General features: G+C 31.9%; 7 protein-coding genes, 3 long non-coding RNA genes and 1 pseudogene across 10 annotated transcripts; 10 read left to right on the top strand and 1 right to left on the bottom strand.

The window, feature by feature from the left end:
* Nucleotides 1–4,878: 4,878 nt before the first annotated feature.
* On the top strand, nt 4,879–5,394 carry LOC145566831 (brassinosteroid-responsive RING protein 1 pseudogene; annotated as a pseudogene).
* Nucleotides 5,395–8,702: 3,308 nt separating this feature from the next.
* LOC145569153 (uncharacterized) lies at nt 8,703–10,367 on the top strand. Its single transcript, XR_014096057.1, has 2 exons — nt 8,703–9,084; nt 9,806–10,367. It is a non-coding gene; the product is annotated as an uncharacterized LOC145569153 (long non-coding RNA).
* A 22,671-nt stretch (nt 10,368–33,038) lies between these two features.
* On the top strand, nt 33,039–33,912 carry LOC145569152 (brassinosteroid-responsive RING protein 1-like). Its single transcript, XM_081628515.1, has one exon. It carries the CDS (start codon nt 33,125–33,127, stop codon nt 33,644–33,646), a length of 522 nt encoding a protein of 173 aa, XP_081484641.1. The 5' UTR covers nt 33,039–33,124; the 3' UTR covers nt 33,647–33,912.
* A 7,863-nt stretch (nt 33,913–41,775) lies between these two features.
* Nucleotides 41,776–51,514, bottom strand: LOC145567734 (uncharacterized). The gene is made up of 8 exons (XM_081627096.1): nt 51,295–51,514; nt 51,159–51,180; nt 49,249–49,305; nt 48,341–48,422; nt 46,383–46,478; nt 46,174–46,298; nt 46,080–46,098; nt 41,776–42,389 (listed from the first exon to the last, which is right to left on the bottom strand). Exons 1-8 carry the CDS (start codon nt 51,392–51,394, stop codon nt 42,096–42,098), a joined length of 795 nt encoding a protein of 264 aa, XP_081483222.1. The 5' UTR covers nt 51,395–51,514; the 3' UTR covers nt 41,776–42,095.
* A 3,736-nt stretch (nt 51,515–55,250) lies between these two features.
* LOC145566830 (uncharacterized) lies at nt 55,251–58,202 on the top strand. Its single transcript, XM_081626124.1, has 4 exons — nt 55,251–55,946; nt 56,044–56,211; nt 56,432–56,560; nt 57,549–58,202. Exons 1-4 carry the CDS (start codon nt 55,251–55,253, stop codon nt 57,654–57,656), a joined length of 1,101 nt encoding a protein of 366 aa, XP_081482250.1. The 3' UTR covers nt 57,657–58,202.
* A 36,896-nt stretch (nt 58,203–95,098) lies between these two features.
* LOC145569151 (uncharacterized) lies at nt 95,099–101,428 on the top strand. Its single transcript, XR_014096056.1, has 3 exons — nt 95,099–95,210; nt 100,514–100,545; nt 100,648–101,428. It is a non-coding gene; the product is annotated as an uncharacterized LOC145569151 (long non-coding RNA).
* A 1,255-nt stretch (nt 101,429–102,683) lies between these two features.
* Nucleotides 102,684–112,674, top strand: LOC145567733 (beta-adaptin-like protein C). The gene is made up of 15 exons (XM_081627095.1): nt 102,684–102,926; nt 104,711–104,908; nt 106,216–106,329; nt 106,452–106,702; nt 107,410–107,545; nt 107,646–107,825; nt 107,951–108,043; nt 108,124–108,335; nt 108,447–108,510; nt 108,605–108,784; nt 109,437–109,529; nt 110,075–110,460; nt 111,051–111,240; nt 111,328–111,531; nt 112,108–112,674. Exons 1-15 carry the CDS (start codon nt 102,840–102,842, stop codon nt 112,405–112,407), a joined length of 2,688 nt encoding a protein of 895 aa, XP_081483221.1. The 5' UTR covers nt 102,684–102,839; the 3' UTR covers nt 112,408–112,674.
* A 4,518-nt stretch (nt 112,675–117,192) lies between these two features.
* On the top strand, nt 117,193–120,333 carry LOC145566829 (uncharacterized). Its single transcript, XM_081626123.1, has 7 exons — nt 117,193–117,340; nt 118,602–118,660; nt 118,799–118,907; nt 119,041–119,147; nt 119,264–119,332; nt 119,405–119,980; nt 120,277–120,333. The coding sequence occupies exons 1-7, from the start codon at nt 117,193–117,195 to the stop codon at nt 120,331–120,333; spliced, it is 1,125 nt and encodes a 374-aa protein (XP_081482249.1).
* A 357-nt stretch (nt 120,334–120,690) lies between these two features.
* On the top strand, nt 120,691–121,121 carry LOC145566070 (uncharacterized). The gene is made up of 3 exons (XR_014095351.1): nt 120,691–120,761; nt 120,889–120,953; nt 121,053–121,121. It is a non-coding gene; the product is annotated as an uncharacterized LOC145566070 (long non-coding RNA).
* Nucleotides 121,122–123,977: 2,856 nt separating this feature from the next.
* On the top strand, nt 123,978–128,898 carry LOC145569150 (serine/arginine-rich splicing factor SR45a-like). The gene is made up of 7 exons (XM_081628513.1): nt 123,978–124,110; nt 124,613–124,635; nt 124,746–124,850; nt 125,061–125,166; nt 126,177–126,326; nt 126,976–127,051; nt 128,414–128,898. The coding sequence occupies exons 2-7, from the start codon at nt 124,613–124,615 to the stop codon at nt 128,608–128,610; spliced, it is 657 nt and encodes a 218-aa protein (XP_081484639.1). The 5' UTR covers nt 123,978–124,110; the 3' UTR covers nt 128,611–128,898.
* A 9,770-nt stretch (nt 128,899–138,668) lies between these two features.
* On the top strand, nt 138,669–143,038 carry LOC145569149 (uncharacterized). The gene is made up of 8 exons (XM_081628512.1): nt 138,669–138,834; nt 139,201–139,282; nt 139,382–139,937; nt 140,922–141,060; nt 141,161–141,294; nt 142,333–142,395; nt 142,505–142,570; nt 142,704–143,038. The coding sequence occupies exons 3-8, from the start codon at nt 139,746–139,748 to the stop codon at nt 142,782–142,784; spliced, it is 675 nt and encodes a 224-aa protein (XP_081484638.1). The 5' UTR covers nt 138,669–138,834; nt 139,201–139,282; nt 139,382–139,745; the 3' UTR covers nt 142,785–143,038.
* Nucleotides 143,039–144,179: the final 1,141 nt, after the last annotated feature.

The raw sequence follows: 144,179 nt of genomic DNA, 5'->3' as shown, positions 1-144,179 counted from the left end.
AGGTCATTCAAATATTCCATGAATTGTGATTTCTCTAATATCTATCAAACACAGTAGATTAATTTCCTAGGAATTGCATGAGTGAAATAACTTCCCATGAATTATAAATTACCATGGGAATTGAAGTTGTTTCCCATATTGTAACCAAACAAGACCTTAAGAGTAATCACTCAAGACACTATTTGCATTTTGCATAACCTATTTTAACTTACTTTTGTGATTCTATAAGTATATTTGAAATATAATTTCGAGATTTGATCTAAGGTTTGGAGTACCATTCCTTAAGATTTTAAACCAAAAAAATCTAGCTAACCATTCCTTAAAAAAAAAAAAAAAAAAAAAAAAATCTAGTTGATCATCCACCCTTTTTATAATTTTTCCCTATTGATAATTGAAGAACTTGATGTTTTAGTTTATTCGTAGGCAAACATGACTAAATAATAAACATGTCAATTAAAAAGGTATAAAGGAATTATTTTTAATTATAAGAAAATTTAGAAGAGTTCTGAACTACCACATGTCTCTTCTTAAAAACCTATTCTTATTTTTTGGGCTTCTCTCCCTTTTTTTTTATTTACTTTATTTATTTATTATTATTATTATTATTATTACTATTATTATTATTATTTTATTTCTTCAAAAAAAATTATTATTATTTTTATTATGAATTGAAATTTCCCTTTCAAGTACAATTTTACCTTTCTTCCCAAATTTGTCTTTTCTTTCTCCGGAAAGACGGAAAAACCCCTTTCCAGCTCACTCTGTTTGTCCATCGGTCCTAGTTTATGAAGTGATTTCCATAAAAAATAGTTCAAAGATGCAAAAATTCCCAAATTACATTCTTTTTACAAAAAATTCCCCCATACTGTCCAACTCAGCATTTAAATTAATTTTTTTTTCTATAATTTACTAGTAAACCGCTAATTGAATTAATGATTTATACACATATAAACCGCAACCGCTAATTCAATTAGCGGTTTAGTTGCTAGGTGAAATAACCTCCACAATTGTATGCACAAATTCTTATAAAACCGCTAATTGAGTTAGCGGTTTTATCCTTTATGAAACCGCTAATTCAATTAGCGGTTTTGTGTTAACTGGATTTTTTTTAAAAAATAAAAACACAACGAACTTGCTTATGTGGACGGTATGGAGGGAAGTTTTTGTAAAAAGGGTGTAATTTGGAAATTTTAGCATTTTTGAGCATTATCTGTGGAAAACACCCAAGTTTATGTAGCTTCAATTACATTTATTTTTATTCAATTTTATACTCCTTTACCTCCAATACATTTCATGTCCATTAAATATAAAAGTCTTTTTAAAAACAAAAGAGTAGTTATGCATCACACCTTCACATTGGTATATTGGTCAAAACTAGTATTTGATGTAAAAGAGAAAAAAAATAATGAGCCAAGTGTCACCCTTGATAGAGTCTATGATATCCCTAGTTTGTATTCAGATAAACTTGATAGCGTATAAAACATAAACACCCCCTTACACGAGAGCCCGTTGGGCTTGAAGTGTGGATGCAGCGTGGGCCCTGTTAAAGGATTATTTCAACCAAAAGCTTAACCTGATAGTTGAGGCCAAAAGAATATGTTTTATACTCTATCAAAACTCATTGTATATTTATGTTTTTTTGCCATACCACTTTATCAATTTTACGTTTTTTGAATACTCTAAAGAGCAAAAAAAAAAAAAAAATTATATATCTAGATACACCGTGTACGTGAAAACACGACGGAGGTTGTGAATTATGACATCTAACGTTGTAATTTATAAGTGTTGTGACTATTCAATCAAAGGGTCCTCCAAATCCATTAATTTATTATCCTTTGATCTATTGGTTTCCTCAGATAAAATACATTGAACCACTACTAGATCAGAAAATTTAAATGCAAAATTGATTTTTTAGGTTGAAATTAATCGAGATACAAGAAAATGACAGGGGTCTTGAAAAAAAGCATGGAACTATGGATGCCAATTTGTAGGGGCAGCAAATTAAACGATCCAAATAACACGAACATAATGGGTTGGGGTTTTGGGGACCCGTTTATACATTTGGACCTTCGATTTTACACAATAATAAATTAATAATGCAGGTATGTATCAGCTGGTCTCGCGCATTTAATACACTCGTAGCTCTCAATAAAGAAATTAAAGGTAGTTACCGTATTCACTGCACTATATTTCTCCACGTTATTGCTTTATTGTCTACATACAGTATATAACTAGTTTTGACTATAATCTAAATTTTTTTTCTATGTTTTAAATATAAACTGTTCAAAATTACAAAAATATCATTATTAAAGGATTATTTTAGATGGCTAGATCAAAACTAATAAAGGGTTGAGATTGATTCTTATATAGAGGAGGGTTCTTATATGAACCTTCCTCTATATATAATAATCCAAGGTACAGAGTAATTAAGTTGGTAATGGTCCTTTTTGTCTTCCATAGCGTAAAAGAAAAAAAATATATAGACGATAATAATACTACCTCCATTTTTTTTAGTTGGCACGTTTTGATTTTAGCACTATTCACATAGTTCCCTTTGACCGTGTTGTGTGATTTATACGTAATGAAAAATATGGTCATGTGGGGTGTTGTTAGATTCGTCACGATATATATTTTTAAAGTACCAACTTTTTATAATTTTTGCCTTTCAATAATTAAAGATATCAACGGTTGAATATGTGCATTGACAAACTTAACTAAAGAAACGTGTCAACTAAAAAGAAACGGAGAAAGTATACATTATACACAACTCTTACTGTGTTAGGGATGCATGAAAACATTTAATAAAGTTTTTATTAAAAAAAATAGTATAACTTTGAAAATTTATGACGAAATTACATGTCTATTAACGTTATTACTAATCTTAAAACATACTTGTGTAAGTATATTTTTTTTTTTTAATTTACATGTTAGACTAATTCTCAATACGTTGCTTTACCCACTTTCCTCACAGAGCAACTTGTTTGTAAGGAAAGTCAAGAAAACAATTGAAACTGTTTTTTTATTGGTTTCATTTGAATACAATTATAAAAAATTACATGTATATGTTTGCACATGACTTCATTTTATTGTGAATTATAGGAGTCCATTTGCTATTGTAGTTTGGGGGAAAGCTAAGAACCTGAATAGGTTTATATAAAATTTAACAACATATAATTCTTTATTACTCTTCCCTTAACTTTTTCACTATTTACATATTAATTTTGACCGGTATTTTTTTAGTAACGTATAAAAATAAATTTTATCATGAAATATATATTGTTTTTGTACATTGTTAAATAGGTGGTACAATAAAATTTCATACTATCAACTTTTTATATTTTTATTAATAACAGTTCATTGATATGTATGCCAAATTTGACCGTGTCGATTATTTGAGAACGTTAATACAACATATACAAATACAGATACCAAGTAAATGTTGGCTTAGTGTTAAGGATTGAGTTGGAGCCTTGAGATTAGAGGTTTAATTCCCACTAGGAACACCTTATCCTCCCCCCTCTTAAATTAAAGTGCTTAGACCACAATCCCGACCACCTTTCCCCTCTTACTCTCATAGTGCCTAGCCCCCAAACCCAATCAGGTTAATCTGTGAGATGTTCCAATTTAATAGATTAGTTCATCTTCGCTCTTACCTAGCACAAAAGACACTCTTCTAGTCTTCTGCCTTATAATAGTTTGTATTCACACGAGTTAGTGCGGCATAAGAGCACCTACAATGGGTGACTCAAGACCCTCCCCACAACACACTCTCTCTCTCTCTCTCTCTCTTACTTTAAGCTAGCTTATCGTTGTGAAAGGTAATTCATGGGGTGAGGCTCCTCCCTCTTCCAAGTCGGCGCACGAGCCCGGTGACAAAGAAGGAGAAGACAAGTGGCAATGTTTTATATTTTCATTTAATTTTTTTGCCCAAAATTAACATAAAATAATTTTTTAAATTGCAGTGAGGTAGCTCACCATTGTGGAAAGGTAAATGAGTGACTCAAGTTAGTGGAATAATGTGGAAGAATTAAAATTGGAGAGAGAAATTGTGAACTACTCCACCAATGTGGATACTCTAAGAGATAACAGATTCACCATAATCGATAAGGAGCGCACTACAAAAAAGTGTTCAATTAGCAACTATTCCGAATTAGATGAAAATGAAAAGTGTTCAATTACTTTGAAATAACACATGATTAATTTTTACTAAAAAATTCAAATATACTAGTGATTTTTATTCAAATTCATTTTCAAAATTGAATTTTTCGTTTCCATCTCGTAAAACCTTCTTCAACATCATCTTTCTCACAAATCAAAATCACCTTCCTTACTAATCAACGTCATATACCTCACTAATCTCAGTTACGTTTAATCATTTATTATTTATGTCTCTCTCGAAACAAAAACTAATAGTAGTCAAAACGGAAAATGCAAAATTTTAATGAAACTTATTTTTTAATTTGTTTTTTTTTTTTTTGGGTAATGCTATATGTAGCCCTAAGGGCTATATATAAGCATTAAATATACTCTTGGAAATGGTATAAAATTAGGAATTCATGACAAAAACACGCGTAAATCAGTGTAATTAGTGTTTATATTTTCATGATTTCTTAACTTTTAACGATTTTCAAGGCTAAATTTAATGCTTATATGTAGCCCTAAGGGCTATGTATAGCATTTTCCTTTTTTTTTTCACTCAATATTTTTTTACTTAATTCCACCCTCTTTATAAATAGACCAACGTCTCCAACTTATTCATATTTTACATACCAACTCCCAAAACACCTCTACTAGTCTACTCCCAAAATCGTCACACCACTTACCATTCAACCTTCCAAGCCATCAACACTCGACCCGACCCGTTAAAGTCAAAGCCCGATGGGCTTCCCAACCGGGTATGCCCAAGAATTCCTCCCTAAATTCTTCATAAACTCCCTTTCTCTCTTCAATTTCCTTCAACCTTTCATCCTCAATATCTCACGATTCTCGGGTCTCTCCCATTTCCTCGAACCTGATATCTTCTGGCCCGAACCCGGGCCCGATTCCAAGCCCGCAACCGCCACCATTATCCAAGAAATGCTGCCCGTGATGAAGTTCAACGACGTCGTATGTTCATGTTCACCCGGGCCAAACCAGCCCGAACAATGCGTGGTTTGTTTGTATGATTTTCGAGATCACGAGGAGATCCGACGGCTGACAAATTGCGGGCATATATTTCATAGAGCGTGTGTGGACCGTTGGATGGATCATGATCAGATTACGTGTCCTCTTTGTAGGACAGCCTTTGTGCCATATGAGTTGATGGAGGTTTTTCATGAAAAGCTTTGTGCTGCTTCTGTTTCTGCTATTCCTGAATTTGGTGGGGAGTTTTCTGTAATTAATAATTTCTTGTAGATTTTTTGGTTTTTATTTTCTTAGATTTTTCTTTTTAGGTGTATCAATATGAAATGAACTTACAATTGTACAATTGTATACAGTAATCAGAGTTATTATCTGTTAAGGCTAAGAACAATTCAATTTTGGTAATTGTAGGGTATGATTGGTTAATTATATGGTATCACTGATAGTATATCACCATATGACAAGTGTTAGATTCCTGCACTAAGGATTGCGAAGCATTAGATATAGATACTGTACTCCTTTCGTTTCTACCAGTTTTTTTTTTTTCACATTTTTTGTACTCGTATTCTTTCACTGTGAGACATTGTTAAAATAAGAGAACTTTTAGAGAAAAATAAAGTGTTTTTTTATTAATAAGTTGTAGCTTAATCCGAGTTTTTACTACGTACTTTTTTTTTTTTTTTTTTTTTTTTATTGTGAGACAAATAGTTACAGTTTAATAAGAATAACTTTTAAGATAAAGGAAGTGCTTTGCATGTTATGGCCTTTAAAGTTATTATAGTGTTATAGGCCTTGTTTGGCAATTGGCTGCTGACTGTTGTCTGTCGATTGGTTTGATTGGTTGGTTTGACTGACTGTTTGTATTGGTTTTTTGTTGACTGTTTAACTTTTTATTAGCCTAAAAACATGTTTAGTAAAATTGATTGTTGGATGTTATTAGTAACTTAGGTAGTCAAAAGCTACTCTAAGTAGCTTATTCATTTTGGTTTAAAAGCCAGTTTTAAGCCATTTACCAAACACAAATTTTAAATGTTTGATCTAATAAAAAAAGCCAATTAAAAGCCATTTACCAAACAAGTCCATAGTTAGTTTTGTTTGCAAAAGCTCCTCAATGTATTTTATGAAACTCATCAACCAATCGTTATGAGCTTGGGTCATATGCATGTTCCCCATCAAATCATCAATGAGAAAGAGACCTTTAGGACTACTTGCAATTCTAAAGAACGAAAGTGTCGTATTTAAACGAAGTACTCTTTCCGTCTCAAATTATTCGTAATATTTTGACTTTTTGCATTATTTACACATTTTTCTTTGACCATCTTTTTTAACTATTATCTGAAAGTCAATATAATCACATAAAATGTTGTTGGGTCTATTTTAATGTATAATTTCTTAATATAATTTTTTATAACTTATATAAATATATAATAAAAGATATCAACGGTCAAACATTTACATCGATAAGAGTATCCTGTTAAAATATTGCAAGTAAACTGGTCAGAAGGAGTATATCAATGATGTCACGATCCACTAAACAAATAAAATACATAATGTCACTAGCCTCTTACTACCTCCGTTTTTTATTAGTTGACACGTTTTGACTTTTACACTATTCACACGCTATTCTTTGACCGTGTTTTGTGCTTTATATGTAATGAAAAATATAGTCATGCGAGATCTTGTTAGATTCGTCATAATATATTTTTTCAAAATATCAATTTTTTATAATTTTTGCTTATCGACAATTAAAAATATTAATATTTTAATTTGTGCATTGACAAACGTAATTAAAAAAAACGTGTCAACTAAAAAGAAACGGAGGAAATATACAACAGAGCGTTACATAATCCACTAAACAAACAAAATACATAATGTCACGAGACTCTTGCTCAAAAATACATAAACAACGTATCAAGTTAATTACAGTATGTTTTTATTTACTTCTAATTTTACTAAAACAATCTTTGATATAAGACAACTCACGTGGATTTTCACAGGATCTGGAACACTATTTAAGATTTGATATCTAAAATTCAAGATCAGTTGATATCTCTATTGAGGAAGTACTAATGTTGGTTTATTATGCATTTGCAAGTGCATAATAAATAATAAAATATTAAAAAACACATGGGGGTGAGAGAAAGGAGGAGAAAGATGAATAAGTGGGGCTACTTTAAAATGTACCATTAAAAGTTTAGATAATACCATTGACTATGTAGTGATATTATTTTTACACGTATTGAGTACCACTGAATGAATATATAGTACCACTAGCACTGTAAAAACGGTTTGACAGTTCGGTTTCGGTTCGGTTTGAAATCGGTTCGGTATTTAATCGGGTCGGTTCGGAATCGGTTTAATTGTCTCACGGGTCGGTTTTGGTTCGGTTTAAATAGTTATCGGTTCGATTCGGTTTCGGTTTATTCTTAAGCGGTTTTAATTCGGTTCGGATTGTAAACAGTCCGAGTAGTAAACGGTTCGGTGCAGACGGGTTGCGGTTTGTTAACGGTGCGGTGTAAACGGTTTTTATCCCGGTTCAAACAGTTTCGGGTTGGAAATGGTTTCGGGTTAGAAATAGTTCGGTTCTTTTTTGGTTCGGTTTATAACTGGTTCGGTTCTTTTTCGGTTCAGTTTTTAACTGGTTCGGTACTTTTTTGGTTCAGTTTATAACTGGTTCGGTTCTTCGATTGTTTAACCACTTTAACGTTATTCATATCGGTTCTATTTCAAGTTTACTAAATTACGGTTCGGGTCGGTTTTCGGTTTCAAAAAATAAATTGTTTATCGAGTTGTTTGGATTCGGGCAGTTAAATGGTTTTGGTTTGAAATTTGATAATACTTGCTAACCTTTTGCGTTCACAAGTTTTATATAAAGTCGCGAATCATTTCATATTTAGGCATCATATTATAAACAAATTCTCATTGATTTTATAAATACATATTATGTTTAGTTTCAAGTTTAGTCATACTGATCTTACTAGTTTATTACGAAGTAGATTATAAGAGTTAGTGTATTAATGTATTATTGTTTTACAATTAGGTTATTATATGCTTCTTATTTAATCATTTATATACTACGCATAGTATCATAATCATGATTTGATGAGTTCTTGTGAAATGGAAATTTGCAATTTGGTAATTCGATACTTGATTAGTCAACAAGACTGATAATTATGACTCGTTTATCATTATATATTTTCATGAAGTTATGAAGATATTACAAAGTGCTTTGATTTGTATAATGAAAGAAAACACTAATGACTTATTAACAAGGTAATATTGATTAGTTCAATCGATCATGTACACATTATTAACACATGGCATCTAACCATCTCATAGTTAAATATTCGTATCATCGTTATTCGTATGTATTAGTACAACGTTATAGACTCATTACTTCATTAGTGATCTTTTTAAATTTATCTATTTATACATTTCATTAATATAACGTTTTTATAATTTTTACGTGTATGAAAATAAAGATATACTAGTAGTCTAGTAGATGTTTTAATACGTGTCTTGGGCACTGATCACGATCAAATGGGGCAAAAAAATACTAAAGATTGAGGGAATAATATTTTTGTAGATGAATGTACAACACACAAACACACACGGATCACCACTCTCAACCATAGATTAAAAAAATCAATGGTTAGATTCTTTCTCCCACAAGACACACAGATCACCATTCTGAACCATAGATTAAAAAATCAATGGTTAGATTTACATGAAACCTTTTGAAACCCTTTCACTCTCACTCTCACTTTACCACTCTCACTCTATTCTCACGGCCTCACAGTGTCTCTCAGATCTCCCTCTCCGTGACATTCATCCTCACGGGCTCACGGCGCCTCTGTCTCCCTCATACATTCATTCACGGCTGCCAGAATACCAAACCTTGAAGTTGTCCTGATCTCCCTCTCTCTCATCGATGTTGTTGCTGCCCTAAATCTCCAAATTCAGGTATGAACTCTCTCTTTCTCGTACTTCTTGCAATGCTGTAGTGTAGAATCTGAGCTAGGATGTAGAATTCAGGTATGAAATTCTTAGTAACATGATTTAACCAATTTATAATGGATTAAGTATACAAAATATATATAACAAATTAAATTGAAGAATTGTATAATTCACATGCAAGCACTCCAATTCTTAACAATCAAACATTAATTTATTTAGGTATAGTAGCTTGTCGATAATATATCATGGTCATTGGCACATGATATTTTTTGTTTCCATCGATTTTAATTGATATTTTTTGTTGGTATGAATTGGGTTTTTTTTTTTTTTTTTTTTTTTAATTATTATTTATATTTTGTATATGTATTTCTTGTAATGCATGACAATTGAAAATGTAAATTTGGGGATGAATGGATGATAGTAACAGTATATAAAAGATGGCCAAGTTGTTGATTTTATATATACAAATGAATAAATTGACTGAAAGTTTTGAAGAATGGGGTTTTGTTTTTTTAAATAGAAATATGATATGAATAATTGTTTTTATTGTTGGTGTTGTACTTAGAAGCTTTGATTTTTTTTTTTTTTAATAGAAATATGATATGAATACCTCTCAGTGGTACTGTGATTACTTGCTTTAAAATTTGTGGGCTATGTTTATTGTCTTTTTTTAGACATACATTTATACTGGTTTTATATAATAATTTCATTAACATTTCTAAACCAGCTATTCAGGGAAGTTGATGCTTGAGATATATGATGGTCGTGATAATGGGAAATAATTGAGAGCTTATTATCATTAAGAAAAAAAATCTAATACAAAGTTGCCAACTCAACTGTTTAGAAACAAATTGCAGCTTGTCAGAAAGTGAAACTATAACAACATTGTTTTCCCAAAAGAGTTTAACATGCAATGGTATCGATTTCTGTTCTTTGTTGTCATGCCAAACTGGCTGGCCTATGAACTACATGAGAGAATTGCAGGTGCTATATTCTGTCTGGTGATTTGCATTTTACTTCTCGTAATGGGGATACATGCAAATGGAGGAGGCAGCAGTTGTATATGTAATTTGCAATGCTGTGCATATTAGCTCTGTATGACCCTTCTCTTCTTTTTTACGATACTTTATATATGTTCAAGTGACTAGTCTCCTCAGCTGGATGAAAAATCCTTGTGCAATTATGTTATGTGCTGATTGATATTCATGTTCTCTTGGACATTTTTTGCTTTGTAAATTTTTTGTATAATACAGTAGAGCCTTGGTACTTAATATTACAAGATTTTTGTTCATTTGGTTTCATCACCTCAAATGTATACATGACTAGAGGCAGTAGTGTTGCTAATAGTTTGAGGCAGGGCTGAGCCTGCTTGTTTTGCTCTTGTTTGTGAACACTGATTATCCTTAAGACCTTAATGAATGATTTGCCTTGCTATTTAAAAAAAAATATTCTAAGATTTCTAATATTTAATCCATTTAATTATATCCCCATCAAAAAAAAAAAAATTAAAAAAAAAATCCATTTAATTATATTAAAAAGTTTGTAAACGGTTCGATTTAGAAGCGGTTTGGTTCATAAACGGTTCGGTTTATAACCAGTTCGGTTTACAATCAGTTCGGTTTTTAAATGGTTCGGTGCAAACGGGTAGCAGTTTGCTAAAGGTTCGGTGTAAGCGGTTTTTTTGCCAGTTTAAACGGTTTCGGGTTGGAACCGGTTTCGGGTTAGATACGGTTCGGTTCTTTTTCGGTTCGGTTATCTTTCAGTTCGGTTTATATTCGGTTCGGTTTGTTAACGGGTTCGGTTCTTATACAGTTTAACATTATTCGGGTCGATTCGGTTTCGGGTTTACTAAAATACAGTCCGGGTCGGTTTTCGGTTTCAAAAAAATCGGTTTTTAATCGGTTCGGTTCTCATTTGGGTCGGTCGGTTTCGGGCAGTTAAACGGTTTCGGTTTGAAATTTGCCAGCGCTAAGTACCACTACATACATATATAGTACCACTGAATGTTTAATGATACCATTTTATTATCTAGTGATCACTCAATGATACTACTCTAAAATCAGAACTGCATTTACGTGAAATGACCCCCATGCCCCTCGTTATGCATTTACTCATACATCACATAGCCTTCATCGGTACGGCTGTACATCATAATGAGCATTGGCTACGTACATTGTTATGCGTTTGGTCACGTCCAATAATTTATGGGAATAGACTTAAATTTAGAAGGGGAGGATGAGGATGTAGAAGAGCCACGAGACTCTTTTACAGAGTTTTGCCTGGAACTAGAAATAATAGCTCTTCTAGAATCTTGTAACATGTGATACATGATTTAGATACGACAGGAACAAAAAAATTATGAGTCGACAAAATTAGTAAGCCACAAAATAAACTTTTAAGTTTATGAGGTTGTTTGGCGATTGCTTTTTAGTAACATTATGTTTAGTTAGTTTTTAGTTTTTGCCCTATTGTCGCGGTTTATCTAAAACGTATAACAAGTTGAATAGGAGTATTTTTTTTGTAAGACTTTAACAATTGTATTTTTGTACCTTTGTAAATAAAAGGCAACAACTTTGCCCAATTGTTACCTGATTTGTTTATTTTAGAGTAATACTAGCTCCTTTTATCCTACAAAAAAGTTTTTTTTTAATTTTTTTAGGGTACAATGTTTTTTCGTGTGAGTGAGTTGTAAACATATTTGTCAATGTATAATGCTACAAACTAAATAAAAACAACCAATAACGTAAATACGTAATTATCGAGTTGGAGTCTCTAAAACGTACTTTTTCTGTTTTTTTATATTTGCAACACACCTTTTATCGCGTTTATCGATGAGGTGATTAAATTAGGTAAACGAATGAATTAAACCATGAAATTTAAACCTTAGCAACTTATCTCTTTCTTCTTCTATGTGTTAAAATTTTATAAATTAATTTATCTGTTTACCTAGTCTATAATATATTCCTTAACATGCGTGCCAAGGAGATGTGTTGTAACTAAACAAAAATGGAGGAAGTAATAGGTAGCACGGTTGCATGATGAAGAAAGAAGTCATGTCCGTGGGAGTTTCGGTTTCAATGGAGCAAATAAAACAACACTCTTTCTGTGATCCAAAGATGACTTTCCAACACAAAAATAGGGAGCCCAAAAATCATTGCATGCTGATTTTTTTGGCAAAAGAGGGAGTACACAAAAGAGGTACGTACGTTGTGGTTAAATGGAATTAAAGTAGATTTGCCTTTGGTTTTTTTTCTACGAGCTTCTTGTTGGATAATAAAGCTCATTTAATGTACATGAACTTGTGTCTTTAGGCTTTTGCTTTTTTACACTTGGATAATATCAACTTATCAACAAATAGATAAATAAATAAATAAATAAAATAACGGATAAAATCAGTTAATATTATTATTATGTACTTGTAAATTGTAATTAGTTATTTGAGCCAAGTAAACAAATAATTAGCAAGCATATAACCCAAACTTTTGGATTAAGGCTAGGGAAGTAACAAAATGGATAAGAGGTAAACATGCTCTACATTCTAGCTAGATTTAATTTGGATTTAGGGTACGATCGATCTCGAGTTTACCAAATTAATATAACACTCTAATAAAATACAAAACTAATTAGCGGATGTAATTAGACACATAAACCGATCAAATTTCTAATTATAAGGGTTTAGAACTATACATAAACCAAAACGTAACTTCATATGCTACATTGCTATCAACTAAAGGTTGGTAATTTGAGGCAGATTGTTTTACTAAAAATAAGTGATGATGTTTGTAGAAAGGTGTTAGGCACCTATGTTGCCTGCCTAAAGATGGACTTTAGATGTGTGTAGCTAAATAAATGGTTAAGTTTAATTGGTGTACATGTAATTAAAGTTATTAAATGCTATCTACAAATTGATTGATGGAATATATTTCTCTCAATTACATTTCAATGAATCTAGGAAAGGGATAGAACTCCATGAAGTTCATTTTACATCAATGACCTTGAATTCAATAACATATCATTGAATTGATTTAAAATAAAGTTAATTGACTAAGGAGGATTCAGAATTTATTTATACTCTCATTACAATGTAATTTGTTTTAACAAATGAGGGAGAAACAAGCTAGGGAAAAAGTTCATAAAACTATAATCAAAATCAAAAGCAAGGTTCATCTTAAAATTAATTGGCAATAAAAACATTAGCTTGCTTGGGTTATAAATAGAAAGCCCCTGAAACATATATCATATATGTCATGAATACGTATAGATTCAGTGTGAATATTTATTTAATACTATGTGTAATGTGTAGAGGGCTCGGGTCACCCACTTTGACAGGTGGCACGCATAGTACACTCCACTCCACATTAGTATGATATTGTCTATTTTGGACCTAGCTCGCACGGATTTGTTTTTAGATATTTTTCTCAAAGGCGTCATACTATTGGAGTGTGCACTCACTTATAAGGAGCTCTTCACCTCTTTACTCCTTCCATGTGGGACTTAGATGAACTACCCCAACAAATCTCCACTCAGACCAAGGACCACATAACTCATGGCCTCCCCTCCAGCAAGCAACCTGCTTTGATACCAATTGTAGGGCCCTAGTTACCCACCTTGACGAATTGCACGCACACTCCACTCTACATTAGTATGATACTAGATTAAGGGCTTGTTCACATTTACTGAACTGAACTGATTGGAACTGAATTGAACTGATTGGAGCTGAACTGAACTGAGCTGAAATGAATATTTTATGAGAGAGGAAAATTAGAAGTTGAACTGAACTGAACTGATTGAAGTTGAACTGAACTGAACTGATTGGAGCTGAACTGAAGTGAATTGAAATTAAGTAAATGTGAACAGGCCCTAAGTCTCGTGCCATGCACGGGTTTACACAAAAATTTATAATGAATTATAATATTTATTCAAAATATATCAAAAAACAATCCTCATATTTTTAAATGAACTTGAAAAGGTTTGAATCTTAATTTATCTCGGAATTAAGCCTCAAATCTGGATTAGACCAAAGAACACCAAAAAAAACAAAGTAAAAGATGTAGAATAATATTTTATACAATAAAAATATGAAAATAAATGAATATTTTTTTAGGAAGTGAATCACAATTATATAAAGAATTGTTTTTTTTTTTTTATTTTAGAGGAAGTGAATAAAAAAACAAAGAAAAAAAATTTGGAGGGAAAAAAAACAACACTAAGAAGTGTCATTCTTGGTGTTTGTTTTAGTATTATGTGTTATTGATTGTCCGCTTTGGGCCTAACCCGCACAAATTGTTTTTGGATACCTTTTCAAAAAATCTCATACTATTGGATTTAGAGTGTGCACTCACTTATAATGAGTTTTTCATCTCCTTACTCCTTCCATGTGGGACTTGGGATAAACTACCCAACATAATGATTTTTATTTTTTTTTTCAAAACGAATCTTATTTATTCCCAAATCCCAATGATAAATTATATGCTAAACTTGGTATTTCCAACGCAATCCAAATTTAAGAATATGGTGATGCAGTTTTTGGAACTGAAGCATACAGCCCCCAGAATATAAGAGAAGAAGCAGGACTGCAATTACAAGTGTAATGTACTAATGTGTGTTGTAAGAGTGAGCAGAAAATCAGGGCATTTGATTCTTAGAATTGAAAGCTGTTAGGAATATGCGGTTTTGAATTCTGAACCCAAATTCCAGTAACAAATCTTCCATTTTTAATCCTCGACTTTTGGAATAGCAACAACGTATTGGATCAACAGACTCAACACCGTTTTCATTATTTGAGTGCCGAAATATCTGAAACCAAAACCAGAAAAACAATGATATTTAAGCCCACTTCATAAAGCAATCCAAGCCCATTTATTGAAAGAAAATTTAAATTAAATGTTAAAAACTTAAATAATAATACAATCTTAATCTTTATTATAAAATCTTTCAAAAAAAAAAAAAAAAATCTTAATTATAAAATAGAATACGGCTATTTCACCAAATGCCACTGAATACTTTAATAATTCATCAAATACCATCAAGGTTTTCAAAATTCACCAAATGATATTGAGTTTTTAAAAAATTCACCGAGTACCATTAATGACTGACGGGCGTTAATTCTATTAGTTATTAGGGTAAAATTATGACACATGTCATGATATGATTGGTTCCTTTTAATCATATATTTTAATTAATAAAAAAACATTTTTTTCTCGATTTTCGTGACGAAAATTGTTCGGGTTAAGTTTTGGGCGTTATTTTGACCCTTTATGGATTCAAATAAAGTTCAAAATTGGCAAAAAAATAACATAAATGAACCGTTTTGTGTGTCGAGAAATATCAAAATTGCGTGTCAGTTTTTTTAACTATGTAAATTGTCCAAGTAAGGTTTTGGCGGTCATTTGGGCCCTTTATGGGCTCAAAAGCTCGGAATTCGTAAAAAAATCAATGTAAATGCCCTATTTTGCGTGTTAAGATCGTAATTTTTTACCGTAAAAATTGCAAAACGGGGCATTTATGTTATTTTCTTTCTACTAATTATGAGCTTAAATTAGACCCTTAAAGAGTTAAAGGATCAAATGATCCCCAAAACCTTACCGGCTCAATTTTAATGGTGATAAAAAACGACATGCTAATCGAGATATTTCTTGACACACAAAACGGCATATTTACGTTATTTTTTTGCTAATTCCGAGCTTAATTTGAGGCCATAAAGGGGTAAAATAATCTCAAAAACCTTACCCGATCAATTTTCATGGTTAAAAAATAATGACTCGCTAATCGAGATATTTTTCAACACACAAAACGGGGCCTTTACGTTATTTTTTTGCCAATTCTGAGCTTAATTTGATCATAAATGGTCAAAACAACGTCAAAAACTTAACCCGATCAATTTTCATCATGAAAATCAAGAAAAAAAATATTATTTCTATTAATTAAAATAAATTATTAGAATGAACCAATCATATCATGACATGTGTCATGATTTAACCATAATGACTAACGAAGTTAACGGTCGTTAGTCATTAATGACACTCGATGAATTTTTTAAAAACTCGGCGCCATTTGGTGAATTTTGAAAACCTTGATGGCATTTGATGAATCATTAAAATACTCCATGGCATTTGGTGAAATACTGAAATAGCCCAATAGAATATGTAGTACGGTGTACTTTTTAATAAATCGATACTCCCTCATTTCTTTTTTGTTTGCGGGATGATTTTATAGCGGTCATTTGAAAAATGACTACCATATTATTTTAATGATATATAATATGATCGGTTTATTTTTTCACGTTATAAGATGGCCACAATTACTCTCATAATATCTATAATGTAAATATAAATTTTGAAAATTTTAATTCAACATAAAATAAAAATAAATATTTTTTAAGAAACTATAAAATAAGAATAAAAATTACATAAATGAAACTAAAAATTTGATAAATAAAAAAAAGTTGATAATACTATTATCAGGAAAATCAAGTTATCGATTGTAGATATATACATCACCCAAACAATTACTTAATTCGGCGAGAGTTAACTCTATTAGAACCTCGTCTTGCCATCATAGGCGGTTCTTGAAATTTTGTGCCTTAGCTTTAAAAGGTGTAAGCCCTATGATTTGATAATGCTAATTTTGGTATACATTGTGTATTCCTTCACTTAAAAATTCTCAATTTTGTTACACTCCATCACCAACATCATCTATACCTATTGATCTATCCCTCCTATTTTTAGGATTCAGATTGTAATTATTATTTTTGTTGTAGTAACACAACTTCAAAGAGTGTTCTTTAGAGATTATATATGATGTATTAGACAATTAGCCTAATTCATATTAAAAACACCTTAAAATTGCTTGAGAACAATTGATCAATATAAAAAGAAAGAAGACACAGTATGCGAAAAGAAGTTGGCAAAGAACATGCTTAGTTGTTTTTCCAAAGACTATAAGTCAAAAAAGTACACACAAAGTACTCCCTCTGTTTTTTTTTTTTTTTTTAAGTGCACTTTGACAATTGCACTATTTACGTACCATGGTTGACTTAATTTTTTCACCTATAATAAATAAATAAATATATCATTAGATTTGTCATAATATCTAGTTTCATAATATAATTTTGTTATTTACTAATATAGAATTAAAAATATTATTGGTCAAAGTAGCGTCTCGACAAATATACCAGTCAAAGTGATGCATATAAAAAATAACGGAGGGAGTACATATATAATTGGAAAAAGACCACATTTTCTTATAAAAAATATGATAATGTCTCTAAAATGGCTCTCTTACACACAACATATCAGATATGGCTTAGAGAGAAACAAAGATGAAGTAGAGAGTTTTCTAATATCTTTATTAATTGGTATAAAAATAATGAATTAAGGAGTAATTAAAAAGAGATTAATCACAAAACCCAAAATGTTCCTGTCCTAAAATTTAAGTTGATTGGTGTCAGTAAAATTGTGCCCCTCCGTACATTGGTGAACAAAAGTAAAGTTATGGTGCAAATGTGCAATTACAATCGTCACATGCACTAGCAGGTCCTCTTGTTTGCTGGTGGAGACATGGTGTACACTTTAGAATTCAACAACATGGCCTGCCCGGGGGACGACAACATACCCTCGCTTAAAGTTATATACTCTATTCGTCCTTTTGACATTACATCGCAATTTTTTATTAATTATTTGTCCTTGTGATTTTCTCTATATTGTAAATGAATACTCATATGAGACATACTATCATTATTTTACTCTTGCATATACTACTTAATTTTTTTCTAACCAATTTACTCTCATCTTTAGATGTGCATATCTTATCCATTTTTGGGATAAAGGCAGACATTAATTTGATTAGTAGTAAATAGTAATGCACAATAGGAAATTCGGCCAAGCCCAATATCAAGAGTTAAGCCCTAAAAAGTGTAGGAAATTAACCACATATTTAATCGGAAGTTAGGCCCAAATGGCCCATATATATCATGACTTCATAAGTCATCAAAAAGCTTAAAAGTCATGATAAGCTAATAGCATTTTACGGGGTATATTTTTTAGTATATAAGTTTAAAATACTTTATCATGCCTAATATTAAATTATTAATTCAAAGATATTGAGGGTGATATTTCTTTTCAAGATCAAGTGTTTAATTAGTTGTTGTCAAAACATTATTTATTCCGTCAAAAAAAGAAAACATTATTTGAGTATGTGTGACATTTAATGATTTAATTGTATTTCTATATTAAAATATACCAAACCATTGATAATAAGCGCGAGTATTGAAAAATGTTCAATCGATTTAAAAAAGAATACCATTGTTTCTCTTAAAAAAAAAAACCATTATATCTTATTGCTTGAGCTTCCTCATGTTTTCCAAGAGTACAAGACCAATAGGTCAATGTACATCTACATAATCATAAAATTCATAATTCATCAAGCACACATACATGACCGTACTTGAGAAAATTTGCTTGTTTGTAATCATTAAAATATTAAAAATCAATATCAACTTGAATAATTTAATAGCTTTTCTAAATTTGTTCAAATCAAACTTGTGGAAGCCCAAGCCCAACAACTTGATAATTAAATAATCTCTATAAATCTTCATAATATATTATCTAGAAATGCAGGTTACAAGATCAAATCTCCATACCTCGCTTGATATTACGACACAGACAATTCACATATAGTGAAGCCATCTATCATGTATGGTATACGACGTATGCGGAGTATATGTGAAGAGCGTATTGAAATGGCTAGAAAACAACACAAAAACATTGTTGTAGGCTCATAGTTACTCAATTTGTCACAAGACTTTCTTAAAAAAAAGGGCTATTTCACCAAATACCAGTTAGCACTTTAATAATTCAACAAATGTCATCAAGATTTTCAAAATTCATCAAATGCCACCGAGTTTTTAAAAAATTCACCGAATGCCCCATTAATGACTAACTGCCGTTAACTCTGTTAGTCATTAGGATTTTAATCATGACACATGTCATAATATGATTGGTTAGAAAACAACACAAAAACACTGTTGTAGGCTCATAGTTACTCAATTTGTCACAAGACTTCCTTGAAAAAACTCTCCCAAATCCAAAATTCTCATCACAAATAAAAGGAGACATGAAACAAGAGTAACCACGTGGGACAAATCAGTTGGATGACCCGCCAAAAATCACGATCTTGGCTTCACATGTCCTAAGGAACATCCCTTCTCTCTTGTTGCTATTTTATTTGTCACATACTTAGGTTATATGAAAATATACTAATTTACATACCAACTATATGATATAATCATATAATAACATGATATATATAGTAAGACACCTTATATATTACAAGTATTGTCTTATAGCATAGACAATTTCTGATTTGCAAGGTTGTAATATTATTTGGCGTTACACTCTTGGTTCTTTTCTAAAACATTATTAACAAACAGTTGTGCTTAAGTAATCAGAGATTAGTTGGTCACAAGTCTTAATCACTAGCAAATCATTGTCCTTTTCATTTTTTTTTTTTAATTTTTGTGAAAATGTTTACTTTAAATAGTTAAAGATAAGAACAAAGGAAATGACTAATTGACTAGTGACTAGGATGAATAGATGGGGATTTAAATTAAACATTATTATATAAACCTAATTCAGCTTTGTGTCGATTTAATTGAGATTATACTTATATTTAAAGCTGTTAATCACAGAAGATTTAGTTGGCAATGTCTCTAATTTATCTAACATTCTGACAAAACCAAACTCAGAGTTGCGAGGCAATGCAATACCACCTTTGTAGAATTGGTTGTTTTAGCATTTGTGGGAATCTTTGTCCCTTTGTAATTTTCTCATGTAATACCTCGATTAAATTTAACCATCTTTTAAGATTATATGGACATATTAATATATTATGCTGTTGTATTGATGTTAAAATAATGCGGAGTATAGATAATTATCAACGAACAAACAGTATTCGCACTTGATCAGATGTAAGTAATATTAACGAGAAAAGTTATATATTGCCCTGTTCTTTTGAGATTATGGGCAAGCAGAACATAGTAGATTTGAGCATAGTATAGCATAGCAAATTAAAGCAGAACAACTTTCAACAGAGTAGAGTAGAGCAGATTGAGTGAACAAAGTAGAGCAAAACATAGTAAATTGAGTCAACAGAGGAGAGTAAATTTCAGCAAAGCAAAGCAAAATAACTCAAAAGAACAGAGTAACTATGTAAGTAATACGATAATATGGAACATAAATAGTGAGCTTGATGAGTTATTATCCTCATTCGATAATATTTATCATGAATTCGGTCCCCATTTGTGATGTAGTTTGGATATGGATAAAAATTAACCCTAATGAAATAGACAAGTCCAAGTGCCCAAGACTACAAGACAAGCCTAAGCGCGAGGTACACGAAACACCCATTTTGTATGTCGGAAGAGATTGAGATTATTTTCCATCCAAATTCCTAATTCCAAATTCCATATTGAAGTGCCCTTTATTTTGCCCCTTAGGAATCCTTTACGTATGCATAACAAAAGCTAATGCTGTACGTTACATTCCCTTGATTGGTAGCCATCTAGTCATGTTAGTGATAATGGTTACTCTTTTCATTTTTATTTAAGTGCCTCTAATTTAACTTTGATATTATTCATATGCACTGTTTTAATTAATGTTTTGTTTTATATGAGTACATAAGATTAAATATAATTATGTAGGTACTTATTAGCATCGTTATGTAGGTACTTATTAGCATCATCTTAATGTACAGTTCTCAAATATCAACTTTTTATTTGTACTTATTGATAATAAAAAATCAGCAAATATTGTTAATGCCTATAAAATAAGAACAATTGTTGATTAGCCTTTACTTTTTTGGTAAAAAACCACTTTTGTTTGTTACTTGTGTTAGTGTACTTTTGGAGGGTAATCTAACACCCCTAAAAAAGGCAGTAAGTTAAGTAATTTACCAATCAAACCTTCCATATAGTTTTCAAGTATAGTACTACATTATTTGGTTAATTACTATTAAACAATTATTTTGTTATCTTATACTTCATTCTTCCATTTTTTAATACTTACAACACTTCCCTAAAATGAAAATGTCACAATACTTGCAACACACTATAAATGAAAAGTTATATTAGGGAAAATATGTACTATTTTCCTTATTTAAAGCACATGGCCCACTAAATTACACTCCTAACAACCACTCACCCCATTTTAAAATGCATTATATCATGTGAATCCCACATTTATTAAATACCGTGAAAAAATGTGTGTTACAACTATTAAAAATGGAGGAAATACGAGAAATTTTATCTTAGCCGACATTCGACCCATGTGATGTGTGTCCCATCACTTATTACTTCGTATCTCAAGCTCACTATTTTTCTTCAAATTCTATGTAATGTACGGTCTACTACTAGCTCATTATCCTCCAATAAAATTTTATTATTAATCAGTTATGTTGTACTCCGTATCATTTTCACCATTTAAAAAAAATCTCTTTTATATGCGGCGAAATTCAAGAAGAATAATTTGATGACAGAGTGAGTATATGTAAAGAAAAGACAATGCTGCATGATATTGAGTAATGAATTGTAGACTGTTGAGTTATATACATAATTATCTGAGTCTCTTAGATGAGCATGAGTAGCTAGGAGTAGTATCTTTCCCTTTAAATTATAGTCTGGGTGAACCCCCCCCCACATATTAATGAGAAATTAAAGAGAAGTTTAATTATACCACACAAAATTTCTGATAAAAAAATAGGTGAGGCAATCTAACATTTACAGCAGTAGTATGTACATGCGTGGTTGATATTTGATTGTCTATCACTTCAATATATATTATGCCTACGATTTTATTAATTGCACGACTACTTTGAAAGGGATGGAGTACTTATTCATGCATACTTGTATGTTCCATTTGTGTTGTGAACTGACAACTGTGATTATCATGGCTTTCAATTCTTGTAGTTTTAGGCATCAAATTATACTAACATGACCAATATACACTCAGTTTATAGCTAGAATATAGTAACTAATCTAAGACACACAACTCCTTTATCTCATTATCACTTGAATCCTTCGTTGCAAGACTATGTTACAAATATATACCATAAATCCACAACGTATTAACCGATAATTTCTTCACAAATTCTTAATTAAGGCGGTGGACTTTCATTAAATTATTGCAAGACAAGTTAAAATCACCCTACAGAAATTTAAAGTTACCCTTTTATACAACAAAAGTTACCATATTCATACAAAAAAAAAAAAAAAAAAAAAAAAAAAAATCTCTTTATAATTTATTAGATTAATCATATTAGCCTTCAAATCATGTACTTATTAGAAATTAAACATTAAAATACAATCAAACTTATAAAATTAAAAGTTATCCTTAACGGGGTTTAAATTACCATAAAAATTGTTAAAATTATCCTTAAAGTAATCACAAACTATTGGGTCAGTCAAGCCTGACCAAATAGTTCGTGCGGCGGAGGAGATGACGATGACGATGACGATGATGATGACAACAATGGAGGATCTCCTTCTCTCCTTGTAGGCGACGATGACGACATCAATGGTGAAGGAGAGAAGCGAGGTCATTCATGATGGAAGAGAGAAACTTTAATTCTCAAATTTTTCGAAAAATGCCCAAAAAATCGAATTGGGGCTTTCTTATGTGATGTATAACTGTTGAAATTATTTGTCCTATATGATTGTATGTTGAATTGTGAGCATTTTGATAACAAATGCATGTATTTTAAGTTGGTTGAGAAATGGGCAAGTTATGTTATTCTCATGACCTTTAGTATGAGCTCTTCAATGGAGGTTCCGCCATTGTTATACATATCATCAAATAAATTATACATATCCTCAAACAAGTTATACATATCTTTCATCAAATAATTTATATCCTTCAATCATATATACATATTATCTACTGGCTGGATGATATCCTCTATTGGCTAGATGATATCCTCTATTGGCTATATGATATTATAGCTGGATGATATCCTCTATTGGCTATATGATATCATTTATGATTGTGTCTATGATATCCTATATTGGTTGGATGATATCCTTTATTGGCTGATTGATACCCTCTATTGGCTATATGATATCATGAATTGATACCCTCTATTGGTTGTATGATATTATGAATCATGATATCATATAGCCAATAGAGGGTATCAATCAGCCAATAGAGGATATCATCCAACCAATATAGGATATCAAAAATCCGCTGGACGAAACATTTCTTCAGTTCGGATTGACGCAATATCTTCTCTAAATTAATAACCTTCTTACACAAGACTTATCGTAATTCCATAACCAAATCAATGAATTTATTGCATAGACTAAAGTCACTAATTAAATCATGAAACTCCCACGACTTGAGTAACCCAATAGTGATAATTTGATGCAATAATATACAAAGTTTGAATTTATATAATAATCTCTAGTTCTCTACGACATAAACGCGACACATAGAGTCATAAAATAGGAGTATGGCCCCGTTCTCTTCACCTTATTTTTGCTGAACTGAAATTATTTTTACTGAAATAAAATTATATTTGCTGAATTTAAATTATTTTTACTGAACTTAAATTAATTTTACTGAAATGAAATTATTTTTACTGAACTGAAATATTTTTTACTGATTTTCTACTATAATTCTTCTTTAAGAAAACTGATTTTACTGAACTGAACTTATTTTTATTGAACTGAAATTATTTTTACTGAACTGAAATTAATTTTACTAAACTGAACTTATTTTTACTGAACTGAAATTATTTTTACTTAATTATATTTTTTTAAGGTGAAGAGAACATGTCCTATCTATAACTATACTCCAAATCTATACAATATTGTTGCCTTGATTATATTCTATATAACTAATATAAGGTCCTATTCACTTCATCTTATTTTTGATGAACTGAAATTAATTATAATGAACTTAAATTATTTTTACCGGACTGAATTATTTTTACTGATTTTCTATTATATTTCTTCTTTAACTTTACTGATTTTTACTGAACTGAAATTAATTTTACTGAATTGAAATTATTTTTGTTGAACTGAAATTAATTTTATTGAATTGAAATATTTTTTACTAAATATTACTATTATTTTAAGGTGAAGTGAACAGGGTCTAAGCATGCATAGGAATAACACCAATTAATTAAGATTAATAACACCAAGAACTAGAATAGTATTGACTTGTTAATACAGCATCTAATTGAATTGGTACTCCATCCTTTTCTCATTTTCTCACTTCGAAGAATTATGTCTCACAAGAAGAAAACGGAGAGAGTAGTAAATTAATATTGATTATCAGGGACTTAATGAAAAACTATATACATAGTATGAATTGTAGCATACATGAACTTAAATGTAAACTTTAAACTTAGCTTCACAAGTTTGTAATTCAAGATTTTTTAGGATCACAAATTTGATAATGAGCCGTGCCTAGTTAATTCCTTAGATAAACAAAATTTAAAATTTATTTATCTGGGGGTATAATCGTCTTTTCAAGTACCAGTAAAAGGGTACATGCGTCTTTTCATGTACTAGTTGAGAGGTACATGTGTAATTTCCTAAATATAAGTTGCAAACAGTAATTGGACAGCTCACAAAATCGTTTATGACAAATAAACTTTTATTTGTCATTTGATAATCAACAAAGTCGTCTTATCTCGATTTAGGTCCCTTTAGAAAAAGTGAAATCATCTTGCACAAGATATTACTCCAATCCGTAAGTTATTATCTCAAATTACTACACTTATTCTCCCACAATATAAATTTCTTTGCATGTTATTAAAAAATGCATTAATGTTTCCAATTTAAAGAAAACAGTATGTTGACACAATATAATAACTACATTGATAGATATTATTTTCTAGATAATATTTGTCGGATATATTTGTATATATTTTGTATAATTATCTTATTAGATTCCTAACGTAATTAGGAATCGCCTTGTAACATTATATAAAGTGATCAATGGTACACACTCCAATTTGAGGAGTTTTTCTGAAATCTAACATACATATTATTAGAAATTAATTATGTGTTACTTCATTTAAAATGGGTCATTATAGACTGTCTCCGACAACATGATCTATAATTTATCTTCATTGATATGTGAGAGACTGAAAAATCAAAGAATAAACATGATACTACTCGCATAAGGTAAGCCCTATATCGTAAATTATTGTCCTATTACATGTTTTACAACAATGATTTTTATTTCTGTATATATTCTTTTTTTTTTTTTTTTTTTTTTTTTTTTGGATGGATGATAGGTAATTGTGTCTCATCTTTGTAAGACAACCCTTCAGAGGAACGTTAACATTTAGTGGGCTTAAGCATCCTCGTCACTTCCTAACCCCTTTTTTTTTTTTTTTTTTGGGAAAAATAAATATTTTTCAAAATAAAATAAATAAATAAATTTGGGCGGTTGTTTTCTTGTTCTTTGGCTTTAGCCTTAGCTTGAGCCAAGTTCACACATTGACTTAGACATATCACATAAAATTAGCCGAATGGTCTAGTCTAGCTAATGGATTTCTCTTTCAAAGTCCCACCAATTTTTGGATGGTTGGTTGGCTAGGGTTCATACCATCACTCCACCCAAACCTCTCATGACCCATCTTAAATTGATTTGTCCGTGCCATACTTCTACATTTTGCATGATTACGGGCCTGTTCACTTCAACTTAATTTCAGTTCAGTTCAGTTTAGTTAAGCTCCAATCAGTTCAGTTCAGCTCCAATCAGTTCAGTTCACTTCAGCTCCTAATTTCCTTCTCTCATAAAATATTCATTTCACCTCTATTCAGTTCAGTTAAGCTCCAATTAGTTCAGTTCAATTCAGCTCCAATCAATTCAGTTCAGTTTCGTAAATGTGAACAAGCCCTACATTTCTACATCTACATCTCTTTAATTTAGTTGGGTTATAATTATTCATTATTAGTATGAATGTCTTTGGTTACTATTTATTTTATGGCTATTATTCCTTGAAGGTCATGTAATTGTCATCATGGACCACTATATTATTGTTTGTACATTGTCTAACGAATTGAATTTCATAATACTACAAATTAATCTTGTGCTGTCTTACTAGATAATTAATTGTCTTACTAAAAGTAATGGATTGATTAATGTGATTATATGAAATACCAGTTTTGTGCCCCTTGCGATGTCCGGGTTGTTTATTGAATTTCTATATGTCAAATTTTAAAATATATCGATGTTAGGAATTGATGTGCTTTTGTGACAATTTTGGTATCTAGTAGGCATGTAATGACTAATATATAATAATGTTGGTGGAAATGTTTGATTAATACATTAAAAAAATAAAAAAATTAGCAAAAAATAAATTAAATAAAATAAATGTTCAAAGTCCGTTGGATTGACCCAAATCCAAAACTTTAGGCAAGGGTTGAACATTTCTTGACTCTTATCCTGAAGTGACCCAATTCGAGATGACTCATGACCCGACTCTAATTGACAGGTCTATATAGTAATAAAATTCCATTAGATTGTGAAGTATATTATTTTAACTGATTAGTATATATTAGAAATGGATGTTTTACGCTTTGAACTACTTCTTTCGCTCCAACAAATATTATGATATAAAAAATAAATTTATATGATAATTTTTAAGAATTATAATCTAATAATTTTTTTGAACAAAATTATAATTCAATTTGTACGTTTGATATATTGGTAATTTTTTTTTTATCTTATGAACTCTATTTAAATCTATCCAACGTGGCGCGACACTTGGCAAAAAGTTGGAACACCAAGTGTCGTTGTCTCATGACATAGCTAAAAGTTTAGCTTTATATATATTACGGAGTACATTTTGTTGTATGAAATTGTTTGGCATACATCTTGCAGTGGTATATATCACTTACTGTAGAAGATTATAGTAAACCATATCGATAATCCATATCTCTATTATATAAGTGAAAGGGGAAAGGTCATGATGTCCAGCTAAAAAGTTCCCTTACGGATTAAAACCTATATTTACTGATTCTTTGATATATTTGTTCTTTAAATTTATTGATTCTTTAAATTTATTGATTTTTACTGATTGAAATTATTTTTTTACCGAATTGAATGAATTTATTTACATTTTTTTTTTCTTTTTTTTAATGGTGAACTGAACAAATTCAACTAATAACAATTCTTCCTTGTGTACGTTTTTGCAAAGGAATTGAAAATTTCATATAGAAACACACGCTAACAATATCACTAGAATAACTTACAAAGACAATTGTTCCCTAATACACATAGCTTTGATGGATTACATGAATACAGGCATACGGTCCAACAAGAATTAATGTATAATCTTCACATTAACACATTAATAATTATCATTATAAGATGGTGGGAATACTAATGATGAATGTTCTACATATTGATTGCAATACAAAGTAGCCGTTAGTGGAGTTAACAAATCACGGCCCATGGAATCAATGCTTCTAAAATTCCTCCCACCTACTAGCATATCGAGCACTTCACCAATTAAGGGACATTTGTACCACTAGCTTGAGCTCCAAATCTTTCAAAATGATTTGTAGTACAAAATCCTTGGAATAAAAATCTCAAGCTTCAACAACCTATAGACTATACTCACTACAGTGGTAGATATTTTGGATATTTGGATCATGGGCAGCTTAAGATGACTCGTCAATTTGAATACCAATTATGAATTAAAAAGCGTTAATAAACATCATCAGGTTCTTTAATTTTAAATTAGGTCATACTAAAGTACAATTTTAATTTCAATTAATTATAATAAGTTAATAACTAAGTTATTTCTATATGATCAATTTTGAATCAAATGATAATGTTTATGCTTATAAAAATGGGTTTAAGTCGAGTAATTTGAATAAGGTATGTGATAATCAACCAACTTTAATTTATCAATCATAAGTAATATTCTTTAATTTATCAAGTAGATTCCTCATATTATGTGGTTTTGTGCCTTTAATTTCCATTACAAAACTCAGAACTCAAATGAAGTGAATCAACACTCTATACCTATACTTTAGTTCCTCTATAGTAATCTAAGTGCAATACAAAATTACTTTGTACCAAACATCCAATTTAATTTAATTCGGTTCTCAGGTACTTTAATCACTATTTTACAATAAAATGTTGTTAAACACATTGTTTAACCTCCCTTGTCCCCCAAAATGGATGTCAACAAATTACAATTATATGTCTAGATTAGTATCTAAAAAGTCTAAGGGGCTCAGAACTGCTCCACCATAGATTAACTTTAATTTTTGTTTACCCCATTAAACATCCATTTTTATTTTTATTTTATTAAAGGGAACTTATCTAATTAATGATCATCAATTAGTTTAACGGGAAAGTCTTTTTGAAAGTAGTTCTCAAAAGTCTATTGTGACCAATTAATTTACTTTAGAGTATTTTGAAGAGTGATCAACAAGTTTCTCTAGCTAGCAAAAGATTGCACTTCCTCCAATATAATTAGTCCGATCATATTCTATATAATAGGTCACATTTGAATAAAAGACATTTTGCAAATATTGGGTTGAAATTCAGAAAGACAGTGTCGTTGTAGAAAGGACTCAATCCGAGGTTTAGGAAACAAACCCTAAAACTTTTATCAACTAAGCTAATTGACATCTACTTTAATTAAAATATCACAACTATCCTTTTTTAATACAAGTATCTACACCTTCATCCCTGCTCAAGCCTCAAGGTAATCATCTAAATTATAATTAAAGGTAAAAAGGACTAATTTAATTAACAGACTACTACATATGTAGTAGACAAGAGAAATTAATGTAGAGATAAGTAAAACTAATCAAAGAATAAATCTTAAACTTGCCTAACAAAGATAACATAATCATGTGAGATATTGTTAAATTTATCTCAATGTTTAGTTTTATTAAACCATACCCCGTATATAGTACAAATGAGATTTATTTATTTATTAATTTTATTTTTTATTTTTTATTATTTATTTATTTATTTTTATTTTTTATTTTTTTTTTTTGAGTTGGGAGGAGGAAGATCTCTGCATGAAATTTCTATGTCAAGCAAGCACCTCCTATTGTCTCTATGTTAGCTAGTAGGAATTCTATAGTGGTCCTCCAACCTTATTTATTTTTTAATTTTACTTCGTGAGAGCATTAGTTTTTGTAATGTTGATGGTTTTATAAATTATTTAATTTCCCTATTCTTCGGTCCTTCAACAAAAAAATCCCTATTCTTCGACTAATTATTATTGGAGACGACATAGCTTTCCTTATCCTATCAAGTATTATGTAGCTTTGTAAGTCATACACTAAAACTTCATGCCTTTTTACTTTTTTTATTTTATTTTATTTTTTTATTTTCGTAACAATGTATTGAAGATTTATACTAAAAAAATATAACCCGATTCTAAGTGATGTCGTATTAGAGAAATCATATGATTCATATCCCTTTAGGTAAGTTTTATGTCATTGTCATATCGAATGCAATCATTGACATATATATCCGCATATTGTAACCTGATTCTTTTATATATCCTAAGTACTCGTATCTTTTTGGGAATCATAGAGTAATTAGAGTTTGTATAGTTTTCTCTTCTATATTCGCTAAGGGCCTGTTCATATTTACTGAACTGAGCTGAACTGAACTGAACTGAACTGATTGGAGCTGAACTGAACTGAACTGATTGGAACTGAACTGAACTGAACTGAACTAAATTGAGCTGAAATGAATATTTTATGTGAGAGGGAAATTAAGAGCTGAACTGAACTGAACTGAACTGAACTGATTGGAATTGAACTGAACTGAACTGAACTGATTGGAGCTGAATTGAACTGAACTGAAATTAAGTAAATATGAACAGGCCCTAAATTATTTATAGCCCAATATAAATTTCCATCACTTATATTAACATTAGCAGTATTTGAAAATTGTGAATAATTTTTACTCTTTGCATTGAGATCAACACAGAAAGCAAGCTCGAGCGTGTATCTTCAATTATTATTATTATTATTATTATTTTTTTTTTTTTTTGAAACCAATTATTAATTTGAATTTGTATGAAAAACATGTTAGTTTAAAGATTATAAATGAATCGAATTTTTTTCTATAGGTACTCTTTTTATTCTATACTTACAAGCTAAGCGACACACGAAAATTCGTGTGTGTGAATATATCAGGCTCGATTATATGTCTTTTCTTTTTAGATGGAAGGATTTTTTTTCTTCAGATGGTAGTTTTTTTTGTTTAGATAGTTTTTTTTTTTTTTTTTTTTTTTTTTTTAAAGAATTGTAGTTTTTTTTTAAAAAAAAAAAAACAAAATTGAGAAGGGTATTTTGAAAAAGTGAAATTTATCACCCAAAACCCCCTTTCACTTTATATATAGGATTGTATACACTTCCAATTATAACACGATTTCCCTTTTTAGCTAAATGAAAGCTAAGATATGTAAATGATTGTGCATGGTTGAAGAAAGATACGAATATATAGTAGCTTAGCAACTAGAAATAGTCAATTTATGTAGAAATTATTATCAATGGAGAATATTTTTTTTTAATTTTTTTTTATATTTTTTTTAAATGAATATGTATGAAACTGAAGAACATTTGATAAAAACAGCAAGGTTCACAATCATTATTATTATTTTTTTGGGGCGTCTAAGGCCACAAAACATTAATTTGGTTTGTCTAGTATGCGTCCAAAAATACATTCTTTTGTTTTACTTTAATTAATTAATTAGGTCAATTACAAGGTATTTTGAACATATCTTGATAGGCCAACCCACCTCAATTACCCCTCGTCCTCTTGCCCCAATGAGGTTTGAACCCCCACAACTAGGGTAACTCTACCTAACAATTAATCAACAACCTTTAATAAGCACTTGCTAAGATAATAATTTAAGTACATTGAATTATTTTCAGCTGTTTCTCCAATAGATTGTAAAAAATAACAATTCACATGTAAATGATGTAACAAGAGGAAGGTTTTGTGTTTGACTGCATATTCTTTATATATCCAACTAGTTCTATTCTATTTTAAGGGTTGTATCATTTTATTTTTTTTAAATATACAATCATAGACACACGTATTAAACAAACTCTTATTATTACGAAAGTTTTTGTCAAGTTCCTAGAAAAGGTTAGAGGAAAAGAAAACAACAAAAGCAAATGGGAAAGGGGCATATGAAATGGTAGTGCTTGCAAACTAGCCCCATCAAGATGGGAACAGTTATAATTGTGGCATAGAGTCCCCCACTATTAGGGTATGGCCTTAATTTTTGCTCCCACTTCATAAGATTTTTTATCTTTCTAAAAGTTGTTTGATTAATTGTTTATAACTCATCATTAAAATGTCACACAACTTGGATGCCGTGGGGAAACAACAATGCTCAATGCTCATGACTTCTAATAAAGAGACTATTTTTCTTCTTAGGGAACCCTTTAACTTTATATTTTAAGTGGGAAAAAAATGAAATATGTTTTAATCAATGGTTGTAAGATTGAACTCTTTTGAGAAAAATGGTTTATATGAAACTACTCATTATATTTCGAATTATGTCTTTTTTTGCTAAACTTTTTGTAAACTTTCTTATTTTAAGGTCCTGTTCTCTTCAGCTTATTTTCAGTTCAATTCAGTTCGGTTCAGTTCAGCTCCAATCAGTTCAGTTCAGTTTAGTTCTTAATTTAATTTCCTTTTCTCATAAAATATTCAGTTCAGTTCAGTTTAGTTCAATCAATCAGAACAGGCCCTTAGAGGTTGTAAGATAGTTGTACTAGTATAATATGGTGTTATTGTTGTAAATAAAGGAAGTTCATGTTTGAATAATAATAATAAAATTTGGTGCATGCTTGAACCCTTATATTTAGTTTAATTGTCCATTGTTTATAAACCTTGTGCATGTAGTTGTGCATGTATCATTGAGATGAAGCACAATCAAAACCTACTAGGCTACTACATATTTGACATTAATTATATCTTTATGAATTGCATGTACTTCACTAGTTGTGCATGATGTACATGACTAATGTAGGATAGATGATCCAGAGTGTAAGAAAAGGCACACTATATAATTACATTACGTGCAAGTTTGAGTTTTTAATATAGTTTAACGGTAGTTAACAAGATGCTATAAATATTAGATTATCCAAAGTTGTGCTAAGGCGAAAAGACTTTTGCGTATATATAGCAAGTGTGCAATAAAATGTGTGAATCCTTGATGTTTAATGATGGTTTAAAGTGGCTAGTTTGAGATGATCTTTTATGTGATTTATTTGACCTTTAAATCAATACACTGAATAACTAAGGGTAATTGAAAAAATCCACTAAAGATAATTTAATTAGAACTCTATGCTTCAATAAATTATAACAAATCCAATTCTATTAAATACAACAAATCATGAAACACCGAGTCTAATACCAAAAAAATGGCACTTTATGGTTATGATGCACATTTGTACTGTATAATGTTGTAGGGCATAATTCGCCTCCAATTCAGTTTAGTAAAGTAAGGATTTATTAGACGTTAAATTAACAATCAAAATATCAATACAATGATGATGATGTTACATGTCCTGAACCCCACTTGAAATTGAGAATTTTCCGTAATAAAATCGTTTTTAAATAAAATTCGAAAACATAATTTTTGGATATAAAAGAAAATTATACTCCGTTCTACAAATTAATACGCGTATAACTTATCGAAATTGTACCTTGTACATGTTACTTTTATGTTAGTAACTTAGTATAGTATTAATGTATTATGATATGATTTATATCAATGTTGATGCTGACTCTAAATTAATTAATCATTGTCACAAGAAAGAAATATTCCTAACAAAAAATAAATTAATTAATTCTTTTAATTTTTTAATTATACCTTTATACACTCTCAAATTCCACTATCCCCATCCCATCACCATCTCCCTATATAAATAATTCACATCATACCTCATCTTCTCCCTCCTCATCTTTACTATCCTTTCACTTTCTCTCTCTTACTTCTCCCTCTTTCTCTCTCTACAAATCACCACCCAATACACATGGGCTTTCCGGCGGGCTACACGGAGGTCCTCCTCCCCAAGCTCCTCCTCACAACACTCTCGCTCCTCGGCTTCCTCCGCAACCTCATCCTGTCCTTCCTCCGCCTCATGGGCCTCTCCTCCCTCGTCGAGCCCGCCAACGACTTCTACCAGCCTGAGCCCGGCCCGATCCAGTCCATCTCCTCCGCCGGCGCCCTCATCCGGGAGATGCTCCCCGCCGTCACCTACGCCGAGGCCCTCTCCGCCGCCGGGCCCGACGAGCCCGGACCGCCGGAGAGCTGCGCGGTGTGCCTGTACGAGTTCGAGGAGGAGGATGAGATCCGACGGATGAGGAATTGCCGACACATGTTCCACCGGTGCTGCGTGGACCGTTGGATCGATCACGATCGGAAGACGTGTCCGCTTTGTAGGATGCCATTTGTCCCTGATGAATTGCAAGAAGACTTTAACGAGAAACTTTGGGCTGCTTCTGGCATTCCAGATTTTTACTCTGAATATTCTCCTATCACTAATTTCTTGTAGTTTTGATAGTTGGTAAGGAAAAGAAAAAATGAGAGTAAATAGCACTTTCTTTCTTCTATTGGCTTATTAATTTTTGGGCCGAATTTTTAGATTAGTTTCTTTTTTCTTAATCATAGGTCTCGGGTTATGGATCCGAGACCTATTGAGCTAAGTTAGTTGATATCCACATCAGAGACTTGAGCTGAGTTCAGTCCTATGAGATGTACATATTACTGAATACTTACAATGGAAAGGAAGAAAAAAAAAATGGAAATAATTTCATGTAATCTTGTATGAGTAAGTTTTTGTTGTTTTTTACCATTTAATTGTGAAATTTTAGAGGGTAATGATTGTCAATTGAGAAACGTAATTGGGTGAATTTTAGATGGTAATTGTCAATTTGAGAAAGGTAATTGGGTGAAAATTAGTGGGGGACAAATTTGCTTTAATTTTTTGTTCATTGTTGTGTGGTTAGTGGCAAAGGAAATGACAAGATGTTTTGGCACATTGGGTAGATTCATTGGCACATTTGGATGTGAGAATGAGGGCAAATATTATATGATATGACAACGTACTATTGACGTATGTTTAGGTATTTAATTTGCATCAATACATCATATTATGGAATTTAGTTTGCCCATCAAAATCATCATATTTGAATAATCTAGTAGAAATATAGTAATTGAGTGGTCACTTATGGTGGCTGTTATTCGGAGAAGTACGATTTCTTTTTGTGGATTCACTTATTGGATAATTGGATCTTAAATTATGTAGTTATGGGGATGATTGTCTTAAAGTGCTACCATTAGAGACTTAAGCGTATTAGTTTAAGCCATTAAGATAGTGTAAGATGAGTAGGAAAGATTGAATTAAGGGGGAAATTGGATTGGTAGAGCTTATATAGGTTGTATGTACTATTTTAAGCGGAGTTAAAGATAAAATACCACTAAGGGCTTGTTCTGATTTATTGAACTAAACTGAACTGATTGGAGCTGAGCTGAATTGAAATGAATTGTTTATGAGAGAAGGAAATTAGGAACTGAACTGAACTGAGCTGTAATTAAGCTGAAGAGAACATACCCTTAATTGTTTTATAGTATTACATTGCTTGCAGTAAATAATTTAGGAAAAAGATGTATACTTCCTCCGTTTTTATTTAGTTGCAACACACCCCCTTAGCACGCACGTTAAGGAAGATATTAGACTAGGTAAACGGATAAATTAATTTATAAAATTTTAACACTTATAAGAAGAAAGGGATAAGTTGCTACTGTTTAAAATTCATAGCTTAATTCATTCATTCCTAGTTTAATCACCTCATCGATAAGCGTGATAAAAGGTGTGTTGCAAATATAAAAAAACAGATGAAGTAACATATAAGAAGCTATAAGTGAAAAGAATAGACAATTAATAAACATTTATTACACCGATTTACTCGTGAATTGTCGATAAATTCCCAATTTAATACGAAGTACTAAAAACGAAAGTATATTAAATGTTTAGAGCAACTTCAATGGCAAGCTAATTGTCAAGTTAGCTTGTTATGCCACATAAGCTTTTAAACTAATTGTCATTTTAGTTTTAATGGCTAGCCAATAGCTTACTATTTAAATGGACTACTACTCCTTAATTTAAGTTGATAAAATTCATTTTATTTATTCTAATTTGTTTTATTTTAGCAAGTTTTTTCCCAAACAAATTAGCTTGACGGCCAAGCTAATTGCATTTTCTAACTCTAATGGTTAAGCTAGTAGCTAGAGATTATTTAATATTGCAAGCAAGTCCCTACCTATAACTATTGGAGTTGCTATATGCATTATCCAATTATTTGTTGTCGGTAATTATGAATTTAATTGTTTCGCCAACACTAAGGAAAGATGACTTTGAAGTATGTTTTATTAGGGAAAGTTTGAGCGGTTGTATTATTGCTATAAATTAATTTCCTAACACTAATATGAAATTAATTACATACATGATTCAAATTGTCCCAAAAAAAAATAAAAAAATTACATGATTCAAATTGGTAAGGCTATTAAGATTGACCAAGTTTTTCATGATTTATAATTTAATGGTATTGATAATGATAATGATTATTCATCGATCATATGAGAAACTAATTGACACTCTAAGAATCCAAATGTCATTTGATAAACAAGACTAAAGAATAAAAAAATAAAACACGTCAATTGAGAATAGTCCAAATCAAAATCAATTTAAACTATCCATCTGCCGCCACCTCTAATCAAAACTCTATGGACTAATTATTACAGAGTAGTATTGTACACAACTAATGTCAAAGTTGATTCAAAATCAAATCATTTTAGTAAAAATTTGTTGAAAAGCATCTTATAAAAATCAAATTTTGTTAAAAATCATCTTATCAAATTTTTTTTGTCAAAACACACCTATTTTAAATTTTTTTTTTGTTGAATCCCATCACTTTTCGGATTTCGACTATCGATTGACATTTCTGACGTTGATTAGCATGTACACCTCACGTGACCTACTTAACCCCATTTTTCTATTATTTTCCCCCCTTTTCCTTTCATTCATTCCCCCTTCGTCACTTACGTTTCCTTGCAATTATATAAAAGGCTATAAAAACCAAAGTTGATGAAGAGGATTGACGAAGAGGGGAATGAATGGAGGGAAAGGGGGGAAAAATAAAAGAAAAGTAGAGTTAAGTGGGTCACGTGAGGTGCACATGTTAGTCAATGTCGGAAATGTAAGTAATTAGTCGGAATACGGAAAAATAGTGGGACTTAACAAAAAAAATATTTAAAACAGGTGTGCCTTGACAATTTTTTTTTTTTTAAAACAAGTATGTTTTGACAAAAAAAAAAAAAATTATAAGATGGTTTTCAACAAAATTTGGTTTTTATAAAATGGTTTTTAACAAATTTTCCAAAATTCAATAATAATAATAATAATAATAACTTAACATCGTGATAATATTAATTTTAAAAATAAGAACACTTGTGATATGAAACTTCTTCCCTTGTCTTGGAGAGTAGTTTCACACCCCATCCATCTTATAAAGTATTCTTGCAACTAAAAACTTTCTATAAAAAGACAAAGATTTGTAAACTTTTGAAATAATCAATTGAATAAAGGATCTCATAATTCAGAAATTAGAATTATAGACACTGTATTATTGTATGTGTGTCTTTAAAATAAAGTATAATTAGTATTATTACAGGACTAGCTGGAATTGTTGTTGATTGAGCACAATGCTGAACCTTCCACTGCAATGCGTATGCGTAGAGATTGCATGATATAACAAACCTATGGGCGATATCGTCAAGTTTCTATACTTGAATTTTACCTTGTGGTATACTAATCCTTTCGAATATTTTTTTTTTTTAATAAGTTCTGCTCACTTTACTTTATTTTATTTTAGATTATGTTTATTTTCTTTATCATTTTATCTATTTTTAATGGATTTACTGTTTTTCACACTCGTTCATCTTTTTACATTTTCATTTCATTTTTTATTGACACATACTCACCTTTTTTTCAAATTTACGGTATTGATTGAGTAGAACATAAAAAAACACGAATTGATTATATTTTATTTTAATTCTTAATTTTCTATTTTGACTCCTTATATATTTTTCTTCTACTACTTTATCAGTCAAGATTTAAGCAATTTTCCTTTTTTTTTTAATTTTTTTTTTAAAAAAGAAAATTTAGACAATTATTACCTAAACCAAAGGGATTTTATTTTATTTTATTTTATTTTTTGGTGCGAAAGAGGGGCAAGGCCTCGAGAAATTTAAAAACTAAACAGAAATTAAACGTGGCGAAGCCACCCCTACACTATCCTCATGCAAAATACGTCATAAATCGGTAGGAGGGAATTGAATCAACTCAATAATGTTGTTCTGAGCGACCCCATGGTTTGCTAGCCAATCCGCCGCCCTATTTGCTTCTCGATACACATGAAAGATTTGCACTTGCCAAGACTCATCTTCAAATCAAAGGGATTTTATGGTATGCGTAACTTTCACATTAACAAAGAAGGCGATAAATATACTCCGTAAACAAAGAAGGTGGTAACGTAACACTATATGTTTGCCTAGCAAACCTTATAAAGTCAAGAGTTAGGAACAGTGGCGGATCTTGACAACTTTATTTTGGGAGGCCGATCGAATTAAAGTTCAATTATTCCTTAACTATTTACGATTTTACAGTATTCATGTATTACCATGATATTGAATTTACTAATATATAAATGTTATTATAACATATTGGATAGGTGTTATAAAGCGACCCATCAGTTAATCAAAAAAAAAAAAAAAACATATTCAGATTTTGACTTGTATGAAAACATTAAATTTAGCATGACTTAGATATGGGCATACGGTATATATGTTAAAGTATAACTAAAAAAATTAACGATATAAAAGTTGCATTAACAAGTATATGAAATCTTTAACAAAATTGCAAATAAGTAAAGTATGAAGAAAAATGCCATTAAATATTAAGGTCCCGTTCATTTCACCTTAAAAAATAATATTAAGTAAAAATAATTTCAGTTTAGTAAAAATAAGTTCAGTTCAGTAAAATTAATTTCAGTTCAGTAAAAATAATTTCAAAGCAGTAAAAATAAGTTCAGTTCAGTAAAATTCAGTTATCTTAAAGAATAATTATAATAGAAAATCAGTAAAAATAATTTCATTTCAGTAAAATTAATTTAAGTTCAGTAAAATTAATTTAAGTTCAGCCCATATAATTTTGTTTCAGTAAAAATAATTTTAGTTCAACAAAAATAAGGTGAAGTGAACAGGCTCTTAGATATGCAAGTATTTTTATATGCTTGTGATGTAAATGTCTGACAAGTTGTATTAAAGATACTAATTATAAGTAAAGTAATCTAAGTAAATAATAAATTTTGGATCAAAATCTAAGGGGGCCAAGCCTAGCCTTGCCCCTTAGAAGATCCGCCACAGGTTAGGAACCTTATGGGTAAAACTATAATAAGAAACGATAAAGATTGAGGACGATGATGAAGATGGCCAAAGATTACAGTGACATTAAGGACGAACATATAATGATGAAATTTGACACCTTCAATAATGGAGGTAACAAACTACCTCCTTCCAATTTGTTACTTTAACTAAATGAAAGTAATTATTTCCCGAGAATGTTAAATTACCCTGAAAAAATCTATCGCATCCACTTCCTTCAATAATGACCACTACCTTACCTTAGCTTCCTATTATATAAACTTCGAAAACCCCTTCAATTTTTACCTTGAATTCAAGCATCTTCACCAGATAGTACGAATGAATGAATGATGAACCATTATTTATATATCCCTACATGCTTCTTCACCACGTTATTATCCATGCATGTGTCGTGTTTATGTGAATGTGTGATCTCTAAACATTTGAGTTTGAATGGGGCCCTAAATGTTATTAAATGAACCGCACCAAAATTTATTCAATTAGTGGTGGAAGTATGTACGTACCACCTCATTTCATTACATATGTCATGCTCTTCTTCTTTCTAGCAATTGCGTGCTATTTAAACAGAGCTCATATTCTTTGTGGTTTGTATTGTAAGTAAGAATATATATGAATGATATCAATCGATATCACGATATGCAATTTATCATACGAAGTAACATTAATGGCTACATATAATGAAATGATCTATGTTTATTCTCTGATTGTAAATTTATTTATACAAAGGTTATGATAATGAAAAGAATCTTTAATGTAATAAAGTAATAAATAACGCGTAATGTGATGTCATGTATTTTCCATTCAAATTAAATTACATGATGTCACATCAGAAGAATGAGTTAACATTATTCCTCTTATGTTAAAAAATAAAAGTCTCATTTACATTCAAAGGGCATTTGATATCATATATTGTATGATATTTACCCAGTTTTACCTCATTTACATGATTACGGGCCTGTTTTCTTCAGCTTATTTTCAGTTTAGTTTAGTTCAGCTCCAATAAGTTCAATTCTTAATTTCCTTCTCTCATAAAATATTCAATTAACTTCAATTCAGTTCAGCTTCAATAAGTTTAATTCAGTTTAACTCAAGTTAGTCAATTAGAACAGGCCCTACATTTTTCCACTTAAAAGTTGTTCTAAACTACTAAAGATTGAAATAGGTGTCCCGTGTCCGCAAAACTCCTACTCAAAAACTTTGAATTAGGAGTTTTATTTTTTTTTTTTTTTTTTTTTTTTTTTTTTTGAAAGAAGAGATAATTTAATTTACTTAAGGAATCCTTGTCGAAAAAAAAAAATAAATAAATTACTTAAGGAATCAACTACATATAATATGAAAATAGAATCGGCTTTAATGGTTGACTCTCTTGTTTTTAATAATTAAGCTGATTCAAGTAGTTACGGACATTTCATAATTTCATTAAGTACAACTAATAAGTCAACCAAATGACTAAATATAACCCCTACATTGTGATCACTACTTAGTTATGGATCCAATTAGTGTCAACTAAATGACCTAATAGTAAAAATCTCAATTATTTTATATGACTTGCACGCATTATGGACACACACTTTATCTATAAAAAACGTTACAAATTTGACTTTGGCTTAAATTAACATTAAAATTTTGAGCTTAAACTCTACTTGGTTTATTGTTTTTTGTTCAAAATTATACTTTGCATTATTTAAACTTATATTAATTTGTCAAACTTTTTTTTTTTAAATTTTTTTTATTTTTTATAAAACTAAACCTATTTTAATTTGTCTAAACTTCTCTACAATAATATGGAAATCATATCTGAATTTTTCTACTCATATTAAAAAAAAAAATTTAAAAAATAAACTTTTTTTATTTTTTTGAGGCAACATTTATTTTTTCTATTCTTATTTTGTCAAAATAGTACTTCGTATATACATAGTATATAAGATGCGCAGTAGATGTGTGCTTTAAATTTCAAAAAAAAAAAAATGTAAAAGAAGGATCACATTAAAGGAGTATATAAAAGGTAAGGACAATAGATGCGTATCGACAATTTAGCTAGTTTAAGTTAACACCAAAGACTTGTAATATAGAGATGAGATAATGTAACCAACAAACTGGCAAAAAGATTTCATCAACGAGATATATATAGTTGGCACGAACACGAAAACTATTAAAAATCAACTCGAAGCACGACCAGAATTTTTTTAATGAATAATTAAGCGTACAATTAGTCAAAAAGTACGGAATTCCAGTAACTAATAACAGATGATTGATGATTGTAACGCGTAATATCAAAAGTTAAACTAACTGGCTTCAATAATTGGCCACCGTCCTATGCGTTGCTTCGGGGATGTTGTGCAGCCGTACCCGTACATGCGCAATATAATACTCTCTTTGACTCAACAACATACGACGCTGCGAAGAAGCCTCTTATAACTTGTTATTAAGAAATTCAGGTCATGACACAATGAAGTTACGTAAAAGTATAAAGCATAGATTGTTAGCTTTTTAGGATGGTTCGATGATTTTGTTTTCAGTGGATACGAGTGTGAACAAAGTTGTAGCTTTCCAGCAAAGATTGTTGTATAACGAGTTTGGTTAGTTAGCTTTCATGTATGGGAAACTCTCATCAAGGTCAGTACTCAGTAGGTCAACACTTCATTGTTAACAATTTCTTTGCATGATCGAGGTTTAACATTTTCTAAGGCTCTGTCATAGAAAACCATTTTCTTCTTAACGTATATAATTTTCAATGGGAAACATGATTTTGAAAAGGTTTTTCCTTTGTTTGATTATAAGAAAACTTATGATGAGAAAAGAAAATGTGTCAAAAATATAATGGAGAAAAAGAATATTGGAAGTAAAGAGGAAAAGACACATAATATTTCACCTATGAAAAAAAATTGTTTTTCTATCCTTTAACAAAACAATAAAGAAATATGGAGAAGTGAAAGGAAAATCATTTCCACCAAAACAAAAATCATTTTCCACCAAAACAAATGTTCAAATGTTCTAAATGGACACGTTGTCACGTTGATATACTCCGTATTGTTTTAATTTTTCTCTCTCCAAATTTTATGAAGGTTGTTCCTCCACTTTTCTATGGCATTACGTAAATGCAAAGTGGTTGTAACTATGTAAGGACAACCTGAAGAATGAAGGAACAAGGGGCAATAATATGTCAAAACCCAAAGCAAATAGTCTTTAAGAACTCTTCAACTGGAATTTTCCAATAATAGCATTGTGCAGATTACAATTTACGAACACTCAGACCCCAAAAAAAGAAAAAAAGAAAAAAAGAAAAAAGATAGACATAGCGTATCTTAGACAAGTTTTAATGGGTAGAATCTACAATAGACGTCGCAGCACTGCTACAACATAACTAGTTTGAGAGTTGTCGACTTGTCAATCAAGTCTAGACACATCAAGAATAATTAAGGGTAAAATCTATGTATATTACACATAGCTCGACTCAATGAATCAAATATTTTAGACCTCTTCAACTAGCAAGAAGGGGATCACTTGGGATAGCCAGCGGGTGGGTAACCTTGAGGAGGATAAGCAGAACCTGCTGGTGGGTAGCCTGGAGCAGGATATCCTTGAGGTTGAGGTGGATATCCATGAGCTTGAGGAGGATATCCTTGGGGCGGATATCCTTGAGGCTGAGGTGGATATCCCTGAGGTTGAGATGGATATCCAACAGTGGGAGGATACGGCTGGTCAATCCGAGACATCTGCTGAACTGGGGGCACTGCCATCGGCTGAGGCCCAAACTTCCCATCTCGCTTGTCCATTTCAATCTTATGCTGTGTCTGCAATAATAAGCAACTTGCAATATGTTATCCAAGTGCGGTGAGAATAGCAGTAATTAGAGATTTCAGTGTACCAAATATGGCGATGAACTTTAGTGAAACAGTGGATGATCAACCATAGCAACTTAATTTCTGACCTTACAACAGTAGAAACAAAAGTAGAAGTTGCCTTCCCATGAAAATGCAGGCTTCCATTCTTAATTTAACAAACTTGTCCATTGCCACATTTAAAACCATCTTTTTCTCTCAGTATCAAGTGTTTTACCACCACGGGAGGACTAAGACTCTCTACAATCTCATGACTTTGGCAATACCTCATTGCTAATGAATAATTATTGGTCACTTATCAGCCCCTTGAACATACAGAAAATTCTGTTCATGCAGAGCATAACCACAAACATGGGTTTAGGTGTGGGCCTGGGTAACAAGCTACCTTTACAAAGAACTTGGAACAAGAGCAAAGCTCAATCGCTATAATCAGGATATGAAGCCTACTAGATGTACAGCAAAAGCGCTAGTCACAAGTCAATAATGCAGATTATTTGTTGATTAAACAATACAAACCGATTTGGCGAAAGCTTCAATGAACATGAAATTTCAAACAAATTACACAACCTTGGGCACACCCAACTCTAGATTTTCATAATACAATCTAGAGTTATATACACAAGAAAGTATTGAACTTTGGCAAAAGTTTCACTTAAAGTACTGAACTTCAATTTTTTTTTTCATCGAGGGTACTCCAACGGTCACCAGAGGTAAAGATTCCATTTTCCCCTCCTGTAACCAGTTAACTTTTAAAAAAAAAATGTTTTTCTATCTCATCCCCTTCCTTTAATCTTTCTCTTTCCTTCTTTCATGGTTTGAACACTTCCACAGCCACAGTCCCACAACCACAATGAAAATTTATTAATTCAACTTCAATGAAAATTGATACTCCCTCCCTCCCTTATTGATAGTCCCTTAAGTCCCAAAATGATAGTCTCATTTGCTTTTTTCAAGTACTATTAATATTAATTTTTACCAAAATTCTCTCTAATTTGCAACAATATTATGCAAATTTAATTTTTCCATGTAAATTTTGCTTTTCAATATACTTTTATTCCTCTCTCTATTTTTGTTTACCTAATGTAAATTTAATTTTCCAATGTACTTTTACTACTACTTATTTATGTTTATTAATTCCCGTAAAAATTGCCCATAAAGGATTATTAATAAGGGACGAAGAGAGTATAATAATATCCATATAAAAGCAATCAAGTCAATTTTAACAATAAGAGCAAATTCTTTTATTAGAGAAAATTTAACAATTAGCAATCAAGTCAAATTTTACAATTAGAGAAAAAACCCCACCCCCACCCTCGCCCACCATCGGCCTCTCTCTCCCCCTTGTTAGTTGACCCATTCCCCCCCCCCCCCCCTAAATGTCGGCCGAGAAAATCACCATACCCACCTCGAATATCCACCTTGACTACCAAAATATCTCCATATACTACCCAAAACCCAGCCCATCTGCCCGAATCAACCCAACATCCCACCCCCACCAGAGAAAATAAATAAATAAATAAAAAAAAAAGACAAGAGGAGAGGAGGTGGCGGCAAGCAGCAGGAAGTGGTGGGGGTTGTTCTACGAGGGGAGGGGGATTTTTCGAAAAAAAATAAATAAATTAAAGAGAAAGAGAGATTGAAAAAGATGATGAAAAAATACCAAGAAATGTAAGGAGCAGCAGAAAAAGAAAAAGAGAAATTCAAGGATTTTTTTTATTTTTTTTGGCAATGATAACCGGCTAAAAAGGAGAGTTTTACCTGTTCGAGTACTCTAACTGCAACATTTCACAGTTGAGTACCTTCAATACTCTCTTGTGTATATAACTCATACAATCTATATTATAAGGTAGAGTAATGATAGAGTACGACCACTTTGGTAAGTTTGATAAAAAATGTGTGACCACATGATAAGCTCAACGCCTCCCCCTCCTCTCCTCTCCCCCAACCCCAGAGTAGGTAAAAAGAAAAAATGCAGTAAGTTTATTACAAGACAGCTATAAAAAGGAGAAAGAGGTGCTTTCTGGCTAAATCATATAATGAATGGAGGCAATTTTTCAAGTCGAAGGAGCTTGGTGGAAGATTATCGGCATGTTTGGGATAGAAATAAATGAAACTCATTATGTTCGTGTTCCTAACTTGACTGGATTTAATTTTTATTTTCCTTCTCGTATGACAAGACAATATGACTTTAAGCAAAATATTCCAAGGCAATATGTTATATGCCCACGCAATGTTGCTTCTCAGATAATGCCATATGTTTAGAAGAGTATTGGGCCAAGAGGCCAATGTGGTCTTTTAACACATTACTTGAGACGGCATATTTATCCAACATTTATAAATGTAAATGCCCAAAATGAGAAGAGCAAATTAAATGCTAGAACCCTAGAAGGAAAGAGTGAAGTTGCCCGTTCACAAGGATTCTCTAGCTAGTGAAGTTGCCACAGAACTATACATTCCGATTTCTGAAGAAGTCAAAGAGTAACAACGAGCATCTTGGAGATAAGAAGGCTCCTCCAAAAAAAAGCGTTTGGGTATGGAATTATGTTTGAGACCCCTATTATGCCTCAGAAAGAGCGTGCTTACAGGTAAGGGCAAAGAAGATATGGTTTATGGTGAAAAAGGACTCAATCCTAACAAGAAGGGTGAGTCCAACACAAGGGGTGATGGTTGGGGCTACTAAGGATTGTGAAAGCAGACGAGGAAGAAGATCCTAAAGATAGATTAAATCATTAAAATGCTTTGCTTATGATGATTCAGACATTTATTTATGTTTCTAATAAAGTCTTAATATCATTTGAGTGTAATGATAATTTATTAATATATGCACTTTAAGTTTTTGCCTTTAATAAAAAAACATTTTGTAATAACTTTTTTGTTTTTTAAATCCTAGTCTGGAAATCAGATTGCAATGGAAAACTATCTACCGCTCAGAAACTAGGGGTTCAAATGTTCAATATCTGACAAATGACAATCCTAAATAGATCTTTGTTGAGAAACAAAGGGAAGAGAAGCTTTTAATGAAAGAAAATGCTCCATTCCTAGCCAATTAGACACAGCAAGGGACCCTGATCATGGGATTTCATGGCAATAAGTTGCATTTGCTGGCTGGTTCGTCAGAGAGGTTGTCAAATTTGAAGTAGCTTGTGACCATTTTGGACACAAGCAACTTTAATGATACCAACAAGTGTGTTGTTGGCACAAATTGTGCTTATTAGTACCCAAACTAAGTACCAATACACTTCTTTATTGGTACCAAATTAACTTAATGATACCTATCAAGCCCATCTTCTAATTAGTGCCAATAAAGAAGTGTATTGATACTTAATTTGGGTATCAATAAGGACAAGTTTAGTAACAACCACCTTATGGGTACCACTTGAGGTTGCTTAAAAGCCACTTTTGATTCCTTGTATGTCAAAACATCATATCACCTTAAAACAAACGTATATTTAAAAAGACAGCATAATGTGCTTCACCCTGTCACAAGGATTGGTTTAGGGTATGCTGCTGTTGACCATATCTACACAACTTGCACTCCCACGGACTAAATTATGATGGATATTTTAGATGTCACTTAAACATACCATTAAGTCCATGATACTTTTAAAATTAGGGAGTATGTAGTAGTTGATGACCGCTTACCTGCATACACGCACAGACACTGCACAAGCAAAAAAACCAAATCAGGGAGACATTCACTTGTCAGATTAAGAAGAATAAGGAAAAGGAGTCTTACGTGCAGTAAACCAAATCAGAAAGGCAATTCAACAATTGAGATGCTTCTTGGATTTCTTGACTTCCCACAATCATTGCTACTATGGAAAATATGCATGCAATTTGGTTCAGGCAGACCATAAAACCCTACCAGAGAAAGCATGTTAATAAGAGGGAAAAAGATAAATGAGCACAAAGGACTAGTTTGAAGAAGCAGAGCAAGGGAAATACAATTATGCAGTTATCACATTGAGTTGTCTGTATGTTGAACTCATCCTGTAACATGAAACGTGTGGAGGCCACCGAATTTCCAAAGCAGAGAAAGACCTGTAAATCAAAGGCCACAGATATAGTAAGGATCTAATATGCAACTGTTTCACCAAGTAGCTAATCCACATAATAGAAGAAAAAAGACACAGAGAAGCTGCAGCTGGTTGGAAAGTTAAGGAGTTAACTGTCAGTGGTTATCAAATAATCAAACCAAGACTGAGGATCAGGTATGGATAACAAAGGGCGGTTCCCTCATGCATATGATGCGTTGAGCTTGAAAGCAACTTGAAATTCACAGTCATCACCAACAGGAGACAGCAAGCAATCAGCAAAAATATAAGAACATAAAAGAAACAACCAAGAACTCAAATTGGTGGCCATACAGCTTTTAGAAAGAGAACATAGAAAAAGGGATTGGGATGGCAAAGGACACATGTCGAATGCAAACTCCCAACACAAACCCTTCAAAATTAGCAAGAATGTGGAGGATGGACCTCTAACCAAATGGACAAGAATAAAATCTGGTCAAGTGAAACCACAATTTTCTTTCCTTACCATTAAAATCATTGTCACAACATTTTGATCAAAGGGATGAGGGTAGCAAAGGACACATGCCAAATGCAAAATTCAAGTCTTGCTCTAAATTTCAACCCAAACCCTTTGAAAGTAGCAATACTTTGGAGGATGCGCCTATGACCAAATGGACAGAAAAAATCCTGGTCAAGTGACACCGTATTTGTTCTTTCCTTAGTCACACCCAAATCTTTCTAATTTTGGCGGATGGCGTTTATACGAGGGAAATTCGTTCCCCCGACCTCTTATCCAAACAAAGGAACTTGTTTGCCAACCTTTTCCCTTCACTCCTTTTCTCTCCAATTTCTCTTATCCAAACAAAGTGTTGAGGTGAAGAGAATAGAGCCTACTTGACATAACTCAAATTGACACTAACCGTGAAACATAAATGGTGCAGAAAAAAAAGTTGTACCAGCAAAAACAAATGTAAGTAGGGTCAGAATCGAGTTCATTATTCCAAAGCGAGAAGAAGGTTGTATTTTTTAAAAGGAAAGAACCTGTGAACCATAAGTATTTTAACAAAACCATGAGCAAGCTGTAAAACCCCATAATACTTAATTCCTAAGGACGTAGTACCTAAAACGATCTTCCATTCAACTTCGCTAGCTTTATTTTTTTTTATTTTTTTTTAAATAAAATTGTAGCTCCACCATCCCAAGGCCACCTCTTACCGCCATTTGCCATCAACCAGTCAGCCACAACCCTCTTCTGCACACCCCTCTTATTCTCCTTTTCTCTTCTCAGCCAAGTCACAATAAAGTAACAAACAAATTCGATTTTTTTTACAAGGTTACCAGCACCTTCCTCTTTGTCTGCCTACTGTCATCATGCTGTCAATTTTCTATGCCCTCCCAAATTATATTCAATTTTATTATAGGAATTTAGTAAAAAGTGGCTTATCATATTTCATTCCACAAAATCAACTCTCTTGGTTAGTAATTTTCTCTTTCAAAGTAGGTGAAGAGAACTAAAGGGGTAATTCCACATTGAATAGCATGCTAATGAGAATGAGGCATAAACTGCCCTTAAAATATTGCCTCTATTGAGAAATAGGTAGTTTATGCACTAATTAGGTCAACATCTTGATTAGATTTAAAAGAAGAAAACTTAGCTCAAAAACATGTAATTGTCTGAACAGGGGGGAGATGTTTCATAGGCAGGGAGAAAGAAAAAAGAAGATAGCCACTGCCCACTGCCATAGTACCAAGTACCAACCCAGTTAATTTTGGGCTAGAATTAACCAAGCTAAAGAGAACAGGGACAGAGAGGAAGGAATTAAGGGAGTGGGGGATGCAGAGTTAATAGGTTTTTTTTTTTAACTGTTAAATTAAGCACATCCATTATACCTCAGTTGCAAGACAAAATTCAGGGCATTTGCTTTCACCACACCGGCCACTGCAAGGCATATAACCAGCACAGCATACGTATCTACAAGCAAAAGAAAAGTGTGTTAAAATCCAAATCAATAAACTTCCTCTGTTCCATGAAGTTCTATCCGCCTAGCATTTTTCCTTTCTTAGAAAATTACACTTGTATATACTTCCTCCGGTTTTCTAGATGCATGACTTTCTTAATAGGGAAGTTTCAATTTAGATGCATCACCTTTTTTTCTTTCCCTCTTGGGTAAGTTTTTGCTCGCGAAAATAACCATTTGCCCTTATTAACCTTTCCAATATCTTAAAACATTTTCCCCTTGGTCCCCGCTGCTCTCAATAAACTATCCCTAAAACCATTTAATATCTCTAACAAAAAATTGCCTACAAGACCGTGAAATCCTAAGTGATGCATCAAAAGTTAAATGGAGGAAGCACTATTTTACAGACCTTTGGCCGATACACACTCTCTCTTTTCCTTAAAATGTATTAAAACTACAGGTTTCAATTCGGATGATCAGATCATGTCTGATAAAGTCGGGTCGGTCATGTCAATTTTTAAAGTTGAGTCATACTAAATTACTATATCCACGCGAGTCAAAATCTGGATCAGATATTTTTCGGGTTGGTTTCGGGTCGGGTCGGCTATGCTTTTGACACCTCTAATTAAAACCCCAGCTTAGCTTCTCTGTATAAAATACTTCATAGTAAACAAAGCAAATGGTCCCAAAAGCAACAATCTGTTATAGCATAAAACAGCATATGTACAACAAATGGGTAGAACTTCAAAGAGCGAAGGGAGTAGTAGTATTACTTTTCGGGGAAAGCAATTTTTCATAAATACTTCACAAAGTACTTAACAGCTACAAATATATACTCACCTTGACATGTCATTGTAAAGAGCACGTTTACGCAGCATATATGATACACATGGAGCACTACAAACAAAACCAAAAATAATCAGCAATGCTACTTTAAAAACTTAACATACATGATAATAGATATATTAGCTTTAAATCGACCAATAAGCTGAGAGTGCATCAAATAAGGACAAAACATTATGTGCTCCGCGAGAAAGAAAAAAGAGAAGCACTGAAATCCATCATAGAGCACAAAACAATAAAACAAATGTTGAGATAAAAATCTGATTTCTAGAAGCACAGTAAAAGTTTTAACATTCATAAACTAAAGCAATTTATAGGTTCCCTATACTTCAAATATTTTAAGAAAACCTCCACCTGCACTAAATAAGACATTAACAGGCTCTCAATCTCTAGAAGTTCATTTAAAATTTTAAAAATCTGATGTAAGCTTGATTGTTGACAGTATATGATCTCTTTTGACATTGTATAATTCACAGATACAATATATATAACATTAGTTAGCATGTCTCCAAAAAGCAAATACTAATATTTACGAGGCCTCTTTTGACAGTGACTGATAACCCATATATCAAATGAAGCTTCCTATTTAGAATTTTTCATTTATCTCACTACCTTAATGCTGCGTTTGGTTGGAAAAGATATTTTTTCAAGAAAATTAATTTTTCCAATTTTCCTTAGTTTGGTTTGTGAGTGGATGAAATAACTTTCCAGGGTTGGAATAGTTTTTCTAAGGATGGAAAAGCATTCCTGGTTTAAGGAAGGAGTGCTACATGAGCTTCCTTAACTTACCTTCCTCCTCCCTTCCATTTCTAACCCTTCATCTCCCTTCTTCCTTTCCTCTACAAATTTTCAAGCAAAGAATCAACAAAGGAAAATTAATCTCCATTGAAAACTAATCTCCATTGCAATAATATTCCATAGATTAAAGTTAGTTTGAATTGCTTCTTTTAAATCAACACAACTTAAGTGATAAACTACTTAGGAATTTTCATCCTAAAATATTCCTTCTTGAAATCATTTTTCATTGGGAGTAACTCCTATGACTAAAATGTATGTTAACTTTTTCTGCTCCTCACTAATCCGGCACTATTCATTTCGTCGTTACAGATTAAGCACAATGTAAAAATCAAGCATCTCATTCCGAGTCCTACAAATCTCAAGTGTCTACTTGACATTGCAAAACATTTTTTTCTTCCAACTCCCACTACACAATTAGATCGTCTACAAAATACTTGAGGCATTTTGAAGCAATATTTGATGCAAGACATATTCAGGGTCTGTTCTCATTGACTGAACTAAACTTATTAGAGCTGAACTGAACTAAAATGAAATGAATATTTTAGGAGAGAAGGAAATTAGGGGCTGAACTGAACTAAAGTGAAATTATTAGAGCTGAACTGAACTGAAAATAATCTGACGAGAACAGGGCCTCAATCACATGATATCCCTAAATATGAACAACTGAATTGTAAACTATCCAAAAATAAATAAAAAAAAAAGAGCAAGTGGAACATTTCATAAGCATTTTATGTCAAATTACAAATCTGGCAATCAAAATTCATTTAAAATGCAAGGTTACGGAGTATATCAGCTGAAACTCAGGACCAATTTCAGTTGCAAAGCACAAAACTGCCAATCAAAATTCATTTAAAACGCAAAAAATCTAATTACCAGCTGAAACTTACGACCAATTACAGTTACAAAGCACAAAATTGACAATCAAAACTCAATTAAAAACCTACATTTCAGTACTTTCTTAAAACTGAAAACCTAATCAATCATCTCGAATAAACCGCAAAGTCAACAAGCAAAATCATCCACATCTCGCCAAACAATCACTAAATACACTAACAAAACTAAAATTCAACTAATCAGCAATTGAGAAATTAGCGGATCAAAGAATTTACCAGAACAACGACAAACAGCAATCTGCAACAAAATCAAAAAAATTTCCAAACAAAAATCAGAAAACAGTGATTTCCGCAGTGAAAATCCAAAGTAGTGAAAACTCTTGATAAATTGAAGAAGAAGAAATAATCTTACAAGGAGTATCAGCCTGAACAGTGCGAAGAAGATCAGTGTGCCAGAGATTCCGGAAGTTCTGCCGAACCTCCATTTTCTGTATATAATCCTGCGACACCATTTTTATGATTCAGAGTTCTTCGATCTACAGAATTTTAGAGAGAGAGAAAAGAGAAAACCCTAAGATTTTGATTTTTTTTTAATGGAGTGAAAATGAATTTTGAAGTTTTTGAAATGGGCAGGTAAGGTAGTTTGATAAAGAGATGACGAAATAGGAGGCTTTGTTTTATATAAGTGGAGTTCCAAAACAAACTAACGTAATTGATCAGGAGTCAACTCCGTGTTGACTGGATACTTTTCAAAATCTGTCCGTTGTTAATTGCTCTCAATTTTTTTCTTCTATTCCAAGTTTCCAACTTCCAACTTTAGGTTACTTAATAATAATGGTAGATTGACAGCTGATTCAATTCTGGAGTGCGAGATCAAGTCTTCAAAGAATTGACAAATCACATCTGATAATATTTACGGTCTTACAGTGTATGAAATAGTCGATTTTGAGTAATAATCATCGATCAACAGATTAATTTTATTATCAAAATATGGAGTACCTATAATCATTGCTACTTTGTATTTGTTCATGATTTTGTATTATTTAGTATTGATGAGGAAAATAAGTAAAATTATGATTCTCTTAAAATTTTAAGTTTAAATCAATGGTTATAAACACCTTAAATTTCACGTCATTAGGCGCATTTCAAGGATTTTTTATTAATTTTTTTCCAAACTATCACAAAATTTAAATTATTTTACATACTTAATACTCTGTTACTCCGTAAAAAATTAATCTAAATTATCACAATAGATTTTTATTACGAATTAAAGTACAATTAATTAATATGAAGAGATTAGCTAGGGTCTTACTATTATTTTGCATCCTTCTTTCTTTGCTTCCTTACACTATACGAAGATTGAACTCCTTTGAGTCTTTGACTAGTACTAATAAAGAAGGTGTACATGATCAATAAGTCACTTTCAATTGGTACAACTATACATGATGCTGAGGTGACAAAAAAAAACATGGTATATAACGTATATTGTTTGTACAAGTAGTATATGTGAGTTTTAGACTAGTCTAGAAACTTTGCTTTTGAAACTTTATTGAGGATATAAAATTTACAATTTACACTACATTTTAAAAAAATTGCCACTTATTGGCTTCAACATGCATGGCTTATAGGTCAATTGTTAATTAAGCAGCTTGTGAGTAAGCAGTTTAAGTAAGGTAACTTCAAACTTCTTAGAGGTATACTTAATTGCATGCATGTTAACTAGCTACAAGTGGCGTCAATCTCACATTCTCACGTTGAGTTACAATCCAATATTCATCATGCATGCCTGCTAGTATAGTCGATTAGTAGTATTAACGCACATGGTTTGACTAACTTACTTATGGCTACATAAGCAATATACTTGCATGTTAACTAGGAACTATATGTGTGCTTCTGATCGGAATAATAGTTATATATGATGGTATATTGGTATTCTGAGCTTCCGGCTATGGTTTAGGGTGCCTTTCGAGAAATAAGAGATTTCAAGTGTTGGATTCGGGTAATAACAAGATACAGAGTAGACTCCTCTGTAGTAATATAAAACACCAAATCATACATAAAAGGTGTGAGGCAAGTCTCTAACACCCAAATTAGTAGTCCAATATAAACCATAACATGTACAGTGGAATCTGTATATAAAAGATAGTCTAATCCAAATAAATAATGTGACTGCTAAATAAGAACTTACGGCGCAATAATTGAATTTGTAGATCGGAATAGCTATCAAGGTTGATGTCGAGACAAGTCGTTTGTAAATCAAGAATGCATCAAACTATTCAAACATCAACTTGTCGATAAATCAAGCCGGCTATTGAATTTCTAGAAACTTTGAAATGCATTTTACATTTTGTACGATAAACGGGCTCTAGTTGATGAAGAATTTTGTTTGGACTCTTCAAATATAAATATACATAGACCTAAAATAAGTTGGGCCTCATAAGTACTACGTATCTAGTTGGGGTGGGCAAAACGAATCAGACCCAATAAATAAAAGATTAGTTATTTCTAGCCCAAATGGATGGTATCATTTTATCATTTCAAAACTTTAAAACCTTATCTTATTTATCTTTCCTAATTAATGTCAATCAAATACGAGCTCGTATAGTCACATTCATGACAAAAATTTTATTTAAACCGCATGTTTCAAATGCTAAACAAACGAACAACCAACATTTCAATTTGAAGTAGTTCTTTCCACGTTCTTTTATATTTCAATAATTACAGATGGGGTCACCTTTGTACTCCTATTATTATTATTATTACCTCATTATGCAAGTTAGTTGGTTGATATATTTTTGTTTTCTCGTATTTAAGAGCATGAAAGTTTTTACAATTTGTTTTTTCCTTGTAAAATACTATCAATAGGTTAAAATTAATTCTAATACTGTATAACATTTAACTGGCCTTTTTTTTTTTTTTTTTTTTTTATAAATATATGTAGTAATCTAATCAATCTATGATCGGTTGTGTTATCTTGTATGCAAATTGATGATGCTACTACTCTTAGTAAATACCTTAGAATCCTTAGAAATTAACCAAGGAGAAGGAAGACAAGCGGAGCTAGTGGTGGGTTGAATGAAGAGGAAGGAGTGAAAAATTGGTTACGGAGTACCTTTCAATGAGGGTAATAGTTCTCCACTGTTTTGTCAAGGATAGTTTTACTCCGTCTTCTTCTGTTCAACTATAAGAGAGTAAATTAATGATAATTGTTGGTCTTGAGCCACTTGACTAGCTCACTGGATGGTCTTAGCCACTTAGCCTTTACTACACTTGATTGACCCAAAATGACTATTGGTCCTTTTCTCATAACCTAATGTCATTGTTAAGAAGATATTTGCTAGTACTGTACTAATTATATCTTTGCCCATTGAACCAGAATTTTCCACTATTAAGATTACCCTAATTTTTAATGAGATTGGGTCCCCTACCTTTTTCCAACTTCACACGTCAACATAGATAGATCCTCAAAACCCATTAATTACAAAATTGAAAAACATTAAAAACCACCTTAATTTTTCATTGATTTTGAGAGTTGGACCACCTTGTCATAGGGTCCAACCCAACCCTCTTTATATTTATGTTCTTCGGACAAGTACAGTAAATAGTACTTTCCATAGTCTCAAATAACTCAACAAACAAACATGAACATACATAATGGAGCATATTGTTAGTCCAATAGACCAAAAGTGGCCCAAAATATCCCCAACATAAACAAAAACATCTTTTTAAAATTTTTAAGGTTTAATAAGGCTAAGGTCTTTCTAAGAACGGAATATAAGGAAAATCCTCCCTTGAATGAGATCGATGAGATTTGACTATGTTTAACCCTGAACCTCCAACCTTTGTTGATGATTTCAACCCTAAACCTCTTGTCATAAATATTTAATTTCTTCTATCATCATAGGTACCAATTATATCACTCTCAAAACTTCAATTCAAATATTATATAAACAAGTTAGTTGGCATCCACGCCTCCGCAATAAAGTAGGAGCAAGCCAACACAAACAAAACAACTCTTTTAATCAGTTTGTCGTACAAAGTATCGAACCTTGACCTCATCATACATAAATTAGTGGGCATGAGCAACAACTAGACGGAGGAAATACAACCTTTTTAGTTCTTTGAATAGAGAGCATCGAGCCATCAGTGCACTGGTCCAACTATTACCTCCACTTTCAACATTAAAAAAAAACACACACACACAAACACAAACTACACAGCAGCAAGCAAGAAGACACACAAATTTAGAGAAAAGAAAGTCAAGTGAAGTTTTGCCTTGTCTTTCTTTTTGTCTCTCTTCTTCAATTCTTCGTTTATTTCATGCCAATTTTCATTTGATCATACAAAACCCATCAAAAAAACCAAAAAATGTCTACTGATATGTTCATGTTTGATGAACCTTATTACTCTCATTTACCAACAAACATGATTTCTCCTGATGACATTTCAGGCAATTTCTTCACTGACCAAATTCCAACTCTTTCCGACTCTTCCATTGATAGCATCTTTCATGAATTCTCCGATGATCAAACAAACAATAGCAGCAGCCGCGGCCGTGGCCGCAACAGCACCAACTATCAAAACACCACAACTACTACTACTACCACCACCCAAATTTCACCTGATGATGCACAATCTTTTGACCAAATTACCCATACCCTTTTCACCAATTCACCCCCAAGCCATCAGTTGGAAACACTTTCTCTTCAACAACAACAACAACAACAAAGTCATTTGGTGGGTAGTTTGGGAAATGTGTTTAGTAGTGAAAATTACTCTGTTGTTTCAGATAGTATAAAATCAGAGGATTTTCAGGTGGGTTTTGACTACCCACCAAATAGTTACAACTCTTATTTTCTTAATAACAATAATTCTAATACTAATGAAAGTAGTAATGAAACTATGCTGAAATTCATGCAAAGAAGTTACAGTAGTAACTCTTTTGATGGGAAACCAAGTTTTTGGTTTCAACCAAAATTCAGTACTCTGTTGGAGGTTCAAAATTTTGCCCCGGAACTCGAAAATGGTCAAATAAGACGGGTTTGTAGCACTGGGGATTTACCAGTTAAGCCTTTTTTGTTTTTCACTAAATTATATTTTATTTTAAGTAATTTAATTAGAATTATTATTATTAAAAATGCTTTTTTTTTTTTTTTTAAAGGTGGGAGGAAGAGTGTGTTCATCAACAGCAAGTCCATTATCAGGAGAAGGAAATTCGACGGAAGAATCAAATTTCAAAGTAGGAAAATATAGTGCGGAAGAAAGAAAAGAAAGGATTGATAGGTACAGAGCTAAACGTACTCAACGCAACTTCAACAAGACCATCAAGGTAGGTACATACATACCCTTTACGGAACCGATATTTTATGTATCGGGATTTAGCTGTCACTTTACTAGTTTATGTTTATGTTACGTGATTCACCGAAACAGGAGGATGACATGATTAAAGATTAATGTTTAATTTGTGTTATTTTATTAACAAATTATTACTATTTTTGTTGAATTATAAGTGTAAATTAAAATTAGTAATTAATTTTGATGGGTGGCAGTATGCATGCCGAAAAACGCTAGCCGACAATAGACCAAGAGTACGTGGCAGATTCGCACGCAACGATGAGACTGGAGAGATTCCAAAACCCACCTGTTTTAATCGTTATGAAGATGATGATGATCTTTGGGTAAATTTTCTTTTGCTTTTCTTGATTTAATTCTATTTATTTTTTAGGAATATGATTAATAATTTTCTTCATGCATTCAATTATTGGGTTTGGATAATATGAAAAATGATAATAACAAGAATATAAATCAAAATAATTGTACATGGAATATGGAAGAATTTGATAAAGTACTATTATATGTGTATGATTTCTTTTTGCATGTTCCAACTTTATTTATTTATTTTTTTTTTATGCCAATTTGATGAAAACTGAAATATGTATGATTAATTGATTAGGATATCAGTCAAACGAATGCGTCTATGTGACTGTAGGATTTTTATGCTGTTATATTCGTTTTCGTGCGTAAAAATTACAAAGAACTATGATGTATTCCATAGTTCTGTTTCGAATTAATCCTTGATAACACACTCCATGGTATCTATATACTTTACATGAGTGTGATGGTATTGTACCACGACAGTCTAACCTGTTATTTCAAAGTTGGTTATATATGTTTTAGCCTTGTCCCTTTCAGTCCATACACTTTTCATAAGCAGTAATACTACTATTTCCAAGAGAAAAATGCCTCAAAATTCGAGAATCTAATTTCACGGCATGATCGGACCCATAACGTTATGAAAAATACAACGGAGTAAAAGATTTATTTATCTGTCCTATGAGTAAGTCAACTACCACCAAACAAATTTACCAATCGGAGTCAATTACCTTTAAGTTATTGAAGCAGAGACCGTAACTGTTAGGCAATTAACATAACTCGCATAGTTGCAAACAATCATAGCATGAGTACGCGTATGTAGTACTAGATGCAAAGTAAGCTACCACGCCAAGTCATCGTCAACATATATAGCTTAAAAAGTTCTTGCATCATTATGCAATGTTTTCCTCAACCGAATATTTACCCTATTTAGCATGACAAATTGACAATTGAGTTTAACCTTATGTAATGTGATTAATAACATTTTTTTTTTAATTTTTGGTAATTTGACAGGTTGATAATTTGCAAGAAGAAGACGAAGAAGGAATATTAGGTAGAGGAGGGGGACGGTTCCTGAACAATTTTGGAGCTAGTCATCACTTTCAGTACTGTGGTTATTGATCTTGCTGCTGGAGCACAGAAAATTTTAAGCTAGCTAGCAAAAACCCATTTTTTTTTTTAATATATAAAATTTGGGTTTTTTTTATAAATTAAAACAAAAAAGACCCAAAAAATTTGGGTAGTTTTAGGTTGGGACAACTGATGAATTGACCAAATATTAAAGTCCCAAAAATGAAAGGTGTAACAAAAACAGAGAAAGGGGCTTTAAATAATGTTACAGAAAAGTGGGTAGACTAGCTTAATTTTTTCTGAACAAGTTTGTTGGGGATCATATAATATAAAAATGTTATTATTGAAAAAAAAAAAAAAAAAAAAAGTGAGAAGAAAAACTGAAACAGCAGTAAATTTTATCAGGGATACTTAATTTGTTGTTTGACTGCTGAATTTTTTGTGCTCCTTTTAACTAGGGGAAGGTACCCCACTTAGCTTAGGTCACTTACAACTACCTGCTGCAGAAGCATTTGATCCTTCCTCTTTTACCAAAAATTTGTTACCCTTTTGTTGTAATTCTGACCAATTTGTACATAAATAGTGATTTCATTAATAAATATACTCGTAATTGCTAGTCTAAAGTATTTACTCTATGTTTGTGACTGTTGGGAGTTGGGACTCTATGTACGTGTACTCTTGTACCTGTAAGTTGTACTCCATTCGCTTTGTGATAACTGATACAGTTTTCATTTTCGCCTATTACCATTACTTGATAATTGACATACTTAAAAATCTCCATATTTTCTCTTTTTTTTTTTGTTTTTTTCACATTTACGTACACTTTAGTTTAAGTGAGTTAAAAAATTATCTCACAATTAACATCACAATAAACAATTTAATCAATTCATTCAACTTTTTCTTAAACTTTGTATCAGTTGGAGTATGTTAGTGATTACAAAATGGAGAGAGTATTGCATTAAATGATTCGATAAAAGAAGAGAAGACACTGTCAAGTGTAGATAGTTCATTTACTCATAATTGTTACATATGATTTTGGAATGAAGTCTCAATTTGAACTATGGTGTGTGGATAGTTTAGCAAAAGAGGTGTGTAATTATGTGTAACACCCCCAAATTTCCCTCTACGGAAATACCTAGTATAATACGTATAATTATACCGTAGATATAGACTTAGGAGTGTTACCGCCGCGTGATTACGCAAGGCTACTTAAAAATACTTAACTCAATAACAAAACTTGCAACGGAAACTCAACTTTCTTTTATTAATACTTATAAAAATAGTAACATTGTTATGAGTATTCAAAATAAAGACACAAGACCAACACTTCCTAATCTAGGTGAAACCATTCCCGAGACTCCATATGCTCAATTATTGACTCCACCTGAAAATAGTCAACACTGCTTACCATTACGGTAAACAGGGCGAACCAAAACAAATAAGAAATACGGATTAGCAAATTATACTAAGTACAATAAGTGCAAGATAATGTAAACTCAATTTATTGCAAACATGCTTTTAAAATCAATTCCAATAATTAATCCAATAATTTTAAACTCATTATTCCAAAACCGATTCCAATGATTCAATATTCAGAATAATAGTTAATAAAACCAATTCCTTTATTAAGAACCAATTTCTTTTAATCCAATTCCTCACCCAAGTGTGCACACCCCCCAAGCTAGTCTCCTTATATTACAAGGCTATTCTTGAGGAAAGACCTGGTCATACAAAGTCCAAGGCCTCATCAATAAACCAAATCCGCATAGTGGGATTACCAACATGTTTATAAAGCATTAATAATAATAATTCAATGGTTCAATAAATCCTTTTAATATCCAATAAATTCCATTATAATTCAAACTCCTTTTAATAATTCCACATACTTTGAAAATCAAAACCTTTTAAATAGATACTTGAGAATAAAATCTCATATTAATAACTTTTCAAAATCAATAACTCTTCCTTGAAAAACCTTTTATTTAATTCAACAAACCTTTTAAAATCAATTCCTTTATTTAAACATGATAAGTAATTCAAACCATTCAAAACATGATTTAAAAATCAATCATTCAAAATACTTTTATTAAAATCAATACCTTCAAACATAATTTATTTCAAAATCATAATTCAAATCAATTTAATTCAATCACCAATCAAATCATGTAAAACATGTTATTCAAACCAATCACTTTCAAAGGTATCTAGCCACCTAAACGTACCTTGATCCTTGCTAGAAAAACCACACAAAAAGAACCTCAAGAACCTTGATTCCGAATATCAATCAACACTTCGCACTTTTAAAGTTCAATCACGAATACACTTTGCAAATAACATAACCATAAGGTTATCACAACATAAACTCAAATCTAATGTGCATGGACTATAAAACTCTTTTAAAATAATACTTTAATATAAAATTATAGCTTTGAAATAGGTATTTTTATTTTAGAAAACTAACCATGAAGTAGATAAAGGAATAGGATTAAAGAGAATTGAATTTTCGTAGGAAAGAATAGGTACAACTTGCAGAGATCATAACTCCTTCAATATAACTTCGAATTGGGTGATTCTTGAGCCTAACCTCAAGGATTTTTTGAAGGAACAATCTTCTGTGAAACATCAATACCCTAAAAACTGACCAGAAGTGCCCGAAAACTGGTTTCAAAGGTATACGGGATAATATTTGTATGAAAAGAGGAGAAGAAAAGTATGAAAAGGTTTAGGGAAAAGAAGAATAAGAGAGAATAAGAGAGAAGAAGCGAATTGAGTTTTGGTGTGAAGAATATGAGAGGTATGAAGGGGTATTTATAGGCTAGCTCATGCAAGAATTATGGCAAGAGAATGTGGGAAGAATTATGGTAAGTAGGGTTTAAAAGATTACTTGGAGAAGTGAGTAAAAGAATTAAGGAAAGTTTGGATATTAGGTGATTGTGTATAATTGAATATGGAATGTATGTATGTCATGAAAAATAATAAGGACATTGAAATTACTTGGGGAATAATTAAGAAGAAAGAATGGCAAGAAAATATGATGGTTAGATATTAAAAAGATGGAGAAATAGAATTAAGGAAAATAAGAGATTTTAAGGAGATAATTAAAAATATAATTTACCAAAATAAGTCACCCAAAAATCCATCATGGTGGCTTTAGATATTTAGGGAATTAGTTTGCTAGTTTTAAGGAATTAAAAATAATTGTGTAAATAATATTTATTATATAAAATAATTAATTAATAAAATTCCAATTATTCACTAAATAAAATAACTAAGAAAATCAGATTTTCTATACATAGATAATCCGAAAATCATAGTCATTAAATTAGGAATTTTAGGCCATAATAAAATATAATTATGTTTAATTAAAATATCCAGAATATATATAAATAATCCGGTTTTTAAATAAAATAAATGGATAATAAATCTTATCCAAAATAATGATTAGTTTTCAAAATACTTTTGGCGCCAAAATTCAAATATTATTTTGGCTCCAAATAATAAATTTACTAAAATACCCTTTTTAGAAATTACTAATTAATTTATTAATTAATTAGAAAATACGTTTCAAAAATATGGGGTATTACATTATGACTTTTCCTTTCCTTGTCTTTCTTAGATTTTCGATACTTTTATACTACCTCCGTTTTGCATTATTCGCAACATTTGCCAAAAATGGCTGATTCACATTGCTCGCAACAATTTTTTTTTCTTTCCTTATAATATAGTAAGTTTTTAGGTACAAAATGACCATAACACCCTTACTTTTTTTAAAACACCTTACTTACACAAATGAGATTACATTGGCCATGTTTGATAAATGGCTTTTTAGTGGCTTTTTGGTTAGCTTTTGGCTTTTGGCTTTTTTATGTGGTCAAACAGCCAAAAAATATGTTTGGTAATTGGCTTTTTAGTCAGTTGAAAAGCTGGCTTTTAAGCCAAAATGAAAAAGCTGCTTTGAGTAGCTTTTTTGTTGGCTTTTGGCTTGTTGGCCCACAAATTATCTAATAAACAGCCAACAACCAACAATTAATTTACCAAACACTTTTATAAAAAGCCAGCTTAAACAGCCAATTTCAAAAGCCATTATAAACAGCCAAACATTCCAGCTAGTCAAACAAGCTAAGTGAACCAGCCAACAGCCAACCACCAACAGCCATTTGCCAAACAAGGCCATTATCTTTAACACAAGATTAATTAATTTCACCCTCGTTCCCATTATTTTTCTATCTCCTCCTCCAACCCCATTCTCATGGTGGGTTTGTGGATTCAGATTGGTGGGTTCGCTGGGTTCATCGGTGGTAGGTTCGTGGGTTTAGATCGGTGAGTTCGTGGGTGGTAGGTTCAGATCGGTGGGTTCGTCGGTGGTTTTGTGGGTTCGTGGTTGGTTTGTGGGTTCATAGTTGGTGGTTGGTTTGTGGGTTCGTGGCTTGTTTGTGAGTTCGTGGTTGCTGGCTTGTGGGTGGTTTATTCCAGGTCTTCGTGGGTTGCGGCGGCTCGAGGGTTCGTGGGTTGCTGTGGCTCATGGGTTCGGTGGGTTGTTGCGGCTTGTGGGTTCGGTTTGGTGCTGCGGCTGGGTGGTGGTTAGTTTTGGTGCTAGTGGTGGTGGGTGGTTTAGTTTAATTTTGGTTGTTTTTTTTTTATTTTTTTTAGGGAGGGGGTGGATTAGTATTTAAGTATATGCCCTTATTTTCAATAACTATACTTAAGATCTTTTGTATTTGAGTCCGCAAAACTATTCTTTGTTGTGAGCAATGAAGCGGAGGTAGTATATTTTATTAGAGAATAATATTATGTAGTTAGCATTTGGGCACCTAATACTTATTAAATCATCAAAGATATCCTTTACACATACAAATACACACATAACATGTGTATATTTGGGGTCATAATTGAATTGTTCGGTTTTACATAGCAAACAACTACTTATCATTGCAACTGAAAAATCATCGCTCTCCTGCATCTCAGCCTAAAACACTTTACATTTAACTAATAGAAGAATAAAGATTAGACCAGAGTTTTGAGAGAGCTCATAAAAAAGGCGTTGATAGATGGATTAATATATTATATATGTATATTAGTAGCACTATATTGACAATCATTAGCAAGATGACTGTTTGTATTTTAATTTTCTTTTTAAGAAAGTATTCATACAATGTATATGATTGACTTTGCTATATGCTAAAATAATTCCAAAAGAGGGAAAAAAATTTGGTCCGACACCAAGGAAAGAATGTTACGTATTCAAAGAGTAAACAATAATCTCCAACACAATGGCTGCGATGTTGATGCATTACCTATACCTTCATCTTCCAAGACATCATTACTTTAGGACGTATCTAACTTACTACTTATGCTAATAATTATATAAGATTTTCCACATTGAATTATTTGGTAAAATATGGTACTATATTGCTTTAATTTTGCATTAAGCTATACTAATTAAATAAAATGTACCAGCCGCCTTGTTGCCACACGACAGAATGATCGAAGTAATATCGTGATTGTTTGTTTGCTGGACTTTTTTTGGGGCACGTTTGACAATTGTAATTAGTCATAATCTTTGTAATTTTTATGTAGTATTTTCCTAAAGGATCTATTAACTGTTTTTCTTACGGAGTAGTATATATTGAATAAAACTATAGTTAAAATTTCTACGTGATAAGTATGTAATGTCATAATCTTCAATTTCTACATGATAAGTATGTAATGTCATAATCTTCAATTATTCTGAAATGAAGATACTCTGTAATATTATATATATATATATTTTTTTTACTCAATATGTGATTACTTTGACTTTTTATAGTTATATTTTTAAAGTTGACCATTAGTATTTGATGAAGTATGACGTTTCCAGAAGCTTCCTAAGGTTGTTAGAGGTCTTTGCTGACCTGGCTAGCACTAACAGAGTTCTGTAACAGAATTTTGTTATTAAGATATTTTAGAAATATCTATTCTTATTATTGTAATAGTTGTATAAATAGAAGCTTACTATATTAATTTCATTTGTACAAAAATATAGAAATACAATGAGATTTTCTCTCTCAATTTTCCTCTGAATTTTCTCTCAACCTGTAGTTAAAATGGCTACAGTGAGATGTTTAATTGCCCTGGCAGCTTGCAAGCATTGGCATATTTATCAACTGGATGTTAATAATGCCTTCCTACATGGTGATTTGACTGAGGAAGTGTGCATGAAGGTCCCTAATGGTATTGATAATCCAGGTAACAAAGTCTGCAAGTTAAAAAAGGCTTTGTATGGCTTAAAACAAGCCTCAACACATTGGTTTGCAAAATTGGCTAGAGAATTGAAGAATAAGGGTTTTGTGCAGTCTAAGTATGATCATAGCTTGTTTATTAACAAGTCAGGAGCAGATCTTACACTTGCAGCAGTATATGTTAATGATATCATCATCACGGGAACCTCTTTGCAGACTATTGAAGATTTGAAGCATCATTTGCATATAAAGTTCAGCATCAAAGATCTTGGTGTTCTGAACTACTTTCTAGGCATTGAAGTTACATATGTTGAGCAGGGCATTGTATTGAGTCAGCTTACGTTCACCAGGGAGTTGTTGCAACAGTCTGGTATTGATACATTTAAGAAAGCAAGTACACCTCTGCCTCTCCATTTGAAGTTGACTGCAGATGAGGGATCTCTCATTGCAGATCCTGATATCTATAGGTCTCTTGTTGGCAAACTTAACTTCTTGACCAACACTAGACCTGATCTTTCTTATGCAGTGCAGAGCCTGAGTCAATTTTTACAAGCCCCAAGGACATCTCACTTGGATGCTCTTCATCACACTTTGTGCTATTTGGTTCAGTCACAAGGGTAGGGTATTTTACTCAGATCTTCTGATCAGCTGACATTACAAGCCTTCTCAGACTCTGATTGGGCAGCTTGTAAGGATTCTAGAAGATCCATCATTGCATATATTCTTTTGTTTGGGAATTCTCCCATATGTTGGAAACCTAAGAAGCAATCAACTACCTCAAAGTCTTCCAGTGAGGCTGAATATAGAGCTATGTCATCTGTTGCTTCTGAGGTAGTTTGGGCTGTTAATTTGCTTCAGGAAATTGGTGTTACTGGTTTGCTTCCAGTCACTCTACATTGTGACAATCAGTCTGTGCTTCACATTGCTAAAAACTCAGTCTTCCATGAGAGGACTAAACATATTGAGATTAACTGCCACTTCACAAGAGAAAAGGTGCTTGAAGGTTTGATACAACTGAGCTATTTGCCCACTCAGTCTCAGCTTGCTGATATTTTTACAAAGATATTGCCTGCACAACAAGCTCATGACTTACTTTCCAAGTTGGGACTGTATTCCCCAGCTGAAGGATCTGGCTCACACACCTCCCAACTTGGGGGTGGGGGGGTGGGGTGGGGAAGTATGACGTTTCCAGAAGCTTCCTAAGGTTGTTAGAGGTCTCTGCTGACCTGGCTAGCACTAACAGCATTCTGTTATTAAGATATTTTAGAAATATCTATTCTTATTATTGTAATAGCTGTATAAATAGAAGCTTACTATATTAATTTCATTTGTACAAAAATACAGAAATACAATGAGATTTTCTCTCTCAATTTTCCTCTGAATTTTCTCTCAAACTTTTGTGCTTTGTTTCTGGGAAATTAACAGTATTAAAAGATGTAAAGAAAATTGATAAATTGATACTAAGATTATATATATTGAGATTAAAATTTAATAATTTAATACTTATAATTTATTAAGTTCAACCGAATATTAGTCACTGATGTGTGATTTTATCGTTTTTATTTTTCTAAATTACAAAAATATAATTATATATATATTCCATATTTAAGATTATCGTTCCATCTTCAATTCGTAGATCTTAACGGTCTTGTTTTCGACTTAAATCAAATTCAATGAAAAAAGTAGTTACCAAATATTTGAATTCAATTAAAAAGGTAAATCCATTTGCCAAATGACCACTTTTATGTTTTTGAGAGCAACTTCCTTAAGATTTCAAGTAAGTCATGAAAGGTCTAATTGACTAGTACTGCTGTCGGATTACCCCAAGGCCAATGATAATTTGGTAGAAAACTTTAGACATCTTCATTAATCAAGAAAGATCAAAAGAATATCAAAAGTAAAGTACTGCATTTTGTTCCTTCAATAACAACCTTTTATACATTATTTTATGTTTTTTTGGCAAGAACCTTTTATACACATTTGCGTAGCTTCGTTTAGTCATCGTGATTTTTGATTTAACATAATAGAGCTGTTAAACAAGTGACATAATAGGTATATACTTCATAATATGATTATATTACTATCAACCATGCGTCATTTTATAGTAATAATAAAGGACATTAATATCATTTTGATTTAATATCTTGATTTGATGAGTATCACCCTCAAGACTTAACCAATTAACTTAACTTAAAACATTCAAATAATTTTCAATTTAGTATTTGATTCAAAACATATAAGTAGAAATATGAACTATATAATTTCCAATTTAAAATTACACGACTATACTATATAAGCTTGATCTAAGGTGGTTACGACATTTTTGTTCTTACTTATAGCCTTAAGGTCACAAATTCAAATCCTATATACAAACTTATTCATTCCTTAATCCTTATAGTATGTTTGTGGTCACTCGGCCGGGTTTTTTCTTTTTGTATGAAGCAGGTTGTTCATATAATAATATTATTGGAGTCTATCTAACCAGTATCTCAGCCAAGCACACTTAACTTAAAAGTATCTTAGTATTTTATCAACTCTCTAAAAGAAAAATACATCTTGTTGATATGAGTATTATATTAAGTTCATGTAAACCAATTATATGTGGGGTATTACACAGAATATATTCATTATCTATAGTGCTCAACGAGATTCAAAGCTGAGGGTACTTTAAACAACCATAGTCCTTGTACAAGCCAAGATAAAGCATATTAGAATTGTCCTTCTTTCCAAAAAAAAAATTTAAAAAAATAATAAAAAATCTTGAGAAGCTACCTCTGTTCCTAAAAATCTTTCTATTTATTTTGCATATAATTTCCTGTTCATATAGTGACTATTAATTTGTGAAATATTGGCCAGATCACATACATGTAACAAAACCGTCATTATATTAAGAGAGAGTCTGTTTTCAATGAGATCAAATGAGGGTTTATCCAAAATCATTTGGTAATTAACCTTAATTTTGTAAAATTTCTTTCTTACTTAACATGAGACAGTGAGACACTCATCACATATGTTCGATATATGGAAGTTATACTTTAACACTACTATTGATATACTTCGTATGTTATTATAATAAAAGTTAATCTTAAAGTTTGACCACATAATTAAGAAGATCGATAGAGAAAGAATGGATATAGTGCTTGTACAATATGTATCTAGTCTCTAAAGTATAACAACTCAAATATAGTTGAGAAGAAACTTAATTCTATTAGCATAATTTCCTTAGATTCCACCCACTCGTTTACTATACTTGTATTATTAATTTATTTTGAATTAGTGAATTACGTACTGTAGACTAGTGAATGTAAACTCATCAGTCACCATGCATGGCAATTTTTAACCAGCATATATGCACGATATGTTCATGCTCAATGGTGGATTCGATCAAATAATTAATTATGTGAGGATTTATTAGAGTTATGGTAATTAATAAGCTAAGAAGGATACTCTTATAAGTTGAGTAAATTTTCCCAAATTTTACAACTAATTGGGTTTTAGTTGACCTACTATTGTCAATGTGCCTCCACCAAGGGGGCAAGGGCCGTGCTCTAACTATTAAAATAATAGTGTTTAGAAATAATCAATTTGGATTAAAATAATTTAATACAATTTATTGTAACCATATACGTAATATATTTGCAATCTGACCATATATATAAGGGTCTGTTCTCTTCATCTTATTTTCAGTTTAATACAGTTCAGCTCCAATCAGTTCAGTTTCTAATTTCCTTCTTTCATAAAATATTCAGTTCGATTCAGTTCAGATCCAATCAGTTTAGCTTAGTTAAGTAAATCAGAACAGGCCCTAAGTATGTAATCATAAATATTTGAGTAGTCTAACCACAATCATGTTGTTTTGAGCAAATTTTAAGATAAATATTTTGCTAGTCGAGTAAAGTTGAGATTATATTTTACCAATCTTCTTTTAATAAGACCTTTAGAAACCAGAACTTATCATCAATTGACAAGCAAGTATTGTGATAGCAAAATTGTTTTCAATAACTTCTTGCTTACTTAGTTTAGTTTTCTTTTATGTACAACATAATTTATGTTTACATATATACTATAACTGTTTATAAAAAAAAAATAAAGAGAGAGAGGATGAATATTAGAATATAGTCAGCGAAAATGATGTTTTATTCCTTTTCTCTATTATTTGTTGTGGGGTGAGAAAATGATATTTTGATTTAGGTTGAAATAGCAGATGAATTTTAAGCTTTCCAAATTTGGATATTCGACCTCCAAATTGGGTTGCAAATCGCTTAGAATAACGACCAAAAGCACTGTATTGTTTTCTATTCTAGTACAGTAAAGCTTAATTAAGCTTCTGTCATCTTTTCATCAAAAAAGAAACCCTCTGTCATCTTACTCCTCTTTTGCAGAAGATTGCTTTTTAAGATACCCCTACCCAAATTTCACACCAATAATCCAACCTTTCACTCATTCTCCCAGAATAATCCAACCTTTGGATTAACCTTGAATAATCCTAAGTTTGGTACTTATTCTCTTTTACCAAACCTTGTAGGTCACCTTACCTGTTGTATCCGGTTTCAGTCCTACGTGGCTTTGACCGTTGGTGTTTTAAATTAATTAATCCTTTTTTTTTATTTTGCGATTTTCTTCTATAAAAATCAAATCGATTTCTTAACTCTTCAACTCAGTTAATCTTCTCAAATTAATTTCTTGAAATTGGTTTGCAATGGAAAGGGGAAAGCATCAGGCGATTGCGACTGGGTCATCTTCTTCCTCAAGAAGTGGGTCAATTGGAAGGATAAAGTGTAATTGTGGAAGGGATGCTGTAATTCGCACAGTGAAAAATGGCCCAAATTCTGGAATGAAGTTCCATAGCTGTTCAGTTCTAAAAGTACCACCAAACCAGTATTTTAGAGTCACAGCAGCAAATGGATCAGCCATCCTCTACCATTACACAACAAAGACAACAAATAAACACACAAAATTCAGCCAAATATGCACACAAACAATTAAAACATTCAAATTACAAGCCAAATAACCCTAATTACCCACCCATTGCTAATGAAGTTCCAAATTCAATTACTATTTACACGACAATAAAAAAACGCTAAAGCAGAGCACTTTTTGAAACATAATTCCAAATTCGCCCAAATTACACGCAATTAACCATAAAAGGAAAGAAATTTAGGGTGATCTAAGCACGTACCTATAAACGCAAACACTTTCTTCAAGGACCACAGCAGCTTCTCCACACGTCTTCTTCGCTGAATTCGCCAGGTACAGTACCAAGTACAAATTTAGGTAGAGCGCATAAATGGAGCAGTAAATATAGGGTGAGAGTGAAATTGAAGAAGTGAAAGTGAAAGAGAGAGACTGAGTGTGGTGAGCAAAGCTCCAGCCTTCGTATTGATGATGATGGTGACATAGTTGGTTGGGGAAATTAAAGCAGCTTCAATTCGTTTTCGAGGGAAATCAACCGCCCAAAATGTCAACATGTCTTGTGTTGACTTTCCCAGCCGGTTCCAGGTTAAAGAGGTTTGGTAAAAGAGAATAAGTACCAAACTTAGGATTATTCAAGGTTAATCCAAAGGTTGGATTATTCTGGGAGAATGAGTGAAAGGTTGGATTATTGGTGTGAAATTTTCCTTTTATTAATCTGTTTAATACTTTTAGTAATCAAGTATTAATCATTACTTATATAAATCAATCCCAAGTTTTTTCTTATATACTGAGTACATACAAGTATGTCCTATGTGTATATAAAACGAATTTGCAATAATTTATCGTAAAACATGGTCATATTAAAAGTTATTCTTTTGTGGAGGCTAGGTTTAAAAAATCACCCTTTAAAATAAATTTAAAAAGTCCATCCAATTTTTATTATTTACTTCGACTTAGGGCCTGTTCATATTTACTTATTTTCAGTTCAGTTCAGTTCAGCTCCAATCAGTCCAGTTCAGTTCAGCTCAGTTCTTAATTTTTTTGTTTTAGATGTTTTAGAATATTACAACGACAATAATAATAATAATAATAATAATAATATAATAATAATAATAATAATAAAAAAATAATAATAATAAAAATAATAATAAAAATAATTATTATTATTATTATTATTTTAAATTATGTTCGTCGTTCAAAATGGTCACATGTTTTTTTATAGTTGAACTCATTGACAAAATGAGAGTACTATACAACAATTACTAGCTTTCATAATCAGTTAGTTCTTCGTCTTCTTCTTCTCCATTAAGTTGCTCCATTACCTCGGCATTCCTCTGAATTGACTCCCATATCTGATCAGTTATTTGGTTTCATACAATATCCATAGCTGCTTTTCTGTTATCATCGTACATAGTATGATCTTCTGTTGGTCCCATGACTTCAACTTGGTGCGTGAATGGAATCCCTAGTTCATGTAAACGAACAAAATTGTGTAGAGTACAACAAGCAACGATTATTTGCAACTGATAGCAAAAGTCCATTTACGGCATCGAATTAGGTTGTAGAACCTTCCACCTATTTTTCAGAATCGCAAAAATTCTCTCAATTACATTTCGACAAGAAGTGTAAGTAATTGAATTGCTCAATCTTTCCTCGTGGAGGACCTGTTCTCTTGAAATCAGGCAAATGATACCTCACATCAGGTCCTCCATGTGGACTCAAGTACCCGAGTGTATTAGGATACGCTGAATCGACCACATAGTATTTTCCTGTACAACAATCATAATGTTAGTTAACCAAAGTAATGGATTTTTCTATCTTATTCATTGCAATGTAACTTACTTTGTACCAGACGGTGGATGAGAGAATCCCATTATTGCATCTTCTAAACTTCGCCTCCAAACAGTTGTATCATGTGCACTGCCTTCATAACCTACATTGATATGAGTAAACAACATGTTATGTGAACACACAGCCATCACATTCCATGATTTGCCCCTTTTTCAATCTCTAAAGGCCTTGCCTACAACATCTGCAACAACTGCATGTATAAGGGTACCGTCTATGGCACCAACACAATCCTACGAACAAAAGTATATGGTCATTACATGGACATTATACATGTAGGTAAATTTAATGTGAATAAGTACCTTAAAGAAAGGCCAGTATTTGTCGTTATTTTGAATTTCAGGAGGTGTTTCATTCAAACTTTGATATGGTCGAATTATTTGAGTTGACAATGTCTGCAATGCCTCTAATACCTCGTGGAAATACTTTGAAATAGTAGCTATACTTTGTTGAAATCTTTCAGCAACATCACGAACGGAAGCAGGTTTGGCAAGCATATACAAACATATCCCAAGTTGCTCCTCAATGCCTACATGTTTACCATTACCATCTCTCAACAATTGTTGTTCTCTAGGAGTATTAGCAAGACTTATAAATATTTCTCTACTTAGCCGAAGTTGTTCTTTGCACAAATTATGATGGCCTGTCAGCATCCTATGTATCCATTGACTTCCCGTTTCCCCACCAACATGCAAATTTTAACCTGTTCAACTTGGGACGTCAATCTCCTTAGCTCATGCAATGCTATACGTGTCAAACTTTCTTCCACCAAATCATCATCCATTCTACATAACCAACAAAACATTTATTGCAAATTGCTTTAGACAAGCTTAAAAAAACGAGGAATTCAAAAGAAATAACTTGGACTCATAATGGTAACAAAAGTTAATACAAACACACATAATAGAAATAATTTAGACGAAATCATTCGATCGTATTACACAAACATAAGTTGTAACTGAAATCCATAATGAAAATCTGATCATAAACATAAAACTAGCCATAAAGTCACACAATTATTTCAACTTATTAAAATATTAGTTTTCATAGAATCCTTCCTCAAGCAATGAAGTAAATGAAGTGTCTGGCTTATACACATCATCTTCAAGTTTACAATGCTTCCTTAAGAAATGAAGTCTCCCTCCATCAGAACGCAAAGAGGTGAAAAGATCGATAGCACCGGGAGTACTACGAAAGCTATCAAGAATATCCACAGCAAAGGCTTCCCCATACTTTTCAACAATCCCCATAGACTCCAAGATATTGAGAACTTCATCAAAAGGGTTTTTGGGTTTAGAAGATTGACTTAGAGAGGATCGCTTCAATTGATCAAGACATCCATCAATATCCCCTTCCCTAGACCTTTTACTAGATATCCTAGAGGGCTGGTTGTCAAGGTCTTTACGCTTTTTTGTTTCACTAGGAACGATACAAGCCTGGATGTCATTGTTGCGGGTTTCAATTTCATGAGCATTATCAGAGTCACAAGATGCTTCAACTTCAACACTCAATACTTCCTTCTGTTTCAGTTTCATCCCAAGTGATGCTAGTGTAAAAGATCTATCACCTTTTGCATAACCACTAATCAAAATCTTATCCCATTTCGCCTCATTCTCTAATGGAGTCTTAAGAAAAGCTTTTGCTATGGATCTATATTGCTGAAAAAGGATAACGTTTTAAAGAAATATATTAGTCGAAGGAAAAAATATATGTCTATAATATACAAATTAAATAATAAGAATAGTTAACAAATACCTTAACAAAGGCTTGCCATTTTTCAGAATCAACATCAACTTCATGGCAATCATTATTGCTCCATCCAATACCAGTCCAGTTCTTTAATTCATTCCAAGCTTTGTGTTTATTTTTCATATTCGTGAACCAATTCATAATAGAAAGGGGTGTAAAGTTCTTTCCAGTTCGGGTGTTTAAAGTTCTAGCAACAACATCCCAATCAATTTTCCCACCAGCTGGGGAGACATGGTCCGGCAGAATTCCCAAAAGTATGGTCACAACATCCGAAGTGAAATATGCCCGTTGGGTACTCATTGCAAACAAGATATGGCTAAACAACATCCAAAGTGAAAGAATAGATATTAAAGCACAAACTGCATGACAACTCCAACGCTTCTAAAATAACTAACTAGCAATAAAATCAAGGGTATACTAATGTTTTATTAGAACACATGTCATAAATACAAGTTTAAGTACTTACAATTAATATTACTATACTACAATTATAAGTAGAGAAACACATGAAATTAATTTTACTATACTACATTATTACCTTTTTATACATATTAATGCATTGTGGGTACTATCATTCACTCACTCACTCGTATTACTCTCTTTCACAATTCCTTTTCGTACACTGCTCTCTGCTCACTCACTCACTCTTATTACTCTCTTTCAGTTGGTCCACAAAGTATCTATCAGACAAATAGCGATTTAGAAAATAACATAAAACACCGTATATTTCTTCTAGACACGTAATTTAACACGAATATATCATATTAACGTTCCAACAGACCAACAGTAACGTACGACTACATGATAAACTAATCATCATATTGTACAACTTTTAACCCATAACAAAAAAAAAAAATCGTTCAACATATAATTTTGCATAATGAAACACAAAATTCAATTTTCAGATTTCCATTTCTCTTTCTCTCTCCTATAGTAATACTCAGTTTTTCTAATTCTAATTTATGGTGGGTCTTTCTTCAATTATTAAATTTTACTTTGTTGGCTAATGGTTTAATTAAATATTGGATTAAATGCTTATTATTTGCTGAATTTAATCAGGTGGGTCTTCGTTCAATTCCGACATGGTTGGATGCTCTGCTTCATGAGAAATTCTTTAGCCATGTTAAAATATGAAAGTAGCATATTAAATTAAGCTTGAGTAGCATATTGAATTTTTAGGTGGAACAACGATGGCAATACAACACCAAATGCAAATAGTAATGGATCTATACTTATTTCGAGGCTACTGTCAGACACCGGTAAAACATTCATAATTTTTTCATGGCTTCCATTAATATTCAACAACAAAAAAACGAAATTGGGTATGGGTTTAGCAAAATTCGACAATTAAAGTTAATTCAACAATTAAAATTCACGCACACAACAAAATTGGGGAAACATATCAAATCGCAACAAATTCAGACCACAAAAACATAATTCGGCAAGGAAATTAAAGGGATTAGATCAAACCTTGTTTAGCAGAACAATTTAGTAATTCGCTCGAGAAATTTGAAAGAAACCTTGATGCTTGATAGTTGAGAGGAGGGAGATGACCAAAAAAATTTAGGTTACTCAAGCATAAAATATTTTTGAGAAAATTTAGGGGAACGATTTTTTTTTTTAGGGGAACGATTTTTTAATAATTAAAGAAAGTAAAGTTTTTTTTTTTTTTTGAGAAACTGCAGCATATGCGATTGACTACAAAAAAATATTGAAGAATACTTTTTATTTATATATATATTTAAAATATAATATTACAAAATTTAATAATTTAAAATATAATAATTTAAAGGGAAATTCTCTTTGGTAACACTATAATTTTTATTTTTCTCAATGGTAAATTGTAAAAATTCTTAATATCCTTGGTAAACTTTAATTAGTTATAATTTTTCAATGGTGAACTTAATGAAATAATTTATTTAATTTTAACCATGGTTAGCATATTTTTTAAATAAAAAAACTTGAAATTCCTAAAATATTCCCACTTATTACACTTAAATAATTAAATTCCTAAGATACCCTCAATCACCAAGATCATCATCTTCATCCTCCCCTCTTTCTTCCTCCTCACATTACTCAATCACCACCTTCACTCGTCGGCAGCTAGCCACCTCTCTCCCGCCCCCATCCTCGCTGGCGACGGCGCCCAGCCCCTCCCTCACCGTGAGCCAGCCTCCCCCACCCCTGTCGCACCTCTCCTTCACCTTAAACCACCACTATACCCCGCCTCCCCAAACAACCTCTCAAATCCTTAATCAATCTCTCCTCCGGCCTCAAACGAAATCCACTGAATTTGGCTTGAAATCTCCCCAATTTGACCCTCCAAAAGCCTTTCATGCCGAAAACCCTAATTTGAATTCGATTGAAGCTTAAAGGCGACTAACCAAAAGCTTAACAACCTCGAATTTCTGTAACAATGGCGAACGACTTACCAGACTTCGAGAATTTGTAGGTTTTCGATTAATGGTAGGGAATCGCTGATGGGGGTGAGAAATTGGGCACAAATTAAAACTTCATTTCCTTGGTTTAGGGTCGTGGTGGAGGAAGGGGAGGAGGGCGTCGTGGTGGGGGAAAAAGGGAGTGGGGAAATCGGGTGTGGGTCTTGGTGTTGGGCTAGGATTGGCTGACCAAGGGAGTCAAATCATCGGCAGGGTAAGGTGGGCCGACAACGCCGATAGTGAAGGGGAGGAGAACAGGGTGGCTGGGCTGGTGGTGGAGGATTTTTTTTTTTTTTAAATATTATTTAATTACATAAACTAACCATGGTTAGCTATTTTAATTAAAATAGCTATTCTCTTTGGTAACCAAAAATTCAAGTTTACCAAAGATAATAATTTTTTTTCCAATTTACCATAGAGAAATATAAGAAATTGGGTGTTACCAAAGAGAATTTCCCTAATTTAAAATACAGAGTTATTTTTATAACACTTTTATATTTTCCTCAATCCACTATATATATTATCATTAATTTTCATAAACGTTTTCATATATTTTTATGCATTTTAATTTTTCCGTTCAGTTCAGTTCAGTTCAGCTTCAATCAGTTCAGTTCAGCTCAATTCAGTACATATGAACATGCCCTTAATACAAGATCAAGTCTTTGATCAAAGTAATATACTAATATCTCATATTTTAAACGGTTTGATTGGGTAGGACTATTGTAGGAGTAATTTGGGGTTAGCATTATTGTTCGAACTAACACTATATCTATTCTCTTTCTTATATATTGAGCGTAATATATATAAATATAATTATGCCTCAAAAAACCAGTAAAATAAATTAATGTTATTTATGGTCAGCTCAACCATACAAATATATATATATATATATATATATATATATATATATATATATATATATATATATATATATATATATATATATATATATATATATATATATATATATATATATATATATATTTTACAATGACAAATGAAGTTTAAGTCCAACCTATATCATGTAATGATGTAAAAATAAAAAGGCATATCAATAGTACTGTAGTATACAATTCAATCGTGACTTTAATATTGCACGTTTCCTTGTATATACTTCTTATTCTTTTTATCTTTCGATTTCATCATCATATGGGTCATGTTTTATCTCTCACTCTATTACATGGATTCCTTAAAATATGTACGGGGTAAATATGTTAAGGTCTTGTTCTTTTAAACTTGTGGACAAATAGCGCAGATTTTAGCAGAGTAGGTGTTAGTAAAACAGGGCATATAAAATCAGTAGAACAGAATTACATAACATAACAGCTCAAAAGAACAAAGCCTAACTGCATCTAGATTGAGTCAAATTTGACAAAAAAAAAAAAAAAAAAAAAAAAAAAAAAAAAAAAAAAAAAAACCTCAATTATTGAGTCGTGTTAATTTCATAAATGTGGCATGCAATTGAATATTTGATCTTTCCCCGAGCAAATGTAGTAGCCTAGCTAGCTATTACTGCCACTTAATTAGCAAGTAGACTATACTTGACCAATCCCTTGCCACTTTTAAACCTTCAAGTGGTACAAGTTCGAAAAAAGTAATGGTGGTTTTTTTAAAAGCCTTTAATGAATTACGCAATTAAATTTTGCCATTTAAACACATGAAATAGCTAGTGGGATTGTGGGAATGTAGGTTACAAATGTGTAAAGTTAGGCTATGCCATTTAAACATATGAAATAGCTAGTGGGAATGTAGGTTACAAATGTGTAAAGTTAGGCTATATAATTACTAGGGAGTAATAATGGACTTAAGAACTAGCCAGGTACTTCGTCCTCTGTTAAGGCCCGTTCTTTAGAGCTGCTCTACTCTGCTTAAAAATAATACTTAATATTGAATTATTATAATAATAATTAATATTTATTAATAATAATAAATAATAAATAATTAATATTTAATATTTAATAATAATAATAATAATAATAATAATAATAATATGAAAAACTAATATTTAATAATAACAATAATAAATAATTAATATTTAATAATAATAAATAAATAAATAATATTTAATAATTATAATATTATTAAAAATTAATATTTAATAATTAAAATAATAATTAATATTGAATTATAATAATAATAATAAATATTTAATATTTAATAATTATAATATTAATAATAATAATTAATATTTAATAATAATAATAGTAATAATAATAATAATGATAATGATAGTAATAATAATAATTATTAATAATATTAATAATAATAATAATAATAATAATAATTGATTTTTTATAATAAAAATTAATATTTAAAGATAATACTAATTATCAATTTTTAATAATAATATAAAAATAATAATTAAATAATATTTAATAATAATAATTATTATTATTATTATAATTAATATTTAATGATTATAATAATAATGTGATAATATTAATAATAGTAATAATAGTAGTAGTTATTAATAATAATAATAATGATAATAATTATTATTACTATTATTATTATTATAGTAGTAGTAGTAGTAGTAGTAGTAGTAGTAGTAGTAGTAGTAGTAGTAGTAGTAGTAGTGAAATCTGCTCTGCTCTGCTGAAATTTGCTCTGCTCTGCCCAAAAGCTCAAAAGAACATGGTCTAACTAGTTTAATTGCAAAATGTTCTTTATAATTAAGGTGGGATCCTAAATTATGAGCTTGCCCTAGTTACTCTCAATGATAATTAACAATTTTTGTTTATCATTTACTCTGTAATTTTGTAAATAAATCAACAACTTTATTCAAATCTCAACTATAGAGCTCACATTAATTTTTTTTTAAAAAAGTTGTTTATTATTTATTTACGAAAATATCATGGGATAAACAATTACGGTTAAAATTAAATGATAAATTAATTTAGAGTACGTTTTTACCACCATTCTTCCTCATCCTTGAAACTATAGATATAGCTAGGTACTTTCTTTGCTTCTTATTACTTGCATAATTACTTCTATTTTTACATTTGTCAATATATTATTTCAATTATTACAAATTTTTTTAATACGTAAAAACATAAAATTGTGATAATTAATATAAAAGTATAAGTCAAGCAAAATCTAACAAGATCTCACATGGCTATATTCTTCCTTAACTTGTGAGTTGCAATGCCAATTGTAAAGAAAGTTTTCTTCAACCTATGACCAAACCTAAAAAAAGGTTTATTTATTAGGGAGTAATTTGTAACTTTTGTCATATGACCAAGAGAAGACATTTAGACCCTGTTCTCTTCACCTTAAAAAAATAATATTAAGTAAAAATAATTTTAGTTCAGTAAAAATAAGTTCAGTTCAGTAAAATTAATTTCAGTTCAGTAAAATAATTTCAGTTCAGTAAAAATAAGTTCAGTTCAGTAAAATTCAGGTTTCTTAAAGAAGAATTATAATAGAAAATCAGTAAAAATAATTTAAGTTCAGCAAAAATAATTTCAGTTCAGTAAAAATAATTTCAGTTCAGCAAAATTAATTTCAGTTCAGCAAAATTAAGGTGAAGAGAACGGGGCCTTAGTGTGCTACTTATATTTGCTTCCTTATAAACATGTTGATCGAGATTGAACCTTATCGAAAGCAATCACCTGTTAGCAGTTATATTATATCTTCAATTTATAAGCTTTTTATTTCTTTATTCATACTATATATAAAGTAATTTCTAAGGCCAAGCCGCATAATAATTATTTCACCTATTTATTTCATTTACTCCTTTAATTTAATTCTATTCTTTTTATTTAAAATAGACTAAATTCATTATAATCGATATTTATAATAATAATCATAGTGTATTGAACAATAATATAGCTTAGATATTCTCTAATTTAAGAAGAGTGTTAAATTTATTGTTGTTTCATTATACGGAATACATTTCAATTGTAAATAAAATAAATCCTAAACGTCTTTAGATACCATTAAAGTAACTAAAAGCAACACACTGACCACCTTTTTTTCCCTCTAATTAGAGATTATTAAGGTATATATTCCTCTTGTACATCACAACTAGCATGTCAAAACTCCAAAAAGAAGCTTTCAATAACAAAGTAAATCATACATAGTTAATTTAATCACAAAGTAAGGCACAATCATATATACTGATGATTGATGAAACTTTGCATCTTGTATAAAAAATGAATTGATAAAATGTTGACCGACTTCTTTATAGAGTTATAAACATTTTTCCGCGTAGGGAACCTTAAGAAAAAGTACTTTTTTGCCTCAATTTTTAAGTAACACCTTTGTTTTAATGAGATTGTATGTCAGTTTTTGATAGTGTATAAAGTACATTTCTGGATTTCAACCACTAGGTTAAACTTTTTGTTGAGTTGGTCCACTAACATGATATCAGAGCCAACGTGATATGACAGGTATGAGGACGGCTCATGTTGCATCCATACTTCAAGCTCAATGAGTTCTCATGTAAGGAGGCGTGATAGAATATAAAAAATAGTCTTGGGCTTCAACCATTAGCCTATTCCTCCATATCTTATTCATTGTCCTTGTATACTAAAAAAAAAAAAAAAAAAATTACAGAGTAAATTATAATTTATCTATTCGCTCAATAAAACTCTTAATAAAGTGAAAATAAATAAGGGATAGGACGATGAGCTTTCAAAGACAAGAATGGAGTTATGCTCTAATGTTGAAGAGTAGATAAGTGTAGCACATTACCAGTAGCACAGATGTCAGAGTGACGCAAAAAGCTAGATTAGCAAAGCATCTTATATAAGTCATAAAAGCAAGGATTGAAGAATTTGAAGACCGAATCTTCTTCAATTAGTTACCTCTTTCAATTTGCCTTAATGATATTGGTCCCCTTCTCAAGTCTTTCCCAATTTTTTAAAATTCATGATTACTTGATTCAGTTTAGTTGTCAATTGTATAGGTTGCAATTTTCCGTTAAGTAATTGAATACGCTGAGGTCTTAGAATTTTCGTGATATAAGTAGTGGCGGATTTAAAAATTTCTAAGGAAGCAATGATTTAGGTTATTGTTTGTTCGCTTATGTAGATTTGCCTATGTAAGTAGTAGGATTTCTTTTACAAAAGAAAAAAATAGATGTTTTTTCTTAGATACTAGAAACTAAAATGAACCCAAAAAAAAAAAAGGTTAGAGTAGATTATTACTTTGTATTTCTTATCTTTAATTTTGATGGAACAAATAAAGTTAATTAATCAGCTTGATTTATTTTAATTTGTTTATTTATAAATTTTGACATTAGTTTATAGAAAAACAACTACAAATAATTATTAGTATGTAAAAAGTAATATGATATTCATCGCAATTTATTTATGCTTCCCATAAAGTTTTACTATACTATATATAGAGAGAGCGTGAACTGAAGAAAAGATCGATATTTGATTCGATGACATCTATTTGCTTTCTTTAAAATCCTTTGCTCCTTCTAATAACTTATGCAGCTGCTATTGAAAACGGTTAATTTGAAGATTGAATCAAAATTGAAAATCTGAGATGTTCAAGTTCAGCTCGTTTAAACACCGAATTTGAAAATTTAATTGGTTTAATATTTTTTTTGGTTGAAACACGATTTAAGACTCTCATAAAAACGAGTTTTAACTACGAAATATCTTATTTCACAAATATATTGATTTGTTAGAAACCCTTCGGCCATATTTCAAAAATATATTGATTTAATTGTTACAAACCTTGCGATCTTATACACCACTCCTACACATGTATAATAGTAAAATTCGAAAGTGTTTTAACTACGAAATATCTTATTTCACAAATATATTGATTTGTTAGAAACCCTTCGGCCATATTTCCCAAATATATTGATTTAATTGTTACAAACCCTGCGATCATATACACTACTCTTACACATGTATAATAGTAAAATTCAAAAATATTACTATTTACTTCATACCTCATATATATATATATATATATATATATATATTGAAAATTCGGAATTAAGTGCCTCATACCCTCTCAAGTCTCAACTAACATCTCTATTAATAAGAAAATAAAAAAAGTACCTCAACTAACTAAAATGATTCCAAGCTTTACCTTTGACCAACACCCCTTAGCTTAATGGAGGAACTATATCATGATGTTATATTCATGTATAATAAATACTTGGTATTTATTACGTGGCCTCACCATCCAATCAACACATAGCTAGAGATCTTAATACGATATCCATAAGCTTTTACTTAAAGGCACTCCATTTTTATAACCTTTTTTTTTTTTTTTTTTTTTGCATGATAAAATTAAAAAAAGAAAAATGAGATATTAGGAAAAGCATTTTATTATTATTTTTTGCTCTTTTGAAAAAAATGTCCCATATTGTACATGAAGATTTCCATTATTTCTTTGATGATTCTTCTTCCAATCATTTCGCGGGAATTAATATTTTATTAATGTGCACGAAGGTATATTAATATGCATCATTTTTATTAGTGGACCATCATTACATATATTTTCTTTCCAAAGTTAATTATTAACAAAGAATCCTTATGGGTTGATTGATCAAAAAAATTAATAAATTAAAGAATCCCTAGCTTATAGGTTGATGATGGGAACTTTTTACAAGTCGAACACCTAGGCAGCAATGGCTAGAGGGAATATTGCAAAGGAAAAATCATTTAATTTTGCAAGTATTTAACTATTGCTGATGAAATAAAAAAAATATAATTAGATGATTAGCTTATAATTTACTTTGTGTTAGAAAAAATTCTAATTTTATATCGTTATTTGGTAAAGACACGAAAGATAAATGAGGTTAATAAAATTTGATTTCAAGCTTTAAATAACTCCTAAAACTTTAATAATTGACATCTGATCTATTGAAGAATTCTAAATTGAGACATAAGATTAAGCGGGGATAAAAGTAGTTGCATAGGGGATGGTAGAATAATGGCTCAAAGGATGGTGGATGAGACCTAAAATGTATGGAAGGGTCTAGAGTTTTATTTTTCCTTTTTCTAAAAGACTTATTAACTTTGTTTCAAAAAAAAATAAAAAAAATAAATAAATAAATAAAATAAAAAAATAAATAAAACTTAATAACTCTATTACCTCTAAACCATGCAAATTATCAAGTACTCTACATTCTTATTAGTCTTTCTTTTTTTGCTCAGTTTTCTTCTCAATCTTTGTTGTGAACAAGATACAAACTAGAACACTATCAATTCATGGAAGCCAATCTTATATTCATAGTGGAGTATTTATGTACTCCATTTTGTAGGGAGGTAATATTCATGCATATTTCATGCTAATACGACTTCATCTTTGTAATTTTCATGCGAAGCATGCATTAATTCTAATTACTACTCAATACAACAGCTATTTATATTACTGTAATATACTTCCTCTGTTTTTTTTTTTTTTATAGTTGTAACACTTTTCTTTTTACGCTTGTCAATGCATGTTTTGAATCGTTAATATATTTTATTACCAATATGTAAAAATTATAAATTTAAGATATTAATATTGTACTAATCGAGACGAATCTAACAAGATGTCACATGACTATATTTTATTTATACACAAATTGTCAAAGTGAAACACATAAATAGTGTAAAAGTCAAACTGTTGCAACTATAAAAAAAAAAAAAACGGAGGAAGTACATGTTAAAGAAAACTGAAAAAAATTTCAACTCCTAGATATATGGTGCATCTCAAGTAGGGGTGAGTAGAGCTGGGCATGGGCCGGGTCAGCACGCGGGCGGCCCGGGCACGGCCCGAGGATGGCCCGGCACGGCACGGCTCGCTGAGTGGCCCGGCCCGGCACGACGGCACGCCCCTCGTGCCTCGTGCGGGCTGCGTTAAAAAAAAACAAAAAATGGCCCGGCCCGGCACGAGCCCGTGAAATGGCCCGCCTGCACGGCCCGTGGGTAACGGCTAGTTGGCAGCAGCTCTATTTCCCTCCAACGGCTATAAACGGCTCTATTTTCACCTATAAATACCACCCTCAACTTCCAATTCTTTCCACAACTCATCTTCTCATCTCATTCTTTTACTCTCTTATTCTCATATATTATAATTTATAAATTATAAGCTCTTAATATTTCTTAATCTCTTATTCTCTTATACTAAATTACTAATTAAGTAATAATTAAGAAAAAAAATTGGGTTTCGGTTTAGTGGAAAGCTTTGAAGCACGGTTGTAAGATCTTTCTTATCTTTATCTTGTTATTATTAATATTATTTTAATTGTTGTTTATTTGTTAATTTGTTATTAATATTGTTATTAATTTGTTAGTATTACTAGTTATACTTATACTTGTTAATTGTTATAATTTGTTATAATTTGTTACTTTGTTAGTGTTATAAACTTATAATTGTTAATTTGTTATAATTGTTAATATTGTTGTTAATTATTATTTATTAGTTAATAATCTTAATTAATCATGACATCAAACCCGAACCAATCCTCCTCTAAAAAAGCCAAATCTAAACGATCATTGGAAGGCTCTTCTATGCCCCTCCCTACAATGCAAATCCCTACTATGCAAATCCCTACAATGGCCAATCCCACCCACCCCGGGTTTTCTACTGGTTTTTCCACCGGATTAGATCAACAAGGGGCATTCCAACCATGGCAAAGGACCCAATCTCCACCTTATTATGCCTCCGCACATGATATGCCTTTTGAATTTAACTATCAAACAACTCAAGCAAGCAACACACAACCTGCCGGCTCTAGTGACCCATCCGTCCAAAATACTATTCCCCCATCTGATAACCCATTCATTGAATGGTACACCGAAGAAGAAATGACCCTTTTGAAAAACCGAAAGAGTAAATGTTGGCAATATTTCTTGTTAAGTAAAGATGGTGAAAAAGCCAAGTGTAAAACTTGTGGTAATGTTTATTCGGCTCCAGCCAAAGGCGGTACGGGGCACCTAAACCGACACAGTGAAAAATGTGGTGCCCCTAGTACTGACCCAACTCAACCAAAAATTTCTCAATTCCATCCTTATGGCTTCACTTACAATTATGAGAGGGATAGGGATGAACTTGGGAGAATGATAGTCCAAGCCGAACAACCTTTTCTTTTTGCTGAAAGTGATCCGTTTAACAATTACATTAAACGAGCACTACAACCCCAACACAAAAAAATCTCCCGAAAAACCGTTAAAACAGCTGCCATGAAAACTTACTTAGAATACAAAATGAAATTAATTGAAGAACTTAAAACTCTTACTTCAAGAGTTTCTATAACTTCTGATGCATGGGATGGTGGTTATGGTTTACATTATTTGTGTGTTACTTGTCATTGGGTTGATAGTGAATGGTTATTGCAAAAACGTATTATTTATTTCAAAATGCTTGAATACCCCCATACGGCCTTTAATATTTCTAATTGTATTATGAGTGCTCTTGATGAATATTGTCTTAGGGACAAAATCATGTCCACGACGTTTGATAATGCAACATCCATGACAGCTAGTGCTAATCTAATTAAACCAAACTTGCATAATGTCATAATGGATGGAGATGCATTACATATTAGATGCATTTGTCATGTTTTAAACTTGTGTGTTAAGGATGGACAAGAAGCAATTGGTCCATACTATTCCAAAATTCGAAATGCTGTTTTGTCTATTATGTCTTCTAGCAGTAGGTATCAGGAATGGAGGCGATATCTTAAGCAAAATAAGATAAAGCCTATTAGAATAAAAACGGATTGTCCAACTAGGTGGAACTCCACCTATGACATGTTGAGTCAGGCAATTTCGTATAGAGTTCCATTTTCATTGTTTTACAATAATAAGTATCCACAATTCATGATAGCAGACTCCGATTGGGATAATTGTGAAAAATATATGCAATTTTTACAATTATTATATAGTATGACTCACTGTTTTTCTTCTGTTTATGTTCCTTGCATTCATTCTTTCCTTCAAAATGCATGTTTATTTGCTCAACTTCTTTCTCAACATCGATCACAACAAGATTACAATGATTATGTTCCACAAATGGAGGCTAAATGGCGTAAATATTACATTAAGCTTCCTATGGTTTATATGTTTGCTTCTATTTTAGATCCTAGATCAAAGTATGATGGCACATTTATGCTAATTGATATTTACTATGAATGCATGCAACTCGGTGATGGTGCCGAAGAATATAAAAATCATGTGAAAGATAAATTTTTTGAGTTATATAGAGTTTATGAATCTAAATATGGAACCGTCACTCATTTTGCCCCTTCTCAAACATCCAAAAGCGTAAGTAAAACGGGCAAAAGTTTGGCGGCCCAAGCTGCTAACATGTTATCTAAGTTTTCAGGTAGTGGATCATCATCAAGGCGAACACAAAGCGATGTTTCGGAGTTGCAAATGTACTTAAACTACGACTTCATGAAAGGCTTGGACGAAGATTCGAGGTTGGGGATGGACATCCTAGATTGGTGGAAATCCCAAAGCACAAAGCATCCAATTTTGGCGGCAATGGCACGTGATATTTTCAGCATCCAAGCCTCCTCCGTTGCCTCCGAACGAGCTTTTAGTGCTTCGGGAAGGGTTCTAGACGATAGAAGAACAAGTTTGTTGCCCGAAACACTAGAAATGTGTGTTTGCTTGAAGGATTGGATGGATGCCCAAGAACGCATCCAAGATCGTACTTTTACGGCCAACGACAACATCGATGGTTCCGATCGTTCTGGTTCAACTAGCTCCTCCGCATTAGCTAGTGAACATGAAGCCGAAGATGAAGACGAAGAAGATAATGAAGACCTTGATTGAAGATTACCAACAACTCGAGAATTAATATTAATTAGCGAAAATTCTAGTATTTCCTATGTACTCTATTAATTAGTGAAAATGTTAGTATTTCCTATGTTGGCTATGTACTCTATTAACATTAGCCGTATAATAAAATAACAAAATAAGTTATTCATCAATTATTGTTAGTTGTACACTTGTACTTCATATTATCTTTTACTTAATAAATTTTTATGAATGAATTTTTTCAACTTTTAATTTTATGGAATATGTTATATTGTTATTTAATTTTTGTCTAATACTTATATAGTTATATGAATAATATGATATATAGTAAATTATGAATGAACAATAAATATTAATATAATTTAAACAATATTTAATATAACTTAACTCCATAAAAAATTTAATAATTATTAAATTCAAATATTAAATTGTATAATTATTCAATTCAATTTTTTCTTTCATAAAAAAAATTCAAGTTTTTTTAAAGTTTTTTTTAATTGTTTTTTTTAAAAAAGAAAAAGAAAAAAGGGTAAGCCGTGGGCCGGCACGGTGGCCGGCACGACGGGCGGCCCGACACGGCACGACCGGCACGGTGGGCCGTGCCGTGCCGTGGACAGGGGAAGCTTGAAGGCCGGCACGGCACGGCACGGCCCGCCTCCACCGTGGGCCGGCACGGCCCGGCACGACACTGTTCATGGCCCGCCTAGGCACGGCCCACGGTAGGCCCGGCACGGCCCATGCCCACCACTAGGGGTGAGCATGGAACGAATACCCGTACCGTTAGTACGAACAGTTCGGGTACCCGATAACCAAAATCCCTTAAAGTGATATCCATAACCCGAACCAATAAGTTCGGGTACCCGAATTTTCGGATCGGTTATTGGGTACCCAATAAGATATCCAATAATGATTTTGACCAAATTATTAATAATATTACTAATCATTGATATTATAAAGTAATTATGAAGAATTTTAAAAAAATAGATTTAAGTAGGGAAAAAAAGCAAAAAATATTTATCGGATTGGATCGGGTAACCGTTAATTTTAAAATGATACCCAATTACCATACCCGATAACAAATTATCGGAACGGGTACCCGAACCGTTATGATTATCGGATCGGGTACCCTAATTTTCGGAATGGCTACGGATAGATTTTTCGGGTTTTTCTGTTTTTTTTGGGTAGTTTTGCTCAACCCTAATCTCAAGGTATACTTTTTACTCATTTAATGATTAATTAAGGTATAATCATCGAAATGAGCAACCAATACTCTTGTTTTAGAGTAAACAAGCATTGACACAATTTAAAACTGGATATCAAATACGGTTAAAGTAAATTAATGAGCACTAATTAATCTCATGTGGCTTCATTGTGTTTTGCACTTAGTGCATTGGTTGACAATAAAAACCGCCATTTGGTGCAAATCATCAACAAAATCTTGATTAAAATTTATAGTCAAAGCTTCCAGTAAAAACTATACAAATATTCTCAGTTGGAATTTAATAAACTTATATGAATATAATATAATACTTGTTCGTATCATTGTAGTGAATCTGGTGTGCCCTTTTTAATTCATTCATGCCAAGGTTTTTTTAGAGAGAAATTAGGTTGGTGGGCCTTCCAACTAATTCCACTCCCAAACTTTTTGGGCTTGTTAACATGCTCATGATGGGCTTTTTGTTGACTGAAGCATAGAAAAGTCAACATCTAAAATGTAGTGCGTCACCCTATTTGTGTCTGTTGTTATGATTTACCTGCATTAAGTCTTGCTTTACTGCTAAAACGACTTATATACGAAGTACTTGTTTTCTTTTGTTAATTAATGTTCAATGGATGTAGAATTTTGGAATTTGGAATCGTCAAGTAGAACCGTTAGTCACCCATCCTTAACCTACCTTCACATAAAAGGTTAAGAGTTTGATTCTTATATAAGTGTAGGCGTGTAGAGAATATAGGAATTATTACGATTAGATTATATATACGGGGTACCTCCTTAATTTGTTATTTTACGTACCCCTATATATATATATATGTAAACAATATGCATGTATAATGTATCTATATCTATTAATTTGAATGTAAGTACAAAATTACACTGAAAATTTGTAAAAGAGTGTCTTCAAAAACTTAAGATTGGAAACAGTCAAGGATGCCAGTCTTAGATGGACAATTGACAACATTCGCCGAACTAGTAAGGTATTTAGATGATGTAACATTCATAAAGTTTATAAGGATTACGTAGATAAGACACATATCATTGTAACGACAACCAATTATATAATTTATCGTCATTTAACGGTGTTTCCTGTCAAAAATGGAAATCAAAAACCAAATTAACAACATCCAGAATCATACGACGACCATACTCTTGTATCTTTTCAGTTAATTTATGAAACTCCACTGTTTTGCATAAATTGAAAGAAGTTTGAAATCCATATATAACAAACTTAAGCATATACGAAGTATAAGACATGTAAGTTTATATCGAGTTATTTTCTTAATTATCAATCACAATAAAGAGATCCCTAGACGTTAGCCTTTGCTTTGTCTTTAGAATTTCTCAGTCTGCTAGTAACTAGATCAATCAATGCCTTTCTAGGAGCATTTGGCATTTGCTAATATAATCAAATCACAACTTATTAAATGAAAAAACCTAAAGAACACATAGAAATGTTCTTAAGAGGAAAAAAAAAAATAAAAGCAGTCAAATGCTAGTAAGTAGTAACCCTAGGAGTCACTCTATTAGTCTTTGCAATTTCTTCCACTCGTGTGAAGAATCCATTAAAGCTTCGCATCAAAATACTTCACTTAATTCCCATGCCGAAGAAAAAGTAGTTGTTTTTGCGAAGGAAGTTTGTGTGCTTCATGTGGGTCTATAGCCATTAGCTCTAGGACATTATTTGATGTGACAATGTCAAGTTTTTATAAGGAGGTGTCATGATTTGGGGACCATGAGAATTCTATAAAACTAAAAAGATTTTTGCCTCTTTTAATCCTTTTTACCCACTTGTAATTTTAATTGCATAAAATACATTATTAACTTTTTGTGTATTGCTTTAATTTATTTCCACTTGGTAAATTCAATTCCAAAATTCTAACTTTAACAAAACCAATTGCAATTCATGTTTTAATATAAGCTCTGATCAACTGTTAGCTTTTAGTTTTGAGAGCTTGTTCTATACACTCGGGTAATTAAATGAGCAAAAATTAATGAATGAATTACCCGAGTGTACAATACACCCGGGTGTATATAACAAATTTTAGTTAGTTTTAACAGGTTGAATTAGCTGGTTTGATTTATTGCTTGCATTAATTATTTATTTTAAAAATGTGTTTGTAAATAACTCATTGTTATTTATTGTGTTTGTAGGTTAAAATAACCAATAAGAATATTTACATAAATATGTAGATTGGGAATTTTTTTAAAATCTTGGTAGTGAAGTTGAAAGCGGTAGTCATTTCATCGCTAAGGTTCTCTTCCAAAAGGTTTCTCAATCAACTTTTACAAAAATCCTTAAGGTTAATCCTCTATTTCAATTTTCTCTCCACCAAACACTTCCATTAGAAGTTTGAGTTGAGAACATTGAAATCATAACCCCGTTCTTACATAGTGCGTCGTATTATACTTCAAAAATTGCAAAACTGCAATTTTCTTGCATTTTTAACAGAATAAAGAGCTCATAAATTTATATTACATACTCGTACTAGATTGTAGCCAATTTTAAATAATTTGTGTGCAAATTATAAAAAAAAAAAAAATAGTTTATGTCCCGTGTCATGCACGGTAAGTTTTAAAAATTAATATATTAACGTTCAATATAATTAATTATTTTATAAAAATTAAAAAAATAATCTAAAAAAATAATAAATATACACACTACTTTGATGTGAATTCTAATAAATTAAACAACTATTTTTATTAGGGAAAAAGTATGAATACTTTCTTAAAGTAAATTAACATATGTCGAAATTATGTTATAATAGTTATAAACTAGTATATAGTACCCGTGCAATTACACGTTTTTGATAGTTCAAATATTAAATCTCACAAGATGGAAACCAAAGTTAGTTTGTTAAATACGGGTTTGGGCCGCACCCGTCACGGGAAAGTGCAAGTCCACCACTTTACAAGACCAAGAAGGTTTCACATCAAAACCATATGGCAATGAGGGGAGTAGCCCCTTAGTATTATATAGTGGTGGTAACTCTTGAACTCTTTCAATGTGGGATTGGCTCTGATACCATTTTAAATACGGGTTTGGGCCGCACCCGTCACGGGAAAGTGCAAGTCCACCACTTTACAAGACCAAGGAGGTTCCACCACAAAACCATATGACAATGAGGGGAGTAGCCCCTTAGTATTACATAGTGGTGGTAACTCTTGAACTCTTTCAATGTGGGATTCCATTATTACTACACTCCCCCTTTAGTCTTTTAGTGTGAGACAAGAGAATGCTCACATGTGGGTTGTTCATGAGTTTAACATAGTTTAATGCATAATAGTGATATTTTTTACATTATTATTATTATTATTATTATTATTATTATTATTATTATTATTATTATTATTATTCATTTACAATAATGTCTATCATGGTATTACGTATCATAATTTTAATACAAGGTTGGAATTTAAATTTAGAGATATAATAATAAAAAAGGGTTTATTGCCTTAATATATTTTTACCTTTTAGATAAGAATGACTCATGCAAGTCATGTCCATTCATATATCGAATATATTACCTAGGGATGGCAATGGACTTAGACCCAGCTCATATTTTAGGATATAGTATGGGTCCTAAATGGATCTGGGTCAAATCTGAATCTAATTGCAATGTGTCTGGGTATGAAATATTTAGATCCAGATGCCGAACTAGATCCGAACTATAGACCTGTAGATTTTTTTTTTTTTTTTTTTTTTTTTTTTTTTTTTTTTTTTTGTAAGAAATTACATAAATCATAAATTATCTAGTCTAAAGAATCAGATGAAAGTAAGACCTAAAGAACCTAACTCCAAACTATAGCTGCCACTTCTCCAAGGACTCCAAGTCAAATAGGCTCCTAATAGTTCATACTCTCATCAAGTCGACTGTTGTACGTTTAGTAGTATGTTTTTTTAATGTATCTTTTTTTTTTTATAAGGATTGTTAAATACGTCTATATGAGCCACACAAGTAATAGGATTGTTAATAAATATAAAAAAAAATACTCTATATATAAGTCATAAAAAAAGTCATAATTAGACCCATTTTAGACCCGTGTTAGGCCTGAGTACCATTAAACAAAGTTTATTTGGGTTTGAGACTGATTTATTTAGACCTAGTGGATATAGGTCGGATATGGATCCACCTCCAAATATTCGAGTCTGATAGGGTCTTGTCAAATCCGAGCCATTGTCACCCCTATATATTATTGACAAATTCATATATTAGGCCTAAGTATTCTCTTATTTCTTTCCCATATATCTTTTATTTATATTCTTTATGACATTATCTTGTGCTTTTTGACAATTATATTAAAATGTTATATAGTGACTTAATACTCGTAAATTTGTAATATATTCACTATTTTAAATTAAAATATATTATTGTAAATACATTATTTTGACGGCAGTTGAATATCTTAACTTACCTCAATATGAGCGATTGTATAATGTTTCTATTTATCATTTGAATTTTAATTTTTTTTGTTATATAAAAATTAAACATTAATCTTAAAGTTAATAATGGATCTTTTGTTTATTATTCTATAGGACTCATTTATCTACTACTTGTGTATACAGAGTATTAGGCGTGTTTCGACAAAATATAGCTGTGAAGGTAGCTGTCAGCTGTGTAGGTAGCTTTTAGCTGTCAACAAGCTGTTAGCTGTAAAGATAGATAATTTAGGTATGAGTGTTCGGTAAAGTAGCGGTTGACTAGCTGTTATATTTAAAAATCAATATTTTATATTTAATACTATAGATTAAATTTTCAATAGGTACCTTAAAAGCTACCTCTAATTTCAAAAGCTAATATTTCTAACTTTTTATAAAAGCTACCTTCACCACTAAAAGCTACCCTAACCACTACTTTGCCAATTTGCCAAACACTTACATTTTTTGTTAAGTAGTGGTTTGACCAAGTCAAACCACTAAAAGCTACTCAAACGCTAGCGCCGAACACGCCCTTGACTCATATATTTTACCTCATCTAGATGAATCTTTTACATTAACATTTCAAAGTATCATTTTGGCATATGTATTATTTTCATGAATATTATTACTATCAAATTAAAATCTTAAATTGACAAAAAAATGTTAGATGAATCAATTAATCAAATACAGTTATGTATAAATTTACTAAAATCAAAAGTCAGCGAATAGAAATATCAAACAATAATATGTGTATACATTTAGTTGAATATGATAGCATATACATTATTTACTATAATTTTAATAAGATCAATCTTTATAATTTAAATACAGCTCAAATGCCTTATTTTGTCAACTAAAATCTATGATATCATTCTATATGATATAAAATATTTTTATTGTTCATATATACTACCATATTTAGTTATATAAGATAGCCTATATATTATTTACTGTCAATTTAATGAGATCGATTAGTGATTATCAATAACTAAAAAGATTCCTTTAGATTGCATATTAGAATTACCATAAGTAGCCTTATGTGATTAGGAGGGAAATTTTTTGTTGTGAGAGCGACATGTGTCAGTTTTAGGTTGAGTGTCCTTTGTTTTAGTATAATTATAGGTGTTTGTGTGGAAAGGTTGAAAGGTATATAAAATCTTTTTTATTTAAAGTATAATATTTGTTATTAACATATTTAAAAAAATATATTTTTGCATAAGATTTTATACTTTTTTTTAGAATAGATTTTATACTATAATTGAAATTTTTCAAAAAAAAAAAAAAAAAAAAAAAAGAAGAAAAATTACTAAGGACACACCGGGAGATGACATGTGTCATTGCTGATGAGTCTTTTAGTATATAGTTACTAGACTAGATAATGTCCGAGCCATGCTCGGATCTTAAATTAATACTGAGTATTAATTAAAAATATAGAAGTCCCTATATTAATATAAGTCAATAGTCAACTCTTCCCTACCTTATAAAAAGTAGGAGATTGCGCTTATGAATAGTGCACGGACCTATATGCCCTTCAAAATGTTTATTTACGTTCTTATCCCCATATATAATTTATTACATTTATGTCCTTCCACGTGTACAGATGTAATAATGAGTGTTGAGCTTTCCCTCTCCTTACATTTATGCACTTTTATATTATTTATTTATATTATAGGTAAATATATTATAGGTAAATTTAAAGGTCACCTATATTGCAATATTGTATTGTTGAATAATTGCATAGATGTTTCCTGAAAAAAAAAAGTTGTAAACAATTGAAAAAGCCGTGCATGAAAAATGAAAAGTTTAAACACAACCCAATATACACATTTCATTAATTTATCAAACTATTTACTCTAAAACCCGATGTCGTAAAGTGTTTAAACACAATCCAAAATAAACATCAAGAAAGGGCAAGCCACTCCGCGCGCATCGCGCACGTTAGCTGCTCTAGTTTTAAAAAAAATATAAGTCAATAGTGAACCACAAATAAATAAATAAATAAATAAATAAATAATGAAGTTTATAAATTAATTACTGATTGTGAAAAAAAAGTAGTATTGTTTAGGAGGGAAGAATCCCACCAAAAATTATGTCACTTTAGTACGTACTAGATTACTTTCGTGCGATGCACGATTTGAACAAATAAATTTTCTATATTTGTTTATTTTTTCATATCAAAATTAAAAGCAAAAAATATCTCAAAACAAATAATACATCAAATATTAAAAGAAGAAAAAATAGAGCTCGTAGAAAAATTGAATGATGAATGGAATATTTGAGGAAGAAAAATTAAATTATTATTGTTAGAGAGAATAGATTGTTTTTCAGTAATTGATACTAATAAAAATATAGCTAACCAAAATTTTAACAAAAAAATTATAAAATAATGACATCATTTATAGTTTTGGAGGAAAAATTTTTAATGTCAGCATGACATGTGTTTAATTTTAGGATAAGATGATGTCAGCGGTTGCTATTTTAATATTAGTTATAGATTATAGATATAGATTGATTGATGTCTCATTTGTTCCTTACTTAAAAGTTAAAGTAAAGATGCCTATTCTTTTTTTTTTTTTTAAATAAAAATAATTTTTTTTGTTGCAACTATAAATCTATAATTTCGTCAAATATGTTTCAAAGTATGAACTTAAATGAAGATAATGACAAAGATAATAAATTAATAATACAAGTTTTAGAAGTAAAACAAACAATTAATATTGATAAAAACACAACTTTGACCATTAATATCTTTACTTAGATATTAGTAAAAAATTATAACAAAATTATATTATGAAAGTAGACATTGCAACAATCCAGCAATATATTACATTACCTTGCTTATAAACAATATAGTAGTAAAAAAAATTAAATAAAAAATAACATATAAATAGTGCAAAATCTCAAGTGATGCATTAAAAAAAAAAAAAAATGAAGTATATTTTATATTTCTAAGTTAAAAAAAGGGCTAAGAGTCTATTCTGTTCAGCTTAATTTCAATTCACTTCAGTTCAGCTCCAATCAGTACAGTTCAGTTCCTAATTTTCTTCTCTCATAAACAATTCATTTTAGCTCTATTTAGTTCAATTCAGCTCCAATTAGTTCACTTGTTTTCAGTAAATCAAAACATGCCCTAAGAATAGTGAGAAAGTTTGTTAAGCACAAACTTGTTCAAAGTATGTCATCGTCCTAATTAGCAAAGGCAACATTTAGCAATCCTCTATATTTTTGTCCACCTACCCCAATTAGTATTATGTGCACCAATGAACATTTAGTAAAAAAAATATGAACACGTCACAAAAACTGAATATAAACATGCAATTTTTATGTTCATATTTTATAAAGAAATGTTCATTTTGTATACAGTAAATGTTCAGTTTATATTACAAACTATTGAATTATTTTCAAAATTTGTCTGATTCGTAATAATTCAAAATTTGCGATTGTTCAGATTTTTTTACTAAATGTTCAAAATTTGTTATTGTTCATATTTTTTTTACTAAATGTTCAAAAGTATAGGCGTGGTGCATTGCGATTGTTCAGATTTTTTTATTAAATGTTTTATTGTTCATATTTTTTCACTAAATGTTCAAAACTATAGGCATGGTGCATTGCGATTGTTCAGATTTTTTTTTTATTAAATGTTCAAAATTTGCGATGTTCAGATTTTTTTACTAAATGTTCAAAATTCGCGATTGTTCAATTTTTTTTATTAAATGTTCAAAAGTATAGGGGTGATGCATTGCGATTGTTTAGATTTTTTAACTAAAAGTTCAAAATTTGCGATATTTAAATGTTTATACTACATGTTCAACATTTGCAATTGTTCAATTTTTTTACTAAATGTTCAAAAGTATAGGTATGGTTAAAATTTGCGTACCTATCCAACGAAACCATATGGGCTGGGCCAGATCTTTAAGGCCCGACACTGAAAATGACCGGCCCATATTCGAGAGAGCGCGAAGCACACTGATGACTGAACACTACACTATCAATGGCGGCAATATTTTTTTCCCGCGATAATCTCTTCAGATTCATCGTCTTCTTCATCTTCAACGCCGTTTGTTCTTACGATTCTTGTGTAAGTTTTCTGCTCTTTAAATTTTTATTTTAATTTTATGTATTGCTAAACCCTAATTTTTGTAATAGAAGTAGAGATTTTTTTAGGGTTTTATAATGTAATTGATTAGGATTCGTGGTTATACTTTTAATTTTTCCGGTATACTTGAAGTAGAGTTTTAATTTTTGTTAGGGTAACTTACGATATCTATAGTATGTGAACTTGGATGAGATTGATTGGAATTATTATGTGTGGAGAGAAGGAAATCAAATTTGATGGATTTGATAAATGTTAGTGGAATTTAAAGTTGATTCTAAGCTTGGAGCTAAAGAATTATTGTACAAGTAATTGAATTGGGGAAGTAGAATGGTGAAAAATGATCTATTTTCGTGTTGGTTGTTGATTAAAAACTACATTTGTGTTGTCTGGAAGAAATGTTGTTTGTTGCTCCTCTCTAGAAAGTTGTATTAAGGGACTTAGACAAGATAAAGACTTGGAATTTGATGTGGGATGTGATATTCTGTATTAAGGAAAGACATTGTTGTTAAAGGAATGGGATAGGGTAGCTTGGATCGAATTTGTGTATGAGGGCTACTTGAGGGGATTTGATTAGGACTTGGGAGTTTTTATAAAAGAGTTTCTTATTCAGTTAACAGATCATTGAGAAGAATGAGAACTAGGCTACTGCTTTATGGATTACTGAGAGGTAGAAAATGATGCATATTTTTTTACTATAAGGTAAACACGTCTCTCTCCCTTTGTGTAGTATTTAAAGAAGTGTTTTGGATTTTTTGGCATAATTGAGCAAAAAAATCATTTACGCTGGAGTTTAGTTGATGTAGAATCTTGCCTTGTTGATGAAGTTGTTGTAAAGTGAACACTTAGATAATGTAATGGAAGCAATTTTATATGGACATCCATCTGAAAGAAGATCGGTTTGGGTTAGGTGTTTGAGGACTTGTATAACGTTCTTTATGTGAGCATTCTTGTCGCTGCATTATTTAACTATGTCAATTTTTTTTTTAGATTGATTTAGTTTGGCAGGATATGGGGATGAGTTTGATTCATTATTGTGGATGTTATCATGTTATAGAAAGATGGATTGTTTAAAATTTTCTTTTTGGCTTTGTAATGCACAAAAGGGCGATGAAAAAGGGAATCATGTGATGAATAATTGGGCTCAGCTTCTCATTCTTCGTCTTTTGAGATATTTTCCAGAATCAGGTGGTTTCTCTCTTCACGAGAATAGCTAGGAATAGAAGATGTAATTTTAAGGTCTAGATAAGTTAGTATATGTTCAGGTTTATAAGATGGAAGGCCTTGAAATATTATTTTGAATATGAGTTTATGCAAGAGCTCTTTCGCTTTGTTACATGAGCTTCAAAAAAGGGAAAGGAGTTGAGTAAGGTGTAATCTGCACTTGATGGATCTCTTGAGACTTGACAATTATGCGGGAAAAAGAGTATAAGTGTCACAATCTTGCATTTATAGATTATAATTATTGTTAGGAGTGAATTTATTAGAAGTATGAGTTAAAGTAGATGGTCTTCACTCTTCAAATGAAAGTAATGGAATGGTTATCTTTCTCTTGATTTATTTTTATCTGCCAATATTTTTCCATTCTTGTCACCATCAACAATCTTATATGACAACTTACTGGTAATTGTCAAAATTCTAATCTATACATCCGTTGTTGGACTATCTCCATGACTACGGACTAATGTCTCATGTGAGGTTCTATAGCTTCCATAGTCTAATTCTCAGAGTTGAAAACAAGAATGGAACCAAAGGCTCTTATGCTGAGAGCATTTCAGGGTATAGGTCTACAACCTCATCCATGTGAATACTTTTATTACTTCATGTAAGACTTAAAATTGTTTGAAAGGAAGTTGGTAAGGTGGTAAGGTATATGCTTGATTGTTACGCTTTTTAGGCATTTTTCCTGGTAGGAAGTTATAGGTTACTAGTTACTGCTATAATAAGATGAATTAATTGTCTATATGCCATTAAGTCCAAACATTTTATTAACTAATCTCTTTGATGTGGATCTGATATGTTCATATAAAACCTGGAAGTTTCTGGATAGTTGGGTGTAGACTGTTGCTTAGCACTATGCACTTTTGTCTTTTGCTATTGCCTAACGGATAGCGCAGATGAAATTTTTTCTTTGTAGTAACTGAACTTGAATGGATCTGTTTAAGTGGTAATAAGACTCACTAGACGGTGATACTACCTATGTACATCAATATTCAATAGCAGTAGTTTGTTCCTATAGAATTCTTTTCTCTTTCCATATATGAATACCATTTTTCGCCAGCTTTATTAGATTCATTTCCTAGCTAAATACGAGAGTTGATGAGAAGTGTGAGTCATGTGACCATTGGAATCTCTATGTCATCCTTTCGGGAGTCTTAGTGTTTGAATTTACCTTCCTTTTTTACTCTTGTTTCCTAATATAATGCTTATATGATTTTCATTTAACTTTCATAGGCTTGAGATATAATTATTTTGTTATTATTCACTAGAAAGCTCTTTAGGGAGTGGTGATGATGAGAATCAAAGTTTCTTATCCATTGTTGCCTTGCTTTAATACGTGTGTTGTGTCAGACCAATATATATTGTGTTGCAACTGTTGCCACTTGTTTTAAAGCATCCCAAACTCATTAAAGACCCTTAAACTAGATTTTCTCATCATCGACCCTGCCTGTGCCTGGCCATGCACATAAGTGCCCCAATCAAGCTTGTCCTTTGCTCTTGTTGCCAGCATGTGAAAGTGTTCCTTTCTCAAATTAAATGCTTACTTGTACTACTGCATGCACAGAAATCTATTTCTGCACAAGGCTTGCACTGTTGCCGGTGTATAGGCAAGAGTGCGTTGCACGATCTAGTGTCAAAACACCATACTGTGACTCTTCGTCGTTTCATTGTTTGACTTGTCGAACAAATAATTGATCTATAAAGTGAATTTTATTCAGATCTGTCTTTTTGAATTTATTGCTTTCTTTACAAAACTGTCAAAAAGCGAAGTCTTAGTTTCATCATGTCAAATCTCCATAAGTAATTTTTCTAGGTACAAGCACACTACTACAAAATGTGTCCTTTCTCAATGGTGTAACCTTGATGCTTAGAAAAAGCTACAGCCTCAAATTAGAGTCTCTGTGTTTTTTATATATTGTCTACACACTGGCAATACTGCATCAAGACTCAAGATATTCATATGTAGCAATATGCTTTGCATATGGTCTTTCTTAGCAGCTCATGTTTTCAAACTTAGAGTAAACAAACTGCCCCACTGCAAGTACACTGAAATCAGTGCCGCCCAAATGTTTTTCTATGAATAAAAATTCCTCACTGTTAGTTTTCCAAGGCTATGATGCTTGAAAGGTTTCCTCCAAGTATCCAATAGTTCCTGATCTCCAATAATAGCACACTTATTACATGTTTAGGCCATGTACCTATACTTGTGATAATGCACTGTGTTAATCTTCTTGGTTATTTCAAAAAGACAACTTTTTCTGTAGTGATTTATGCTTATTTACAGGTGTTGATTATATTCACCAAAGAAGCAGCTCCCATCTCTTGAACTGACAGCTTCCTCAGTCTTTTGCACTAGTAAAACTTAATCTCAAGTCTTCTTTTTGCTTAATGACTTTCCTTGCTCCCGAGCCTCAATCTGTATCGAAACTTTAAAATTCATTTATAGCTAAATGCTATCATGTGCTGATTAAAATTATCCAATTTGATTGTCTTGTAATACCTAAAAATCCTTTTCCTTAAGTGGGTTTTTCTGTGGCATAATTGTTTTCTTTCACTAGATTATAGTCCCTACTCCCGTGTTATGTTCAACGTTGGTGAACTCCTCATATTGTTATTTAATTACTTGATATATTGTTGAACCAATCTGTTTTAATGGAGTAACCTTCAAGGTGGCCAGGAGGTACCTTCAAAATGTCTATTATGCCCCCTTTGTTCCCAACTAATTTACACATATGCCGTTGTCACTAAGGCCCTGTTCTGTTCACCTTATTTCCACTTATTTTAGGGTTAATAAGTTCAGATAAGGATTAATAAGTTCAGATAAGATAAGTTCAGGAAAAATAGATTCAGATAAGTTGTGATAAGGGTTAATCAGGGCTACCCAAGTTTAATTTATAACTAAAATAAGTTCTAATAAGGGCTAATAAGTTTAGATAAGTAAAAATCAGGTAAATAGAACGCACCCTAAGTTGATTTGAGAGAGCCAAGGCCGACTAAAATGAAAGTTCTGGATACTTGAATCTGTACATTGCTGGTGACGTGAGTGCATTTGCCTTTTGTATATAGATTTCTAATCAGACCTAGTAGTAGCAGAAATGGGGTAATTCTGTTCTTATATTGCAAAATATTTAATGTATATTCCTCTTTCATGTTATAGGGAATCTTGCCATGTTGATTAATGAGCATATGTATGATATATCAGGCAGTGTTATTTTTCCATGATGTGGTGGAATAATTCATCAGTTCGAGCCTGATCATCTCTGAACCCAATGTGAGTTTTTCTAAGCCCTTGCGAACTTAAGTGGGAAAAACTAAGTAGAAATTTGGAATTGGCTTAACTTGTACACCCTTGTCCTCGTTTTTTTTTGGCATTTCCCTTTGTTCTTCTACGTACTTTATGTTGAATGTTGTTCTCACTTCTACCTTTATTGTGATATTATTCTAGCTCGATGTACATTGTTCATGAAGATACACTATTTATAATTGTTGTTTTCTTTGCATACTGCAAGAATTTGAAGATGATTGATTGTGCTCTTGGCTTTTTTTTTGAAGATGATTAATTGTGCTCTTGTTTTTTGTTTGATTTTTTTCCCTCTCCTGGAGTTGAATGAATTGATGCGGGATGTTATATTTTTGTAGTTGCTTGTCAATACAGTTTTTTGAAGGTGTCGTATATCTCGTTTCTTGGCCAACATTTTTTGCCAATATTGATCACTTTTCCCTAGCTGTTAGTCTCTCTTGGTCATACTCAGCTTTCAGCTAGCTCTATTTGTACTGTTTCCTCTAAACATCTATACCTTTTACAAAAGTACTGAGAAAATTACCTGAGATTTTGTGCTTTAGATACGAGTTTCAGGGTGGATTATCAGCACACAGTTCCCATTCCTTAAATCTTGTATGGAGGAGATACCCTGATTCCTTTATTCACTTGACCATCATGAAAGGCTGAAGTGCCTACCCCCCCCCCCCCCCCCCCCCCCCCTCTTTTTTTTAACTCAGATTTGTGTTTTCATGGCATAATTTTGGTTTGTAAACTAGTAGTCTGCTAATTCTCATGTATCAAACAGATGGCAAGTTTGATGAGTTCAGCATTTTTATGGTATGGGCACTCTTTGGAGCTAGTTGTTCTCATTTTATGTCCACTTATATCTTCAGTGAAAAGAACGTAAGTTTATTGATACAAGGCTTCATAATTTTGCAGAGATGTCCCGGTAAAAGCATCGAGTGCTAGAGGATCTTCAAGGTGATGGATGCCTTGGTGGAGGCATCTGATATGATCTGATGTGTCCTATCTTATCAGTGGAGAAGGCATGCAAATTTTGCAGAGATGCTGATGGTTTACAACTTCATACCTCTAAGGCTTCTTCTTTCTCCCTTTAAATCAATTTTAAAATTTTGGTATTTGTTTAAATTTAAGTTAAAGTGATATATATGCTCCATCATGAGTTCATTTATAGTTTATACAATGGAACCTAGGCACTAGTTATTGAGGGCGTGCACTGTACTTTGAACATTGCTTTGTCTATGTTCTATGGAAGATGGCAGATCTTGGCCAAAAAGTTAAGAAGGGTCGAGATTCGAACCTTTTTCCTCTCGTTCAAAACTAATCACTATGTCCTAATATTTTATAAGTAACATAGTGTAATTGGGGGCTGAGCCCCAAATTGCCCCAGTGGAAGATTCCCTTCGAGATTTGTTATAAAGTTTTATTGTAATTTACAACTATTTTAAGCAAGTAATGAATTAACTAACTCCTTTTTCTTTTTTCTTTTTTTGAAATTGTTTTAGGTGCTTATAGACTTATGGTATCAGAGGCTTTATAGAAGAGCTTGCTATTTTAATAAATTTCGATTCTCCCAAGTATTGTTAAGGATCCATGTAAAAATTTAGGGCATGTAGGCCAAATATGTAAAAATTGTTCTCCCTCCTTCTCCAATTAGAGTTCTTGGTTCTTTTGGTCCCAAGTATTTACCAGAAAATGTGATGGGATTTGGTTTACTATGTGGTGAGAAACTATGGTTTTATTGAGTAAAATTTAACTAAAGGAAAGTAGCACTAAAGGAAAGTAGCAGGTTAAATTTTGGCAAGTTGAGGCCTAGTGGGGACATAACGAACAATGAGATCTTCACCTTCTCATGGGCTACATGACCATGAACACAATGCTAATCAAAATCAATGTGTTTGCTACAATAAAACCAAGTTTTGTTACTAAGGATAAGATTATCTCCTTAAAAATGACATATTTAGGAAGTAGAACGACAATTATCATCCAATCAACGTTTGAATATGTAATAATGACGAAGATATATTTTGATGACATATCTAAATGCCATTATCAGCAATTCGGATCCTTCTCCTCCATTTATAATGCCTTTATATATATGATATATATCACGAACTAGATTTATATTGTCACATAAACAACTATTTCTCTATTTTCTATTTTATCAAACAGAAAAAACTGTATGTTTAAGAATCCAAATATGGAAATATTAAGTCAAATTGGCGTTGTTCAGCTTTACTTATTTGAGTTGATGATTGCTTATTTCACAAATTATTAATTAGAAGTGCAAGTGTAATGACATCTTATTTGATTACTTTTTATTTTATTGTAAATAGAGTCAAAGTTTGGTCAAATCTGCATATTAAATCAAATCTAACGTATAAGAAAAATACAAAATTAGGTAAACGGACCATAACATTTTTTTTATGCATTTCCTAATTCATACTTGTATTACGGAGTAATTTAGAAATTGTATTACGATTATGGAATAAGTCTTTTATATATTAAATATTGCATATAGCGTTACTCTATAACGAATACTCGAAATTTTTGTAAGATTAAAAAAAAAAATTAGAAAATTGAATTAGACCCTGTTAACTTCACCTTAAAAAAAAATAATATTCAGTAAAAATAATTTCAATCTAGCAAAAATAATTTCAGTTCAGTAAAAATCAGTAAACTTAAAAAAGAAATATAATAGCAATTCTGTAAAAATAATTTCAGTTCAGCAAAAATAATATTAGTTTATTAAAATTAATTTCAGTTAATAATTTCAGTTTAGCAAAAATAATGTCAGTTAAATAAAAATAAGGTGAAGTGAACGTGACCTTAAATATACGGAGTAAAATCAAAAATTATTTGCAATTATTTGCAATCTTAATTAAGATCGACAATTTCTATTATAGGCTCGAATATACGCCCGAATATGAACAAACATTTCTAAATGCCAGTCAGCAACCTCCTCAAAACATCCAAGCCCAACCATCGAAAAAGCCAGTTAACTCATTAGTCTTCTTCTCTTACATCCGCCATTGTTGATTCTCTCTCCTCCATTGACGCCATTTTCAAATCACCTCCAAAAGCTTGGAGAACGAAACACAGCGAGAACGATGAGCGGTCACGATTCCAAGTACTTCTCCACTACGAAGAAGGGTGAAATCCCTGAACTCAAAGAAGAGCTCAATTCTCAGTACAAGGTTCTCTTTTTGCCACATCTGTCCATTCTATTTGATTTCTTACTAGTCATTTTTAATGCTTAATTTCTCGAATTTCGAAGTTTTCGTCTCTAATCGGCGGAAATGTGTGCAGATCTGCTCGATTTTTGATCGAAATCCGTGCTTGTTTAATCGATTTTTGTGTGATTGTTGAAGAATTCGTGTAATTTTGGATTTGTTGTTGTTGATTTTATACGGATCAGACCTAGGGTTAGCTGTAGATTAGTGACAACGTAACTGCAGCTTCAATTTTTGATTTATTGAATTACATCGGTTCATTATTTCTTTAGCTATAAAATTTGGTGGAATTCGATTATAATTGGATGTCTGATGAGTTGCACTTATGAAATAGATAGGGTTGGATGAATTTTGTGCTGGAGTTATATCTTGATTTCACTAGGATTTTCACAGTTAAGCTATGTATTTAAAGCCAGAAAATGTTTAGGCCATTAGATGGAGCTATGTCATATGGAGGATTTTCGACTTTACGTTGTGCAATTGGAATGTTTGCGATAATACGAGAGGTTGCCAGGGTGTTTAGAGATTTCCGAGAAAGTGGTTTTTGCTGATCCCAGCCCTTCGGACTTTTAGACTTTGGGAAAACATTTCGAAATAGTTTGATATTATGATATTACAAGCATAGTGCCTTAGAAATTTTACAGATGGATTGATAGTTGGCTGAATTTAGAGTAGTTCCTACTGTTGTAGAGAATAATAACCAGTATATAGAGATGTAGTCTTCTATTTTCTTTAGTTTTTACAGTAATGTAAAGGCAAATATGCAATCTTTATCCATTTCATGCCAGGCATATTATTAGTACAGACATGCATCTTAGTTTCTTATCCAAGTATGGAGACCATAACTGTTGAATTGACGATAGATCTCTTGTACAGTGAACTCTATCAAGTTTTGATTGACTGAAAAATTGGGAATGATTTATCCAAAAACTAGAACAGGACAGGTTAGGCCATAGAAGCGATGAAGGATATGAGTTTAGAAATGCATGGATTCTGGACTAATATTCCCAAGGTTTTTTTCTTGGTTGTTACATTTTGTATGATGCTATTGATTATAAAATATTGGTTTGTAGACTTGGAGTTTCATTCTTTGCACTTTTTGCAGTATATAGTGTTTCCTTCATCCATATCAATCCCAACTTTGTTCCAGACCTTAATATTAGGGAATTGGCACGATGTCACCTAAACAGAAGAAGTGTCAGGCAGTGCAAGGCTGCTTCCTCATGTTCCCAAGGGAATATCTCATTTTGATCCTTATGCCCTATAATCACCTTCAGCCAACATAATGTTTTTCCCAAAGCTGTTATTCAGCTTTTGTATAGTTGTGTATCCAATCCTCCTTCCACCATCCAATTTATAAAGGGGGAACTAGGGAATTGCGATCATACTATAGTATATTCAACCAGAGGGGGATATTGTTAAATTTGTTAATATGTTTACTAAGCTTCTGATCAAGGAGCCTATCCCCGCTTAAAAAGAGAAAGAAGACATTTAAGGGAGATGAGTTGGAGAGATCTTTTTGAATAGATTTGCAACTTTTATACCTCACTACCTCAGAGTAGCAGCATATCAGGTGTGGCAGAGTTGCAGCTCAAGAGTCCAATACTCCTATTTGTTGTATTCTTTGTGGTTTTATATTTCATTGAATTCACAGTTTGTGCCAAATATATTTTATTTTCATACTGCGTTTTCATGTGGCTGTCTTTTTTATATATGCTTTTCACCTGCCTGTTATCATCTCTTTTTAGGATAAGAGGAAGGATGCTGTGAAAAAGGTTATAGCTGCAATGACTGTAGGCAAAGATGTGTCATCATTGTTCACTGATGTTGTGAACTGCATGCAAACAGAAAATTTGGAGTTGAAGAAACTAGTATACTTGTATCTCATTAATTATGCTAAAAGCCAACCGGATCTGGCAATTCTTGCAGTCAACACATTTGTCAAGGTAAGGTGCAACCTCACCATTGTATGCCCTTGATACATAATTTTTCCTGGCTTCATTGTTAGATCTTGGCTGTTGAATTTTATGTTAAATTATCCATCATAATGCTTTTAGCTCAACCTGTCTGGCTGTCTCAGAGTTGTCGGTTGATGAGGAGCTAATGGATGTTTATGTGGTAACTAATAGACAAATACTTGTAAAGAAAATTTAGAAGAGTCAAAATAAAGTGAACATGCGTGTCTATGTGTTGCTAGCATCACATGATACATCTACACTATCTTTATAATCCCATATCTCTTGAAGAAGCAATATCTTTATTACTCAAATTACTAGACTGAATAGCCCATATCTCTTGAAGAAGCAATATCTTTATTATCTTAAGTTATGACTGTGTTCAATCTGTCTAAAAATTGTCCACTTTGAAATTGCGACTCACACCAAGTGGGAATCTTTTGCAGAATATGTAGTTTAAACGTTGCCACACAGCAACTCTCTTATACCTATTTGATTCATGATTGAAACTCCACTTTGTAACCACGCCAAGCTTGAAATTTCTAATGATATAGCTGATTTCTGACTGATGAGGGATGGAAATAGTTGCACGTCTAGGTTATCAAATAGTTCTGGATGTTGAATAAACTTTTGGAAGATTTGTAAACAAGGTTGTGGTTGGAAGGAAGTAAGTTTAAGTCACTGCTCAAGCAATAAAGCACATTTCCAGGCTCACCTTTTGCAATATCTGTTTTTTTAGATGATCTACCCTTTCCCATTGGGCTTATTTTTTCTTGCTTTCATCTTAACACGTGGCGGAGCTAGGATTTCAGGCTAGAGGGTTCTTCTTCTTCCTTTTTTTTTCTTTTTTTCCTTTTTTTTTTTTTTTTCTTATGAGGGCCAGATGTTAATCAAGTATCAACTTTTTAATGTAAAATTTATAGTTTTAGTCTAAGATATCTGAAATTCTATCATGCTAGTCTAATAAATATGTATGAAACTCCAGTAGTCCAGTGCAAAAGAAAAATAATAAAAAGTCATAACCTAGACATACTTATGAGTTATGGTTTTGAAATAATTGGGATTATCAAATTTAGATATAGATTGTAGAAAACTCAATAGACCACCAGTGGGTCTGTGCAGCAATTTATTTCCAGTACTAAAGCTTTGAAGAGGAGATTTTATTTCTGATTATATTGGGATTATCAAATTTTTTTTATGAATTGTAATACCAGTTTTCCTCTTTGATAATGCTGTGTGTTTCATTAACCATAATTCTTTGCTGCTCTAGCTAATAATGTACTGTTGTATCTCTGCAGGATTCACAGGACCCAAATCCTTTGATCCGGGCATTAGCAGTGAGAACAATGGGCTGCATTCGTGTTGATAAAATTACCGAGTATTTGTGTGATCCTCTTCAGAGGTGCCTCAAGGTTGTCATATTGATTATAATATCTTTCAAAAATTTCATTGTTGGACATATGTGCAATGGATAACATCTATCATTGAGCAATGCAGGTCTAATTTGCTTGTTCTGTCTTTTGCTTCTTCACAGGATGATGATCCATATGTTCGCAAGACAGCTGCTATATGTGTGGCTAAGCTTTTCGATATAAATGCTGAGCTTGTTGAGGATAGGGGATTTTTGGATTCACTGAAAGACTTGATATCTGACAATAACCCGATGGTAGTTGCCAATGCTGTGGCAGCTCTTGCTGAGATTCAAGAGAACAGCGCAAGACCCATCTTTGAAATCACAAGTGTCACACTTCAAAAGCTTCTTACTGCTCTTAATGAGTGCACAGAGTAAGTTGTGATCTCCTGAATTTATTGTTTTCTGTGTAAATGCGCTGTTAAGATATCATTCTTGTTTCAGTTGTGATGTGGACGTTGTCTTGTTTTCTATTGGATGTTTAAGTTTGGGGTTACTTAACTTTGAACAACACGCATATTTTGCAATTTTTGTGTATTTTTCAGTAAGCATACAAGTGATAGATTAGCCATATGAATTATTGCTTTCCATCCAAGAATAACTTTTCAGCACTTCTAGTTTTTTCTTGATCAATTTTGTTGTATGACAATGGAAGTACCCTGGACTTGATAGTAACTAATTGTGTACCATTCCTTTCTAATATAATGAATTTTACTCATTTGACTAGTCTGTCACAATTTTCTGAGATGGAGAGTGTTTCGATGTTTTTAGAGTGAAGGCTTAACCTGGTTATATATGGTTCTTCCCTTTCCATGCACTAACTGCTGTCTCATCTTCCTTAGAGATAATGGCATTCATATGCGTTTTCCTTATACAAACAAATGCATAAAATTTATACGGGTGGTTTAAGAACGATTACTAAATTTTTTTTATCTTGGTTATTGTCATCTTGAGTTTGGCTGCACAGCTCGATTTCTTACTTTGGGGGTGGGGAGGCACAGACACGTTTATCCAGCTGTTAGGACCTTGTCACTCACTACTGCTGATGTATTCATCTAACAATAATTTTCATTGTTTTCAGGTGGGGTCAAGTTTTTATATTGGATGCTTTGTCAAGATATAAAGCAGCTGATGCTCGAGAAGCTGAAAACATTGTAGAGAGAGTCACTCCGCGTCTACAACATGCAAATTGCGCTGTTGTGCTTTCAGCTGTGAAGGTAAGCTTTTCCTTTTCCCTTTTTCTGACTGTTAAATGATCATTGTTAGATGTCTGTGCTGCAGCCTGCATCCTTTGATTTTTTTGGTGGATTTATGCAGATGATTCTTCAGCAAATGGAACTCATTACTAGTACTGACATTGTTCGAAATCTTTGTAAGAAAATGGCCCCTCCACTTGTAACCCTTCTTTCTGCAGAACCTGAGATACAGTATGTTGCCCTAAGAAATATCAATCTGATTGTGCAAAAGAGGCCAACTATTCTGGCCCATGAAATTAAGGTATTGTAGTTTTTATAGAGCCTGCATTTCTAGCTGTGAACGCCTCTTTTTGTAAAATTAAGTACACTCTAGCCATTTTACATTCCATAGCTGTTGATGACCAAACATGCCTTTTTTGTTGTAAGGTGTTTTTCTGCAAGTACAATGACCCTATATATGTCAAAATGGAGAAGTTGGAAATTATGATCAAGCTTGCTTCGGACAGAAATATTGATCAGGTGAATGATCAATTATCTGTTGCTACTTAAAGATTCTGGAATTCTTTGGTTCTGCGCTTATCTGATGATCGTGTTTCTAGGTTTTACTGGAGTTCAAAGAGTATGCCACGGAAGTAGATGTAGATTTTGTTAGAAAGGCTGTTCGTGCAATTGGTCGGTGTGCCATCAAGTTGGAGAGAGCTGCTGAACGCTGCATCAGTGTCTTGCTAGAGCTTATCAAGATTAAAGTAAACTATGTAGTTCAGGAGGCAATTATAGTCATTAAAGACATATTTAGAAGATACCCTAACATGTAAGTTGGTAAATTATGAGTTCTTTATGCTATGATATGGCCTTTTTTTTTTCTTTTTTTTTTTTTTTGGATGTTGATATGTCTTCCTAAATTTTGCCATGTTTTTTCCAGCTATGAATCTATCATTGCGACTCTTTGTGAGAGCTTAGACACTTTAGATGAACCAGAAGCCAAGGTAAAGATCTATGACATTCAGTTGTTTCTCTTTTCTATTCTTTTCTTCATTTTTTTTTTAATTGAGGCTTATTTATCTACATATACTATCTCAGGCTTCTATGATTTGGATCATTGGTGAATATGCGGAAAGAATTGACAATGCAGATGAGTTACTTGAGAGCTTCTTGGAAAGTTTTCCTGAAGAGCCACCACAAGTGCAGTTGCAATTGCTGACAGCAACTGTCAAGCTTTTTCTAAAGAAGCCAACAGAAGGGCCACAGCAGATGATTCAGGTATCTACCATTTTTTAAGGCCAAATACAGTCATTGCTGATCTGATATTGCATGTTTGGTGCTATATTAGAAAATAACTGATTAAATCCTTTTATATAATAAGTAATAAGAGGCAAAGGGCAACTTTTACTTTGGTTTATTGTAACCCAATGCTAAATATTGCCGTGCTAATTGAGTGGTGAGGTAACTGTTATTGAAGCTGGAAAGTGATGTGTTTGTGTCTTAAACTACTAATGGTAATCAATATTCGAAAAAGAAATAAGAGTGAGGATTAAATGCTTAGAGATATTGAGATATTGGGCTTTGGAAATTGATAGCCAATTAAACACAGTACTTTTCTTACACAAGGATGCGATGGGGTTTGATAAGAATCTAATAAGAACTGTATAGTAACTGTGTTCTAATGGGTAGATATGTGATGAAGATTTCTGTGGCTAGAAAATAAATTTGCGGTCTTCCACAAATTTATGCATTTAGTATAGTTGAGTTGGACAAGTTATACTACGTATTTTGAAAATTGTGGCAATTAAACTGAGGCGGTAAAAAATAAAAATAATTACTTTGTATATAAGCAAACAAAAAATAAAAATAATTATATAGTCCATTTTGTTGTAACCTTTTTTCTGATGCTGCCCTGGATGTTATTTCACAGGCTGTTTTGAACAATGCCACCGTTGAGACTGACAATCCTGATTTGCGTGATCGTGCTTATATATATTGGCGTCTTCTTTCAACTGATCCTGAGGTTAGTATGAACTAGTTAATCTACAGTATGTTGATTTGTAAAGCATTAATAATTTGCTTTGTTATCAAGAGATTGTGGATAATCAGTACCACCCATTACCATTTTAATGATGCTTGGGAAATCGCTTTGCTTGCTTCAATCAATCAATCAAAGCCTTAATCCCATAAGTGGGGTCGGTTACATGAACCAAATTTGATTATTCCGTGTAATCATCGACAAAGATCCTCCTCCTCCATCCCTTACGACCCAATGCCTCATCCTCATGCAATTTGGTTGCTTGCAATAATAAATAATTATTAAAAAAGAGACAACTATGAGCATCTTTAATGGTTCTTCTAGGCACCTGCTTGCATATAAGAAAAAAAAATGAAATAAGTAGCTCTCCAGTGGAGGATAGAAATCAAATACTTTTATCCTCCAACTGTGAGCTACCTGCTTGATATTTTCGCGTATCTGCAACCAGATACCTAATGGAAACTATTGGAGATGCTTAATTGTCTTTCGTATCACTTACACAGCTGCATTGATCTATTTTCTTGTTGCAGGCAGCTAAAGATGTTGTGTTAGCAGAAAAGCCTGTGATCACTGATGATTCAAACCAGCTTGATTCTTCTCTCCTTGATGAACTTCTTGCAAATATTGCAACTCTGTCATCTGTGTATCACAAGCCACCAGAATCATTTGTAACTCGTCTCAAAACAGTAGCACAGAGAGCTGAGGAAGAGGATTACCCTGAGGGAAGTGAAACTGGATATCCTGAATCTCCTGCACATCCTGCTGATGGAGCTACATCACCTACATCAAGCTCAGGATCCAGGCAGCCAGCAGCTGCTCCACCAGTTGCAGCTCCTGTTCCTGATTTACTTGGTGATCTGATAGGCCTGGACAATTCGAATTCTCTTGTCGCAGTTGACCAGTCTGTACCAGCTGGGTGAGTGTGATGTGCCTTCAGCTTGAAAATTTTCTCATCATGAAAGTCTCAAACATAAAGTTTTTGGTGAATTTCTAAAGAATTCCAAAAGGGGAGGGCTATTCATTCACAACTTGCTAGTAAGAGTGCATCAAATGATGGCACAAAACTAGGAAAACTATCGAACCAACTACAACTACATACTTCCCACATTTTGAGATGAGTCCCTTTCTCTGTCTGGCTTGGAGTTCCAGTTTTCTTTCATACCAGGCTCTTCAGCATGGTACCCTTTCGCCAGTCAACTCATGGATAACCTTATTAGATTATCCACCCCTCTGGTCAAAAGACCAAGAAACACACTCGTAATATTATCTAGGATTGAATGTAAAATACTAAGGCCTTGCTCTTGAACTAAAATACCACTATTTATGCATGACCATCATCTTGGCTCGGTTCTGAATTGTCTGAAGATTATGCCTCTTGAAATTGCCAGACATCAAAGCACTGAACCACCTCTCTCTCTCTCTTTATATATATATATTGTTAGAATCTTAAAGATTGCTCTAATCTTGATCAGCTTTTTTTGACCACTTCCATTTCTTCCTGTGCAGACCTCCTTTGCCAGTGTTATTGCCTGCTGCCAAAGGTCAAGGTTTACAAATTAGTGCAGAACTTACACGGAGAGATGGACAAGTATTTTACAGCATGCTATTTGAGAACAATACACAGTCGGTCCTCGATGGGTTCATGATCCAGTTCAATAAAAATACATTTGGTCTTGCAGCTGGTGGGCCTTTGCAGGTACATGTTGCTAGCTGGAAAGTCTTTCCTGGAGAATTTATCTCGTATGTTTTTTTACGACTTACTTTTTTTTTTATTTTTTGCCAGGTTCCACCGTTGCAACCAGGGACATCGGAGAGGATTCTTCTTCCCATGGTTCTATTTCAAAATGTTGCTCCCGGGGCTCCAAACACTCTACTCCAGGTAGCAGTAAAGAACAACCAGCAACCAGTTTGGTACTTCAGTGATAAGATTTCATTGCATGTTCTCTTCACTGAAGATGGCAGAATGGAACGTGGAACCTTTTTGGAGGTAATTTATTTAATTCTTTTTTTAATCAAGCAAACTGCCAACTATTTTTTTCTCATGCTGCTTCGTATTGATGTCTGTATATCCCTGTTTATATTATGACAATGCTACTGAAACTCTGATGTTTGCTAATGGAAGTAATTGTCTCTGTGGCATGCCTATCTAACTACTTAACATAAACAAGAAAAGCGATTTCATCAATTGGACCCTTGACCGGTGAATGTGTAAAATTCAAAGTCAAATTATGAACTGCCTAAAGCTTGTTTTCAAATGAAAAAGAAATTTCACTGTGCCTAAAGCATCTATGGCTCATACACTAGTTCTTTCTGAAGAACACACAGTTTATTAATTCATTATTTTAACTTTACATAACTGATTATAGAGCAACCAAGATATTACAGATTTAGTTTCCCATTCAATTTCTGTAAATAGCAGTTTAAATATCCTTATATACTGCTCTGTAATTTGTTGGTGATTGGATTTTTACTTGTGCTTAAACACTATTGTTTGTAGTGAAGTGAGGCTATCTAGTAGTTGATGACTTGAACTGTTATTTACTGACATTTTCTTACATGACAGACATGGAAATCTCTTCCTGATTCAAATGAGGTTTTGAGAGAATTCCCAGGCCTTGTAATAAACAGCATGGACTCAACTCTTGACAAATTGGCTGCCTCAAACATGTTCTTCATAGCAAAGAGGAAAAATGCAAACCAGGAGGTGTTGTATCTCTCAGCCAAGATTCCTAGAGGAATTCCATTTTTGATCGAATTGACTGCAGCAGCCGGAATCCCTGGAGTCAAATGTGCAGTCAAGACACCAAGCCCTGAAATGGCACCTCTGTTCTTTGAAGCACTTGAGCATTATCTCCAAAGTTAATGATAGTTTCATCCTTGTTACCCCATCGACGAATCTGTATACTTGTAAGCACTATTGCTAGGTTTTGTGGGGCTTGTCATCTATTTCCTCCTGTATGTCATTGTGTTCATGCTGGTTTCTGGTTAGTTAAAATCTTGTTTTCCGGCCAATTTTTGAGGTTTGTAAGGCGAGCTATAAATTTCACTGTCATTTTTTTTCATTTTATCAAAGGGTGTAATTTAATTGGTCAAGAACTTTAGTTTCTGATTAAATTTTCTTTACCTCAAATTGATTATCTTTGAGCTGTATTGATTATTCGGTTGCCAACTTGCCATTTATATAGTGTCTAGAGTATTCCTTGTTATGAATTTACGTATCTTTTCGCAAGAACGGTCGAATACTTTTGCTTCAGAGTTACAGCATTACTTGCAAAGGAGCAATGGCATAATTCCAGTACTACAGTATATTTTTGGTCATTGTAAAATACTGGTAAATTTTATAATATATGCGTTCATTTTTTAAAAAAAAGAGTATTTGAAGGTGTTTTTTCAAAACTAGCTGAAATTTGACTAAGGGCCTGTTCTGATACGATTATTTTCATTTCACTTCAGCTTTAATAAGTTAAGTTCAGCTCAGCTCAGCTCTAATAAGTTTAGTTCAGTTCAGCTCCTAATTTCCTTCTCTTATAAAATATTCATTTCAGTTCAGTTCAGCTCTAATAAGTTCAATTCAGTTCAATTCAACTCAGTTCACTCAATGAGAACAGACCCTAAGATTCTAAGAAGTCGTGGGAAGTTGAAACAATGGTAACCAAATTCTCGTACCAGATTTCCAACAAGACTGTTTTTGAATTTTATGATTGTTCATGACCTGTAATTCTTTCATTCTTTGGTAATTTGCCTATTTACTTTGGTAATAGAACCAACCTATAGGTCAACAATTTTTGTACAATAGGTCAACAATTTTTGTACAACACATGTTACTTTGGTAATATTACTAGTACGTTTAAGGAAGTGTTGCAATTAATCAGATTCAGATTAAAATAAAAAAATAAAAAATGTTGCAATTAAAATTAAAACAGATGAATTAGGTTTAAGTCATGTTCTCATTTTTCTAAGTTTTTAACAAATCTAGTCAATCTATTTGGTCGCAACTCAATAATTTACCTTCTATGAATTTTTTTATTTATTTTCTCCTTTGGTGCTCTTTTTTTTTTTTTTTTTTTTTTTGAGAAATTTTGTGCTCTACTTCTTACTCCGTATTACTGTATTTTTTTTTCTTTGGTAATCCTTATTTTCTAAGCCACTTAGGCCCTGTTCTTTTGAGCTTCTGGGCAGAGCAGAGCAAATTTCAGCAGAGCAGAGCAAAGCAGAGCAGAGCAGAGCAGATTGAAGCAGAGCCGAGCAGAGCAGAGCAGATTTCATTAATATTAATATTATTATTATTACTAATATTATTATAATTACTAATATTATTATTACTATTATTATTATTATTATTACTATTATTATTATTATTATTATTATTTTTACTATTATTATTATTATTATTACTATTATTATTATTATTACTATTATTATTATTATTATTATTATTATTACTACTGCTGCTACTACTACTACTACTACTATTATAATCATTAAATTTTATTATTAAATATTAATTATAATTAATAATATTTATATTATTAAATATTAATTATATTATTATTATTAATATTATTATTATCAAATATTAATTATGTTATTATTAATATTATTATTATTAAATATTAATTATATTATTATTAAATATTAATATTTAATAATATTATTATTATTAAATATTAATTATATATTATTATTATTAAATATTTATTATTATTATTAAATATTAATTATATATTATTATTATTAAATATTAATTATATATTATTATTATTAAATATTTATTATTATTATTAAATATTATTTATTTATTATTATTATTAAATATTTATTATTATTATCATTAAGTATTAATTATTTATTATTATTATTATTATTAAATATACATTATTATTATAATAATTCAATATTAAGTATTAATTTTAAGCAGAGCAGGGCAGAGCAAAGCAGAGCAGAGCAGAGCAGATTGAAGCAGAGCAGAGCAGATTGAAGCAGAGCAGAGCAGATTTCAGCAAAGCAGAGCAGAGCAGAGCAAAGCAGAGCAGATTTCAGCAGAGCAAAGCAGAGCAGAGCAGCTCTAAAGAACGGGGCCTTACTATCATACCCCAACCTTAGAGCTGTCAGTTTCTGACCCGAACCGTTAAACCCGACTGTTTCGAATCGATCCGAAAAGGAACTGAACTGTTTAAAACCCCTTTTTTGGAAACCGAAAACTGACCCGACCCAATTTTTTCCAAACCGAAACTGAACTAAACCGAATTTGTGCAAACCGTTACTAACCCGACCCGTTATCAAGCCAAACCGTTACAACCCGAAACTGAAAGCAACCCAAACTGATTACGTTTAAACCCGATAGTAACCCGACCCGTTTTCAACCGAAAACCATTAAAACCCGATAAAAATCCGATAAACCTAAATCGTTCCAACCCGTAACCCGTTGTGACCGAACCGGTTATAATCCGTAACCCATTGTGACCGAACCGTTTACGACCCGTAGCCCGTTATGACCAAACCGTTTAAAACCCGTAACCCGTTATGACTGAGTCATTTACAACCTGTTACCCAATATGTTTATGATCTAATCTGTTTCAACCCACTACTCGATAAACCCAACTTATTTATGACTTGACTTGATTATAACATGACTCGTTCCTACCCATTAAATGACTAATTCGACTCGATAATCATCCGACTCAATTTTAACCCGATATGATTTGATTAGAAACCCGTTTCAAATTGGGTAAACTCGTTTTCAAACCAACCAAGTTCAATCTAAACCGATTATAACCGAAACGATAATGGTTGGACCCGATTTCACCCGATCTATTTTGAACCGAAACCCATTTTCGAACCGACCCAGTTAAACCCAAACTGATAATGACCCGAACCAATTACGACCCGTCCTGATTAACACCCGAACTGTTTTTAACCGAAACCCACATTAAATGGGCTAAACCCGTTTTCAAACCGACCCAGTTCAACCCAAATTGATTATGACCCGAACCGACTAGAACCCGACCCGATAAGGACCCGATCCGAATAGAAACTGCTATTAAAAAAACCAAACCGAACTGACCCGATAATTTTCAAAACCGACCCAAACTGACCCGTTTATTATTTCAATCCGTTATAAACCGACCCGTTATAACCCGAAACTGATAAACCCAACCCAAACCCGAACTGTTTAACCGAATTGACACCCCTACCCAACCTCGTTTGCCAAAAATTGGCCTTGCTTGTTCCCAAGCAGAGTTGCAACTATCCTGTTCGTAATCCCCAAACGAGAATAAACTTGGAGTGTTAATTAGAAACGGGAAAGGGTCTTTTTAATTTAATCTCTCTAATCCACCAATAAAAAAACAAAAATAATTTGATAATCATACTGAAAACGAAATTAAGTTTTACTTGTGATCTAGAATGAACTTTTATGTAAACACGCCTTATCTGGGAATGAGTGTTAAAAACCAATTTGTTAATGATACTATTGCGGAATATATGGAATTGATAATATGTCCAAAAAAATTCTCCTTTATATAGATACATGATATTTAATATTTATGATAAGTTGGCGTACATGTTCTAGTTCTAATTCTTAATTATTCTAATTCAATAATAAATGGCTCGATTAGTATAAATCGTATACATGATTAATTTATCGGCAAATGCAAGTTTATCTGCTAAATAAATGAATTTTTGTTACTCTGGTGGCATTTCTGTAAATATATTGAAAAAATTTGGTCATTTATTTTGTACTTTTGGTGAGCTGTCCAATTACTGTTTGCAACTTGCATTAGGAAATTACACATATACCCCTCAACTAGTACATGAAAAGACGCATGTACCCCTTCATTAGTACTTAAAAAGACGATTATACCCCCAGGTAAAGTAATGCCCCCAAACTTTTTCGGTTTTTAAGCCGTGCCCATTCCTTTTCAAACGTCTAAGTTGTGCCCTCAACCTCACTAATTTTTATTAACAATAACCTTTGACGTTAACAATAACCTTTTTTTATTATTTTATTTTTTTATTTTTAAATTTTTTTAAAGTGTTAAACCAATTAGGACGAGACACGTGTCAAATTAATAACGCCACGACACCATTGTTGATAAAATAACTTAACTTTCGTTAACGGATATGGCCGTCAAAGGGTATTGTTGATAAAATATCATGAGGTGGAGGACACAACTTATAACTTTGAAAATACATGGGTACAATTTTCTGAAAAACTCGGAGGCATAATTTAGAAAAACCCAACAAATTTTATTTATCTAGGGAATTAACTGGACACAGCTCTTTGTTTATAAGTTCTAAATTACTTATGCATTTAATTTTAAATTAGAACATGTGTACGAAGTGAATTGCGATTGGTCAAAAGCCAATTAAGGAAGTAAATCATGTTTAGCCAAGCCACAAAGGTACATTAAAGGTGACAAAGGCCACAAAAAAGTGTGTCTTCCCATTAAAGGTAATAAATCATGCACAAAATAAAATCCTTAGTTGTCCTACTTTCTCAAGTACTATATATATTTCCATTAAAATTCCTCCAATTTCTCTCAAATCCTCCTCAATAATTCATTTCTACATAGTACAAAAACATCAATTTTCCCTCTTCCTCCTTGCCGATTTGCCGAAGCATATGATTGGCAACCAAGTATCGATAATGGCGGTCTTTTACGTGTTGTGTGTAACTTTCCTAGCAGTAAGTTGTTATGTTACTGGTGAAAATAACACTGGCGATTTTTACAGTGTTTGGAGTAAGAATTACACTCCAATTATCCTCAAACCATATGAATGGTCTTACCTAAGAGGTCAGTTTTTACTTCGCTATTACTCGTATCTAATGCACGGGATATAATTCTTTTTATGTTGGGACCTTATTTTATTTGATAGTCATTATGGTAGAAAATATACCGTATAAATAAATTTTCTTATGAGATAATGAAGCTGATTATAGTTTGATGTAAATTATTATGAAATGATCAGTTTAATTATTTTTTTTAAAAGAAAGGAATTAAGAAAATTAATAGATATATTACATATATATAGTGACGTGGTGCAAGGTTATTATACGTTCATTTAATGATTAGATGAGTAATAATAATTAAAATGAGCAAGTGAGCAACAACAATATCTTGGGCACTACTTGCACCTTTGTGTATACAAGAATTTTTAAGGAAATTAAATTGTTGTTATCACAGGTTCCTCGAGGTCTAGGCTTTTTTCTAAACGTTGAAAAAACAAATTTGAGATTGTAACGTAAAGTTGTACATCTGTTTAATTCTCTCAAACTCTATTTTCAACATTCAAGTCAATTCAATATATATCTTCATTCATCAACACAATTATATCCTATGTTAATGACTTCAAGGAGAATGAGTCAATTTATTAAACAGAATTCACCAATAAAGCTCTTAGTGGAGTCCAATTATGCATTATGCAGTTGTTGAAAGTTTTTCCAACATAGTATGTAAACTAAAAATAGTGTCTTATTTTTCAGTGTGAATGTACTGATTATGCTGTATTACTGTATTAGTAGCTAGTCATTTGATCCTTGTGATTTGCAAACCGCTTAAAAATATAATGAGGGATTGAGGTGGATGATTTCCATATTCATAGTAATGATATGCAAATTTTACATATTGTGGCCCAATTGAAAAATTGTACTAGTACTTTTGGAAGTTTTACTTTGCCTTGGAAGGCATGCTAGTGAAATTGATGATTTGATATAATAAGTAAAAAAAAATAAAAAAAAAAAAAAACCAACAACAACAATTTCACACCCAAATTATTTATAAAGCAATTGAGACCATGCTCGTATTAATTGCACTTGATCAGGGTACAAAACTAATTTGTTCGGCTTATTTACACATCCAAAAAAAAAAATTGTTAAGAAGAGTTGATAAATTGATAAGTTCAACTGGGTGAATAGAACGCACCATAACATGTACTTTGTATTAATCTAACACGTCCAAAAATAAAATTCATTTATCTTGCCACATTCAAGACTACATAGCTTGTAAATTTCTTGTATGTAAATGTTTCTTACTTCTTAGTTTTGTTATTTCATAGTTGAGCTGCCACCGAGGTTCTCTGCCCTGACCATTGCCTTGAACACAAATATTGAACTAGTAAGCTTAATTCATACTAGTACATGTTAAATAGTGTTCATTCTAAGATTTCCAACACACTTATAATTTCAAATTTGATAGTTGCCTCAATTATGTTACATTATGCATTAAGCTAAGCATTCTGTTTATTAATAACAGGATTCAAAATCCATAAACAAAAGGGGTGCATATCGACTTCCTACGATGTGTTTTCGACAAGGAGGTCCTCCTCTTCCAGATTTCTCAAAGTCTACTCTAAAAGACTTTGGTACATAATATCTTGTTTTGGATTCAAGTTTAAAAGACTTAGTAAATTTCTATGCTAGGAGATATAGATACCCTTTTTCTTCTTTTAATTAGCTGAAACTTTTGATGTGTACATATTTAGTTTCTTGTTGCAGTGCTAGATGATGTTTATGATCAATCAAGTAAGAAGCTTCGCGCTTTAAGTATTGATAAATGCTATGTTATCCAAGATATTATGTGGCTTACACTGTCAAATGAGCAGGTATTATGAACTAGGAAGGTTGTATAATTTGCTTTCATAATATAACATTGTACAAAAGTTTAACTTTTTCTTAGGTGACCTTAATTATATTAAAGGTTTGTTCTTAACTGATGCAGATTGCAGAAGGTGTTCTGTTCATAGGTCTTTTCAATGGTATTGGACCAGCTCGAACTCAGTCTAAAATGGTACGCCTTTCCACTATAATGTTCAAAGAGTTACAGTTCTGATTTTTAGAAGATGACTTTGAGAATCAACAGATCAACAGAGGTGGATCTTACACATTCAGAGCCTTTTTAAGTGTTGAGGCATGTCATAGAACTATTTACTGGGGACAATTCTGTGACAAGAAACTTCACCGACTTCAATGTGTTCCAGTGAACATCCATGATGATAATACACAAAGTAATCAAGTCATTGGAGGGAGTGATGTTGCTTGCAGAAACCATCTCCGTTCTTGTCACATGCCTGATATGAGTCCAAAGCTCTTCTTTCTGAATGTTGAAAACATGTCAGTGGAGTTGAGATTCTCAGCTTATGATATCAGATTGGGAAGTCAATCTATTAGCATTAATGACACAGGACATGTTGCGATGTCTTTGATCGTTTATGCAAGAAATGGTGCAGTCCCAACCAGTAATTTGTTTGATTACATTACTGATCTAAGCAGTAGTAATGAACTTGTAATTGAAACACCAAAGCTCGGTACTTGGTACTTCTACATTGTGCCTGATGTTACACATACTGCAAATGTTAGTAACAAAAGTCTTCATAAAACACCACTAAAAAAGCTCTGCTATTCCTTGAGATGGAAAATCCTGAAATATCCTTTACAGGTCAGTCTTTCCAAACAACATGCTTGTGTTCTCAGTTACATTTCATTTTTATTTGACCTTAGCTTAATAAAATTGCCAAGACTGTTCTTTTTTACTTGAAAAAAATACTGTAAGAATCAGTTTTAGCAGAAACAATGTTAATTGATAAACAATTAAACACAGTTTTATTCAGTAATATATCAGGTTGAAACAAATTAAAACCTCGTTTTGATAGTAAAAAAATCTAAAATCCAAGTGAAGAGAAAAGGGCTTTGTATAGAACTAATAATTGTTATCTTTGACATGTGAATTTTCAGGAAAGCTCCATTATTGATGTGGATGGCACTAAGCTCTCGTCGATTAGTTTTCCTTAAAGGATATCATTACAAGAAGATAACAAGGACTATCCATGGACATACTTTTTTATGGAAGTTCCATCAAATGCTTCAAGCAGAAACATTATAATCGAGATTGTGTCAAATACAAGCATAGAATATGAACTATATGCTAGATTTGGTGGTCTACTATCTCTTAAGGTGTATGATTATTACTATGCAAACCAATCAAGTAACAGCAATAATGGATTATCCTTGTTTAAGGCATATTTATCAAGCAATCAAAGGGTGAAATTCGATATAGTTAATGCTCAAGAGGGAAAATGGAGTTTCGGATTGATAAGGAAACCGAATTTTATGAAGAATTTGGAGTCTCAGACTGAGCTCTTCATTTCTCTCGAGTCTTGTGCTGATAATTGCTCCGGTTATGGGACATGCAAAGATGTTGATGCTTTGAGATCTTGCAGGTCTGCTTTGTTAATTCGTGTTTATGTTCTTTATACATATGTAATATATATAGATATACAGAACTATTCTGGTTTACTTTTCCATTTTCTGTTCTGATTTTCACATTTTCCTTCACTGATTTTTCAGCTTCTGTAAATGTGATACTTTCCATGGTGGGTTTGATTGCAGCATAGAAATAGTATCGAGATCTGGTAGAAACCAAGAAGATATATTATTTCCCTTATACTTTGTTTTGTATTGCCTTTTATCATCATTTCCTGTTTAAAAAATCCAACTTGAATATAATGCAGAACAGAAGCTTCAGATTTTATTTCTGGTGGTATCAAATGCAGCAGCTCTACTTCCTGCAATTTGTGCCCTCTGGATGAAAGTAAGGCCTTAAATATGTCACTGTGAAAATTGAAGTAGACTTTCTACTTTTATAGTTTACTTATGTTACGCGCTTTAGAGAGCCCTTCATAATCTAATCATATCATGGGACTACTTGAATGCAGTCTTATGCAGAGTGGGTGGTTTTTCTCTCTAGTGGAGTCGCGAGTGCTATCTATCATGCTTGTGATTTACAGTGGACATGTGTTCTAGAGTATGGTACACTACAGGTAAATATTCTAACTTCTTACAATTATTATATATTCAAATTCGTTTGCTTAGGTTGTCATTGTGCTTGTGTGTTCTACTTTTGAGTGCTTTCAGTTCATGGATTTCTGGCTCTCTTTTGTGGCTGTGATAAGCACATTCATATATATGGTTTCTGCAAGTGAAGCTATGAAGAGAGGCATTCTTTCAGTAGTGTGGATTCTCACAGCACTAATGGCGCTAAGTGATGCCCCCAGGTTAGTTTTTATGATTTATTTACCATTCAGCCAATTTTATGATATCTCAACTTCATTAGCAAACTTGAATTTCAGTTATGATGTATCAAATTTGAAATTTTTTGCAGTTCCAGAAACATTAAGTTTGTGATGATCATTGGTGTGGCGTGCCTTCTCATTGCATTGCTGGTAGAATCATCAACCAAATTGATAGCATTCTCTACCCATTCTCAAAGGTTATTATAGAACTTCTTTAGATGATCTGTTCTTTCTTTTTTCGATTCTATCAATTATCAAGAAAAACTAGCTAAAACTTATACAAAATACTGCACAATTTCAGCAATACCTGCTAAATACAATATCGGATATAATTCTCTAGGCATCACTCTGGCACATTGCAATGCACACATATATAAAGTTCCTTCTAACATATATAGTAAAATGTTTGTACAGGCCAACTATATCTAGTTCATGGCTCCTTGAAAATATGAAGAAAATGCTCAGAAGCTTTCGTTGGAGGTTTCTGATAGCGGGTTTTGTTGCATTAGCATTGGCAGCAATAAGCTGGAATCTAGAAGACATTGAAAATTATTGGATATTTCATAGGTACAGAACATTCTTCTCCTGCAACAGAAATTACAGGCCTAATGTAACTAAAATTGTTGTATACTTAGTTTGTTAAAACTAATATTATGTCTTGGTCTATACAGTACATGGCACGTTGCAATGTACACAGCAGCATTCTTTTTCCTTTGCTCCAAGGTTAACTTGCAAAGTGAGGGTTCGAAGCCTGATGAATATAACAATATGGCAGTCGCACCAAATACATCAACTGACAGCAATACCCCCTGATGTTTGTGATGTTGCTGTCAAATTTTCATAGTACAGAAAGTCAGAAATTCAGAATAGGTACAGAACAAAACCAAAGATTGGTTGATCATAGTGATATACTTCTACTATGTTATTAAGATGATAGACCGCCTCCAGAAGATTGTCAGGCGCTAAGTTTTGCTGACTGATATTTGTTATTGAATTTGTGATAAATTGTAAGCAAAGAAAATGTATAGCAAAACACAAAAAACCAAACAAATTTTCATGAAAACCATTTTAAGTTCAAATTGCTCTTTGGTTTTTTTCCAGCCTGCTTTCTGCCCAATACGACCTCATCCTTGATTGAACATACTAATCAATCTCATTCATCACAAGTTGCTAAAAACACTATATGACTAGTCTCATTGCTTGAACAAAATCATTGGTGATACCGGAGATAATTGAGTATTTTATCCCATGTGATGCACAATAATGTATGTGATCTTAGACGCATAGAGAAAAGTTATTAAAACTTGTATGGAGAAAATTGGATTATGATTTCAAACTCTTCTTCCCTCTCTTGAATATGACGATGACTGTTTATTGTTGGAGGGGTATTAAACTCAATAAGGCCAAGGGAATCAAACATTTTAGTATGCAAAGATTTTAAAAAGTGAATGATAACATTTTAACTGTGTGATTGACTGATTGTCGTTTAGAGTGCTTTTTCTTTATTTGTCAAACCACTTAAAAAAGGTTCTATTGCTGATGGTTACATCAAAATGCATATATCTATAGTTTGGTGATAGTAATGTAACAAATACATTGGTAGGGTAGACTGTTAAAGGTTCAAGGATGGTTGTGTATATTCTTTGCTTTGAGAGAAAACATGATTAACCAAATGCAATACCATGCTTTCTATGTGAGATTTTTAAGGTAGGGTGTTACGTGATAGAGTCTTGTAAAAGACTATGTCTTAAAAATATACGTATTATTACAGAAGTATTTTATATCAAAGAAGGTCCTATAAAGCTTTAGCCTAGGCCCTTTTTTATCTTCTCATGTTATGGAAAACTCCTCGGGATCATTCGAGTTTAAGATTGATTTTTTCTTCTAGCAATGTTTTGATGTTATCAAACTTAAAAGCTCTCTACTTGTGAAAGTATTTTCCCAATATCTTTGTTCTGACTTTATTATTCTCGTCTTATCACTTACAATAATCATGTTACTAATAAATAGTTTATTATTGTATAGATAATGTTAAAATAATACAATAAATTCGGGTCAACTTGATTTATGAGAGCCTAAGCAGCTTCAATTCGATAGGACGCCTTCTTTTTACCGAAAAAAAAAAAGAAAAAAAAAAAAAAAAAAAAGAAAACTAAATGTAGAATACTCTATCGTGTAACGCTAATATTGTCCCTTCACTCCACTTACCGTAAGAGTAATGGTTTGTTCTACCGAATTGAACTGAGCTGAACTGAACTAAATATTTTATAAGAGAAGAGAATTTGGGACTAAATTGAACTGAAGTGAAATTAAGCCGAAGAAAACAAGCCCTAATTAGGAGTTTTAGGACATTGTTTTTGCAAGAAAGGAGGTACTGTACAAGCTAAATCATGCTAAGACTCGATTAAACTATTAAAGCCCCCACTTTTTTCTATTTCTTTCATTTATCCTCAAAAAAAAATCATCAACCCACTTCATTTCTGCTCCTCGAATCAAGGTAATTCCTCTTCTCTCTCCAAATTTCAGCTATAATTGTTGTTCAGTTTCTTCAATTCTGCCCCTTTTCTTCGCTATATTATGAAATTGTATTTCAATTCACCAAGAACCCTAGATTTTGTAAATCCAGAAAAAACCCCTTTTTCCCCCAAAATTTTAACTTTATTTTTCCTTTTTACTATCTTTCTCTTGTTTTTTTGTAACTTTTAAGCTCTATTTTCTTACAGTTTTATAACCCTTGAATTGTTTATTTGATTATTTGAAAGAATTTGAAGGGAACTGAAAAAGGGCTGAGCTTGCCTCTTCGTTGTCAATTATTCACTTAACATACAATCTACTGTATGAATTATTTATAGGAGGGAAAACAAAGGGTAGATTTTCTCTGGAAATTTGGAAAATTTTAAATTTTTTGTACTCAAATTGCAGCTTTTCTTTTGTTGAATGTAGTTATGATGTGGAGATCTTAATGATATTTTAATTTTTGTTTTTGTTTTATGATTTAGATGTCAAAGTCGAGGGATGAAAGGTTAGTTGGTTGATTAAGTGTTGTTTATTATGAACATTTTATGTTTTACTATATGTTAAATTCAATTGATTGTATATGTTTTACACTTTTACTGCATGGTGTGTTATTAGGTCTCCGACACCAAATGGCTCTGCCTCACCTGTGATCAATCCTAGGCATCAACGATCGAGATCAAGGTCGAGGTCGAGGTCACCTCCCAGACGTAGTCGATCTGGGTATATTTTATTACACCTTTATAATGTTTAGTCATTCTAACTAAAATAGATTATGGCTGACATTGATGGAGAAGAAAAATATGTGTGATGTTGAACTAGAATTTTTTTGTGCATAACTAAGCCTTATACAATATTTGTTTAATTGGAATTTAGGTAACTTTGATTTTATAGCTTGCTCATTTTCTGGTTTATTGTATTATGTTGTTTTAGGAGTCCTGAAGATGCATCAAACCCTGGAAACAATTTGTATGTGACTGGCTTGTCCACTAGGGTTACTAACAGTGATCTCGAGAAGTTCTTCAGCAAAGAAGGGAAGGTATGGATCTCTTTTGGTATCAAAGTGCGCAATTTTTGAGAAATGGGTATCCTACTTATAGCAAGTTTAGGTTTTTAGTGTTTTCGATCATGCTAGCTTGCTAAGTTGCTAGTGGTTTTGTGTTATTGGGTATTCTTCCTTGTATGTCATTGGAAGGAAGGGGTCAAGGGGGCATCTATGTGGTTTTGGTAGCTGCAATCATCCTCTTTCTTCCCTTTAGTTTTTAGAGCAAGATAAGTGAAATGAAGTGCTTTGAGATGTTAAATGTGTTTCTTTTACTGAATTGAGTGCAAAAAGAACCAGGCTATATGAGTTTAACATAATTCTGTTGCTCCAACGTTCCAATTGCCTTGTTAACCCAAACTTGCCACATATGTGTCTATGTGATGCTGAGAATAAATATGCATACCTATCCGGCTAATTATGAATCATCTTTGCAAATAAATTGAAAAAATGGATTATCTTTTTGTTTCTTTGTTAGGTACTTCTAATGAGTTTGAGTAACATACTGAACAGTTTGGTGCATCTCCTTTGTAAGTAGTTGAAAATCAGGATCCCTGATGATCCAATAGTTCGATATAATAGTAATTTCTAATACATATATATTATATAATTGCCTTAAAGCTGGAATATTTATGCTATCTGGGTTAGCTATAATTTCATTTAGCACATCTTGACTGGCTATTACTCTATTAGTAATGTATAATTCTTGGTTCTCCTGTGATGTATGGTTACTGTGGAAGATTTGCTGATGTTAAAGGGTGGAAATCTTCTTAAGAGGGGAGATGGGTTAGGGGGAAACGGAGAATTCTGGATTCCATGGCTTAGTGCCTAAAACCTCTGGCAATTGATTCAGAAGCCATACAATCATTTTAGAGCATCTGAATACTTTACCTTTTAAGCTATACAAAGAAGCATATTGAAATACAATTATATTTTATTAAATGTTTCCTATAAAACCTTGTCTTGTCTTTGAGTACCATTGTATTAAGAATTTGTCACTTTTGTAGGTCCTTGAATGCTGTTTGGTTACTGATCCTCGCACCAAAGAATCCCGTGGTTTTGCATTTGTTACTATGGAAACTAGGGAACAAGCTGAACGATGTATCAAGTATCTGAATCGATCTGTGCTAGAGGGGCGACTGGTCTCAGTGGAAAAGGTTTGTCTTCTATAGGGTGTCTTTGTCGATAAAATCTGTGTGAGTTTGGTGCTTTTTAGATTCCCCCCTGCATAGATTGTTTTTTAATTAGTTTTGGCAGCAGGTTATGAAATTGTAGCTCCATCGAAATCAATCTATGCTCTTAACAGTTGACTTGTCCCCTTCACGACATGAGCTCTTCATCGACATTGCTCATCGTAGTCATCGATTTGAACCGACTAATTGCAAGGGGTCTATGCCCTCAATCCCATTTCTTCATCAGATAGCAGACACATCATCGATGTTTTAGACCTACTTTAATTTTCAAAAACCGTAAAAATGGTAAATAATTCAGTAGTTTCATTTTTATGGTCTCGCACTTTCAGCTGTAGTGAGATGTTTGTGTGTCTTTTAAAGACGGAGACCTTTTAAAGGATTATGTTTTCCTGCTTACAAATGCATTGTCAAAATTGTGGGAAAGGTGTAGATGAACATGAGGTAATGTGGGGTTTTGTTACTTGTTCTATTACCGAGAATAAATATCTTTTAGAACTTGCATGCTATATCTTATACCCCTTTGTCAATGTGATTCGCCAGAAGAGGGAGGTAGTTCGACTGTGATGCAACTTTTCTATCCTATTTGATGTGACAAATTCCATTTCATCTGTAGGCAAAAAGGTCCCGTGGGAGGACACCAACTCCTGGTCGATACCAGGGTCTAAGGAAAGAACGAGGACCACCAAGAGGTATGGGACGTGTTTGTTAATTGAAGTTGTGTTTATATCTTTCATAAATAAAACTAGTCCTAGCTTTATCTATGTTCTGTTCATAAGTCATATTTACCTACTTATGCTCTCACCCACACCTCAAATGGATATGAACACTTGTTCATGATCCTCAAAAACAGGATAACAAACTAAAAACACGAATCTGGATAATGGCCATAGCATTCATGTGAAGTTCACAGATACTGAGAAAGACCACCTGTGGCATATAAGCTGAGCTTACAAATAGAGTCCAAAGCCTTAGGTTACGTTCTATCTGTGAATTATGCTCTTAGTTTCATGAATAGTACTATGTTAAATGCTAATTGACAAACATATTCATATTCACATTTTAACATGGGTTTTTTCCTTATGTAAAGATAACCTAGCTATTAGTACATTTATGAAAGGACAAAATGTCCAATTGCACATATAAAAAGACCTCTTCAGGCCCTGGTTCTCCCAACAGTATCTTCAATTCTTTTTGACATGTGCCATCTAACTGCTTCTGGAGATTTACGAGTACTTAAAACAGCGCATCTTCTTACACAATATCAAGGTCAATTAAAAAACAAAATACTATTAAGAGGGGAAATTAATCACAGGCAATCCGATTCCAACAACACACACCCCCTTGCTCTCTAGTCCATAGCCCACACTATCCGTCTACCCCTTTCTACTACTGCTAGTCTGCTACCATGTCCACCCACTCTTTGACTTCTTAATTTTGTAACAAGCCTTGTTACACGAGTTACCAACACATGCGTGGGGAGTGTTAATATTTTATTAACAGTAGATGGGCAGGGTTATTATCATTAACTTAATAAAGCAACTGCTCATAATAGATATTTTAGTGAGCACAAGTTTTCATGTCAAAGTAGTATGGTCTTTTGAAAATTTAGTTAACATCAAATTTATGCGATCTTATCAGGAATAGTTTGTTTGAAAGAAATGGATATTTCATGCACCATTATGATTTTATTTTTTATTTTTTTTTTTTTTTTTTTTAATTTCTGCAATAATTTGTTAAGAGGAATTCTTTTTTCCAAAACCAGTATTGGATATGGTCAGATTTTTATAGGAATTTGAGATTGCATAATTGCTATTTTGATTTAGACAACATCTGCTGACAAACTTCATAATGTAGTGGGTTGGAATTTTTTATGTCTCTTACATTCCTGATTTTCTTAGAAAATTTGTATTGTGGTCCTTTTGGCTTTAATTCTTTCCTTCTCCAGATTGGGTCTGCAAGCACTTTCTCTTCAATCCTCCTACAATTTTAGTTAGATATGTTGAGAAGGATTCACTTGCTCATTGATGTACACTTTACTGAAAATCCTGCAGGTCGAGGTCGTAGACGGTCTCGCAGTTTTTCTCCTCGCCGACGGTATGATAGAGGTCATTATGATAGAGATCCTTATCCTCGTGACAGGCGAGGCCGATCACGCTCTCCCTATGGAAGAAGACCAGATGATTACCCTGAAACATACCGGAGGCGTAGGGAGCGGTCTTTGTCAGCGGGTCGCGGTGGCTACCCATGAAATCATTATACTGAGATTCACATGTGATTTACTATCGCTGTTGTTGTATTAGTAGCTTTGGGGTACAAACTCCTTAGGTTCCCACACAGCTACACCTCACAATGTGTTGCTATGAACTTCGTAATGTAGTGTTGTTGTGTTAGAATGTTTTAGATTGATGGAACTCGTGTGTTCTCCATGACTTTATATTAGGCTTGAAACTTTGGTACATTGGAAAGTGACTTTAATCAATAGCTAAATGAAATTCTGCTGAGGTTTTGATCTTGCATTATTTGATCTTGTCACAAAGTATTATACAAAAAGCAGGCCTCAATTGACCAGCTCTTCTAGTAGCAAAACATTGAAGATGGATTATTGAGACGAAGTATCAAAAACGATTATCTTGCATGGAAAGAACTTGGAATGATATTATTGAAACGAAGAATGTGCACTTTGTATCCCAAATACTTGATGTAATACACTCTCAATCAATGAGCTTTAGACTACCGGGATTGAATGATTTATACTCTATAGCCCTAATCTAAAATCCCTTGCATATAAAAGGTATGGAACCAAGCTTAGTTTTAGTCTTTGATAACACTAACTCGTATTTAGTGTTGACCTCAAAGTCACGAGTTTAAGTCCTACCCGTACTATAGATTATTTACGGATTAAATTCTCTTAACCACCTATGCGTATGGGCAATTTGGCTTGAAGCACCATTATCTTAGGTCTTTGGTTCAGGCTCACGCCCATTACCTAGTACCAAGAAAATAAACATAAAAATACATCTACTCAGATACCATAGTACGGACTACGGAGTACAAGACTATGTAGTACTCCGTAGTATTTTAATAAAAGTAGGTAGTACTCTGTAGTATTTTAATAAACTACGTAGTAGTAGTATGAATAGGCAGAAAAGAATCCAATGACCTGACTATTGTAGTACACTGTACTGCATAAGTGGATATTTTTTTGATAAACATCAGATGTAAAGGAGTTGATACTGACCACTGACCAGGCCTTCTAAAAATAATTTGGCTTATTACGACATAATGATTACTATATAAGTATATAGTCATCCCTAATCTGTTTCAACTTTCTTGTACTCAATTTGCTAATTAAGAGGCTAATTTGTTTAACCAAATTTGAGTTTACAAGACTGAAATTAAATAATTGGCTCGTCCCTAAGAGTGAACCCAGTGGGTGACCAAACTTTTTACTTTCTCTATTTTTTTTTATTGCACTATAAGGACTTTTACACTATTCCGTTAATTTTCTTTGACCATCTTTTATGATTTATCTATTAGGAAAAATATAGTCATGTGGGATCTAGTTAAATTCATCTTGAAATGTACTTTTCAAATATCAATTTTTTATAATTTTTACAAAAGTATAATTAAAGATATTAATAACCAAAGTAATGCATTGGCAAGCATAAAACCCCTTATGGTGCAATAAAAAAAGAACGGAGGAAGTATTATATACTATACTCCTTACTTGGGTAAAGTGTTTCATAGAACAACACATGAAAGCCCACAGCATCTACAACGGCTAGGTACAAGGGGTGTATTTTTGGCTTGACATATCATAATTTCATAGCAATTCACCAAAGCGAATTCTCCCTCAAAAGTGTAGGGATGGTAATGGATCCTAGATCCAAATCGGTTTTATAGGATCTGGATCTCCAAATTACAAGATCTGGATCTAGATTCGGATCCGTTTTGATGGACCGAATCTGAATTTCGATCCTATTTTTAAGATCGACCGAATCCGACCCATAAACCCATTTTTTAATTTTTATAATTTATTATGATACTTCTATAATTTTAAGATTTATATATTAATTAATTTGACCAGTCTTATATTAATATATTAATTAATTTGACTAGTCTAATATTAATATAAACCTATAATTTTCTCTAGATTTACATACTTTGTTATTATTTTATGAACTAGCCTTTAATCATTTTTTAAATTAATGATTAATCCCCGTCAAAAAAATTTAATGGTGTAATCATGTAGATATATATTAATTGAACTTATATATATATATATATATATATATATATATATATATATATATATATATATATATATATATATATATATATATATATATATATATATATATATATACATAATTTAGCTCCTTTTGTACAAATAAAACTTTTAAGGGTAATTTTTAAAACAAAAAAGAATACATGTGGAACCGCGCCTGGATCCATCTTCTTAATAGAAAACGGATCCAGATCTAATCCGTTGCCATCGCTACAAAATAGGGGAAGAAATCCATGTCCTTCATAGAAATCGAATCTAGATCCAGTCCGTTGCCATCTCTACAAGAGGGGAAGAAAAATTATGTCTTTTGAATGAGGAAATATCCTCCTAAATTGAAAGAATTTTTTTTTATTATTATTATTGGTAAAGATAAGGGCCCTATCGGGTCGAAACCTCTCACAGATCCTCCCGACCCATATTAGCATGCTAGGCACATTGGGAGTTTTTTTTGGGGGGGGGGGTGGAAGCCTTAATCAATAATAGATCGAGTTAGGCTGAAGTACTCTCTTGAAAGGGAATTCCCACCCCAAATCGCCTCTAATGAAGTTTGATCCTACCACACCCTCAAGGTTGTGAGATACAAATTTTACCATTAGACCAAACTATGCTTGGTCTCTTAAGGATAACTTAAGTAAAACAATTTGTTAATGCTAATATAAATCAATGCTTAGCATGTTAACCTGCGGGTAAGCCCGTCCCGTCTGTAGATTGGGAATGGACAATTTGTCAAGTCCGTATAAAAGGGCTCGGTTTTTCCAAATTTAACCCGTTGGAAAACCATGAGGTTAGCCCGACTTGTTTTCTATCCAAGCTTGCAAATGATACCCTTAAACGTAGTAATTTTCCCCACTTCTCTTAATGTGTATAAAAGTCAACTATAAGTGACACTTCAAATGGATGAAGTGATATCCATAAAAGGAAAGGAGTAAAACTAAAAAACAAAAATTATAGTCCATAGGCAGATAGGCATTGAAAATGTGATCCAATCTATACCACTCAATCACTAATACAGTAAGTAATACACTAATATAGATTATAGAGTACCAGTGAAGTTGTGAAAGTAATTTGATTTTTCATTTTGCATCCATGTAATATACTAGTACTCCCTCCGTTATTAATATTTGCACAACTTTAATCAAGGCATTTGGTCATTATTATTTTTAATTATCTATTACGAAGTAGTAAAAATTGTAAATAAATAAATAAATCAATCTTGAATATAGATATTGTAACTAATCTAATGATGCCTTATTCAGAGTACTATAATACAAATATTTAATCATTTTATAATAGTAAGAACTAAAGTTAAGTCAAAGTGGGTATGTAAATAGTGTACAAGTCAAAGTAATGCAAATATTAAAAATACGCGGGGAGTATAAACTACTTCTTTCTGTTGTTATTGCATACTTTGAGTCAAACTTTAAAAACTTTGACGATAAACTTATGTTAATCTATAAGTGATAATACATTCATAAATGGGGGGACTTTGTTGGATTCGTCTTGTAGTATAGTTTATTGATATCAAATCTTCATAATTTTACACGGATTGAATGAAAATATATTCCAACACTGCAATATGTCTTAAGGATGTGTATTAGAGATTGAAAAGTAACTGGACAACAAAATAGAGTATTTAGATATTTAGGGTTTGAATCTTATCAAATGAGATTATATAGACGTGGGGGAGGATTCCCTTACGGCCTTACCCTCCCCCGTACTATTTAAAAAAAAATTCAATGCAATATTGTATTTAAATTGTCAAGAGTTAAATTACAAAAATTGTATAATCAAAATCAGAAAAAGAAACTAACTAAAATACAATTCTACATGACTATATTTTGAAATAGTGAAAATTATAAAATGTTAATTCTTATTTGTAGGAATAAAAAATATAGAGGTGGTATCTTTTCTCAAAGGACATATTTACTTTATACTACTTTCGTAATTTCGCTAACTATTAGTGTAACTTTTGACTTTTGTACGTCTCACAAATAATATATAAAAGTTACACATACATTAATAGTAAGTATAGGTAAATAATACGAATCGAACACTCGATAAATAAAATAATGTAAACATGAATAATCAATTTTTTTAAAAAATGATAAAAAAAAAAGTAAAGGATGAATACTATTTGGAGAAAATAAAAGCATTACTTGTATTCCTTATCGATCATCTTTATTTATCTAATTTATTTTCCTAAAATTTGTATTATTTGAACTTATTAAGAATGTAATATCTATAATTTTCTTTAAAATAACTAATAATATGGTAAAAAAAAAATAAGTTAATAAATCACCATTTAAAAATAAAATAAAATAAATAAGTCCATAAATCAAAAGTTATGAGTCTCTTGACCTAGTGCAAATTTGTAACTTTGTAATACAATTGATTAACAAGGAAAAAGAACTCCATAGATTAGATAGAGCAAAGTAGGATTCTGAGTGAAATTATTTACAAAGTACTCAATAACACATTTAATTAGAGCATTTATTTTTTAAACTTTATATATGGGACAAACTTTTAAAAATATTACAGAGTACAAATTTACAACACAATTTCACATGTACAAGTGCACATTATTTAAAAAAAAAAAAAACACTTCCTCCGTTTTTTAATTAGATGCATAATTTTCTATACACGGAAATTTCAAGTTAAATGCATCATTTTTCCTTTTACTCAATAAATTATCTCAATCTCTCATATCAGTATATCACACGGACCCTCTTTATTTTTTCTGTTTATCTCTTTCTTTTCTACTTCAAAATTTGGCTAGGAGTTGTCAATTTAAAAAATGATGCGTTTAAAAAAACGGAGAAAGCAATAATACTTCCCATGTAAGAGCCCTATAGTGGTATGATACGTATGCCAATGTAAAAAACTTTGATCAATAATATCTTTAATTATCATTAACTATAAATCTATACTAATATATTAAAAGGCGTTTCTAACAACGTCCACGTGTCACATAAACTCCCCTCACTACGCCACATCATCCATTCAACTACTCATTACGCCACGTGGCTCTCCCTTTCAATGATTTTCACTACATATCATGCACTCATAATAAAAAATAAAAAAAATAAAAAGTTCTCCACAAAATTTGAACTCACAACTTCTAATTCTAGAAGAGTACTAGAACTAAATGTCTTACCACCAAGTTATGTAATTTTTTGAATACAAAATATTAATATGTAGCAAATGACAATATGAAAACAAATTTAATTACAAGAAAATTAAATCATAAATTACAATGTATATTAATGATCAGTTAGTTTCACGTAATAATCCGGGGCATCGCTCGGGCCCAAAAACTAGTTATAACAATTGAATATTAATAGGCAAAAGCTAACGAACGTCTCGGGTGCGTTGGATAAACTAGTTAAAAGTAGAAAAATTAAATTAAAATGAACATTAATTACACCGATCGACGCGTGATTTTGTTATGCTTTTCCAAATTAATACCATTTTAGACAAATTTTTAAATGCTTATCCAACGCCCCGGGAGCGTTCGTTAGCAAGATTCATACTAATAATCTACTCATTAAAACGATTATAACAAGTACCTATAAAGCTATATTTTTCTTATGTATAATTAATACATATCAATTAAATTAAGTTTAAAGAATAGTGTCAAAATTCCAAATAAAACCCTTTAAAAAAAAATGAAAGAGTAATAATTATGAGCATACCATAACATAGGAAAAACAAAGCAGATAAAATACATTTTTTAAAAAAAAAATGGATGATGTAAGAATTGAATAAATTCATGAAAAGAATTGAATAAATTCATGAAAAACTCATGAGAGAGAAAGTAAATAAAGAAAGAGTGTGAAAATTGTTTGAGAAAGAAAGAAATAAGTAGAACTGAGGAAGCTGATGAGTTATGCAGAGCATGTGCTTAATGGACCCCATTTTCTTTCAATCCTAAATTCCTCAACTCTCCCCCTTTTTTGTGCGCGCCAGCTGCCCCTCCATTTTTCAAATATTTTAAAAACAAATTATAAATAAGCGGATTCCAAATCAAAATTCAAATTTAACCCAATAATAAATACGGACTATAACCAATAATAATGCAGTAATAATGCTAGTACTACTAGTAGAAATCAATATTGGGATTTTACAGGAATTTACGTCATTTTTTAGCCCCATTCACTTTACCTTATTTTTGTTAAATAAATTTAGTTTTAATGGATTAAAATTATTTTTGTTGAAATGAAATTATTTTTACTTAATTGAAATTATTTTTACTGATTTTCAGTTATATTTCTTCTTTAAAGTTACTGAATTTTACTCAATTGAACTTACTCCCTCCGTTCCACAATAATGTTCTTGTTTGGAATCTTTGATTTAAAAAATGAGAGAATCTTCTAAATTCTCTTAATCTATAAGAACAAATATAGTCATGTGGAATCTAGTTTGATTCGTCTTGATGAGTAGATTATTAATATCTAACTTTTATAATTTTTGCTAGTGTGAGATTAAAGATATTTACGGTCAAAAATGGGTAAAAATTTACATTGATTTACGAAACAGAAACATCATTGTGAAACGGATTGAACTGAATTTATTTTTGCTGAGTTGAAATTATTTTTACTGAATATAATTTTTTTAAGGTAAAGTGAACCGGTCTTTAACAAAAGGAAAAAAATTATCCCGTGAAATCTCGTTAGTTTTGTTTCGACATCTACTTTTCAAATAAATCTTTTCTATTTTAACAAGTGTACAATAAACTTACCTAAAATTATGTATCAGTTCACGTGTAACACTTGTTAAAAACAGATAAAGTATCAAATTTTTTTTTAATTTTTACTTTTTTTAAAAAAAAATATTACTTCAATATAATTAAAGATTTTAACGGATCCTTCAAAAAAAAAGATTTTAATGGGAAAAATATTACAACAACATGCGCAAATTGGCAAATAGTGCAATTAAGAAAAAAAAAAAAAATAGGCAACTTTTTTTAAAAAAAGTAAAACTTCACATTGTGTAAATTACTTGTATAAAAATGGAATAGTAATACTCTCCCGCTTTTAAATATTCGTTCTATTTTTCATTTTCGGCCATTTTTAAATACTTATTTTATTTTTTTATTTAAAACCTTTTATAATATTTTATTATTTTTTCTAATTTCTTTTAGAACTCTGCATACATAAAATAAAATAAAGAAAGTATTTAAAAACAAGGTGAATAATTTAAAACGGTCAGCTTGTAGTAGTATTTTGGTAGTTCCCTACTTCCCTCCCCAAAATTTGAAACAGTAAGTATATTTGCCAGGATAAGATCCGACAGCTGGTCCTCTGACACGTGTACGTCATTCTTTTGTCCTTCTTAGGATTCCCTCCCTCCTTTTTTTTCTTCTCAAAATTTAAAAGCCACAAGCCAAGCCGAGCCCAGCCGATAGTAAGTGTTTGTGAAAAGACGAAAAAGCCCTTAAGAGGGAGGGAGATAGATAACGACATACTAGTAGCTGGGAACATAAAGGCGGGAGAAGATCTTGGCCGTTGATTACGTTGTCGGACGTGGGTAAGGTGAACGTACGTACACTAACACTGGCGCCTTGCACCCAATTATCACCCTAATTTAATATTATTAAAAAAGTGGGCTCCATTTTTCAAACCCACATCAATTATTTATAACCCGCCTCATTCATTACTCTCTTCTTACTCATTTTTATTCTATTTTTCTTCTTAATTTACAACTTTTTTCTTTTTTGGGTTGGAAAAAAAAAAATCAACCAAAAATAATGTCTCAAGTTATCCTTGAGAAAATACGGAGTACAAGTTTATCTTGATGATAAATAAATTGACTTATTTACGAAAATGTCATATTGACTGGGATTTTTTGTTGATTTATTTACGAAAATGTCATTAGATAAACAAAATTTGTTTTATCATCGAGATGAATGGGGGCTCCCTCATTACCCTTTGTAACCTACTACCTACTGGCTTATATGGAGTACTTCATACTTTTTAAATACTTGCTTCATTTCTCTTAAGTATGTATGCTGATACTAATCTTTGATCAATAATATTTTTAATTATCAAAAAATATAAATTCTAACAATTGAAAATTAATAATTTATTTATTGAGACGATTTCAACAAGTACTCGCAAAACTACAATTTTTCTTATGTATAAATCACAAACATTAGTCAAAATAAAACAAATGAATAGTGTAAAAAATAGAAATAGAGCAAGTATTTAAAAATGAATGGAGTATATTATAGGACGGAGGGAGTATATTGGTCAAAGTATAACACTTTAAAATAAATTGAAAAGAAAAAAAAAAAACTCCCTCTATTATATATATATAAGTTAGAGTTTCATTTTTGGAAATCTCTTACAATTTAATATACATCTTTACCCACTTAGGTCCTGTTTTGGAAAAAATAGCGATAGCGGATAACTTTTAGCGGTCGAGTAGTGGGTAGCTGTTAAGGTAGCGAGTAGCTGTCAATTAGTAGTGGGTAGAGGTTAGCTATCAAAGTAATGGTTGATAGTATGAGTGTTTGGTAAAAATAGCGGTTGTGATACTAAAATATATCAAAATTCATATAAATATTAATTTAAAAGTAATAAAATTTTGTCAAACGCTACCCGCTACTATTATTAACGTTTGAGAAAAGCTACCTCTATCACTAAACACTATTAGAATCGCTACCTTGCCAAACATTCTCAAATTTTTTTCCAATAGTGTTTTGACTAGTCAAAACGCTAATCGCTACCTAAAACGCTACCACCAAACAATGTCTTAGGGTGTGTTCGATTCACTTGATTTTTACTTATCTTAACTTATTATAACTTATTTTAGTTATAAATTAAACTTGGGTAACCTTGATTAACCCTTATCACAATTTATCTGAATTTATTTTTGCTAAACTTATTTTATCTGACTTATTAACAGTTATCTAAACTTATTAACCCGAAAATAAGTGGAAATAAGGTGAACAGAACAGGGCCTTATGTCCCCCATTCTTTCTTATTTTATCATTTATCACTTCTCCAATGGTCCTCATTCCCTCTCACACCACTTTATTTTTCAATAAAATAATAACCTTATCTACCCCACTAATATCTTATTTTAAGACACTGTTTTGTTTACCTTATTTCCACTTATTTCAGGATTAATAAGTTCAAATAAGGATTAATAAGTTTAGATAATTTCAGATAAGATAAGTTTAGGAAAAATAAGTTCAGATAAATTGTGATAAGGGTTAATTAGGGCTACCAGATTTAATTTATAACTAAAATAAGTTTTAATAAGGGCTAATAAGTTCAGATGAATAAAAATCAGGTGAATAAAACACACCCTTATTAAAACTCTTAAACCTCTACGCAACTCATCTCTAACCTTTAAAAAGAACGAAGGGAGTACTTTGTATATAACCTATTTTTGTCCCCACATCTACTCACTTAGTCATCAACCAAGCCACGCCAAAACATTAAATAAAATAAAGTCTCAACTTTTATCTAGTGACACTAGACTGTGTACAAAATATATCCATCCTAGGAAGCAATTGGATTAACAAAAGATAGAAAAAGCGAAACCAAAATCTAGCTTCTTCTTTCCATAATCCGGAATATAAGAAAGAAAGAAAAAAAAAAAAAACCTTATTTTTACATTTTTGAAAAAATGGATCCTATAAACTTATAAAGAAACAAAGCAACTCACCATTGACCAAAATATCACCCAATGCAAAAGACACCGTGGACAAAACGCCAAATCCTTTTTTGTATTTTTAAAAGTAAAATAAAAATCACAGCCAAGCCAAGCCGAGCCGAGCTGAGCCGAGAAGCCGGAAAATAAAGCAAAGACTAAAAGAGTGTGAACGGGTAATAGCCGGTAAAAACAGGTGGAGCCGGTTATAAAGCCAAATAAGCCGTACGATGATTACAGGGTCGTTCCCATGGCAGTTGGTAAGCATTTAGTGCGTGCTTCTCTTTCTCACTCACTTCTCACTCATTATTATTATTATTATTATTATTATTATTATTTCAATTTTAATTTTACTGGGTTTTTGATTTTGATTTAGTGAGAGAAAATTTCATGTAGTAACTGCTCTCATTTTCTCTCTCTAAAAACTCCATTTTTTTTCCTCTTCTTAATCATAATAGATCCGTTACAATAAATTTTTCATCCTCCTGCATTCTGTTTCATTCTCTGTAATTGCTACATTATGAGGTATAATTTTGGGTTTTGAATTTCTGGGTTATGTGTTATTTGATTTTTGAATATCTGGGGTTGGTTTTTATTTTATTTTATTTTTTTTAATTTATGTTTGCATTGAATTTGACAAAAATGGGTGTTTCTCAAAACCTTTCTTTTTGAAGTAATATCATTTTTTTAAAACTTTTGATTTATTGGAATTTGGGTTTGTGTAATCATCTTCTTGATTCATGTGCTTTCTTTTTCTGGGAAATTCTGATCAATGGGTTTAAAATTCAAATTTCTATGAATGAATGAATTTGTTCTTCTAAATTCTTCTTATAGTTAGCTATGATTAATTATTAATACTCCGTACTGTTTTTATTTTTTGAGTGCATGCAGATTTTGAAGGAAGATGAAGAAGTTCATTTATTCTCATTGGAAATGATTAGTTAGATTGAGCTTCAGTCATTTATGAATCCAGGTCAGACCATAATCATACCTTATTTTGAATTTATTTTTCGATAATGTAGTTTATATGATTAATGATATTAATCTGATTTAATCTGTTTTACATTTTCAGTGATTATAATTGACTTTCAGAAATTCTCAGCATCTGGGTTTCTTACATTCCATAAGTGGTAACTGGTAACTTATTGTACAGTTGGGGTAAATTTGACAAAAAAAGAAAAAATTGATCTGGGATTCAATTTGAAGCTTTGGAGATTATCAGGCTATGGATTGTGATTAGGGTAACAATTACTTCGATTCGATTTCGTCGAGAAATAGGATCTAATTGTGTATTGGGATTGTTTGATCAATTGGTATATAATCCAATTAGTGCTAAATTTAGAAATAGAGGGTATTTAGGGTTACATTATTGGTGATTTAGGGTTGGATTAATTCGTTGACAAGAAAGTAAATTTGGGTAAAAAAAAGTGAAGAAAATGATCGAATCAGAGCTATGTGCATCAAGGGTGATGTCACCATTTAGAGAGGAAAGTGGGGATGAAGAGCTTTCAGTATTACCAAGGCACACAAAAGTTATTGTGACTGGAAATAATAGAACTAAATCAGTTTTAGTTGGTTTACAAGGTGTTGTTAAGAAGGCTGTTGGTCTTGGTGGTTGGCATTGGCTGGTAAATTTTCTTACTCATAATACTTAATTGTATAATTCTAATACTATTATTTAGCATTGGTTTTATGTACATTGTTTAAGTTTATGATATAGTTTGATTAAATACTAAATAATACAGTATATTCAACTTTTGTGTTGGTTAAGATTCATACATTATTCGTAATTACTGTTTGTCTTCTTCAATGATTGAATTTTATTATTGCTTTTGTACTAAATAATTCAATATAACCGGCTAGTTTATGCTGGAGTTTAGATAATTCCCGACCCGAGTTATTTTTATAAATACTAAATAGTACAATGTTCTTTTGTGTTTGTTAAGATTCGTATTAATTGTGATTAGTTGTTTTCTTTTGGAAATGCATTTCTTAATGTTTTTGTACTAATTTATACATAGGGGTATATCCGTATTTATATTGTTTCAGGGTATTGTTGGATTCTTGAATATTAAATAGCATTTTGCACAGGGTGTCCTGAAATCAGCTGGCTTTGTGTTTTATTCCCTACTGTGATTTTAGTGAGGATAAAATGATCGAATACTGCGACATTATTCTGATCAACATAACGCTGAAAAGCTTTCAGGCGATTGTCGTTTACGAGTAAAGCATGATTACTACTGTTATAGTTTTTGTTTAAATTGATTTTTTTTTAAAAAAATATGCTAATCATTTTTCTGGCATGGCATGATTTTTGTAGTGGGAAGACTTTAATATGTCATTTGGACCGACAGTTTGTACAAATTCTTCTAAAAAAGAAAATTTTAAAAATGGCGCGGTGAAAAGACCCAAAAAGTGTTGTCATTCTTTGTCAACTATGTAGCATTTTGTAATGTTCATTGAAGCTTTGCTTTTATTTATTATATGGTATATGAATGAATTGTTTAGCTTCTTTTTACTTTCTGCTTGCTGGTTGCTTACTGGGTGTGGAAAAGCAACATAGTTGCTTTCTCTTTTTTGTGATTATTGAGAATTGTCATGATTTGTTGAAGGTCTTGAAGAATGGGATTGAGGTGAAGCTGCAACGGAATGCATTGAGTGTTCTAGAACCCCCTACGGGTAATGAAGAAGATGATGAGCTTGATCACTCAAGTAGCAGCTCTGATCTTGGAGAAAAGGACCATGATTTTGGTAAGCTACAGCAATAGTTCAGCTTCTTTCCTCCTTAAATGCATACATGAGCATTAAAGTGCTTTTGTTCTACTTTTTGATTGCTGGTAATATGCTGCAGCTAGTATGGAGTTCCACAAAGTGAGCAAACCAAGAGAGCGCCATACTAGACCATGGGGTCCAACAGCTTCCGCTAAGTCAAACCACCGGAATTGCTTGAAGGAACTCCACTCCAACATTCATACCTCTAACTGTGTAAGTTGCTTAGCAAACTTTGTGGGCATTGTATAATAGCATAGCACATATTAGCAAATAGCAATAGAGCGAAGAATTCGGTTGAGAGTTGATTTAAGGTGCATATGACTATATGAGTCCTCTATTAATTCATCTTAATAAAATCATGTTGGGGATAGAGAAACTCAAAGTATATTTTCTTTTCATCACAACTCCAATTACATAAAAGGGTCCTTGTCGATACCTAGTAACACCCCTAATTTTCTTTTATGACCCCAAAAACACCCCTCTGAGATGTTGGTCACAGTAATTGCTCTATTTCTGATAAGATTTCGTAAATCTTTTATGTGTTTGGCCATTCTGGGTATAAAGTGCAAAATTTTCATAAATAACAAAATGACGTCGTATTGTATTTTTAGGGGTAATTGAGCTATTAACATAAATTTTTATGATCCCGCTCTTTGGTATATTTAATTCTTGTCCACATCTTTCTTTTTTTTGACTGCTGTCGAGATAGCTCTTTCAATTGGATTTCATTCTATTATTCATACTTTTGTGTCTGGAAGAGGGAGTTGAAAGTGTTTACCTTTGGACAAGTAGGTATATCATTACTTTGCTAAGTGGTTGCAACTAATTCCACTGTAGGAATAATTGGATACATAAGATGGAGAACAAAAGCTTATTTTATATGCCTCATCCTGTTTCATCGTTTATTTTTTGTTTTTTTTGTTTTTTTTTTTTTTTTTTTTTTTTGCACAATCCTCATTTCGCGGGTTGTATTATTTCTAATTGCGAGTTAACTTAAGATATTTTGGGCCCTACATTAATTCTATGTTCAAATGTTCAATGGAAAAAACCTGTCATGCAGATCTTTGGAAATAATGTTGTTATTGTTCTAAATCAAATTACATGATTATATGTGGTCCTGAACTTTTGCCACAAAGAATATCAAAATTAAGGTTTAACAACATAAGTAGGGTATTGTTCCTTTTATTAATACAAAGTGTAATGAAGTATGTGGTCCTCTAATGCCTGCTTTCCTGTTCTTGAATTTGCCAGAGGCTGGACTTTGCAAAGCTTGGAAGTGATTCACTGTGGAGATATTTGAGCCGGTTTCACCTGGTTAGTTTCATATACGAAGTACCCCCTAAACAATTCATCAATCTTTTTAAAAACACAGACTTCCACAATATTGCCTTATATTCTTGATTTTGATTACCAAATCCTCCAGGGGAGCATGAATTCTAGCTCGAAGGAGCAGATGGTTAATATAGTGCAGCGCCACTTTGCTTCACAGGTTTTTCACTCAATTCCTCGTTCTTTTTAATGTTGATTTAGGGATTCTCATCCTGTTTAGTATAATGCTATAGCTGCTGTTCAGTAGACTGACTATCACAGTTACTAATCATTGATTTATTTTGACATTACAGCAAGTTGATGAAGTACAAGTGATTGCAGACTTCATTCGGGCAGCCAAGAAACTGAGGAGCAGTAACAGAAGTAGGGAGTGAAAATATCCAGGTGTTGATCTAGAAAATGCTCTATGTAATTATATTATATATATACATAAATCTTAGCCTAACTTTTAGATCAAATCTAACTGAAAGACCATGGTTTTGGAGAGAGTTAGTTCATTTACCGTAGTTGGCTAGAACTCGCTCTCGACTCGGATTCTAACCTTGTAATCTGGTGTGTAGGCTAGAAGGCCCAGTTAATATTTATAACCTGAGTTCTCTCTGTTATATATTCAAGTTCTTGAGAATCATTATTCTGTGTCTTCTAATGCTAGACTAGATTTGGGCATGGGAATGGTCGCAAATAATATGAAACGGAGGCAACATATATATTATGCAGTATATAATTTACTTTAGTGATACTTTTTGACTTATTTTTTCCACGTACTCCAAATTACTTGGTAGGCAGGCTATAATTTGTGTTTTCTTTTTCCTTTTTACTTTTCATTTTTATGATTGTGAACCGTGCTCTTCTTTTTATGATAGACGGCATAGACCAATAATAATTGAACCAAGAAAAAAAGTGGGGCCTTTTGATTTAATTAATTACTTGAAATTTTAACTAATTGGAGAGAGATAATTTGTTCTTTAACACACTAATTCCTTTTTTTTTTTTTTTTTTTCCATCTTTAGATTGTTGGTGTTTTTTTGTGTAATGACCTTGTTACTTTTGTTTTAACTTTGATTAAGGGGAAATAAATGTATGAATACAACGTTGACTAGTTAATGCAAGACAAATTCATGTAAGACTTGCTCTTATCAAGAAATACTTGGTCTATAGGTAAGGATTATCTCACAATCATGAACTAAAATAATTGAGAAGAAAGAGTTCTAGCATAACAATGATGCTATACCCATCGATTTTTTATTAGCATCCCTTCATTCCTTGTCCTCTTTAACAGTAAACACCCCTAAAGGTCTACCCGCCTTCTATCTTAGCCACCATATTCGCCATTCAATCCGGTCCAATCAGCGTTACTCAACGCTCAAAACAGCGAAGCTTTGAACCTCCAAAATCAACTTGTTCAATGATTTGGTCACAGGCTTGTACACTGTAATGGAGGCCACAGGTCAGTCAAGCCACTATTAAGTAATAACTTGGGTAGTGGACTAGTGGTGGTAATAAGGCCAATAAAAACTTCATGTCAATGTAATAGGAGTGGTTACGTGAAAACTTTATGTCAAAGAAAGAGGAGAGTTCAGTCTACTTGCAAGTTCAAAGAAGGTTTCGTATTAAAAACAATTAATGATAGGATTAAGTGATTAACACATATTGCCACCATTTTTCATTGTTCTTTTTGTTTTGGCTATATAGAGTGTACACGCCTATGAATTAATGCATCTCTGATCATATACAACAAAAATCCATATATCACTATGTTTTTTCTAATA

This window comes from Chenopodium album, chromosome 11, assembly GCF_948465745.1.
Source record: "Chenopodium album chromosome 11, dcCheAlbu1.1, whole genome shotgun sequence".
NCBI classification, from domain to species: Eukaryota; Viridiplantae; Streptophyta; class Magnoliopsida; order Caryophyllales; family Amaranthaceae; genus Chenopodium; species Chenopodium album.
Note: the sequence above shows the minus strand (reverse complement) of the source record. Positions and strands in the feature narration are given on the sequence as shown.

Excerpts from the sequence above, each read along its gene's own strand:
- LOC145566829 (XM_081626123.1), top strand. The coding sequence starts at position 117,193 with ATGGCGGTCTTTTACGTGTTGTGTGTAACTTTCCTAGCAGTAAGTTGT. Across the intron at positions 118,908-119,040 it reads GTCTACTCTAAAAGACTTTG|TGCTAGATGATGTTTATGAT; the intron begins GTACATAATATC and ends TTCTTGTTGCAG. Across the intron at positions 119,148-119,263 it reads TTACACTGTCAAATGAGCAG|ATTGCAGAAGGTGTTCTGTT; the intron begins GTATTATGAACT and ends TAACTGATGCAG.
- LOC145567734 (XM_081627096.1), bottom strand. The coding sequence starts at position 51,394 with ATGGTGTCGCAGGATTATATACAGAAAATGGAGGTTCGGCAGAACTTC. Across the intron at positions 51,181-51,294 it reads TGTTCAGGCTGATACTCCTT|ATTGCTGTTTGTCGTTGTTC; the intron begins GTAAGATTATTT and ends ATTTTGTTGCAG. Across the intron at positions 49,306-51,158 it reads TGCTGTTTGTCGTTGTTCTG|TGCTCCATGTGTATCATATA; the intron begins GTAAATTCTTTG and ends TTTTGTTTGTAG.
- LOC145567733 (XM_081627095.1), top strand. The coding sequence starts at position 102,840 with ATGAGCGGTCACGATTCCAAGTACTTCTCCACTACGAAGAAGGGTGAA. Across the intron at positions 107,826-107,950 it reads TTCTGGCCCATGAAATTAAG|GTGTTTTTCTGCAAGTACAA; the intron begins GTATTGTAGTTT and ends TTTTGTTGTAAG. Across the intron at positions 108,044-108,123 it reads CGGACAGAAATATTGATCAG|GTTTTACTGGAGTTCAAAGA; the intron begins GTGAATGATCAA and ends TCGTGTTTCTAG.
- LOC145569152 (XM_081628515.1), top strand. The coding sequence starts at position 33,125 with ATGGGCTTTCCGGCGGGCTACACGGAGGTCCTCCTCCCCAAGCTCCTC.
- LOC145569149 (XM_081628512.1), top strand. The coding sequence starts at position 139,746 with ATGATCGAATCAGAGCTATGTGCATCAAGGGTGATGTCACCATTTAGA. Across the intron at positions 139,938-140,921 it reads TTGGTGGTTGGCATTGGCTG|GTCTTGAAGAATGGGATTGA; the intron begins GTAAATTTTCTT and ends GATTTGTTGAAG. Across the intron at positions 141,061-141,160 it reads AGAAAAGGACCATGATTTTG|CTAGTATGGAGTTCCACAAA; the intron begins GTAAGCTACAGC and ends AATATGCTGCAG.
- LOC145566830 (XM_081626124.1), top strand. The coding sequence starts at position 55,251 with ATGTCTACTGATATGTTCATGTTTGATGAACCTTATTACTCTCATTTA. Across the intron at positions 56,212-56,431 it reads ACTTCAACAAGACCATCAAG|TATGCATGCCGAAAAACGCT; the intron begins GTAGGTACATAC and ends GATGGGTGGCAG. Across the intron at positions 56,561-57,548 it reads AAGATGATGATGATCTTTGG|GTTGATAATTTGCAAGAAGA; the intron begins GTAAATTTTCTT and ends GTAATTTGACAG.
- LOC145569150 (XM_081628513.1), top strand. The coding sequence starts at position 124,613 with ATGTCAAAGTCGAGGGATGAAAG. Across the intron at positions 126,327-126,975 it reads GACTGGTCTCAGTGGAAAAG|GCAAAAAGGTCCCGTGGGAG; the intron begins GTTTGTCTTCTA and ends TTTCATCTGTAG. Across the intron at positions 127,052-128,413 it reads AGAACGAGGACCACCAAGAG|GTCGAGGTCGTAGACGGTCT; the intron begins GTATGGGACGTG and ends AAAATCCTGCAG.